Raw genomic sequence first — 122,441 nt, forward strand, 5'->3', positions numbered from 1 at the left:
GATTTAAGCCTAATTAATAAAGTCTGCAAAATATGCAAATGCTACAATCAAATCCCTGATTGAATGTTTGGAAAATAGAAATTATAAATGAAAGCAAGAACGCAATTGCAAAGTACGAAACAAAGTCAGAAAATGATGGAAATGCACATGAGCAGTGCCAGCATCGGGAAGAGAGGGATAGAGTCCCACCCAAAGTCATGACCTAACATTTCCCTACTTTGAACATCGTTGGTGTTTTAAGGTGTTGGCCATGGCTCAGTGGGTGGCACTCTCATCCTCCTGAGTCAGAAGGTTGTGGGTTCAAGTCCCACTCCAGAGACTTGAGCACAAAAATCTAGGTCGACAATCCCAATGCAGTACTGAGGGGAATGCCGCACTGTCAGAGGTGCCGTTGTTAATGGATGAGACGTTAAACCCGAGGCCCCGTCTGCTCTCTCAGGTGGATGTAAAAGATCCCAAGGCACTATTTCGAAGAGGAGCAGGGGCTTGTCTCCCCGGTGTCCTTCTCAATATTTATCCCTCAATCAACATCACTAAAACAGATTATCCAGTCATTATCACACTGCTGTTTGTGGGAGCGTGCTGTGCGCAAATGGCCTGCTGCGTTTCCTACATTACAACAGTGACTACACTTCTAAAGTCCTTCATTGGCTGTGAAGCGGTTTTGGACATCCGGAGGTCGTGAAAGGCGCTATATAAATGCAAGTTCGATCTTCAGAAATGTGACATTTTCTTTCAAGTGGCAACCCATGGCATTTTCCATTGCAGTCACTGAGAGTCAGTACCCTGGATTTTTATTCAGTTTCACAACTTGGTGCACAAGCTGGGGTTGTTCCCCTTAGAGTAGAGAAGGTTAAGGGGAGATTTGATTGAGGTGTACAAAATCATGAGCGGTTTTGATAAGAATAAATAAGGAGAAACTGTTTCCACTGACAGGTGGGTCGGTCGGTCGGTAACCAGGACACAGATTTAAAATAATTGGCAAAAGAGCCAGAGGCGAGATGAGAAGAAATGTAGTTTACGCAGCGAGTTATGATGATCTGGAATGCAGATTCAATAGTAACTTTCAAAAGCAAATTGGTTAAATGCTTGAAAAGGAAAAATTTGCAGGGCTGCAGGGAAAGAGCAGAGGAGTGGGACTCATTAGATAGCTCTTTCAAAGAGCTGGCATAGGCACGATGGGCCGAATGACCTCCTCCTGCGGTCTTTCATTGCACAATTACATTGCTGCCGTGAGATACAGAAAAAGCAACCCCTGGAGGCGTTAAACCAGCCAATCCCCATTGAGCATCATTTTTTGTTTACTTGACAACAAACCCCAGGTGAAAGGGTCAAAAGCCAAAGTTCAAAACACCACCAAAGGGCAGGAGAGAGGGTGATGTAACCCAGGAAGTGGCGGGAAGGCAACCCCAAGCTTGGGTTTCAAAAGCCTCTCGATCGCAGGAGGAAGCAGTGACTGAGGGAGGGGAGGACTTCCACTGTTCTGCAATCCTGGAAAAGAAGCAGAGTAGGAAGATGGTGCGACGGGTCTCGATTTCAACAGATGAGGAGGAAGAGCACGTCGGCCTGGAGTATTGGGAGCACGAGAGAGGGCGGCTCAGAGGAGTGATGGCCATATTCGGAATGATAAAACAGAAAAAGAGCGACAAGATCGCAAGAGAGGGGAGCGAGAACACATTTAAGATAGAGATGGAGGCCGAGATTGGTCGGGCAGGGCAGGGGGAAAGGGGATAAAGTAGTGCAAGTGTAAGAGTTAGAGATTATTAGTAATGGGGAGAGGTAGCCCCACTGTGGCTGGCGGGCACCAGCAGAGCAGATGCTTTTACGAGTGTGTGTGAGGAGCTTCAAATAGTCGAAGGGGGCAACATTTCCACAGAGGATCTTCCCGATCTCCCGCCATAACTTCAGATGGAAAAATCCAGGAAAATGGCCATTTATTCTCCAGGGCTTTTGCCGAGGTTGAGGGAGATTGGGAGAACCCCCCCACCAAAATTCTACCCCCTGCCCAAGAGCTCCAATGGGGGTGAATGGATCCAACAGGAAGGAAAATAAAATAAAGATCTGTAGCGCCTCTCACGAACTCAGGACGTCCCAAATCGCCTTACAGCCAATGAAGTACTTTTGAAGTGTCGCCACTGTTGTTATGTAGGAAACACAGCAGCCAATTTTAGCAGAGCAAGATCCCACAAACAGCAATGAGATAAATGACCTGATAATCAGTTTTAGGGGATGTTGGTTGAGGGATAAATAAAAGTAAATTGAACTAATTCCAGAATTACTTTTCTCCAATCTTAGCTCATTTTGGACTCTTGAATTGGGCCAACTACCAGAGCCAAAAATCCAAATGCTTGGACTGGACTGGACTGGACTGGCTCGGATGGACCTCATGATCCGTTCCGCTATGTAAAGATCCGTGTACTTTAGCACCGCTACAACAGAACTGGCACATTTGCAAAAAACAAACCCCCACTTACGTCAGTGCATCGGGTGTAAACCTCTCCTGGTCATTGTAACCGTATAAAGATTCAGTCACTTTTGCTCTCATGTCCAATCTGGGCTGGTTAAAAGATATTTCAGTCGAAGCTCATTGTACTCATCTTGGAACTGATTACCAACTCAGTTTTGTTACAAATCACCGCCACCCCCCGCCCTGTGTCCAGGCCTATTCTCCAATAGAGACAGATCCCCTCTCTCTTCGGAAACTGCTTGATATCCCAGCGTGTGTTTGTGACAAGGTGATGGTTCCATCGATACTGGGCATTCAGAAATCTCTTTTCCCTCATTCTAACAGGAAGCATGCATTCAAACAGAATTCAGTCTCGTCCAACTCCCCATTTTACAGTCTCCTCTCATCTTCAGTATTCTCTGGTTGGGTTAGCACCTGTACAGTCCTACAACCCTCAGAGATCTCTGGGCTCCTCCAATTCTGACCTATTGCGCATCCCTGATTCTCATCGCTGCACCATTGGCAGCCGTGCCTTCAGCTGCCTAGACCCGAAGCTCCGGAATTCACCCAGATACTCTCTACCTCTCAGTGTGAGCCACTAAGCTTTTCAGTGAACTTTCACCAGCTTTTATCAGCCATAATCACGTCCCCTGTCCCTGGCATCCTGGATTTGGCAAGTGGTGGTAACCACATCCCATCCACTGGCAATGTCTGAGAATTCAGTCAAATTGGACGGAAACTCTTCAGTCTGTGGTAACAAAGGGTTTCTTTTTGCCACATTCACTCCAGAGACTTGAGCACAAAAATCTAGGCGGACACTCCCAGTACAGTACTGAGGGAGTGCTGCACTGTCGGAGGTGCCGCCTTTTAGATGAGACGTTAAACCGAGGCCCCTTCTGCTCTCTCAGGTGGATGCAAAAGATCCCAAGGCACTATTTCGAAGAAGAGCAGGGGAGTTCTCCCCGGTGTCCTGGGCCAACATTTATCCCTCAACCAACATCACTTAAAAACAGATGATCTGGTCATTTATCACATTGCTGTTTGTGGGAGCTTGCTGTGTGCAAACTGGCTGCCGCATTTCCTACATTACAACAGTGACCACACTTCAAAAAGTACTTCATTGGCTGTAAAGCGCTTTGGGACGTCCTGAGGTCGTGAAAGGCGCTATAGAAATGCAAGTTCTTTCTCCCGAGATATCTAACTCATTGCTGGGCCCCACTTAATCCAAGACATTGTGACTGAAAGTAATCCTGTCCTCACACACTTTCCAGAAAGGGTCATCTGATAGTGACCAGGAGAGGGAACCCTGGCTGATTTTTTCCCCCCTCCCCTTCCCAGCCCAGAGATGCTGAGGCCAATTGATAGAATCATACAGCACAGGAGGAGGCCATTCACCCTTACCGTGCTTGCGCCGGGCTCTTTGAAAGAGCTCTCCAATTAGTCACACTCCCCCCTGCTCTTTCCCCATAGCCCTGCAACCCTCTACTGGTACCCCAATCCCCAACGGAGATCAGCCACCCCAGCACGGAACAGGGAATGGAGCCACAGGCATTCCTAGTTCAGCTACTCATTATCTTAACCAACTGTGCTATTTGGGGGAGGTTAGTTATGAAGGGGCTCGACGTCGCAAGGGCGGGCTACCCAGGCATTCAAACTTTAACCTCGGCTCCTGTTGGCAAATTGCAAGTATGCAAACCATTTAACTCTCCCTTTACAGCGCAAAGATGGTCAGAATGCTTTATAAGATTCTGAGGGGGATTGACAGGGTAGATGCCGAGAGGTTGTTTCCCCCTGGCTGGAGTGTCTAGAACTAGGGGGCATAGTCTCAGGATAAGGGGTCGCCCAATTAACACGGAGATGAGGAGGAATTTCTTCACTCAGAGGGTTGTGAATCTTAGAATTCTCTGCCCCAGAGGGCTGTGGATGTTGAATCATTCGTTATATTCAAGGCTGAGATAGATTGATTTTTGGATTCTAGAGGAACCAAGGGATATGGAGATCGGGTGGGAAAGTGGAGTTGAGGTGGAAGATCAGCCTTGATCTTATTGAATGGTGGAGCAGGCTCGAGGGGGCTGAATGGCCTACTCCTGCTCCTAATCCTTATGTTCTTATAACCCAGTGAGACAGCATCCATCATTTAGCTTCAACAAATACTGGGACTGCCAACCGCTAAATGGATGGAGGGGGTGGTTTCAACTCTTGCCTGTTTCTGCTTTAATCACCAATGCCATTCACACCAAGCGACAATCAGGGGAACTGGCCCCCGCAATCTCTTGCAGATATTCCAGCCGTAAATCTTGAAAAGCCACATTTTCTAATATCTAGAAAACGCGGCGCTTTCTCGTTCCTCCCCCCTGCGTGTTCTTGCCGCCAACAGCAAGTCTTGCCACAGGCCGAGAGCAACGCGGAATGGCGGGGGCAGCGCCTGCGATACTGCGTCCCACCAGTACCGGCCGCAAGATGGTGGAAAGGCGCTAGCAATCGCTGCGCGGCGAGCCCAGAGCAGCACGGACCAGGGCAATCGTCTCAGAGATTGCAGCTCTGAAAGGATCTATTTTTGTTTTGCTATATATATATATAAAAAAGGAAACGGAAATGGGCGCCTGGTTGGGGGAGTGGGGGGGGGGGAGGAGGATCCACAGAGGAACGCACATTACAGAGAGGTTTGACTCCACTTCAGAGGCCGACACCTGGCAGCAGAAGGAAAGGTCGCTCAAACACCGTGTGAGGATTACCAGTTTGGAAAAAAGAGAAATAAAGATCAACTTAGGAGTCTACGATCATCAGAAGATACAGATAAGCAGTTCTCCAATATGGAATGTGCAGGCCACAGATTCTGGTCATAATTTTAGCCACAGATTTAGATCAATGGAGAGCATTATCCAGACATACACACACACCCCAGCTATATACAGATAAAGATACACACACACACAGATATCAATATTCCTTCTAATTTTTTTTGGGTGCGGGGTCACTTTAACAGGCTGCGCGACCCATTCAAATTTCCGTCGTTTTTCCCCATTGTGAAGCCGGCAAGCGGACTGCACGGGACCTCCAGACTGCTGCGCAGTCACGCAGCTTAATGGGAACATTGGCACATGTATCATATATATATACACACACCCCATATATATATAGTAACAGAGTGAGAGGGGGTCGGTACATGAGCCATAGGCTTTTGGGAGCTCTGTACCCGCGATAGGGGTACCACTTCAAGAAGTTACATAAAATGTCAGAATGGCCAAGGCAAGGCGGTGTAGCTTTAAGAAATCTTCACTGCTCCTGAATCAGGAACGATTCCCAACCTATAAAGGATGAAAGGCAGGGAAATGGTTCGGTTGTGGGGAAGAGTTGGGAGAGGAAGGAACCGACAGGGAGAAGGTGGAGGCTGGGAAGTAACCCCCCGTTACTGTTTGGCTCATCGCTGCACTTAAAGACACAACTGCCGTGGGTGAATAAACCAGACTGGGTTTAACCAGTAAAGCTCTGGTCTGAGTGTGTAACGGACCAAGTGGTCCTGGGCCTGCTTCACCTATATACACACACGCACACATGGGCCTAGGAGGTGGGGATCACGGATGGACGACCCGATACACCTGGTCCCACGATGGCTGCAGCCCGAGATACAGCACCCAGCGAGGATCATGGCCCTGGTTGTCACGGATTCGTTTATCTAAGCTCCAACCCCAAATGTCTGGGGGGGGGGGGGGGTCGGACCGGGAGATCCGGCGGATGCCCAAGAGTTAGTGGCCAGAGTAGAGTGACAGGTAGGGGGGGCGGAGGAACTGGCTCGCGATCGAGGGGACGTCCCCTCCAGGACCCCAGGGTACTCTCCTTGCCCAAAGAACAGCGGAGATCCCGGTGAAACTGTACGGTGGGGGGGGGGGCGGGTGATGCTGAAGTGCAGCAAGAAGAGGTGGAGGGTCACAGTAACCTCTTGGATAACAATGTTAAAGTTAAATCTGATGAGCTGTTATTGTTGTGTTGGGTTCGGGCATATTGCAAGATGATGTCCTAACATTGGGGAACCTATGGACTGTAGTCAGAGAAACCAGTACCCAGTCCCTGGGGAGGATTATTTAATGGGCCGTGTGAAAGTCTTTCTCTAAATTAAGAGACTGAGCCTTACTATACAAATGAGACGGATTTGTTGTACACGGAAACCAGTGAGCACGGGGTGGGGGGGGCGGGGGTAGCAGTAGAACCACCATTGGTTCCAAAACCCTTTCAACGGCTAGTATTGGATCTGACCCATAAACACTTGTTGGGGGAACATCTCAGGGTACAAAAAACGAGAAAATCTTACAATGATTTTTTTGGCCAGGGATTTATAAAGAGACTTGCATTTCTATAGCGCCTTTCATGTCCCAAAGAACTTTACAGCCAATGAAGTACTTTGTAAAAGTGTAGTCACTGTTGGAAACACGGCAGCCAATTTGCACACAGCAAGCCCCCATGAACAGCAATGTGATAATGACCAGACCATCTGTTCCAGTGATGGTGATTGAGGGCTAAATATTGGCCCAGGACACCGGGGAGAACTCCCCCGCCCACCCCCCCCCCGCTCCTCTTCGAAATAGCGCCATGGGAACTTTTACGTCCACCTGAGAGAGCCGATGGGGTATCGCTTTAACATCTCATCCAAAAGGCGGCACCTCTGACAGTGCAGCACTCCCTCAGCACTGCACTGGAGTGTCAGCCTGGATTTTTGCGCTCAGGTCTCTGAAGTGGGGACTCAAACCCACAACCTTCTGACTCAAAGGCGAAAGCGCTACCCACTGAGCCACGGCTGACACATTGGCAGAGTGTCAATTTGCAGGACCTAAACCTCGCCTCCATGCTCGGTTAGTCCCCTCCACCCATAATCAATGTACCCTTCGAAAGAGCGGCCATGGACCTGGGAGGGCCTTTGGATACCAGTATATTCTAGTGAGAGTTGATTGCGTGACCAGGTTTTCAGAGGCTATTCCTTTGCAGAACACGGCATTAAAAAACACTGGCAATGAATTGATCAGGGTTTTTTCCAGGGATGGAATTCCAAGAGATTCTGACAGATCAGGGGGACTCCGTTTATATCCAAACTGCTGGGAGAGCTGCACGAATTGGTAAAGATTAAGGGCTAAAAATTCAGTTGGGCGCCATTTGGGGCGCCAAGCTCGCCTGGGTGCCGAAATTACCGCTGCGAGCGGAGCCACTTGCGCCATCCGGATATTCAGTTTCTGCGCCCCAAATGGAAGCGGGCCGCTAAACGAGGCTTCCCGCGCCCCGCTTGGGGCGCTGAAACTGAATTTCGGCGCGCTAAGGGCCGCAGCGCCACCCGCTGCGGCACGGCAGGCTGCGGTACTGCAGGCCTTCCTCCCACTGTTAAGGGGGAGGTGCCTGCAACAGCGCGATCCCCGCTCGCGAGTGCCGGCAAATGAGCCCGGCACCAAGGAGAAGTGCCGGGCTCTCGGGAAACAGCCGGCAATGCCACGGGGGGGGGGGGTGGTGGGTGTAGGAGGCCGGGGACGGAGGTGCAGGCAGGCGGACGCCAAAAAAGCAGCCGGCCGCACCTCCACCTTAACTAGCGCCACTACCGCCACAGGTAGGCCCCTGTGTACCGGTCGCTATTTGCGGCCGGCGCTGAAGAGGCGGGCGTGACCAAATATGGCCATCGGGGCGATAGCGGGGCGCTGCGCACACCGATGACGTCATCGGTGGCGGCGCAGCGCTACAGGCTAACGCCGCCATTAGCGCCCCGCTAAATATCGCGGTAGGTGTGGCCAGTGGCACAAAAGCCACCGAGTGCCCTCTTTGGGCGCAAACTGGTGGCGCAGGCCACTGAATTTCTAGGCCAAAGGCTCTGCGAAGCTAAGCATACCACCCGTAGACCCATGGGTTGGCAGAGCGTTTCAATAAAACTTTGAGGAAGTATGCCAAGGGAAGCTGTAGGCAGGGACGGCAAGAACTGGAATGCCTCGTTACCGGACGCAATGTTTGCAATTTGAGAAGATCCCCAGTTCTTCCGACAGGTCTTCACCTTTCGAGCTTCTAGATGGTGGACAACCCCGTGACCATCTAGATATTGACCCAAAAGTTTCCGCTTTGGGCGCAATCGGCAATCCGGGTGCAAATTGCGCTAGTTTTCCGAAGTGAAGTTATGGTTCAAGTTCCCACTGGAACTCATTTGCATAATCACAAACGTAAAATCCTCCAGGAACCAGCACAATCAGCCAGCGTTTTAGAAGACAATTGTATATACTATTTTCCCTTTCATTAAAAAAAAGACATTGATGTATTTAGGAGCGATTCCAGGGATGAGGGACTTTGGTGATGTGGATAGACTGGAGAAGCTAAGGTTGTTCTCCTTAGAGCAGAGAAGGTTTAGAGGAGATTTGATCGAGGTGTTCAAAATCATGAGGGGTCTAGACAGAGTAGATGGAGAGAAACTGTTCCCATTGGCGGGAGGGTCGAGAACCAGAGGACACAGATTTAAGGTGATTGGCAAAAGAACCAAAGGCGACATGAGGGAAAACTTTTTTATGCAGCGAGTGGTTAGGATCTGGAATGCGCTGCCTGAAAGGGTGGTGGAGGCAGACTCAATCGTGGCTTTCAAAAGGGAATTGGATAAGTACCTGAAGGAAAAGAATTTGCAGGGCTACGGGGAAAGGGCGGGGGTAGTGGGACTAGCTGAAGTGCTCTTGCAGAGAGCCGGCACTGGCTCGACGGGCCGAATGGCCTCCTTCTGTGCTGCACCATTCTACGACTCTATAAAAGCGTGGTAACCTGGTGCAGTTTGACTAATACAGCTGAAAATGGGTTTATTATCAACCCTGTCTGCTCTCAGGTGGATGTAAAAGATCCCATGGCGACTATTTTGAAGAGGAGTAGGGGGAGTTCTCCCCAGTGTCCTACCCAATATTTATCCCTCAACCAACATCACTAAAACAGATTATCAGGCCATTGTCACATTGCTGTTTGTGGGAGCTTGCTGTGCACAATTTGGCTGCTGCATTTCCTACAACAGTGACTACACTTCAAAAACAAGGTACTTCATTGGCTGTAAAACGCTTTGGGACGTCCTGAGGTCGTGAAAGGGGCTGGAGAAAGGCAAGTTCTTTCTTTCCTATCTGCAAAGATAAGCATTTTAATCAGAGTGTCTAGTCCTCCACCTGTGAGCAACCTCATTTTAAAATCACTGAAAATGACTTTAAAACTACACGGAACCAATTACTAGTTTCATCGGTGCGCGGCAATCTCCCCTGTAGGCCGCACAGCCTCCCGCTTCTCCCACTCCACAACCCATTTAAATGTCTGCGCCCGCGCGGTTTCTACAACGGTAAGCGGCCTGCGTGGGACCTTGCTGCTGACCGGGCAGCCACGCAGCTCGACGGGATCATTGGTGCACAGTAGTCAGTTTCTCAGTAAAGTAAATATTGTAAAGCTTTTTTTTTTTTTTAAAAAGGTGCCATTAGTGCGCCTAAAAAAAAAAGCTTAAGAGCCTCCTCGTAGGGCCACAATTAGCGGAAATTCGCCACGGCGATTAATTCGATCTGGGGGGCCTGGCCTGGTTTATGGCGAGGCCGGAACCTCACGCGATGTTCTACAAACCAGCGCAAAAGATCACAGGAGCAAGGATGTCTTGCTGCAGTTGTACAGGGCCTTGCTGAGACCACACCTGGAGTATTGTGGGCAGTTTTGGTCGCCTTATCTGAGGAACGATGTTCTTGCCATGGAGGGAGTGCAGCGAAGATTCACCAGGCTGATACCTGGGATGGCAGGAATGACGTATGAAGAGAGATTGGGACGATTGGGCTTGTATTCACTAGAGTTTAGAAGAATGAGAGGGGATCTCATTGAAACTTATAAAATTCTGACAGGACTAGACAGACGAGATGCAGGAAGGATGTTCCCAATGGTCGGGGAGTCCAGAACCAGGAGTCACAGTCTAAGGATAAGGGGTAAGCCATTTAGGACTGAGATGAGGAGGAATTTCTTCACCCAGAGAACGGTGAACCTGTGGAATTCTCTACCACAGAAGGCAGTTGAGGCCAATTCATTAAAAATATTCAAGAAGGAGTTAGATATATTTCTTAAGGCTAAAGGGATCAAGGGGTATGGGGAGAAGGCAGGGACAGGGTACTGAATTTGGATGATCAGCCATGATCTCATTGAATGGCGGAGCAGGCTCGAGGGGCCGAATGGCCCACTCCTGCTCCTATTGTCTATGTTTCTATGTTTCTACTGCAGAAACTCGATTTACAAAGGACGCAACGCTCGCTCAAAATTCCGCGATCTTTTGCGCCTGTCTGGCCCATTTCGGGCGAATTGCGCCAAGAGGAAAAAAAAAGTGGAAACTCTACCCCGTTATTAGGGAGAAACTGGGGAGGTCGTCCTTTGCAGAATGTAGTGGAACGTATCCCGAAAATAAGGGCGAGAGTGGAGACAGTCGCTCCCACCGTCAGGGAACACCTGGAAAAGGCCCAGCTCTACGAGAATAAAGCGGACGGGAGAGCGAGAGCGAGACTCAGTGGACAAGGCGACTGATGTGCACCTGCCCAAGCTCACAGCCGCCATCAGCAGAAATTGAAAAGCTACAGAAAGGAGAGTTGATGGAGGACGAAATGAGATTTCTTCAGGTTAGAAGTTGAAGGGGTTAAAATGAACCCTCTCAGAATTACAGATGCAGCAGCAGCAGAGATAACCACTTAACTAAGTGGGGCCGGCAGAATTAAAATCGGACAAAGGAGTGGGGGTCATGTGCAGGTGAGCCAGAGCTAAAAGAAACCAGGTGGCGATAAGAAGTTTCACAATAACAACTGACTTACGTAAAAAGGCAGAACTAAACCCGTACAGACTGGAAAAGTGCTACTTTCGCAAGCCCTGCACAAGGACAGTGTGCAGAGAAGTTCTGCAAAACACAGATAAGACACAGCTGCGGGACAAGACAGGATGTGTGTGTGTTTAATGTAAAAAGAACAGTCTAGAGGCTTTCTGAGTAAGCGATAAGAAATGTGCTGCGTTAGCTAAATTTATAGACACAGCAGAATATAGGGGTCATGGGAATTTGACCTGTGACCAAAGGCATAGTAAGATGTAACTAACCTTTAACCACACAAGCATGACTAATACTGAAAAGAATAAAGAAGCCATATGTGATCAGGTGATTATTGTAATACAATGTGATTGGATGAAAATGGAATAAAAAGCTGTACCAACCAAGAGAGAACGAGAAGTGTATCACTAGACCGCGGGGTCTATGGTCTTCTCCCAGAACGTTCTGTTAATAAACTGTGTACCTTTACTTTAAGACAGACTCGAGTGAATTTATTTTTCACCAACAGAAGTGGTGCTGGAAAGCTTAAGAAAGGCAGGTTCGAGGGCCAAACCACCAGAGAAATGCCACTTGGGTTGGTCGCAGGTGTATTACTTGAGGTACTTGGTCAGTGGTGGACTAGTTAAGCCCCAATTTGACAAAGTAGAGGCAATTAGGAAATGCCCCAGCCCCGTGACAACAAAAAAAACACAAGAACAAACTTTTCTGGGCCTGGTCGGATATTATCGCCGATTTATCCCAGATTTCGGCACCAGGGCAGACCCCCTCTGAAAACATCCAATCGAATCTCGGGAGGCGAATACGGTCCGATGGACCCTTGGAGGGGTGGGCCTCGGGATGCCTTCTGCTCAGACCCAGTACAGATGGTTGCGGATTTCTCCTCCAGACGGATGCGTGGGACCTTGGGCTAGCAGCCGTACTATCCCAGCTTACCGAAGGGGCCGAGCATCCCATAATATACCCGAGAACGGAACCATGCTACAGTCAAGAAGGCGTGTTTAGCGATCAAACGAGCGGTGGACACACTAAAACCTGTCGATTAGGGAGAACCTCCCGGCAAATGGGAACGCGAGCGCCCTCTCCCAAATATCGTGCCTTGTGACAGGAATCGCTCGAGCCCCTGGCTCTTTGCTGGTGGGGGGGGGGGGGGTCGGGATATGTAACAGAGAGAGAGGGGGGACGATACATGAGCTAAAGGTCTTTGGGAGCTCTGTACCCGTGATAGGGGCACCACTTCAAGAAATTATATAAAATGTCAGAATGGCCAAGGCAAGGCGGTGTAGCTTTCAGAAATCTTCACTGCTCCTGAATCAGGAACGATTCCCAACCTGTAAAGAATGAAAGGCAGGGAAATGGTTCGGTTGTGGTGAGGAGTTGGGAGAGGAAGGAACCGACAGGGAGCAGGTGGAGGCTGGGAAGTAACCCCCCGTTACCGTTTGGCTCATCGCTGCACTTAAAGACACAACTGCCGTGGGTGAATAAACCAGACTGGGTTGACCCAGTAAAGCTCTGGTCTGAGTGTGTAACGGACCAAGTGGTCCTGGGCCTGCTTCACCTCGCTACAATATATATGCACACACACACTCACGCACCCCCCCGAATTCACTGACTCCTTGCTGCAGGGCACTTCCACTGCAGCAGCCATACTCGGTGCCTGAGCCTAGACGGTGAGTGCAGGCTGTTCAAACTTGGACTGCATCACAGCCGAATCCAATCCCCTCTCCGCGCACGCACACGCAGTCTCCAGCAGAGGTGGAGGGGCGGGGGTGGAAAAGAGAGGAAGGTCACTGGATAGTGATCAGGAGCAGGATCCTATTCAATTCTCCCCCCCCCCCCCCCCCCCCATTGACACTGAGGCCAACTTTCATCATTCCAGCCAAGATCAGCGCGCTCAGCACAGGACCAGCGATTGAATGCTGGCCCTCTCTGGGTCTCTATTTGCACAAGTTACTAAACGGCTACACACAGGGTCGAGCAGCACAGGACGAGCTGCCATCCCAACGCCTACCTGGTTCGGCGGAAAGATGTCACCGCCACAAGTTAACGCGAGGGCGGTTCACCGGGAGATGCCAAAACCAAGCTTGGCGGAGATGACCAGCGAAGTAACTTAAATCGCCCTAACCTCGCAATTTTCAAAATATTTCCAAAACCCGTTCCCCTCCCCCCCCCCCCCCCCCCCCCCCTTTTTGGAAAACCCGCGGAATTTCAATACCATAAACAAACCCCGCCGCCACCCTCGGCCTTCCGACTGAAACCGCGGCCCGGCTTTCTCCTCCCCACCCCCGAGCCCTGCCACATTCCCAGCCTGCAGCGCGTCGAGACTTTCCCTGGCCTTTAAAGCGCCACAGCCTTCGCGCTCTCTCATCCGGCGTGAGGGTTCCGTCACTCGCCTTGGAGTGCTCGCCTGGCAAGCGGGGGTGGGGGAGGAGGGAAATTACATTTATATATAAAAAAAACATTCTGACGGAAGAACCTCCAACCTCTCAAGGAAATCAGGAAATTGAAAACCGTTATTGTTAAAGGTTGCATCTAAAACACGTCCAATCTTCTCAGACTTGATCTTCAATTTGCCCCGCGGCACACGGATGTGGTACCAGATTCGATTCGTACATATTAGTTACTCTGCTTTAAATAGCACTACTTAAGTGTTTTGGTCCTTTTAGAGGGCCAGAGGTGCGTTGGGACAGGACATATGATGCACTCCGTTCCCCCCCCTCCCATCCACGCTGTCGTCTCAGAAGAACTTGTCGTCTATTCTAAAGTGGGGCCTCGTGACATCGTCGGGGTTGATGAAGACGGAGATGGACTTCCCCGGATTCTCGGTCACCAGCTGCTGCAGTTTCTTGGCCAGCCGGTCGTCCTGCTGCCGGCTGTCCCCCGAGCCGCTGTCCGAGGACGGAGAAGGAGTGCCAGAGCTGCTGCCCCTCCGGTGGAGGTCGTGGGTCAGCCGGTTGGCGGCTTTGACGTGCTCGATGGCGGTCCGCAGGTGCTCGGCGGGGTCGGAGCGGACCGAGGACAGCTTGCGGGCGTGGAGCACGGCCGTCTCATCGGAGAGGTGCTCGAACATGTTGCACTGCGGGATGAAGTAGTTGGGGCAGGACCGGTTCACCAGGCAGTGCTGGAGGTCATCTATCAAACCGAGCAGGAAGTCGGCCGCGTATTCCTCCTGGGCCAAAAAAGTGGCCGGGAGTCGGTCACAAGCCCAGAGCATCATGCTTCGCAAGTGATAGGGACTGATGGCTTTGGGTCTGGACAAGAGTTTCATGATCACAGCCTTGCAAGCTTGGTAGGCATGCATGAGGCTGCCGGATATGCATTTCTTCAGCTGGACCTCACTCCGGGCAAAGGACAACCGCCACTCGTTTTCCCTCTTGCCTTGAAGAGAAGAGGCCGGGACCAGGTAGAAACCGCTGATGACTTCCTCCTCCGTGATCTTGCCATCCCAGAAGTGGTTCTCCATCAGCCAGCTCTGCGCGACGGCCGGCCAGCCTTTGAAGGAGACCACGGGGATGATGTCATAGAGCATGCGGCTGGAGCCCACGGCCAGGATGACGGAGATCACCGTGCCGTTCTTCTCCACCTTCTCGACTTTGGGCATCCCCCGCTGCGGCTTCTTCTGAATCTCCGAGAGCACCACCGTGATGGATTCGTAAAACCAGTCTGCCACCCGGGTCGGGGAGAAGAAGTAGTTGGTGCCTCCGTTGAGGTGGTCCACGATGGTGCAGCAGTCCTTCCACTTGTTGATGGTCCCTTCATCGAAGAGCCGGAGGCTCAGCCAAGAGTGGCAGAGGGCGGAGTGCCGCATGTCCAGGGTGACCGGCTGGTTGCGATCGTGGAGCTTGAGGGCCGGGACCAGAAGAGTGAAGTCCATGTCATAATCCGTTCCCCGCACATAGATGCTGAGCTCCTCGAGGTCCATGTCCACCACGCCTTCGCGAACACCACCGGACAGCAGGAGATACTCGTTGGCAACTGGGAGCTTTTGGTCCAACTTTTGCACCATGCCTGATCAAAACACAAACAAAAAAGACAAAATGAGCTCAGAAAGAGAAATAGTAAAATCCGAATAACTCGCTTCTTTTCAATCTGAGCTGCCTCCATCCTGCCGGACCGATAACATTTTAGCAGAGATGGGAGGCTAGGTGATGTTGATCTCCCAGCTCCCCATCGCTCCTTGGTGCTGTTCTCTGGCCCTACAGCCTTCCGCGACCTCTGCGCTCCTCTAATTCTGGCCTCTTGCGCATCCCCGATTTCCATCGCTCCACCATTGGCGGCCGTGCCTTCAGCTGCCTGGGCCCTAAGCTCTGGAATTCCCTCCCTAAGCCTCTCTGCATCTCTCCGTTAAGATGCTTTTTAAAACCTGCCTCTTTGACCAAGCTTTTGGTCACCTGTCCTTCTATTTCCTTATGTGAATCGGTGTCATATTTTTGTTTGATAACGCTCCTGTGAAGCACCTTGGTATGTTTCACTATGTTAAAGGCGCTATACAAATGCATGTTGCTATTGTTGGATTAACATCAGTAGAGATAGAGTCAGTGACACAGGGCGCTGGAGCGGTTATTGAGCGACAGTGTGAAAGAGCTGGATTATCAGTAGAGATACAGTCAGTAAGACACGGTGCTGGGGGGAGGAGTTACTGAGTGACAGGGTGAGGGAGCTGGATTAATGGCTATTTCACAGAATCGCAGAAACCCCACAATGCAGATAGAGGCCATTTCGGCCCATCGAGCCTGCACCGACACATATCCCACCCTATCCCCGTAACCCCACGTATTTAATCCCCCTAACACTAAGGGTCAATTTATCATAGCCAATCAACCTAACCCGCACATCTTTGGACTGTGGGAGGAAACCGGAGCACCCGGAGGAAACCCACGCAAACACGGGGAGAATGTGCAAACTCCACACAGGCAGTCACCCGAGGCCGGATTCGAATTTGGAGCTGAAGTATTCTTGTGTTAATCAGTCCTTGAAACAACTTCAATCTGTCGATACTATTTAATACCTTATACATCTTTATAAGGTTCCCTTATTCCATCCAAGTACCTCCAGTCTTCCCTCACGACTCAGTCCTCTGGTGCTCGTGATCAACCTTGTGACTCGTTCCTGCCCTCCCAATAACAGTTGCATAACCGTCCTGCACCAGGCTATTTTATAGGGCTGTATGATTAGTGCTTGGAGCCTCTGAGTCAGCAGGTCGTGGATTTGAGTCCCACTCCAGAGACTTGAGCACAAAATCCAGGATGACATTCCCAGTGCAGTACTGAGAGAGCGAGAGGGAGCGAGCGGGAGAGGGAGTGAGAAGGAGCACAGCCCATGGACAAGTATGATAGAGAGAGCATGAATAATGAACAAGCATATATGAGACCAAGAGATAGACAGTCAGACAGACTGACCGAGAGAGCCAGCCAGACAGGCAGAGACATAGCAAGAAATCCAGCCAGGCAGGCAGAGATATAGCAAGAGAGCCAGCCAGACAGGCAGAGACATAGCAAGAGAGCCACCCAGACAGGCAGAGCGAGAGCACAAGAATGTAACTGATATTGTGGGCTTGCTGCAGTGTTCGGACCAGATCCACCACCTCTTGGTCTATCTGGTAGGTTTAGCAAACATCTCAGCGAGCGCGAACAATGATGGGGATCACTACGGATTATATAGAGCAAGCTACGCTGCCTCTTGCCCCTGCAGACCGGCTCCGAGACTGAGTGGTTACAACTGTGGAAGTGACCCGTCCCTGCAACCCTCACATTTAGACTTTCTTCCCCCAGGGAGTGAAGTCTCTGCAGATGCCAGCGAGCTTGTGAGCTGCTACAAAGGGAGCTTTTTCCTGGGATAGAAAACAAATATTGTCCATCTGTCCCACCTATCCACAGGACTGCATTGGTAAAAGGACAAAACAAATTATTGACTTGCATGCAAAATAAATTCAGTGGCCTTCCATTAGTTTTTTTTTAATAGAATTGAGAAACCTCAGTCATAGAAACATACATAGAAACACAGAAGATAGGAGCAGGAGTAGGCCATTCGGCCCCTCGAGCCTGCGCTGCCATTCAATGCGAACATGGCTGATCATCCAAATTCAGTACCCAGTCCCTGCTTTCTCCCCATACCCCTTGATCCCTTTAGCCTTAAGAAATATATCCAACTCCTTCTTGAATATATTTAATGTATTGGCCTCTACTGCCTTCTGTAGTACAGAATTCCACAGGTTCACCACTCTCTGGGTGAAGAAATTCCTCCTCATTTCTGTCCTAAATGGCCTACCCCTTATCCTTAGACTGTGACCCCTGGTTCTGGACTCCCCGACCATCGGGAACATCCTTCCTGCATCTAGTCTGTCCAGTCCTGTCAGAATTTTATAAGTTTCAATGAGATCCCCTCTCATTCTTCTAAACTCCAGCGAGCACAAGCCCAATCGGCCCAATCTCTCCTCATACATCATTCCTGCCATCCCAGGTATCAGCCTGGTGAATCTTCACTGAACTCCTTCCATGGCAAGAACATCCTTCCTCAGATAAGGCAACCAAAACTGCACACAGTACTCAAGATGTGGTCTCACCAAGGCCCTGTATAACTGCAGCAAGACATCCTTGTTCCTGTACTCAAACCCTCTCTCTACGAAGGCCAACATGCCATTTGCCTTCTTAACCGCCTGCTGCACCTGCATGCTTACCTTCAGCGACTGGTGCACAAGGACACCCAGGTCTCGTTGCACTTCCCCTTCTCCCAATCTATTGCCATTCAGATAATAATCTGCCTTCCTGTTTTTGCCACCAAAGTGGATAACCTCACATTTATCCACGTTATATTGCATCTGCTATGCTTTTGCCCAATCACCCAACCTGTCCAAATTATACTGGAGTTTCTCGGCATCCTCCTCACAGCATACACACCCACCCAGCTTTGTGTCGTCTGCAAATTTGGAGATATTACATCTAGTTCCCTTGTCTAGATCATTAACATATATTGTGAATAGCTGGGGTCCAAGAACCGATCCCTGCGGTACCCCACTAGTCACTGCCTGCCACTCGGAAAAAGACCCGTTTATTCCACCTCTTTGCTTTCTGTCTGCCAACCAGTTCTCTATCCAAGTCAATACCTTGCCCCCAATCCCATGTGACTTAACTTTACACGCTAATCTCTTATGCAGGACCTTATCGAAAGCCTAGCTGCCAAGGTCCATGGGGCAGGACACACAGCAAGTGGGATAGAATACAAGGGAAGGCAAGAAGTGAGTTATGGTAGGGCACCACCAAGCTCAAGCTTCAGCAGCCTGCAGATGTTAGGACAAAGGGAAGATGGAGAGGGATAAGGAGCAATGCTTCCCTCTAATATTTTATTGGGTGCGTGGCCCCCGCATGAAATTTCACATCGGAAAAGCCGGTCCCGCGCACGGCCCCGCAACTTAGAGGGAACGTTGGTAAGAAGTTCCACAATCTTGAAAAAAGCTGGCCATTCTTGGCTTAAGAAAAAGAGAAAAGACCTGCATTTCTACAGCGCCTGTCACGACCGCAGAACATCCCAAAGCGCTTTACAGCCATTGAAGTACTTTTGAAGTGGAGTCACTGTTGTAATGTAAGAAACGCGGCAGCCAATTTGCGCACAGCAAGATCCCACAAACCGCAATGTGATGACGACCAGATAATCTGTTTTAGTGATGTTGGTTGAGAGATAAATATTGGCTCCAGGACCCACCCTGCCGCCCCCCCCCCCCCACTCTTCTTCAAAATAGTGGCCGTGGGGCCTTTTACATTAGCAAAATACTGCGGAGGCTGGAAATCCGAAATAACAACAGAAAACGCTGGAAAAACTCAGCAGGCCAGGCAACATCCGTGGAGAGAGAAACAGAGTCAATGTTTCAGGTCGAAACCCTTCGTCAGAACTGAGAAAAAAAGGCAGGAAATGAAACAGATTAAAAGGCAGTTTGGGGGCTGGGAAATGGGGGAGGGGATGAAAGAAGAGACATTAAGAGATATTCAAGGTGAGACGAGATGGTAATAGGACAGGTAAAGAAACAGACAATGGCTCGAGATGAAGTGTGAAATGCGCTGGCAGAGTGAGAGACAGCTGCCGTGTGGGAGAGAGAAAAAAAAGGGAAAAGGAACAAACCAAAGGTGTGGATAAAAAATATAAAAATATAACAGGGGCCGAGGTTATGATCTGAAATTGTTGAACTCGATATTGAGTCCGGAAGGCTGTAAAGTGCCTAACCGGAAGATGAGGTGCTGTTCCTCGAGCTCTTACCGGGTGGGATCTTTTACGTCCACCTGGGAGGACAGACGGTGCCTCGGTTTAACGTCTCATCTGAAAGACGGCACCTCCGCCAGTGCAGCGCTCCCTCAGTACTGCACTGGGAGCGCCAGCCTGGATTCTGTCTCTGGAGTGGGACTTGAACCCACGACTGTTAAATTTTACAACTGTGGTGCTTTTAAAAGGTATATACTCTTATTATAAAAGTCAAACTTTGCCACCACGTTACTCTGCTCAGCAGAAATTTCACCTTGGGACTTGCAGTACATCTATGGTGCGCGACTCTCTCTCTCTCGCTCTGTTCCACCCAACACATGAAAGATTATGTTAATGTTACTCTGCCCTTCGCCCTTCCAGGTGTTACAAGCAATTCCCTGAAGTCAGCATCACTTACATCACTGGAGGAGATAAATTATCCAATAGCCACCTAGGTCACTCTGTCCTACACAATAACATGTCACCGTGACGTCAGTGTATATTTCACCTTCCTCAGTTCTGATCGTATTATTCCGCACGTCACCAAAGAACAGCCTTGCAACTGCGGGTACACTGCCTCCGAGGGCCTGATGCAATCTTAAAAGAAAAATCATTCTACCTTAATTATCCAAGCTTTTTCTCTCCCTCGCTATTCACTGGCACGAAACAAAAGACGTTCGTTATCCATATTGCGCACTTTTGGATGAGAGACTAGAGAAGCTGGGATTGTTCTCCTTGGAGCAGAGAAGGTTAAGAGGAGATTTAATAGAGTCGTCCAAAATTGGGAGGGGTTTTGATGGAGTAAATCGGGAGAAACTGTTACTGCTGGCAGGAGGGTTGGCGACCAGAGGAGACAGATTTAAGGTCATTGGCAAAAGAACCAGAGGGGAGATCAGGAGAATTGTTTTCATGCAGCGAGTTGTGATCGGGAATGCACTGCCTGAAAGGGCGGTGGAAGCAGATTCAGTAGCAACTTTCAAAAAGGGAATTGGATAAATACAGTACTTGAAAGGGAGAAATTTGCAGGGCTGTGGGGAAAGAACGGGGGAGTGGGATTATTGGAGCGCTCTTTCAAAGAGCCGGCACAGGCTCGATGGTCTCCTGTGCTGTATCATTCTATGATTCTGTTTAAAGGTCACAACTATCTGACCAGATGTGGTGAAAACTGAGGTGTCAGTGGGTTAATGTACAGCGTGTTATTGAGTTAGGCAGCCTGGGGAGGTTCAATATTGTAGGGACACAGGAACAGGAGTAGGCTATTGAGCCCCTCGAGCCTGTTCCGCCATTCAATGAGATCATGGCTGATCTGCGACCTAACTCCTCATACCCGCCTTTGGCCCATATCCCTTAATCCCCCTGGTTAACAAAAAGCTATCAATCTCCGATTTAAAATTAACAATTGACCCAGCATCAATTGCCATTTGCGAAAGAGAGTTCCAAACTTCTACCACCCTTTGTGTGTAGAAGTGTTTCCTAATTTCACTCCTGAAAGGTCTGGTTCTAATTTTTAGACTATGCCCCCTAGACCTCGAATCCCCAGCTAGTGGAAATAGTTTCTCTCTCTCTACCCCATCTGTTCCCCTTAATATCCCTTCCCTGGTCTCAGTTGATTTAGCCAACTTCACCCAGGGTGTCGATGAAGTTGGTTACAATTAACATGGATGTCCTTGAATTGTCCTTGAGCTGGGCTGGGAAGAAAAGTAAAGCAGGGACGAAGACAAGGAGGGAGGAAGGAAATCTTTAAAAATGTTTGCACTTGTGCCTTCTGGATGTCCCAAAGCACTTCATAGCCAACCAGATGATCTGTGATTAGTGATGTTGGTTGAGGGATAAATATTGGCCCAGGACACCGGGGAGAACTCCCCTGCTCTTCTTCAAAATAATGGCAATGGGATCTTTTACGTCCATTGAGAGGGCAAACAGAATGTCGATTTAACGTCTCATCTGAAAGACGGCACCACCTCCGACGGTGCAGCACTCCCTCTGTACTGGCACTGGGAGTGTCAGCCTGGATTACATGCTCAAGGCTCGGGAGTGGGACTTGAACTCACGACCTTCGGACACGGAGGCGTGAGTGCTGCCCACTGAGCCATGGCCAACACAGTGATAGGCATGCACTCAAGGGGTCATTCGATTGCCATCAGGATTTTTCCTCCTCACTAGCCTGGGAGCACCAAGACCAATCGTAGTGTCCCAAACTCAACCTCTAACTCAACAGAGCCTTGCACTGGAGCTGAAGCATGAAGAACATCTCCTTCAATCGAGATACCAGAGGTCTGGTGGCAACTGTGGACAGATATTCCAGCAAGGGACTTGTATCCGGATTTTTGGATCTGCACATTTTAGTGTCAGCGACAAACTGTTTATTTTAATTTAAATGTTGTTTTCACTTGTTTTTGGGGGGGGGGGGGGGGGGGGGGGGGGGGGGGAGTCCAAAACCAGGGGCCATAAATATAAGATAGTCACTAATAAATCCAATAGGGAATTCAGGAGAAACTTCTTTACCCAGAGAGTGGTGAGAATGAGAATGTGGAACTCGCTACCACAGGGAGTGGTTGAGGCGAAGAGCACAGATACATTTAAGGGGAGGCTGGATAAAACACACGAGGGAGAAAGTAATAGAAGGTTATGCTGATGGGGGTGAGATGAGGAAGGGTGGGAGGAGGCTCGTGTGGAGCATAAACACCATCACGGTCCAGTTGGGCCGAATGGCCTGTTTCTGTGCTGTACATTCTATGTAATTCCCTATAAATGATTTACAGACAGCAGTAAAATGATAATAAACTGAAAATCCAGGCTAATACAAAAGCAAAATACTGTGGATGTTGGAAATCTGAAATAAAAAGAAAAATTGCTGGGAATACTCAGCGGGTCAGGCAGCCTCTGTGGAGAGAGAGAGAGAAACAGAGTTAACGGTTCAGGTCAATTGTAGGTATTCGTGTTGACCTCTCGGGACGAATGCCTACTAAATAATTTCGTTCGAGTTCAGATGAATAATCATTAAGTTGTTTATTAACTGGAACTGACGAAATACTACAGGTAAGCTGGCTTTATACAGGAGCAATGCGAGATAGGTCTTACCCCGACGGGGACTCCGCGAGGACTGAGTCCATAGTCCTCGGGAGAACGTGATGATGTCATCGCGCTTAGTCGTGTTTTCCTGCTCTTCGGATGTCATGTGACCGCGTCCTGACGCTAGCGCGTTGGCCCGCGCTTGGGGCGGTCACGTGACCCGCGCCGATATGTCGGCGCGTTCACCCGGTGCAGAGGCTGGCCGTTGAGGCCGAAGTCGCGACCGCGGTAGCAGGAGCTGGAGGCCGAGCTGAGCCGGCGCTTGCCGCGGGGGATCGCATCGCTCATGTCTGCCGGCCGATGCGGCCGAAGTCGCGGTAGGCCGGGCTGTGCCGGCGGCTGTCGAGCGTACGTCACGCAATGCGTGACGTCAGCGCGCAAGGGCGCGTCTTAAAGGGGCAACGGCCCCCACAGGTAAGTTAAAAGGGCAATGGCCCAAACAGGTAAGTAATACACGTACAGTTAGGTTAAAGTGAATTATATACATTATATGTGTAAGGGACACCCGGTGGAACCGCCACACGATGACCTTTCATCCTGTTTTTATTAATTATTGAAAATCCAGGCTTATGTCTTCAGAAGGAGAGAGGAAAGAATTGTGGCTAGAATGGAGACAAACATAGAATAGCAGTTCCAATTATTCATTTTGTACCCAATCTGGGCAAGGTATGGGCATCACTCCAGTTAGCAGAGACTTGGCAGCTACTGGTTGACGCAGGAAGCACAGAGAGAGAAAACAAACTGGGGTGAAGGCCAAGTGAGTTTGTTCTGAGAAACAGCTCCATCTGCCAGAGACATCGCCTAAAGATTTGGCCGACACATTTATCGAAGGTCCATGCAGAGAGATGTTTGTGCTGCGGAAGTGGCCAGGTTAATTCCCACCAACATTTGTATCATTGCCCATTGGCACTCAATCTGTAAACTCCTGTGTGTTTAGCCGACAGCTTTCAGTGTTTTGCAGCAAGGTACTTTGGATAAATGTTTCGCATCAGTCTGCTTCCTTTCCTAGTCTTCTGCCCTTCCGAATGCACCAGAGGGAGAGAGACAAGAAATTGTTCTCATTAGAGTAGAGAAGGTAAATAAGGAGAAACTGGCAGCACCTTTCACATCCCAAAACGCTTTACAGCCAGTTAAGTACTTTTGAATTGTAGTTAATGTTGTAATGTAGGAAACATGACAGCCATTATGTGCACAGCAAGCTCCCATAAGCAGCTATCAAATGATCACAACCAGAACATCTGGGTTTTTTTTTTTTTAAAGTGATGTTGGTTGGGGGATAAACCTTGGCCAGGGAAATAGTGGCTGTGGGATCTTTTACCTCCACCCAAGAGAGCAGACGGAGCCTCGGTTTGACGTCTTATCTGAAGGACGGGACCACCGACAGTGCAGCATTCCCTCAGCACTGCACTGGGATTGTCGGCCTGGATTAGGTGCTCAAGTCTCTGGAGTGGGACTCGGACGCACGACCTTCTGATCAGAGGGGAGAGAGAGGGAGAGAGAGACAACATGTCACAACCTGAGGACTGTTTAAAATTAATACTGAATGTACTCAATGATGTACAAAGACTGTTTAAATTAATATTGTTTAAAGTAATATTGTATGTACCCAACGAAGGTCAAAGTTGTTTGACACCTACAGAATGTTGGAAAACTGTACTTTTTGTTATGTAAGCTTTGGCAATATGGTTCCCTGTAAACTTTCATGCCAATAAAGCATTTGAATTGAATTGAATTGAATTGAATTGAATTGAGAGAGAGAGAGACACACAGAGAGAGAGAGAGAGAGAGAGAGAGAGACACAGACAGAGAGAGAGAGAGAGAGAGAGAGAGAGAGAGACACACAGACAGAGAGAGAGAGAGAGAGAGAGAGAGAGAGAGAGAGACACAGAGAGAGAGAGAGAGAGAGAGAGAGGAATAACCTGAGTACAACACAATTGCAAGCATTACCAATCCAAGATGGCGACATCTGGAGAACACATTTTGAAAACCTCTACAAAGACATCCCAATAAACGAAACAAACCCAAGTCAACATCAGGTCACAGAAAAACTCCACACATTAGAAGCAACAATCAAAGACAACCAAAACCCTCTAGACTCCCCAATCACATGGAAAGAAATGGCCACAAAAACAAAATCTCTCCACCTAAAGAAAGCCTGTGGCCCAGACAACATCAAAAATGAAATGCTCAAGTTCAGCAATATGGAGATGCAGGGTGCGGTACTCAAATTATTCAACATCATATTACGTTCAGGCTGTTTTCCCGATATCTGGTGCCAAGGACTAATCTCCCCCATATATAAAAGCGGAAACAAATCAGACCCAAATAACTACCGCGGCATCTGTGTCAACAGTTGTCTAGGGAAGTTATTCTGCAGTATTCTAAATAGTAGATTACTTGATTTTCTTAACAAACATAATATCCTCAGAAAAAACCAAATAGGCTTTCTTCCAAAACACCGCACCGCCGACCATATCTATACCCTTCACACCCTCATTGAAAAACATATACACCAAACAAAAAATGGGAAAATATTCGCCTGTTTCATCGACTTCAAGAAAGCCTTTGACTCTATATGGCACGAAGGGCTCTATTATAAACTTCTTCAATGTGGAATAGGGGGCAAAGTCTATGACCTTATTAAATCAATGTATCTGAAAAACAAATGCGGGGTCAAAATTGGAGACAAACGCACCGATTTCTTCACCCAGAGAAGAGGCGTCCGGCAGGGCTGCAATTTGAGCCCGACCCTGTTCAACATATACATAAATGAATTAGCAGACATGCTGGAGCAAAGCGAGTCACCAGGTCTCCGTCTCCTGGATGGAGAAGTGAAATCCCTGTTCTATGCGGACGACCTGGTTCTGCTGTCTCCCACAGAACAGGGATTACAGCAACAACTAGACCTACTCGACAAATACTGCCAAAATTGGGCTCTAACAGTAAATCTAAAGAAAACCAACATCATGATTTTTCAAAAAAGGCCCAGATGTCAGGAAAACAAATACCAGTTTACCCTCAGTGATATCACTATAGGACACACTATGAGCTACACCTACCTTGGTCTAACTATTACAGCATCAGGGAGCTTCAGCATAGCAGTGAATGCACTAAAAGAAAAAGCCCGAAGAGCCCTATATGCAATAAAAAGAAAATTCTACAACATCCAAATCCCAATCAAAATCTGGCTCAAAATATTTGACAGCATAATCCTGCCCATTGCACTGTACGGTAGTGAAGTATGGGGCCCGCTAAATCACCAAAGCTACACTAAATGGGAAAAACATACAATAGAAGCCCTACATGCAGAATTCTGCCGAAGCATCCTTCGCACCCAAAGAAAAACGCCAACAAATGCATGCAGAGCCGAACTAGGCAGATACCCACTGATAATAAACATCCAAAAACGAGCACTAAACTTCCTAAATCACCTCAAATCTAGCTCCCCAGACACCCTTCATTTCAAAGCCTTTCAGACCCAAGAGCTAAACCCAGAAAAGAGTCCCCTGAGTCAGCTGCTACGGAAACTAAGTACTCAGCCGGACCCTGACCAGCCCCAGACCAACACAGCCGTCCAAACACCAATCCGAGTGAACCAAATCATTAAAAAATGCAAAGAAACCTACCTGGAACATTGGAACAAAATAACCGAAAGCCAAAGCAGATTAGAATGTTACCGGGCCCTAAAAAGAGAATATAAACTGGCAGACTACCTCACGACCATCAGAGACACAAAACAGAGACAGACCCTCACCAGGTACAGACTAAGCGACCACCAACTGGAAATTGAAAAAGGCAGATACAAGAAATCCTGGCAGCCTAGAGAGAATAGAATATGCGATCAATGTCTGGCTGGCGAGGTTGAAACAGAAATGCATTTCCTCCTAAAATGCGAAAAATTCAACACATCAAGAAACATATTATTCAACAAGCTAAGCCAAACAACCCCAGATTTCAAGGAATTGGATGATCTGTCAAAATTGAGATTAGTCCTAGGAGAAGGAGACAGACCATACCTTGGGGCCAAATATGTAACAACATGTCACAACCTGAGGACTGTTTAAAATTAAGACTGTTTAAAATTAATATTGAACGTACCAAATGAAGTACAAAGACTGTTTAAAATTAATATTGTTTAAAAGTAATATTGTATGTACCCAACAAATGTCAAATCGATTGACACCTACAGAATGTTGGAAAACTGTACCTTTTTGCTATGTAAGCTTTGGCAATATGGTTCTCTGTAAACTTTCATGCCAATAAAGCATTTTAATTGAAATTGAATTGAAATTGAGAGAGAGAGACACAGAGAGAGAGAGAGAGAGACACAGGCAGAGAGAGAGAGAGAGAGAGAGAGACAGGAGAGACAGACAGGAGAGAGAGACAGAGAGAGACAGAGAGAGACAGAGAGCTACCCACTGAGCCACAGCGGATGCCTTGGGTGGAACAGCAGTTGGGAGTGCACTAGAGGGCAGCCTGGGAATGAGACCTTACACCACGAGTCAGCGCCTCCTGGGGAAAAAAACAACTGCGGATGAAAATTGAACCCACCAACTAGAAGATAAATAAAAAAGGTGAATAAAGCATTTTTATTGCAAGAATCAAATGGCTGCCTTGAAAGGGAATGTGCTTTTCATTAAAAAAAGGTTCGTGTCCACAGGAGTATCCGAGGGACCAATTACTTGCACGCAGAGAGGAATCCCGCAGTGGGCAGAGACTCTCTAGTTAATGGTGCGGACACGGTGAAGAAACATGAAGACATAGTCAGCCGCTGAACTGAGGACTCCCACCTGTCACCACACACCAAGGCCGCTCAAACAACAACTTGCATTTATATAGCGCCTTCAACGTAGTAGAACAGTAGGAGGTGTACGCCACAGGTGCTCAACTGTGTGAAACGCACATCTCCCGTTGGCCCTTTGCTGGTCAAAGGTGCATAACTAGAACTGCCCCGAAGGCCGAGATCCTCTGGTGAGCGCCACGAGCTACATGCGGGCCTGGAAGATCTCAGGTTTGGTCAGTTACACCAACAACAACTTGCATTGATATAGCGCCTTTAACACAGTAAAATGTCCCACGGCGCTGCACAGAAACATTAACAAACATAGACACCGAGCCACATAAGAGATATTAGGACGCGTGACCAAAACCTTGGTCAAAAAAGAAGTTTTTAAGAAGCAGAGAGGTAGAGACGTGTGGCGGTTTAGGGAGGGAATTCCAGAGCTTAGGGCCCAGGCAGCTGAAGGCACGGCCGCCAATGGTGGAGCGATGGAAATCGGGGGATGCGCAAGAGGCCAGAATTGGAGGAGCACAGAGATCTCGGAGGCTTGTAGGACTGGAGGAGGTTACAGAGAGAAGGAGGGGGGGGCGAGGCCACGGAGGGATTTGAAAATAAGGATGAGAATTTTAAAAACAAGTCGTTGCCGGACCGGGAGCCAGTGCAGGTCAGTGAGCACAGGGGGTGATGGGTGAACGGGACTGGGTGTGAGTTAGGACACGGGGCAGTGAGCACAGGGGGTGATGGGTGAACGGGACTGGGTGTGAGTTAGGACACGGGGCAGTGAGCACAGGGGGTGATGGGTGACCGGGACTGGGTGTGAGTTAGACACGGGGCAGTGAGCACAGGTGGTGATGGGTGAACGGGACTGGGTGCGAGTTAGGACACGGGGCAGTGAGCACAGGTGGTGATGGGTGAACGGGACTGGGTGTGAGTTAGGACACGGGGCAGTGAGCACAGGGGGTGATGGGTGACCGGGACTCGGTGTGAGTTTGGACACGGGGCAGTGGAGCTTTGGATGAGCTGAAAGGCTGGAAGGAGAGTGTTGGAATAGTTGAATCTAGAGATAACAAAGGCATGGATGAGGGTTTGAGCAGCAGATGAACTGAGGAAGGGGCTGAGACGGGCGATGTTACTGATGGGCTGAGACGGGCGATGTTACTGATGGGCTGAGACGGGCGATGTTACTGATGAGCTGAGACGGGCGGAGTTACTGATGGGCTGAGACGGGCGATGTTACTGATGGGCTGAGACGGGCGATGTTACTGATGAGCTGAGACGGGCGATGTTACTGATGGGCTGAGACGGGCGGAGTTACTGATGAGCTGAGACGGGCGGAGTTACTGATGGGCTGAGACGGGCGATGTTACTGATGGGCTGAGACGGGCGATGTTACTGAGGAGCTGAGACGGGCGGTGTTACTGATGGGCTGAGACGGGCGATGTTAGAGGTGGACGTCTCTCTCATCTCAAGAACAATTTTTTTTTATTTTTTTTTTAATAAAGTGTGCTATATAAATGCAAGCTCTTGATTTTGGATATAGCTGTAAGTTCAAGTGTGATAAGCCCCTGTCCCACTGCGCTTGCAGTGTAACTACATGTCATCGGTCTGTTTGAAGATGCATCCTTTAAGATGCTCCATAAAACCGAGCTCTTTGACCAGGCCTTAGCTCACCTGTCCGAATATCTCACGTGGCTCGGTGTCTGATGTTAGTTTTATAAATCGCTCCTGTGAAGCAGCTTGGGATGTTTTACTACATTCAAGGTGCTACATAAATGCAGGTTGTTGTTGCTGCATGAGTATTGTAACCACAGAGCCAAGTGTCTGTATAATGAAGAAACATATTCTACTCATCACCTACTCTGTGGAAAACATTCACAAAGGTGACTTTGGGCCTGTGGTTCCCAAAGCTCTCCACCACTGGGGGTTTTCCTCGCCTCCCATCTGGGTCTGTTGTAGACTAAGTGATGAGATTTTTTTGATAATTTTTTAAAAGGGAGTTGGATGGGTTCTTGAGGATGAGGAACTCACAGGGTTACGGACAAAAAGCGGGGGTGTGGGACTGAGCACAACTGCTCTTTCAAAGAGCCGGCACAGGCACGACGGGCCGAATGGCCCCCTTCTGATACCTGGGATGGCAGGAATGACGTATGAGGAGAGATTGGGTTGATTGGGCTTGTATTCGCTAGAGCTTAGAAGAATGAGAGGGGATCTCATTGTTGAAACTTATAAAATTCTAACAGGACTAGACAGACTAGATGCAGGAAGGATGTTCCCGATGGCCGGGGAGTCCAGAACCAGGGGTCACAGTCTAAGGATAAGGGGTAAGCCATTTAGGACTGAGATGAGGAGGAATTTCTTCACTCAGAGTGGTGAACCTGTGGAATTCTCTACCACAGAAGGCTGATGAGGCCAATACATTAAATATATTCAAGAAGGAGTTAGATATATTTCTTAAGGCTAAGGGGATCAAGGGATATGGGGAGAAAGCAGGGACAGGGTACTGAATTTGGATGATCAGCCATGATCTCATTGAATGGCGGAGCAGGCTCGAGGGGCCGAATGGCCTACTCCTGCTCCTATCTTCTATGTTTCTTCTGTGCTGTAAGTTTCTGTGATTCCATGATTGCTACAATTAGTCAACAACTCCATTATCATTGTATCATGCGACTATCAGAATGGTAGTAGGCGAACTCGATGGACCTCGGTCTTTCTACGTCTAGCTGTTCCTATGTTCCTCGACCCATGCTGCATCTCTTGAAGGGCACCTGACTCAATATAGTTTTATGGATCAATATTGCGGATGTAGAAGGGAATTCTATCCTCTCATTTTCGACTTGTGATATGGTTTACAGCATCAATGGGAATATCAGGAGGCACTCTACGAAGCTAGCACCTGGCCTGTGGGACCAGACATCATGACTCAACCTGCTGAAAGTGTCAGGTCACATTATACCAGCTACGAGGAGGTCAGCGCCTTCCTGAAGGTGAACGCAATTCCGGATTACAAACATGGGTGGGAGAATAAAAGGACAACCATGAATACTGAAGTCAAAGCTGCCAAGGCCCAACAACACAGCTATCAGCAGCCCAGAGAGAAGAAGCAGCCTTCCATTGGCAGCAGGACTCTGAGGAGGGGCAAAGGTTTCCAGAGAGCGAAGACCACTAACAGGCGGACCCATCTGATCAACTCAGAATTTACTGCAACACTTTATCAGAGGGCTTGCGTTTGTTTGGAATGAGGGAGAGGGAGGGGAGGGAGGATGAACACAATGGCGCGAGAGAGAGAGAGAGTGAGAGAGTGAGAGAGTGAGAGAGTGAGAGAGTGTGTGTGTGTGTGTGTGTGTGTGTGTGTGTGTGTGTGTGTGTGTGTGTGAGAGAGAGAGAGAGAGAGAACACGATGGCGCGAGAGAGAGAGACAGAGAGAGAGAGAGAGAGAGAGAGAATGAACACGGCGCGAGAGAGAGAGAGAGAGACAGAGAGAGAGAGAATGAACACGATGGCGCGAGAGAGGGAGAGAGGACACGATGGCGTGCGCGAGAGAGAGAGAGAGAGAGAGAGAGAGAGAGAGAGAGAGAGAGCTTTCGACTCCATCTGGCACGACGGTCTATTCTTGAAACTTATTGAAAGTGGTGTAGGGGGAAAAACATATGATGTAATTAAATCAATGTATACAAACAATAAATGTGCAGTTAAAATTGGAGACAAACAAACAAAATACTTCCCACAGGGGCGTGGTGTGACGCAGGGCTCACCCATCTCACCGACACTCTTCAATATTTACATAAATGAGTTGGCAAAACTACTTGAACAATCTACAGCACCCGGCCTCACCCTATATGAATCCAAGGTTAAATTCCTCCTCTATGCAGATGACCTGGTTCTACTGTCACCAACTAAGGAGGGTCTACAGCAGAACCTGGATCTGCTGGAGTCGTTCTGCCAGACCTGGGCCCTGACAATAAACCCCCAAAAAACCAAAGTCCTTGTGTTCCAGCAAAGATCCAGACATCAGGGACCCAGAATAAATTTCACACTAGGAACAACTAAAATCGAACAAACCACTAACTACACATACTTGGGCATAAAAATCAGCTCTACGGGAAATTTTCACCTGGCTGTGAATGAATTGAAAGAGAAAGCTAGAAGGGCTTTCTATGCCATAAAAAGATCAATCCAAATAGAAATCCCAATTAGCATTTGGCTCAAAATTTTTAAATCAGTAATTGAACCAATTGCACTCTATGGCAGTGAGGTGTGGGAACCGCTAACACAACAAGAATTTGCAAAATGGGACAAACACCCAATTGAGATCCTACATGCAGAATTCTGTAGAAATATCCTCCGGACTCAAAGGAAAACCGTAAACAATGCATGCAGGGCAGAACTAGGCCAATATCCACTAATAATCACTATCCAAAAAAGAGCCACCAAATTTTGGAAACACCTAAAATGAGCAACCCCCACTGCTATCATTATGAAGCCTTGAAATGCCAAGAGAGGACCATAAAGAAGAATACCCTCAGTCAACTAGTCCTGGGACTCAGTGAAGCAACCACTAACACTACTAACAATAACCAGCCCCAGGACAGTGACATCGTAGCACAGAGAATTCGACCCAACACAATTGTCACGAAACAAAAGGAAAAATACCTGTCATATTGGGCAGAAACAACAAAAACCCAAAACAAACTCAATTGCTACTTGGCCCTAAACAGACAATACAACATGGTTGAATACCTGACCATGGTAAAGGATAGCAAACTGAGAAAAACCTCGACAAGGTACAGACTTAGTGAACATAGCCTGGCCATCGAAAAAGGCAGACACAGACAGACCCGGCTGCCAAGAGAGGACAGGATATGCTCTCACTGCAGTCAGGGAGTGGTGGAGACAGAGATGCACTTTCACAGCTTGTGGAAAATATCAGGGCATCAGGGAGAATTTCTACCAAAAATTCTCACAAATATGCCCTGAATTCAGAAATTTGAATGACGACCAAAAACTCCCATACCTACTAGGGGAACAGAGAAACTGTGTAACCTTAGCGGCACACTATGTTACAGCTTGCCATAAACAGAGGGACAACCAGTAAACCTAAGAAAAGAGTATATACAAATTATACGAATGTATATTTATACACTCAGGGATATATCTGTTTATACACTGTATGAATAGATCTGCACTTATGTGTTCAACCATAAATGTTTTTCGATGCTTTGGCAACATAAGATGTACCTTATCATGCCAATAAAGCGATTTGAATTGAATTGAATTGAGAGAGAGGGAGAGAGAGAGAGGGGGGGGAGAGAGAGGGGGAGAGAGAGAGGGGGGAGAGAGAGAGAGGGAGAGAGAGAGAGGGGGAGAGAGAGAGAGAGGGAGAGAGAGAGAGGGAGAGAGAGAGAGAGAGAGGGGGAGGGGGAGAGAGAGAGGGGGAGAGAGAGAGAGAGAGAGAGAGCGCGAGAGAGAGAGAGAACACGATGGCGCGAGAGAGAGAGAGAGAGAGAGCGAGAACACAAGTAAGCAAACAAGAAAAACAGAGTAAGGCACAGAGTTCCAGATTCAGTTGCGCAGCCTGGCAGCAGGTCGGCAGATGGGGTTGGATATCAACCAGCAGGAGGTGTGGATTTAGAGGAAAGGTTTCTGGTACAGTTATAGCAGCAGATAAGGGCTGACTCACTCGTTCATCTTTGGACTCTGCTCCCAGTCAAATATTAAACCCTGACATACAAAATGCAGTGCATTCCATCAAAGGAAACTCCTCTCAGGACACTGGTGACATTGGACAGGCCAAGAGCTTTTGAAATAATAAACATAGAACCAGGTTGTCCCTCGAAAATGCTCAGTTCAAAAATCTTTCGTTCAGTGGGTTGCACTTTCACTCCTCGAGTCAGAGGGCTGTGGGTTCAGGCCCTGCTCTCGGACTCGAGTCGATCCTCCAGGGCAGTGCTGAAGGAGTGCTGCATTGTCGGAGGTGCTGTCCTTTAGGCAAGACCTTGCTCAGGGGTTTCTCTCCCCGTGCCCCTGTGAGGTGGGTGTTAAAGGTCCCGCAGCATTATTTAAAAAGAGCAGGGAATCAATAGCTGGGGAGACCAATAGTGAAATTAGGAGGTACTTTTATCACACAAAGGGTAGTGGAAATCTGGAACTCTCTGCCCCAAAAGGCTGTGGATGTTGGGGGGAGTCAATTGAAATTTTCAAGACCGAGATCGTTGGATTTTAGTTGGGCAACGGTATCCAGGGATATGAAGCAAAGACAGGTAAATGGATCTGAGGCACAGATCAGTCGTGATCTAATGGAATAGGTGGAGCAATAGTAGCCTTCAAAAAAGGGAATTGGATAAATACTTGGAGAAAAAATTGCAGGGATGTGGGGGAAAGAGTGGGGGAGTGGGACTAACTGGATTGCTCTTCCAAAGAGCCGGCACAGACTCGATGGGCCAAATGGCCTCCTTCTGTGCGGTACTATTCCATATCAACATCCTGGGGGTTACCATTGATCAGAAACTGAACTGGACCAGCCGTATAAATACTGTAGCTGCAAGAGCAGGCCAGAGGCTGGGAATTCTGCGGCGCGTGTCTCACCTCCTGACTCCCCAAAGCCTTTCCACCATCTACAAGGCACAAGTCAGGAGTGTGATGGAATACTCTCCACTTGCCTGGATGAGTGCAGCTCCAACAACACAAGAAGCTCGACACCATTCAGGATAAAGCAGCCTGCTTGATTGGCACCCCATCCACCACCTTCAACATCCACTCCCTCCACCACCGGCGCACTGTGGCTGCAGTGTGTACCATCTACAAGATGCACTGCAGCAACTCACCAAAGCTCCTTCAACAGCACCTTCCAAACCCGCGACCTCTACCACTTAGAAGGACAAGGGCAGCAGACGCATGGGAACATCACCACCTACAAGTTCTCCTCCAAGCCACACACCATCCTGACTTGGACCTGTATCGCCGTTCCTAAATCCTGGAACTCCCTTCCTAACAGCATTGTGAGTGTACCTACACCATATGGACTGCAGCGGTTCAAGGCGGCGGCTCACCACCATCTTCTCAAGGGCAATTAGGGATGGGCATTAAATGCAGGCCTAGCCAGCGACGCCCACATCCCATCAATGAATTTAAAAAAAATAATGTTTTTAATTCTACAATGCTATGAACCGGCTCCAGGGGCTGAAAGGCCTGCTTCTGTTCCTATGGTCATCCCTGCTAAACTCTCTTTCAGTACCCAGTGTTGTGACTCTGTGAAGCACCTTGCAACATTAATTTCATCGCCATCATCCCTCCCTTAACCAACACCATCAACAACAAAAAAAAGGACATTAACTGATCATTCATTCCTTTGCCCTGCGCGAGACTTCGCCGAGCGGCAACTGGCTGCTGCATTTACCGGCAAAACATCAGTGGACTTCATCTCAAAAGTGAAAGTCTTTGTCACGAAGAGGATACGGGGTCTGAGGCTTAGCTCAGGGACCAATCAGGAGCCAAGCTTTCAAAGTTACGTTCAGCCTCAACCCGTAGCTGGGTGGGCAGGGGTTGGGGGGAAAACAGAGCTGGTGGCGGGGGCTGATGGCTTGGGTCTTCCTAACCTTTAGCTGGAGTGTACAGGGGCAGTAAATTGGGAAGAGTGGTGCTGAGTGGGCGTGGGCCTCCCCTCGTGTCTGTCGTCTCTCTCTCTCTCTCTCTCTCTCTCTCTCTCCCCATCTCCGAGCTTCATGCCATTACATTACAGACCTGTCTCTTACAGCTGGGCTGGAATAGAAAAGAGCTTCAAATTTCAACACCAATCGTTAATGGCTTGAGTGAAGTTCAGTCAGAGGGAAGCTCCTTCTCATTCGATATCCCCTATCCTCAAGCGGGCAGCAGGCGATCAATACATGCCTGACACTTGCAATAAAACACCATCCGCCCCTCCAAACACCACAGAGCCCGTCCCGTCTCTATCAGACTCACCTCACACTCGAGATTTATTGGAAGTTCCTATTCACTTCCGAATGCAACAGATGTCTCCTCAGACTCAGAGTCCGGGTCCGGGTGAGCCGCACACCTACTCAAAAAAGGTCTTGGGAATGCTTTCAACTTCCCTCGACACTGCAGTGTGGTTGCCAATTCTGGCCGTACGTTTCCTGGACTTTTCATCACATGACAACAACCCGCCTCAGAACACCCCGCCCCCACTCTCCTGCCATTGGTCACCTGACATGGCCAATTTAGCAGCACCCGCCTTCCCACACCAGTTGGAGACTCTTGTATGTGAGCTGAGGCTCAGTGGGTAGCACTCTGTCGCCCGAGTCAGAACGTCGTGGGTTCCAGTCCCACTCCAGGGTCTCGAGCACATAATCTAGGCCGACACTCCCAGTGCAGTACTGAGGGAGCGCCGCACTGACAGAGGGGCGGTGCTGAGGGAGCGCCGCACTGACAGAGGGGCGGTGCTGAGGGAGCGCCGCACTGTCGGAGGGGCGGTGCTGAGGGAGCGCCGCACTGTCGGAGGGACAGTGCTGAGGGAGCGCCACACTGTCGGAGGGACAGTGCTGAGGGAGCGCCACACTGTCGGAGGGACAGTGCTGAGGGAGCGCCACACTGTCGGAGGGACAGTGCTGAGGGAGCGCCACACTGTCGGAGGGACAGTGCTGAGGGAGCGCCACACTGTCGGAGGGACAGTGCTGAGGGAGCGCCACACTGTCGGAGGGACAGTGCTGAGGGAGCGCCACACTGTCGGAGGGACAGTGCTGAGGGAGCGCCACACTGTCGGAGGGACAGTGCTGAGGGAGCGCCACACTGTCGGAGGGACAGTGCTGAGGGAGCGCCACACTGTCGGAGGGACAGTGCTGAGGGAGCGCCACACTGTCGGAGGGACAGTGCTGAGGGAGCGCCACACTGTCGGAGGGACAGTGCTGAGGGAGCGCCACACTGTCGGAGGGACAGTGCTGAGGGAGCGCCACACTGTCGGAGGGACAGTGCTGAGGGAGCGCCACACTGTCGGAGGGACAGTGCTGAGGGAGCGCCACACTGTCAGAAGTTTTTCGGATGAGACGTTAAACCGAGGCCACGTGGCACTATTTTGAAGAACAGGGAGGTTATCCCCGGTGTCCTGGGGCCAATATTTATCCCTCAATCATATCCCTCAAGATGGGCAGACGTCAAAGTCCAACACCGCCTCCAGTGTGCCAGTGTGGCCTTCGGTCGCCTGAGGAAGAGAGTGTTTGAAGACCAGGACCTCAAACCCGGCACTAAGCTCATGGTCTACAGAGCAGCAGTGATACCCGCCCTGCTGTATGCCTCAGAGACATGGACCGTGTACAGCAGGCACCTCAAAGCACTGGAGTGGTACCATCAACGCCGCCTCCGCAAGATCTTGCAAATCCATTGGCAGGATAGGCACACTAACGTCCGTGATCTTGCGCAGGCCAACATCCCCAGCATCGAAGCTTTGACCACGCTCGATCAGCTCTGATGAGCGGGTCACATTGTCTGCATGCCCGATACGAGACTCCCAAAACAAGCGCTCTACTCGGAGCTCCAGCACGGCAAGAGAGCCCCAGGTGGGCAGAGGAAACGCTTCAAGGACATCCTCAAAGCCTCCTTGGAAAAAGTGCAACATCCCCACCGACACCTGGTAATCCCTGGCCCAAGACCGCACAAAGTGGAGAAGAAGCATCCGGGAAGGCGCCGAACACCTCGAGTCTCTTCGCCGGGAGCAAGCGGAAGCCAAGCACAGGCAGCGCAAGGAGCGCACGTCAACCCAAGCACCCCACCCACCCGCCCCTTCAACCACCGTCTGCCCCACCTGTGACAGAGACTGTAGGTCCCGCATTGGACTCATCAGTCACCTGAGAACTCATTTTTAATGTGAAAGCAAGTCCTCCTCGGCTCCGGACTGCCTAAGAGAGAGAGAAAAGAGAAATCCCTCAATCAACATCACTGAAACAGATGATGTGCTCATTGTCACATTGCTATTTGTGGGAGCTTGCTGTGCGCAAATTGGTTGTTGCATTTCCATCATTACAACAGGGACTTCACTTCAAAAAGTGTTTCATTTGCTGTAATCATCCTGAGGTGATGAAACGGACTGTAGAAATGCAAGCTCTTTCTTTCCCTCTTTGGCCAGTTTGAAGGGCCGTCCCCTCCGCCGTGATGTCCTAATTGGAGGCGGGACCTGCGTCCAGCAAGTGACTAATGTTAGGCGCACCTGCATCAAGCAGGCGTACCTGGTGTGCAACAGCTGTAGGTGGGGGTCCACAACCCATCGCAACTAGATCTTTGCCAGACTATCGCTAGGTTTTTACATTACTAACAAAAGACAAAACAGTAACTGTAATGAAATCTGTTTGTCTTGATCCTGTATTCGTTTTGCACTCATGTATATTACCCTCCCCCACTGTGTATAGTTTCACTTCCTCTTTCCTGACTAACCTGGGAGGTTCCAGGTCTTGGCTCTTGGCTCCGCCCCTGACTTCTCTTACATAAAGATCCCGATCAATGATCCGGAACAGCAGACAGAGGGATCCGCAGTGCAGCAACCGAAGAAGAAAGAGTCAAATTGGACCCCTCCGGAGGGTCGCTGCCCTAAGCTCGACATGTATGCTCAAGCTGTCAGGAGATGCATCAACGCCAGATTCATCAGCCGCACTCACAAGACAGTCCAGAATATCACCCGAGCACAACGCAACGCCATCCACGCTCTCAAGACCAACCGCAACATCGTCATCAAACCAGCAGACAAAGGAGGTGCCATCGTCATACAGAACAGAACAGACTATTGCAAAGAAGTATACCGACAACTGGACAACCAGGAACACTACAGACAGTTACCCGCAGATCCGACCAAAGAACACACCCGCCAACTCAACAGACTGATCAAAACCTTCGATCCAGACCTTCAAAGCATCCTACATGCTCTCATCCCACGTACTCCCCGCGTGGGAGGCTTCTACTGCCTCCCAAAGATACACAAAGCCAACACACCTGGACGTCCTATCGCATCAGGCAACGGAACCCTGTGTGAGAACCTCTCTGGATATGTCGAGGGCATCCTGAAACCCATCGTACAGGGAACCCCCAGCTTCTGTCGCGACACTACAGACTTCTTACAGAAACTCAGCACCCACGGACCAGTTGAACCAGGAACACTCCTCGCCACGATGGACGTCTCGGCACTCTACACCAGTATCCCCCACGATGACGGCATCGCTGCGACAGCCTCAGTACTCAACACCAACAACAGCCAATCTCCAGACGCCATCCTACAACTCATCTGCTTCATCCTTGACCACAATGTCTTCACCTTCGACAACCAGTTCTTTACCCAAACACACGGAACAGCCATGGGGACCAAATTCGCACCCCAATACGCAAACATCTTCATGCACAAGTTCGAGCAAGACTTCTTCGCTGCACAGGATCTCCAACCAACGCTATACACCAGATACATCGACGACATTTTCTTCCTATGGACCCACGGCGAAGAATCACTGAAAAGACTACACGATAACATCAACAAGTTCCATCCCACCATCAAACTCACCATGGACTACTCCTCAGAATCGGTCTCATTCCTGGACACACGAATCTCCATCAAAGACGGACACCTCAGCACTTCACTCTACCGCAAGCCCACGGACAACCTCATGATGCTTCACTTCTCCAGCTTCCACCCTAACCACGTTAAAGAAGCCATCCCCTATGGACAAGCCCTGCGAATACACAGGATCTGCTCAGATGAGGAGGAACGCGATGGACACCTACAGACACTGAAAGACGCCCTTGTAAGAATGGGATATGATGCTCGACTCGTCGATCGACAGTTCCGACGGGCCACAGCGAAAAATCGCATAGACCTCCTCAGAAGACAAACACGGGACACAACCAACAGAGTACCCTTCGTCGTCCAGTACTTCCCCGGAGCGGAGAAACTACGCCATGTTCTTCGCAGCCTTCAACATGTCATCGATGACGACGAACACCTCGCTAAGGCCATCCCCACGCCTCCACTACTCGCTTTCAAACAGCCGCCTAACCTCAAACAGACCATCGTTCGCAGCAAATTACCCAGCCTTCAGGAGAACAGCGACCACGACACCACACAACCCTGCCACAGCAACCTCTGCAAGACATGCCAGATCATCAACACAGATACCATCATCACACGTGAGGACACCACCCACCAGGTACATGGTACATACTGATGTGACTCGGCCAACGTTGTCTACCTCATACGTTGCAGGAAAGAATGCCCTGGAGCATGGTACATCGGCGAGACCATGCAGACACTGCGACAACGGATGAACGGACACCACGCAACAATCACCAGGCAGGAGTGTTCCCTCCCAGTCGGGGAACACTTCAGCAGTCAAGGACATTCAGCCTCCGATCTTTGGGTAAGCATTCTCCAAGGCGGCCTTCGAGACACACGACAACGCAAAATCGTCGAGCAGAAACTGATAGCCAAGTTCCGCACCCATGAGGACGGCCTCAACCGAGATCTTGGGTTCATGTCACGCTACATGTAACCCCACCTGACGCAGGGTCATCCAGACCCGAGTTGACATTGGCTTGTTCTCTCTACACAGGTGCGGCCGGACCTGCTGTGATTTCCAGCCAAAAAAAAAAAAAAAAAAAAAAAATGTTTTTTGTCTGTTTTTTTGTTTTTCATACAGACCCCAGCATCTACAATATTTGACCCCTTGTGACCCCACCTCATTGTTCTTTGATGTAATGTTTCCCTGACTGACCTGTTTGGACACCATTCACACCTTTGACTGCTGTGATTATCTCTCTGCCGAGGTGTGATAAATGGCAGTTGGAAAGGTTACCTGTAAACATCTGACATGATTCTCTGACTATATAAGCTGTGTCTTTATGCATTTCTCCACTTCACCTGAAGAAGGAGCAGCGCTCCGAAAGCTTGTGATTTCAAATAAAGCTGTTGGACTATAACCTGGTGTTGTGTGACTTCTTACATTTGTCCACCCCAGTCCAACTCCGGCATCTCCACACCATAAAGATCCCAGGATCTGTATGACTCATTCCTGTGAACCAGTCGGCATGTTGAGATGTTAGCTCTGATCTTAGTGATTAAAAGCCAACTTGTTTAAGTCTAGAACTTCTAGTTTTGTGGTTATTGAAGGCCCATCAGTAACGTAGACAGAATTGGTTTAAATCGTGTTCTTGCAAAGTCTGTCTTTTCCCCTCAATGATCCTGATAACATTAGGGAAGGACGAGTTTCACAACCAGAAACATTGTATTGTAAAGATAGGCACGTATAAATAAGTTAGACGGAGAAATATCGCGCTTAAGGAATGAGAGATCAAAACACACAGACTTCTCATCGCAGCCGGGGGCCAGTGAGAGCCGGAGATTGCTGCAATATATTTCGCTATGGGTTGCGCATCAAAGGTTGGCTTTGACTCGGGGAAATGCTAGGAAGTAACAGTGTGGTGTGAAAAGACACGGGGCCTCTCATCTCTGGCAATCGGTTCGAACATTCGGGTGGTCATAAAACATCAGAGAGTGCTGCATCCAGCAGGAAGAGGCGCAAAAAGAAAATGGTATAAAAAAAAGAGATTCCATGTTTTTACTTAGTTAAAAAGAAAGGGACCTCTTGATGTTATGTATTGTGTGTTCTATTGTGTGTTCTCCTCCCACCTGTGGTGGTGCTGTCACAGGAGATAAATGGCTGGGTGTTCTCTTAAGTTTAGCTCTCTTTGTTCGGAACTTTCCAGAACTTCCTTTCCTTCCAATAAAGCACTTCATGTTTGAATCTCTGAGTTCTGAGTCCTAAATTGTGTCTAGGTAGAAAGGTACCGACACAACACTTGGTGCCTTCAAGACCCGGTGGAGTGTACAGGCTTGGAGAAGAAGACATTTTATGAAGCCTCATGAAAATCCACCCGCTCAAGGGTCAGACGCGAGGCTAATGTGTATGGGTGCTTAAGAATAATTGTTTGTCAATAATTAAAGCAAAGTATTAGGCATATTACTGTGTCGAGCATGATGAACCTGTTTGAAGGGTGAAGGACTCACCCCAACAGATGAGAGAGAGATCGATGGCCATCGGGGCAAAAAGGTCACAGTCACGAGGGAGCAGCTAGCAGGGACTCTTGACCCAGACTGGCTACTGACAGACCGCATTGCGGTGCTGGAGCTGTGAATGGATACATACTGGAGCATTCGCGATGCTGAGGACGTCGTGGAAAGCACGTTTAGGGAGTTGGTCACACCACAGGTAAAGGCTGCACAGGCAGGAAGGGAATGGGTGACCACCAGGTAGAGTAGTAGGCGCAGGCAAGTAGTGCAGGGGTCCCCTGTGGACATCCCCCTCTCAAACAGATATACCGCTTTCAATATTGTTGGGGAGGATGGCTTATCAGGGGAAGGCAGCAGCAGCCAACTTCCTGGCACCAGGGGTGGTCCTGCTGCACAGGACGGGAGGAAAAAAAGTGGGAGAGCTATAGTGATAGGGGATTCTATTGTAAGGGGAATAGATGGGCGTTTCTGTGGTCGCAAATGAGACTCCAGGATGATATGTTGCCTCCCTGGTGCAAGGGTCAAGGATGTCTCAGAGCAGCTACAGGGCATTCTGGAGGGGGAGGGTGAACAGCCAGTTGTCATGGTGCATATAGGTACCAACGATATAGGTAAAAAAATGGGATGAGGTCCTAAAAGCTGAATATAGGGAGTTAGGAGGTAAATTAAAAATAAGACCTCAAAAAGGTAATAATCTCAGGATTGCTACCAGTGCCATGTGCTAGTCAGAGTAGAAATAGAAGGATATTTCAGCTAAATACGTGGCTAGAGGAATGGTGCAAGGGGGAGGTATTCAAATTCCTGGGACATTGGAACCGGTTCTGGGGGAGGTGGGACCAATACAAACTGGACGGTTTGCACTTGGGCGGGACTGGAACTGATGTCCTAGTGGGAGCGATTACTAGTGCTGTTGGGGAGGGTTTAAACTAAAATGGCAGGGGGTTGGGAACCTGTGCAGGGAGACAGAGGAAAGGGAAGCAAGGATAGAAACAAAAGACAGGAAGGAGAAAAGCAAAAGTGGAAGGTAGAGAAATCAAGGGTGTAAATCAAACAGGGCCACAGTAAATAATAATTCTAAAAGGACTAAGTGTTAAAAAATCAAGCCTGAAGGCTTTGTGTCTTAATGCGAGGAGCATTCGTAATAAGGTGGATGAATTCGCTGTGCAAATAGATATGATATAATTGGGATTATGGAGACATGGCTCCAGGATGACCAAGTCTGGGAATTCAACATCCAGGGGTATTCAATAGTCAGGAAGGACAGGAAAAAAGGAAATGGAGGTGGGGGAGCATTGCTGGTTAAAGAGGCGATTAACAAAATAGTAAGGAAGGATATTAGCTCTGATGATGTGGAATCTGTATGGGCAGAGCTGAGAAATACCAAGGGGCAGAAAACGTTAGTGGGAGTTGTATACAGACCCCCAAACAGTAATGCCGAGGTTGGGGATGGCATTAAATGGGAAATTAGAGATGCGTGCAATAAGGGTACAGCAGTTATCATAGGTGGCTTTAATCTACATATAGATTGGGCTAACCAAATCAGTAACAATACTGTGGAGGAGGAATTCCTGGAGTGTATACGGGATGGTTTCCTGGACCAATATGTTGAGGAACCAACTAGAGATCAGGCCATCTTAGACTGGGTATTATATAATGAGAAAGGATTAATTAGCAATCTTGTACGAGGCCCCTTCGGGTGGAGCGATCATAATATGATCGAATTCTGCATTAAGATGGAGAGTGAAGTAGTTGACTCAGAGACTAGGGTCCTGAATTTAAATAAAGGAAACTACGATGGTATGAGGCATGAGTTGGGTAGGATGGTTTGGGGAACGTTACTGTGGTAAACCACTGTTTGTATTCCACTGTGTACATGCCTGGACATGCCTCGGCTGACTCCTCCCACAAGTCCTAGTATAACGGTGACTGCTCCCCAGCCCTTTGTATTTCTGGACCGGTCGACCACTCGAGGCAGACCTTCATTCTTTTGTTAATAAAAGCCTTTAGTTACTCTCTTAACTCTCAGTCTTTTATGAGTAATTGATAGCGCATCAATTACTTAAAGGGTTGACGATGGATAGGCAATGGCAAACATTTAAAGATCGCATGGATGAACTAAAGAATTTGTTCATCCCAGTTTGGCATAAAAATAAAACAAAAAAGGTGACTCAACTGTGGTTAACAAGGGAAATTAGGGATAGCATAAGATCCAAGGAGAGGACATATAATTTGGCCAGAAAAAGCAGCAAACGTGAGGATTGGAAGCAGTTTAGGATTCAGCAGAGGACGACAAAGGGATTAATTAAGAGGGAGAAAATAGATTATGAGAGTAAGCTTTCAGGGAACATAAAAACTGACTGTAAAAGATTTTATAGATATGTGAAGAGAAAAAGATTGGTGAAGTCAAGCGTAGGTCCCTTGCAGTCAGAATCAGGGGAATTTATAATGGGGAACAAAGAAATGGCAGACCAATTAAATACATGCTTTGATTCAGTCTTCACAAAGGAGGACACAAATAACCTCCCAGAGATGTTGGGGAACATAGGGTCTAATGAGAGGGAGGAAGTGAATTAAATCAGTATTTGTAGGGAAATGGTGTTTGGGAAATTGATGGTATTGAAGGCCGATAAATCCCCAGGGCCTGATAATCTACATCCTAGGGTACTTAAGAAAGTGGCCCTAGAATTAATAGATGCATTACTGGTCATCCTCCAAAATTCTATAGACTCTGGAACAGTACCCATGGATTGGAGGATAGCTAATGTAACCCCACTATTTAAAAAAGGTGGTAGAGAGAAAACAGGGAATTATAGACCGGTAAGTCTGACATCGGTAGTGGGGAAAATGCTAGAGTCCATTATAAAAGATGTAATAGCAGAGCACTTGGAAACAGTGACAGGATCAGACAAAGTCAACATGGATTTAAAAAAGGTAAATCGTGCTTGACTAATCTACTGGAATTTTTTGAGGATGTAACTGGTAGAACAGATAAGGGAGAACCAGTGAATGTGGCATATTTGGACTTTCAGAAGGCTTTCGATAAGGTCCCGCATAAGAGGTTAGCGTGTAAAGTTAAAGCACATGGGATTGGGGGTAAGGTACTGTCTTGGATAGAGAACTGGTTGGCAGACAGGAAGCAAAGAGTTGGAATAAACGGCTCTTTTTCCGAGTGGAAGGCAGTGACTAGTGGGGTACCACAGGGATCAGTGCTAGGACCCCAGCTATTTATATATAATATAAAATCTAGATAGATGTAATATCTCCAAGTTTGCAGACACAAAGCTGGGTGGGCGTGTGTGCTGGGAGGAGGATGCAGAGAAACTCCAGTATGATTTGGACAGGTTGGGTGATTATACTGCATTTGCCATACATCTGCCCAATGTGGATAAATGCGAGTTTATGTAAATCAGCCTGTCCCCGGGATTGAAGACAGGGTCAGGGCTGAGGGTATACAAGTAGGTGGATGTCTCCCAAAGGAATATCTAGGATTCCTCAGAATTTCTGGGCTAGGACCTCCATGTCGCTGAGATTTCAGTAATGGGTCTGCGTTCACTTGAAATGTGAAAGACACCCAACGGTACAATAAGGGTTGCCAACAGCAACACCTCCCAAACCCGCGACCTCTACCACCGAGAAGGACAAGGGCAGCAGGCGTGTGGGAACACCACCACCAACAAGTTCCCCTCCAAGTCACACACCATCCTGACTTGAAGTATATTGGCCGATCCTTCCTCGTCGCTGGATGAAAATCCTGGAACTCCCTCCCTAACAGCACTGTGGGAGCACCCTCACCACATGGACTGCAGCGGTTCAAGGCAGCAGCTCACCACCACCTTCTCAAGGGCAACTAGGGATGGGCAATAAATGCCGGCATTGCCAGCGATCCCAGGAACAAATTTTTTTTTTTTTTTTTTTTTTTTTAAAAAACCCTCTAGGATTGCCCTGGAGTCTCCAGGAAATAAAGACTAATCTCCAGGAAACTGCGGCCAGCAACACCCGGGAGGAAAAAAAAATCACAAGAGGCATTAAAAAAGTGTTAATAAAAAAAAATTATTTGAACGCTTTTATTATTTCTAAAAATTATTGGACATGGATGGGCGGGGGGGGGGGGGGGGAGGTAAAAGTCTGTCTGATTGGCTAGTTCTTCACAATCAATCGGGTAACGAAGAGTCTGTTCGCTTTCCATTTGGCCGTGTGATGGACGCGTTGGGTGACCAATGGCGGGAGTGTGGGGGGGGGGCGGGGGGTCATGTGATGAGACCTCAAGGAATACGTCCAATCAGAGTTGGCAACACTCGGCGCAATTGTGGAGTGCTGTTGGCCGTCTGTGCGAGGAGTGAGCTGAATAACGGGAGGGTGAAGTATTGCAGGCGGGAGCAGGATAGTGAAACAGTTTGGGTGGAGGTAAGGAATAATAAGGGGAAAAAAACACTAGTGGGTGTAGTCTATAGGCCTCCGAACAGTTGCAACTCTGTTGGACGGAGTATTAATCAGGAAATAGTTCAGGCTTGTAATAAGGGAACAGCTATAATTATGGGGGATTTTAATTATCATATTAACTGGACAAATCAAATTGGGCAGAGCAGCCTTGAGGAAGAGTTCATTGAGTGTATTAGGGATGGGTTTCTTGAGCAGTATGTAACTGAACCGACCAGGGGGCAAGCAACCTTAGATCTGGTCCTGTGTAATGAGACGGGATTAATTAAAAATGTCCTAGTAAAGGATCCCCTTGGAATGAGTGACCATAACATGGTTGAATTCCATATTCAATTAGAGGGTGAGAAGGTTGGATCTCAAACAAGCGTGCTGAGCTTGAATAAAGGAGACTATGAAGGTATGAGGGCGGAATTAATTAGAGTGGACTGGGAAAATAGATTAAAGGGTAAGACGGTACATGACCAGTGGTGTACATTTAAGGAGTTATTTTACAACTTCCAAAAAAAATATATTCCACTGAGGAAAAAAGGGTGTAAAAGAAAAGATAGCCATCCGTGGCTAAGTAAAGTAATTAAGGATAGTATCCGACTAAAAACAAGGGCATATAAGGTAGCCAAATCTAGTGGGAGGATGGAAGATTGGGAAGTCTTTAAAAGACAGCAAAAAATAACAAAAAGATTGATTAAGAAAGGGAAGATAGATTATGAAAGTAAATTAGCAAAAAATATAAAAACAGACAGTAAAAGTTTCTATAGTTATATAAAAAGAAAAAGGGTGGCTAAAGTAAATGTTGGTCCCTTAGAGGATGAGACCGGGAAATTAATGGTGGGAAACATGGAGATGGCAAAAACACTGAACAATTATTTTGTATCAGTCTTTACAGTAGAGGACACTAAGAATATCCCAACACTGGACAAACAGGGGGCTCTAGGGGGGGAGGAACTAAATACAATTAAAATCACTAAGGAAGTGGTACTTGGTAAAATAATGGGACTCAAGGCGGATAAATCCCCTGGACCTGATGGCTTGCATCCTAGGGTCTTGAGGGAAGTAGCGGTAGGGATTGTGGATGCATTGGTAATAATTTTCCAAAACTCACTGGACTCAGCAAAGGTCCCGGCAGATTGGAAAACTGCTAATGTAACACCCTTATTTAAAAAGGGTAGTAGGCAGAAGGCTGGAAACTATAGACCTGTTAGCCTAACATCTGTGGTTGCTAAAATGTTAGAGTCCATTATTAAGGAGACAGTAACGGGACATTTGGATAAACATAATTTAATAGGGCAAACTCAGCATGGTTTCATGAAGGGGAAGTCATGTTTAACAAATTTGCTTGAGTTCTTTGAGGAAGTAACATACAGGGTGGAGAAAGGGGAACCAGTGGACGTAGTGTATTTAGACTTCCAAAAGGCATTTGACAAGGTGCCACACAAAAGATTATTGCTCAAGATAAAAAATCACGGGATTGGGGGTAATATTCTGGCGTGGGTGGAGGATTGGCTCTCTAACAGAAAGCAGAGAGTTGGGATAAATGGTTCGTTCTCAGATTGGCAACCAGTAACTAGTGGTGTTCCGCAGGGGTCAGTGCTGGGTCCCCAACTCTTTACAATCTATATTAATGATTTGGAGGAGGGGACCGAGTGTAACATATCAAAGTTTGCAGATGGGACGGAAAGTAGTGAGTGAGGAGGACATAAAAAACCTGCAAAGGGACATAGACAGGCTAAGTAAGTGGGCAGAGATTTGGCAGATGGAATACAATACTGGAAAGTGTGAGGTTATGCACTTTGGCAGGAAAAATCATAGAGCAAGTTATTATCTTAATGGCAAGAAACTGGAAAGTACTGTAGTACAAAGGGATCTGGGGGTCCTGGTGCACGAAACTCAAAAAGTTAGTATGCAGGTGCAGCAAGTGATTAAGAAGGCCAATGGAATGTTGGCTTTTATTGCTAGGGGGTTGGAATATAAAAACAGGGAGGTATTGCTGCAGTTGTACAAGGTATTGGTGAGGCCGCACCTGGAATACTGCATACAGTTTTGGTGTCCATACTTAAGAAAAGACATACTTGCTCTCGAGTCAGTACAAAGAAGGTTCACTCGGTTAATCCCGGGGATGAGGGGGTGGTCATATGAGGAGAGGTTGAGTAGATTGGGACTCTACTCATTGGAGTTCAGAAGAATGAGAGGCGATCTTATTGAAACATATAAGATTGTGAAGGGGCTTGATCGGGTGGATGCGGTGAGGATGTTCCCAATGATGGGTGAAACTAGAACTAGGGGGCATAATCTTAAAATAAGGGGCTGCTCATTCAAAACTGAGATGAGGAGAAACTTCTTCACTCAGAGGGTGGTAGGTTTGTGGAATTTGCTGCCCCAGAAAGCTGTGGAAGCTACATCATTAAATAAATTTAAAACAGAAATAGATAGTTTCCTAGAAGTAAAGGGAATTAAGGGTTACGGGGAGCGGGCAGGAAATTGGACATGAGTCTAGGTTCGGAATGGTCATGGCCCTGTGGGTAGTGGAGTGGGCCCAGGGGCTGTGTAGCCTTGTTCTGCTCCTACTGTGTTCTAATTCTGTGTTAGATTTCAGGAGATGGTTTTATTCCTGTTCCTGGCTGGGGTGGAGATCGCCTTTACAGAAGGTAAGTACTGTAGAAAATATAGGGACAGAGTGATCTCCTGGAAGAATTTCGATCGCCTAGATGGGTCGGAGAGGAATTTCCCAGATTTTTTTCTCCCAAATTGGCCATTGGGTCTTTATCTGGTTTTTCGCCTCTCCCGGGAGATCACATGGGTTCGGGTGGATGCAGAGTGATAGAAGATTTGAGGTTAGGATCAGATCAGCCATGATCTTATTGAATGGTGGAGCAGGCTCGAGGGGCCGATTGGCCTACTCCTGCTCCTATTTCTTATGTTCTTATGTTCTTATGTTGCAGAGGAGATTTACTGGAATGGTTACCGGGGATGAGGGACTTCAGTGATGTGGAGAAGCTGGGGCTGTTCTCCTCGGAGCAGAGAAGGTTAAGAGGAGATTTGATAGAGGCGGTCAAAATCAAGAACGGGTTTGATTAAGCAAATAAGGAGAAATTGTTTCCAGAGGTAGAAGGGTCGGTAACCAGAGGACACAGATTTAAGGCGATTGGCAAAAGAACCAGAGGTGACACGAGGAAACATTTTTTTACGCAGCGAGTTGTTGTGATCTGGAACGCGCTGCCTGAATGGGCGGTGGAAGCAGATTCAGTCATTTTCAAAAGGGTATTGGATAAATACTTGAAGGGGAAAAATCTGCAGGGCTACGGGGAAAGAGCAGGGGGCGGGGAGTGGGACTAATTGGAGAGCTCTTTCAAAGAGCCGGCACAGGCACAATGGGCCGAATGGCCTCCTTCTGTGCTGTATCATTCTATGATTCCGAGAAGCGTATTGTACAATTCAGGAGTCCAGTGCAACTTTCCTGGAACATCGAATTCTACCCCTCTGTTGCTGCACTCTCTGACTGCTGGTCCACCATCAGGCCCCTGGATGAGTCATAGCTTCCGGCAGCTCAATGTCAGTGACACAGAGGCCATCCTGTTGGCCTCCTGCCAGAAACAGTGTCTCTCTCAACTCTCCAATTTCAATAGGTAATGTTTAAATAGCTACCATACTCCCGAACGGAAACACAATGCGTGGTAGAGAAAAGGCGGGGAATTATAGACCGGTAAGCTTGACATCGGTAGTGGGGAAAATGCTAGAGTCCATTATAAAAGATGTAATAGCAGAGCACTTGGAAAGCAGTGACTGGATCGGACAAAGTCAACACGGATTTACAAAAGGTAAATCGTGCTTGACTAATCTACTGGAATTTTTTGAGGATGCAACTGGTAAAATAGATAAGGGAGAACCAGTGGATGTGGTGTATTTGGACTTTCAGAAGGCTTTCGATAAGGTCCCGCATAAGAGATTAGCGTGCAAAATTAAGGCACATGGGATTGGGGGCAAGGTATTGACTTGGATAGAGAACTGGTTGGCGGACAGAAAGCAAAGAGTTGGAATAAACGAGTCATTTTCCGAGTGGCAGGCAGTGACTAGTGGGGTACCGCAAGGATCGGTCCTAGGACCCTAGCTGTTCACAATATATATTAATGATCTGGACGAGGGAATTGGATGTAATATCTCCAAATTTGCAGACGACACAAAGCTGGGTGGGAGGGTACGCTGTGAGGAGGAGGTCATGAAACTCCAGCATGATTTGGACAGGTTGGGTGATTGGGCAGAAACATGGCAAATGCACTATAATGTGGATAAATGTGAGGTTATCCACTTTGGTGGCAAAAACAGGAAGGCAGATTATTATTTGAATGGCAATAGATTGGGAGAAGGGGAAGTGCAAAGAGACCTGGGTGTTCATGTACACCAGTCGCTGAAGGTAAGCATGCAGGTGCAGCAGGCGGTTAAGAAGGCAAATGGTATGTTGGCCTTCGTAGCAAGAGGGTTCAAGTACAAGAACAAGGATGTCTTGCTGCAGTTGTACAGGGCCTTGGTGAGACCGCACCTTGAGTATTGTGTGCAGTTTTGGTCGCCTTACCTGAGGAAGGACGTTCTTGCCATGGAAGGAGTGCAGCGAAGATTCACCAGGCTGATACCTGGGATGGCAGGAATGACGTATGAGGAGAGATTGTGTCAATTGGGCTTATACTCACTGGAGTTTAGAAGATTGAGAGGGGATCTCATCGAAACCTATAAAATTCTGTCAGGCCTGGACAGACTAGATGCAGGAAGGATGTTTCTTATGGCCGGGGAGTCCAGAACCAGGGGTCATAGTCTAAGGATAAGGGGTAAGCAATTTAGGACTGAAATGAGGAGGAATTTCTTCACCCAGAGGGTGGTGAACCTGTGGAATTCTCTGCCACAGAGGGCGGTGGAGGCCAGTTCATTAAGTATATTCAAGAAAGAGTTGGATATATTTCTTAAGGCTAAAGGGATCAAGGGATATGGGGAGAAGGCAGGGACCGGGTACTGAAATTGGATGATCAGCCATGATCTCATTGAATGGCGGAGCAGGCTCGAAGGGCCAAATGGCCTACTCCTGCTCCTATCTTCTATGTTTCTATGTACAGTCAAAGTATTCATTGAAGAACTGCAACTGACAGTCAAATGATAAGCAGATACTCAAGAGTTTGGCTTGATTACCTTTTGGGGGAGGGGGGGTAAGAAACGAGTGGGAAAGGGGAAAGGAACGGGGGGGGCGGTGGTGAGGGAGAAGGAGTGGGGGGGGGGAATAGAAGGAGGGAAACGAGGGAGGGAGGGAGGGAGGGAGGGAAGGGAAGGATTCCCGATCAAGTCTCTCTCAAAGCTGTTCACAGACAATTCATTACTTTGAAGTCCGATAGCTGTTGTTTTGTAAGCAAAAGTGGCTGCCATTTTGCTCACAGCAAGATCCCACAAAACAGCAATGAGATGAATGATTGGTTGATCTGTGGTAGTGGCCGAGACAGAGGATTGTGGGCCAGCAGATCTCCCTGCTCTTCTCCAAACTGTGCCTTGGGATCTTGGCGATCCACCCGAGCCCCTGGAACAGAAAGACAGGTGGGAGCTCGGATTTTTCCCCTCTCATCCAAAGAACAGAAACTCTGACAGTGTGGTCCTCCCTCCCTCAGGACTGTACTGCAGTACTAACCTACTGGAATAAATGAGGGGGAATCCATGATGCAGAAAATTGCATGTAATCTGTGGAAGGAACGGATTTAGCAGGTTGAGTAAGTCTTTATTGTTTCATATTTTAAGCTCTTTTGAGATTCGCTTTAACCGTTTTTTTGTAAATGCTAAAACAGTCTATATTAGATTTCATGAGGGCGAACGAAGTTCAAATCTGTGCAAACAAATGCTTCCCTGGGCAGGAACCTCCTTTGAAATATCAGCCACCCATTTCCAACTGGCTGCAGCTTATCTCGGCCACAATATAATTCCACAATCGCTTTGTCCATTGGACCTTTTCAATCCACCGAGTAAATAAACATTCTTAAATCCAGCCAAAGTCCTCGGCATAACTTTGTTGATTGAGGGAGAAATGTTGGTCCCAGGACACCAGGGATAACTCCCCTGCTCTTGTTCGAAATAGTGCCATGGAATCTTTTACATCCACCCGAGAGAGCAGACGGGGCCTCGGTTTAACGTCTCATCCGAAAGATGGCACCTCCGACAGTGCGGCACTCCCTCAGCACTGCACTGGAGTGTCAGCCTAGATTTTTGTGCTCAAGTCTCTGGAGTGGGACTTGAACCCACGATCTTCTGAGTGCTACCCACTGAGCTGCAGCTGAATAGTAACTTTCAAAAGGGAATTGGATAAACAATTGAAGAGGAAATATTTACAGGGCTACAGGGATAGAGCAGGGGGGAGGTGAGACTAATGGGAGAGCGCTTTCAAAGAGCCGGCACAGGCACGATGGGCCAAATGGCCTCCTTCTGTAGTGTATGATTCAATGACCAACACTGCCAAGTCTCCAATCTCTGCTAAAATGTTGTCAGCCTGGCTCCCAATGCCCAAACTCCCGCTGTGGATAAATCCAGCTCGAAAAAAGAGTGGGAAAGGACTTGCGTCTCTCTACATCGCTTTATCACGTCTCAGAACCGTCCCAAAGTGCGTCACGTACTTTAAATTACTTTCACGCCCAGTCGCTGTTGTTATGCGGGCTTGTACAGCAGCCACCTTGCATCAACACAAAGTCCCACCCACACCGGGCACAGTGGTGTAATGGTTACTGGACTAATAATCCAGAGAGCGCAAGTTCAAATCCCCCCCCACGGCTGTTTCAGAATTTGAATTCAGTTTTTTTTTTTTTAACCTGGAATTAAAAGGCGGAATCCATAAAAGTGATCATGAGGCTGTCGTTTTGTCATAAAAACCCAACTGGTTCACTAATGTCCCTTTAGGGACGGAAACCTGCCGTCTTTACCCGGTCTGGGCCTATATGTGACTCCAGACCCACACACCAACGTGGCTAACTCTCAACTCTGAAGTGGCCTTGCAAGACACTCAGGTCAGGCCAACTAGGGATGGGCAATAAATGCCGGTCCTGCCAGCAACGCCCACATCCCGAGGATGAATACCAAGAGTGAGATGAATGACCAGATGATCTGGTTTTGGGAGTGCTGGCTGAGGGAGGAGTGTTGGCCAGGACACAGGGAGAATAATAATAATGGGATGTCCACCACTGGAACAAGTGGGGCCTTGGTTTGCCGCCTCATCTACAGTGCAGACCCGACCCATACTGACCAAATGGGATCTGGTTCGGTCCACCAGTCCGTGCTCAATTAGCTGATCTCGGCCTCGGCAGAATTTCACTGAGCACAGTTAAACATATAAGAACATAAGAATTAGGAGCAGGAGTCAGCCATACGGCCCCTCGAGCCTGCTCTGCCAGTCAATAAGATCATGGCTGATCTTCAACCTCAACTTCACTTTCCCACCCGATCCCATATCCCTTGATTTCCCTAGAGTCCAAAAATCTATCGATCTCAGCCTTGAATATACTCAAAGACTCAGCATCCACAGACCTTTGGGGAGCAGAATAGAAATGTGGTAGTGATAGGGGACTTTATAATGAGGGGGATAGATAGCACCCTCTGCATCCAAGGACGAGAATCCCGAAGGATGTGTTGCCTACCCGGTGCCAGAGTAAGGGATATCTCATGGTGGCTGGAGAAGAACTTGGAAAGGGAGGGGGTAAATCCAGTTGTCGTGGTCCATGTTGGAACAAACGACATAGGTAGCAACAGGGAGGAAGGAGGTCCTGCTGAAAGAGTAACAGGAGTTAGGATCTAAATTAAAAAGCAGGACTTAGAGTGTAGTAACCTGGGAGGTTATGAGTAACCTGATCCACCAGGTGGTGCTGTGGCAATTGCTCTCCTGAGTTAAGTCTGATCTGTACTGTTGTACTCTTTGTTTTTGCTGCCTCATGGCAGAAGCTTTTATGTGCAAGGGTTGATTAAACCATGTTACGGAGTTAACCTGTGTCTGTCTCCATCTATGGCCAGCTCAAGATACCACATATGGCGACGAGAATAAAGGACGGAAGAGTTTTGGAGTATTCGGAAGAGGTGCTCGGGTTGGTTAGCAAACTAGTCGGAAAAGCACGAGGCTAGGCCGCGGGAGTCGAAACAGAGTTTGATTTTTTGGCTGAAGTGACCGGACTCCAAGGATGGCAGGAACGGTAGGCTCCGTGGCACCTTTTGACAGCAAGTCGCAGTCTTGGGAGGAGTATATTGAAATACTGAGCCATTTCTTTATGGCAAACGAGGTGGACAGTGCTGAAAAGAAAAGGGCCATTTTACTGAGTTGTGTGGGAGTGCAAACCTATACACGGATGAGGAATCTGCTGAGCCCGGAGCGGCCGGGAGAAAAATCTTTTGACGAGTTGGTGAGTCTACTAAAGAATCATTTCAATCCGAAACCTAGTGAAGTAGTACAGAGATGGAAATTCAATTCGAGGATTAGGAGGCCGGAAGGAAGCGTTACCAAGTATGTGGAGGAGCTTCGGAAGCTCGCACAGGACTAATTTTGGAAATGCACTCACAGTCATGTTAAGGGACAGACTAGTATGCGGAGTTAACAACGACAGTATACAGCAAAGGTTGCTGTCAGAAGAAGGATTAACGTTTGTGACGGCACTTAAAAAAGCACAAGCCATGGAGACGGCTAACAAGGACATTAAGGACTTAAACAGTATGAGCAAGGAGAAATGGAGTAAACCAGGGGGAGGAGCTGTTTTCAAGATGGAAGCTGGTGCGAAAAGTCCACCAGTCGGGGTTGGGGATTGCTACCAATGTGGCGGGACGAGCCATTATGCAAAGGACTGCAGGTTTGCAAAGGCAAAGTGCCACAATTGTGGAAAAATAGGGCACTTAAAGAAAGTCTGTAAAAGGGCAGTGAGTGAGAAGCAGTGCTAAAGGGGCAAAGCATGCAAAAGGGGGGAGGAAGAAGTACACAAAGCGGGCAAATTACATACAAGAGGAGGAAGAGTCTAGTGAGTCGGTTTTCACTGTATACAGTATAGACACTTCAAGGCCCAACGTACCCCCTCTCACTCAGTATTTGATAGTGAACGGAGGTCAAGTAAAGTTTGAGATTGACACCGGATGTAGTGTAACCATAATGTCGCAGACTGAGTACACCAAGCTATGGGGGGAAGCAAAAGTACCAGAGCTAGGTACATGCCCCATTAGTCTCAAAACCTACACAGGACAGAAGGTGGACATTTTGGGGGCGGCCGAAGTACAAGTGGAACACAAAGGAGTGACCAAAGAGCTTATGGTGGTAGTGGTAGCAGGGTCAGGGCCAAACCCGTTAGGGCGAGGGTGGACCAGTGAGCTGAGTGTGTACTGGCAGGCAATGAATAAAATGGAGGACAGTACAGAGGCACTGCAAGAAGTGCTGATGAAGCATGAGTTAGTGTTCAAGGACGAACTGGGCACCTTAAGGGGAGCCACAGCCAAGATTCATGTAGCCAGTGATGCCACGCCTCGTTTCTTTAAACCAAGGTCGGTACCTTTTGCAATGAAAACCAAGGTTGAGGCGGAACTAGATCGCCTGCTAAGGGACAAAGTAATAGAACCAGTGAAATTTTCAGACTGGGCGGCACCAATAGTCCCGGTATTGAAGCCCGACGGTAACGTAAGGGTGTGTGGTGACTATAAGTTAACAGTGAACAGAGTATCATCACTGGAACAGTACCCCATTCCGAGAATGGAGGACATGTTAACATCGCTCGCTGGGGGAGAAAGATTCAGCAAACTGGACATGAGTCATGCGTATCAGCAGATATTGCTAGATGAAGAATCAAAAAAGTTTGTCACAGTGAACACGCACAAGGGGCTGTTCACGTATGCCAGGTTACCATTTGGTGTCAGTTCTAGCCCAGCAATATTCCAACGGACTATGGAGGGCATTCTGCAGGGCATTCCAAAGGTGGCCGTGTACTTAGATGATATTCTGCTAACAGGAAGTGACGATCAGGATCACTTAAAAACACTGGACAAAGTGCTCCAGCGGCTGGAAGAGGCGGGGCTACGCCTGAAACGGAGTAAGTGTAGTTTCATGGAGAAGGAAGTTACATTCCTGGGACATCGGGTGGATGCCACAGGCCTCCATCCATTACTAGGGAAAGTGCGGGCAGTGCAGGATGCACCTGCACCCACCTCAGTGACTGAACTGAAAGCCTATCTAGGGCTCCTGAATTATTATAACCGGTTTCTTCCAAACTTATCGATGCTGCTGGCACCCCTGCACAAACTGCTGAGAAAGGAGGAGCCATGGCGTTGGGGGCCAGAGCAAGCGAAAGCGTTTCAGCAGTCAAAGGAGCTACTTCAGTCTAGCAGGGTGTTGGTGCATTACGACGAGAAGAAGGAGCTGATAATGTCCTGCGACGCATCACCCTATGGAGTGGGGGCAGTGTTGGCCCACCGCATGCCAGATGGAGCGGAAAGGCCCATCGGGTTTGTTTCACGCACGCTCACAGCTGCGGAAAAGAACTATTCACAGCTTGATAAAGAGGGGTTGGCCATTATATTTGGAGTAAAGAAATTCCATAAGTACATATATGGGAGGAAGTTTGTAATCAGTACGGACCACAAGCCTCTTACTAGCTTACTGAATGAGATGAAAGCGGTGCCTCAAATGGCATCACAGAGAATAATGAGATGGGCAGTAATACTAAGAGCCTATGAATATGTGATCACGTACAGAGCCAGCAAAGAAAACGGGAACGTGGATGCTCTCAGCCGCCTGCCCCTCTCAAAATCTCCTCGCAGTACTTCCCGAGGAACATGTCCTGATGCTGGATCAGGAGATCAGTCCCCTGATGACTTCAGCGCAAATCCAGGGCTGGACAGCCAAGGACCCCGTTCTGTCAAGGGTCCGTGAGTATGTGTTGAAAGGCTGGCCAGATCACCGTGAGGGACCGGAGTTCGCGCCGTACAGACAGAGACAGCATGAGCTCAGTGTCCAAGATGGATGTGTGCTATGGAGAGCACGCATCATAGTCCCAGAGCGGGGACGCTCTACTTTGATGGAACAGTTGCATCAATCGCACCCAGGAATGACTAGAATGAAAGGACTGGCTAGGAGCTACCTGTGGTGGCCTAACTTGGATGCTGAAATTGAGTCAAAGGTAAAGTCATGCACTATATGTCAGGAACAGAGGAAAGCACCTGCCAGGGGCACCACTCCATCCCTGGGAGTGGCCCAGCAAACCCTGGAGGAGAATTCACATAGACTATGCGGGACCTTTTATGGGTAAAATGTTTTTGGTGCTGGTTGACGCTCACTCAAAGTGGATCGACATTTATCCAGTGAGCTCTGCAACGACTGATGCCACACTGAATTGTCTCAGGAACAGCTTCAGCACGCATGGTATTCCAGAAATGATTGTATCCGACAATGCACAGTGTTTTGTTAGTGAAGGGAGCAAAGAATTCATGGTAAGGAATGGAATCACACGTCACCTCGGCTCCATATCACCCAGCCTCAAATGGGTTAGCCGAGCGAGCCGTGCAGACTTTTAAGGAGCTCATGAGGAAGAGCTCAGGTGACACCCTGGAGACCAAGGTCAATAGAGCCTTGTTTAGTTATCGTATAACATCCCAAGCTACCACGGGGCTTTCTCCGGCTGAGTTGATGATAGGGAGAAAGTTGCGGTGCACGTTAGACCGGATACACCCAGATCTCAAAAGCAAGGTTGAGCCAAAACAAACAAACCAAAAAGCGTACCATGACAAACATACTAGAGCTCGCTATTTCGCCATAGGGGACTTTGTGTACACCCGGAACTTCGGTTATGGACCTAAATGGATACCAGGACTAATCCAGGATATTACAGGACCTGTGTCGTACTCCGTGTTACTAGGGGATGGTCGAGGGGTTTGTCGGCATGTGGATCAGCTTTTCAGTCGGCAGCAGGGGGAACTGCCTCAGATGGAACAAAGGGCAGTAGAGGCGGCTGTTCCAGGACCCAGCACAGCTTATAAGGTGCCAGTGGACACTGGTACTGCCAGGCCACAGCGGGACAGAGTAAAACCAACATCAGAGACTACTCCAATCTCAAGTGCGAATGAATCTGAGAATCCACCACAAGTGGAATTAAGACGTTCACAAAGGATTCACAAGCAACCAGAAAGACTTATACAAACCTGTTAAATTAGTCAGGGGTTAACCATGGTTAGAGCATACTAGTTAATTAAAACGTAGTACCTAGTAAGGGTTATTGTTTAAGAATTGCATATGGCAATCTTAAGGGGGGAGGAGTGTAGTAACCTGGGAGGTTATGAGTAACCTGATCCACCAGGTGGTGCTGTGGCAATTGCTCTCCTGAGTTAAGTCTGATCTGTACTGTTGTACTCTTTGTTTTTGCTGCCTCATGGCAGAAGCTTTTATGTGCAAGGGTTGATTAAACCATGTTACGGAGTTAACCTGTGTCTGTCTCCATCTATGGCCAGCTCAAGATACCACATAGAGGGTAATATTCTCTGGATTATTGCCCAAGCCACATGCAAATTGACATAGAACCAGACAGATCAGGAGAATTAACACGTGGCTAAAGGGCTGGTGTGGGAAAGAGGGGTTCCTTTTCATGGGACACTGGCACCAGTTCTGGGACAGGAAGGAGCTGTGCCTTATTATCCTATGTAATCCCATGTAATCCCATTTAACAGTGTTGCATGGACATCTGGTCAGGACAAGATCCAGTTTCTCTGCAACTCCTCCAAATCCCACGGTGGAATATCTGACCACCATTCACTGCTGAGGTGTCCACGTGAAGAATGGCCACTTGGACTTTGTACCGTCAGTTTGGCTCAGTGATAGCACTTGCCTCGGCGAGGGAAGGTCATGCATTTCATGCCCCAGTGCAAAAACCTGAGTGCCTAATCCAGGGCGATACTGCAGTGCAGTGCCGAGAGAGTGCTGCATTGTCGGAGGTGCATTTTGTTTCCCCCCCCCCCCCCAAGAGGAGACGGTAAAAGATCCCATGGCATTATTCGCAGGATAGTTCTCAGCATGTCCTGGGCCCACATTCCTCCCTTGACCAACACCACATAAACATGTCAAATGGTCATTCATCTCATGGCTGTTTGTGGGATCTTGCTGTGCGTGCCGTGACAAAAGGGAGCGCGTTTCATCGGCGGCGAAGCATTGTGCGATGTACTGAGGACGTGAAAGGCACTATATAAATGCGACTGCTTTTATTACTGGAGGATGTCCAGTGCCAATGGAACGTGACACTGGCTTGAGTCAACACCTTTAGATGACGTGGGGGGGGTGGGTGGGGAACGAGGTTGATCACCAAGCAGAGTGCAGCGAGACTGCCTCTGGTCTCCGTGCAGGGGGAGGTGCGGCTCCAGGCTCGTCACCTCACACCAATGGGTTTTCTGTAAATTCATCAGCAGCGCAAGTGCGTGCAGCCGAGCTCCGGCTTAACCTGGATCAGGGGAAATTGGTCAGCAAGTCACATGGCCCACGTCCAGCAACTGGCCTCATGAAGGCCAAAATTCAATACCTCGACAAACAGTTTGAACCATCATCGTCCTGTCCCTTTTCACAGAAATATTTCCTGTGTTACCCCATCGCGGTGCCCGTCAGAGATCAGCCTGCAAAGCGGATTATCGGAAGGACAGGGTTACACAGGCAGTCTGCTACATTCACAGGGGTTTGGGCTGCATTCCTCCAGATCGTGAATGGGCCGTCGCAAGTTTCTAAGCCTAGACACCAAAAAACACTTTTCTTTTAAAGAAATCCGTGCATTGATATAACTCTCAAAAAATAACCTGCATTTCTCCAGCGCCTTTCGCAACTTCAGGATGTCCCAAAGCACTTTACAGCCAATGAAGGACTTTTTGAAGTGTAGTCACAAAGGTAGGCGGCATTGTAGGCAGTGTAGGCGGCAGCATTAAATTACAAAGAGATATCAACAGATTAAGCGAAAGGGCAAAACTGTGGCAAATGGATTTCAATGTAAGCAAATGCGAGGTTTGGACCTAAAAAAAAAGGATGGAACAGGGTACTTCCTAAATGGTGAAAGGCTAAAAACAGTGGAGGTCCAAAGAGACTTGGGGGTCCAGGTACACGTCATGAACAGGTATGGAAAATAATCAAAAAGGGCTAATGGAATGCTGGCCTTTATATCTAGAGGACTAGAATACAAGGGGGTAGAAGTTATGCTGCAGCTGTACAAAGCCCTGGTTAGACCACACCTGGAGCACTGGGAGCAGTTCTGGGCACCACACCTTAGGAAGAATATATTGGCCTTGGAGGGAGTGCAGCGTAGGTTTACCAGAATGATACCCGGACTTCAAGGGTTAAGTTACGAGGAGAGATTACACAAATTAGGGTTGTATTTCCCTGGAATTTAGATGGTTAAGAGGTGATCTGATCAAAGCTTTCAGGATATTAAGGGGAACAGATAGGGTAGAGAGAGAGAGAAACTATTTCTGCTGGTTGGGGAGTCTAGGACTAGGGGGCAGAGTCTAAAAGTTAGAGCCAGACCTTTCAGGAGTGAAATTAGGAAACACTTCTACACACAAAGGGTGGTAGAAGTTTGGAATTCTCTTCTGCAAATGGCAATTGATGCTAGATCAGTTGTTAATTTTAAATCCAAGATTGATAGCTTTCTGTTAACCAAAGGTATGAAGGGATATGGGACACAGGCAGGTATATGGAGTTAGGTCGCAGATCACCCATGATCACATTGAATGGCAGAGCAGGCTCGAGGAGCTGAATGGCCTCCTCCTGTTCCTATGTTACTGTTGTAATGTAGGAAATGCGGCAGCCAATTTGCGCACAGCAAGGTCCCACAATCAACAATGTGATAATGATCAGATAATCTATTTTTTTTTTTTTATAAAGTGATGTTGGTTGAGGGATAAATATTGGCCCAGGTCACCAGGGAAAACTCCTCTGCTCATCTCTGAAGTAGTGCCATGGAATCTTTTCCCATCCGCCTGAGAGGGCGGACGGAGTCTCGGTTTAACATCTCATCCGAAAGACAGCTCCTCCGACAGTGCACCACTTTTAGCTACTGCACTGGGAGTGTCAGCCTAGATGATGTACTCAAGTCTCTGGAGTGGTGACACATCAGTGCTGCATTGCTGGAGATGTCTTCATACGAGATGTTAAATTAAGGTCCTGCCTGACAGCTCAAGTTGGATGTTTAAGATGCCATGGAATTACTTGAGGAAGAGCAAAGGGATCGAGGGATATGGAACAAAGGCGGGTAAATGTAGTTGAGCTAAAGATCAGTCGTGATCTCATTCAATGGCAAAATAGGCTCAAGTAGCTGAATATCCTCCTCTCGCTCCTGTGTGTCCTGTCCAACACTCTTCCTTCTGCTAACACCGGCTAAATACAGATTTAACCACTCGTTGAGTATCAGGGACACTCAAGTTCACTCCAACGGAGCGGCTCCCGGTGCTGTCCCACATTGCCTCGCCTGCCATTCGCTGCGACACCACCGTGCTCAGTGAGACGGAAACAATCATGAGCAACACCGACCTTCCCAATCACTTAAAAAATCCATCACGAAAGTGCTTAAAATGGCGCCGGCCATTCTGGGAAACAGCAGCCAATATTCATGCAGTCGGTATCGACCCACTCTCCAGATGGATGGAATCATGGGACGCACACAACATAAAGAATCAACACCTCATCACTGACCCAACAGCAGAGGTCCCTGGCTTCAACCTCCCTCGGAGACAGTGGACGGCGCTCAACCCAATCCGCTCAGGGCTCGGACGATGCAGCCACCGGCTCCACCAGTGGAAGATGAGGGGATGACCCGAAGTGTGACTGTGGCCGTGAGTCCCAGACCATGGAACACATCCCGTCAACCTGCCCACTGAGATCTGTTGTGGGAGGCACCTCCTTCCTCCACTTGGCAACTCAGGAGGCCATCGAAAGGAAAGCCAAACTAGACATCCCATCATAAGCTTTTCCCGTCATACAAAACAACCGCTCGTTCATCTCATTGCTGTTTGTGGGATCTTGATGTGTGCAAAATGGCCGCTGCCCAACAGTCGAGAGCATGGCCAACACGCCAGCAATTTAAGAGAGGCTGTACTGAGCCAATAGCCCCCATCCCAGAGGGAGGGATATTGCTACTGGAGATGAAATACTGGAGCTGTTGTCTCTGAAATTTGTGTGACAGTTTTACAATGAGGGGCTCTGCGTATTCACAGGCTGAATTCGGAGGGAAATCTCCCCAGAGGACTGAATGGTGTAGCCCTGTGTGACAATGAGGCTCACTGCAGGGTGTCATGAATGGTTCCCTCCTCCCATTGTCCCAATGGAGTTGCACAAGGGAATTGGCCCCCAATCCAATCTGATCGAAATGGTGCTAGCTTCTGAAAGTGGAAACAGCTGAGCAGCATAACTGGTGACGAAGCAAGGCCACAGCTCTTGCCAAAACCTCTGCCTCAGCCGGCGGTCTCATGCCGCTACGTGGATGCCCCACTCAGACCCGGTCCAGGGGGTGCAAAGCCCTGCTGCACATCCAAACCAGCATCAGGAGCCTCAGAGTCGGAAGGTCATGGATTCAGGTCCCACTCCAGGGACTTGAGCCCCATATACCAGGCGGACACTCCCAGTGCAGTACTGAGGGAGGGATCCACTGACTGAGGTGCCGTCTTCCGGATGAGACGTTAAACCAAGTCCCTGATTGCTCTCTCAGGTGGGCGTTAGTGTTCCCATGGCACCATTCTGAAAAGTAGGGGAGTTCTCCCCCGGTGTCCTGCCCAATATTTACCCCTCAGCAACATCACTAAAACAGGCTATCTGGTCATTATCACATTGCATATATAAATAAATGACCTGGATATTGGAAGAGAGAGTCGAATTTCTAAATTTGCCGATGACACCAAACTTAGGGGTGGTGGGAGTTAGCGGTAGCCGGAACAGCACAGAACCAATACAAAAGCAGCTTGTTTCTTGTCCCGATCAGAGCCCCTGCAGAATTGAATCATAGAAATTTACAGCACAGAAGGAGGCCATTCGGCCTATCTTGTCTGTGCCAGCTGACAAAGAGCCATCCAGCCTAATCCCACTTTCTTGCCATGGAGGGAGTTCAGCGAAGATTCACCAGACTGATACCTGGGATGGCAGGAATGACGTATGAGGAGAGATTGGGTCGATTGGGCTTATACTCGCTGGAGTTTAGAAGAATGAGAGGGGATCTCATCGAAACTTATAAAATTCTAACAGGACTAGACAGACTAGATGCAGGAAGGATGTTCCCGATGGTCGGGGAGTCCAGAACCAGGGGTCACAGTCTAAGGATAAGGGGTAAGCCATTTAGGACTGAGATGAGGAGGAATTTCTTCACCCAGAGAGTGGTGAACCTGTGGAATTCTCTACCACAGAAGGCAGTGGAGGCCAATTCATTAAATATATTCAAGAAGGAGTTGGATATATTTCTTAAGGCTAAAGGGATCAAGGGATGTGGGGAGAAAGCAGGGACAGGGTACTGAATTTGGATGATCAGCCATGATCTCATTGAATGGCGGAACAGGCTCGAGGGGCCGAATGGCCTACTCCTGCTCCTATCTTCTATGTTTCTATGTTTCCAGCACTTGGTCCGTAGCCTTGTAGGTTACGGCACTTCAAGTGCGTATCCAAGGCCTCAGGACCAACGTTCCCTCCAAGCTGTACAGCCGCGCAGCGCTCCGGGGGTCCCGCACAACCGGCTATTCCAGTGTCAAATTTTGCGCATGCCAAAATAAATGAAAGGGAACATTGCTTAGGATCCGTTCAAATCGAGGCATGCAGTCTCAGCAAATCTCTCACTGCTCAAGTGAAAATTTACATCAGTAAATAATTCTTCCAGCCTCACAAAATTAATTCTTTTGATCTCAGATAACCACATTATGCACTCGGTCGTAATAAAGCCTTCCTAAAGCCACCCTATTGACATGCAAAAGGAATTAATCTCCTTTTATCCCCTAGGTTACAGATCTCAGCAAAGTCCATAGACTAAGCAGAACAGCACAGCCATCACTAATGCCCCCCACCACCCATCCCCTCCCTGTCGCCCGAGGTCAGATTCCTGAAATGCCAATACCTCACATAACCAAACATCCACCCTGTCGCGGAGAAACAACCTGCAAATGAAACCTTTGTACAGGTCTTCGACCAGCTGACATGGCTCGCTGACCTTCCCTGAGGAACGCTGCATCGGCGTCACAATATTAACAAGCTCTGTGTTTGTGTTCCCGACACCAGAGTCTGTCATTGCCTCCCTGTAGCAGTTTCTACCCTGCACAGAGCTGTCGGGTGTCCCTCATTGAGTCGGTTTGGAGACACAACTGAAGACGCCTGTCACTTTTCAAAACAAACACAGCGCCGCATGTTTAACCGAGTTTACAGACGATCTCACTCTTTGCAAACATCAATCTCACTCCTAACAGCTCTGCAAATGTGACAGCTGTGTGTGCTAAATGAGAGCTCTTTGCCAGTGTATTCATTGACAGGCACAATGTGTGGTATATATAAATATCTGTGTACACCAGCTGTTAATCTGCATGCCTGTGAATACGAGTGTGTGCCTGCGAATACATCTGTGTGTGCGCGCGTGCAAGTTAAATCGGTGTTAGTTAAACCGGTTTGGAGGGTGTGCGCGCTTTAGTGTGTTACACCGAGGTCTGCAGGGCATGTTTGTGTGCGAGTGTGGAATGGGCTTCGGGTGCCTGTAGAAGGGACACATTAAGTGGGCAGGGAGGGTGTGTATAAGAACACTGTGCAATCTCCACAGTTTCCTTTCCATTTGTCATGCCATCGCGTGGCTTTTATTGAAATATACAAACTAAAACACCAGCTTCTTCATCAGGACGATTGTGCCCTTTCACAATAACAACTGGGACGGCAGTCAGTCTGTTCCTCTCTCTAAGAACAACTACAGCTGCCACCAGTGGGCAGCAAGATGGATTACCACAGATGGAAGGCGTGATCTATCTGGGATTAGACCGGATTTAGGAGCCTGTTCCGCCATTCAATGAGATCATGGCTGATCTGTGTCCCAACTCCATCCACCTGCTTTGGCTTCAACGTTCCCGTTAAGCTGCGTGGCCGCACAGCGTTCTGGAGCTCCCGCGCAGGTGGCGCACCGGCTTTTACACGCGAGAAACTGCGCATGCGCGAACATTTGAATCGGCCGCGCAGCCCGTTAAAGGGCCCGCGCACCAAAAGGAAAAAAAAAAAGAGGGAACATCGTTTGGCTCCATATCCTTTTATACCTTTGCTTAGCAAAAAGAAATCGATCGTTCTCAAACTTAAAATGATTAATTGAGTGAGCGTTGAGTTGCTTTTTGTGGGAGTGTTCCACTTTTCCATCACCCTTTGTGTGAAGAAGTGTTTCCTAACTTCTCTCCTGAATGGCCTGGCTCTGATTTTAAGGTAATGTCTCCTTGTTCTAGACACCCCACCAGCGGAAAAAGTTTATTTCTATCTACCCTATTAATTTCTCTCAAAATCCTAAAAACCTCAATCAAATCACCCCTTAACCTTCTACCGCCTATCCAATCTCCTAACCAGCTCAATAATGTGCCTTAAATTCCGTGGACTTTAACTTTTGCTAACAGTCTCTTATGTGGAACGTTATCAAATGCCCTCGAAGTCCATATAAGCTACATCCATCGACATTCCCCTGTCTACTACTTTTTGTTGAGGAAGTAACTATTTAGTTAGCTTCGTTAGACATAACCTACCCTTTACAAATCCATGTTGGCTCTCTCTTTAATCAGCTCAAATGCCTCCAAGTGCTCAGTCACTCTGTCCTCAATTTTAGATTTCAATAACTTCCCCACAACCTCTCAGAGGGTTGTGAATCTTTGGAATTCTCTACCCCAGGCAGTCAGTGAATATATTCAAGGAGGAGATAGACAGATATTTGAGCTACAGGGGAGTCAAGGGTTATTCCTGGGATGAGAGGGCTGTCCTATGAGGAGAGATTGTGTAGAATGGGCATACTGGAGCGTTCGCAATGCTCGGGACGTCATGAATAGCACATTTACGGAGTTGGACACACCGCAGGTAGAGGTTGGACAGGCAGAAAGGGAAGGGGTGACCAACAGGCAGAGTACTAGGCACAGGCAGGTAGTGCAGGGGTCCCCTGTGGACATCCCCCTCTCAAACAGATACACCACTTTGATAAGCCATCTCCCCCCAACAGTACTCAGAGGAAAGCAGCAGCAGCCAACTTCCTGGCACCAGGGGTGGCTCTGCTGCACAGGACGGGAGGAAAAAGAGAGGTAGAGCTATAGTAATAGGGGATTCTATTGTAAGGGGAATAGATAGGCGTTTCTGCGGCCGCAAACGAGACTCCAGGATGGTGTGTTGCCTCCCTGGTGCAAGGGTCAAGGATGTCTCAGAGCGGCTGCAGAACATCTTGGAAGGGGAGGGTGAACAGCCAGTTGTCGTGGTGCATATAGGCACCAACGATATAGGTAAAAACTGGGATGAGGTCCTAAAAGCTGAATATAGACAGTTAGGAAGTAAATTCAAAAATAGGACCTCAAAGGTAGTAATCTCAGGATTGCTACCAGTGCCACATGCTAGTCAGAGTAGAAATAGAAGGATATTTCAGATGAATACATGGCTAGAGGAATGGTGCAACGGGGAGGGATTCAAGTTCCTGGGACATTGGAACCAGTTCTGCGGGAGGTGGGACCAGTTCAAACCGGACGGTTTGCACCTGGGCAGGGCCGGGACTGATGTCCTAGGGGGAGTGTTTGCTAGTGCTCTGGGGGAGGGTTTAAACGAAAATGGCAGGGGGTTGGGAACCTGAGCAGGGAGACAGGGGAAAGGGAAACAAGGATAAAAGCAAAAGATAGGAAGGAGAAAAACAAAAGTGGCAGTCAGAGAAATCAACGGTTCAAATCAAACGTGGCCACAGTAAATAATACTGAAGGCTTTGTGTCTTAATGCGAGGAGCATTTGTAATAAGGTGGATGAATTGGCTGCGCAAATAGAGGTAAACAAATATGATTTGGTTGGGATTACGGAAACGTGGCTCAAGGATGGCCAAGGCTGGGAACTCAACATCCAGGGGTATTCGATATTCAGAAAAGATAGGCAAAAAGGAAAGGGAGGTGGGGTAGCATTACTGGTTAAAGAAGGGATTAACAATTGTAATGAAGGATATTAGCTCTGATGATGTGGACTCTCTATGGGTAGAATTGAGAAATACCAAGGGGCAGAAAATGTTAGTGGGAGTGGTATATAGACCTCCAAACAGTAAAGCGGAGGTTGGGGATGGCATTCAAAGGGAAATTAAAGAAGCGTGCAATAAGGGCACAGCAGTCATCATGGGTGACTTTAATCTACATATAGATTGGGCTAACCAAATTAGTAACAATACTGTGGAGGAGGAATTCCTGGAGTGTTTACAGGATGGTTTCCTGGACCAATATGTCGAGGAACCAACCAGAGATCAGGCCATCTTAGACTGGATATTATGTAATGAGAAAGGATTAATTAGCAATCTTGTTGTACGAGGCCCCTTGGGTCGGAGCGATCATAATATGATCGAATTCTTCATTAAGATGGAGAATGAAGTAGTGGACTCAGAGACTAGGGTCCTAAACTTAAATAAAGGAAACTACGATGGTCTGAGGCGCGAGTTGTGTATGATTGATTGGGGAATGGCACTCAAAGGGTTGATGGTGGATAGGCAATGGCAAACATTCAAAGACCGCATGGATGAACTACAGAATTTGTTCATCCCAGTTTGGCATAAAAATAAAACAAAAAAGGTGACTCAACCGTGGCTAACAAGAGAAATTAGGGATAGCATAAGATCCAAGGAGAGGACATATAAATTGGCCAGAAAAAGCAATAATCCTGAGGATTGGGAGCAGTTTAGGATTCAACAAAGGAGGACAAAAGGATTAATTAAGAAGGAGAAAATAGAATGAGTGTAAGCTTGCAGGGAACATAAAAACTGACTGTAAAAACTTTTATAGATATGTGAAGAGAAAAAGATTGGTGAAGTCAAGCGTAGGTCCCTTGCAGTCAGAATCAGGGGAATTTATAATGGAGAACAAAGAAATGGCAGACCAACTAAATACATATTTTGGTTCTGTCTTCACAAAGGAGGACACAAATAACCTCCCAGAGATGCCAGGGAACATAGGGTCTGATGAAAGAGTGGAACTGAAAGAAATCAGTATTTGTAGGGAAATGGTGTTAGGGAAATTGATGGGACTGAAGGCCGATAAATCCCCAAGGCCTGATAATCTACATCCTAGGGTACTTAAGAAAGTGGCCCTAGAAATAGTAGATGCATTGCTGATCATCTTCCAACATTCGATGGAATCTGGAACAGTACCCATGGATTGGAGGGTAGCTAATGTTACCCCACTATTCAAAAAAGGTGGTAGAGAGAAAACGGGGAATTACAGACTGGTAAGCCTGACATCGGTAGTGGGGAAAATGCTAGAGTCCATTATAAAAGATGTAATAGCAGAGCACTTGGAAAACAGCGACAGGATCGGACAAAGTCAACATGGATTCACAAAAGGTAAATCGTGCTTGACTAATCTACTGGCATTTTTTGAGGATGTAACTGGTATAGATAAGGGAGAACCAGTGGATGTGGTGTATCTGGACTTTCAGAAGGCCTTCGATAACGTCCCGCATAAGAGATTAGCGTGTAAAGTTAAGGCACATGGGATTGGGGGCAAGGTATTGACTTGGATACAGAACCGGTTGGCAGATAGAAAGCAAAGAGTTGGAATAAACGGGTTGGTTTCCGAGTGGCAGGCAGTGACGAGTGGGGTACTGCAAGGATCGGTGCTAGGACCCCAGCTATTCACAATATATATAAATGATCTGGACAAGGGAACTAGATGTAATATCTCCAAATTTGCAGATGACACAAAGCTGGGTGGGCGTGTGTGCTGCGAGGAGGATGTCGAGAAACGCCAGGATGATTTGAACATGTTGGGTGATTGGGCAGAAACATGGCAAATGCAATATAACGTGGATAAATGTGAGGTTATCCACTTTGGTGGCAAAGACAGGAAGGCAGATTATTATCTAAATGGCAATAGATTGGGAGAAGGGGAAGTGCAACAAGACCTGGGCGTCCTTGTGCACCAGTCGCTGAAGGTAAACATGCAGGTGCAGCAGGCGGTTAAGGCGGCAAATGGTATGTTGGCCTTCGTAGCGAGAGGGTTTGAGTACAGGAACAAGGATGTCTTGCTGCAATTGTACAGGGCCTTGGTGAGACCACACCTTGAGTATTGTGTGCAGTTTTGGTCGCCTTATCTGAGGAAGGATGTTCTTGCCATGGAAGGAGTTCAGCGAAGATTCACCAGGCAGGCAGGAATGACGTATGAGGAGAGATTGGGTCGATTGGACTTGTGCTCGCTGGAGTTTAGAAGAATGAGGTGTGATCTCATTGAAACTTATAAAATTCTGACAGGACTGGACAGACAAGATGCAGGAAGGATGTTCCCGATGGTCGGAGTGTCCAGAGCCAGGGGACACAGTCTAAGGATAAAGGGTAGGCCATTTAGGACAGAAATTAGGAGGAATTTCTTCACCCAGAGTGTGGTGAACCTGTGGAATTCTCTACCACAGAAGGCGGTGGAGGCAAGTTCATTAAATATATTCAAGAAGGAGTTGGATATATTTCTTAAGGCTAAAGGGATCAAGGGATATGGGGAGAAGGCAGGGACCAGGTACTGAGTTTGGATGATCAGCCATGATCGCATTGAATGGCGGAGCAGGCTCGAGGGGCCGAATGGCCTACTCCTGCTCCTATCTTCTATGTTTCTAAGGGCCGATACTCTCTGGAGTTTAGAAGAATGAGAGGTGATCTCATTGAAACATGAAAGATTCTGAAGGGGATTGACAGGGTAGATGCCGAGAGGTTGTTTCCCCTGTCGGGAGAGTCTAGAACTAGGGGGCAGAGTCTCAGGATAAGGAGTCGGCCATTTAAGACTGAGATGAGGAGGAATTTCTTCACTCAGAGAGTTGTGAATCTTTGGAATTCTCTGCCCCAGAGGGCTGTGGATGCTCAGTCTTTGAGTATCTTCAAGGCTGAGATCGATAGATTTTTGGACTCGAGGGGAATCAAGGGATATGGAGATTGGGCGGGAAAGTGGAGTTGAGGTCGATGATCGGCCATGATTGCATTGAATGGCAGAGCAGGCTCAAGTGGCCAAATGGCCGACTCCTACTCCTATTTCTTATGTTCTTATGAACAGTCCAGAAATCGTTATATCATGAATCACACACCAGAAGTCCAACTTTAAAACTACAATTATTTTAGCCATTTAGGTTTTGAATGAAGAAAAAACACGCACAACTCAAGGCTTCCAAACTACACCGACTGGGCTCCCGACACCGAATTAGACCACAACCACCGCTCCCCATTTCTCAGACGGCAGGTGCTGGTAATGGTTCTGCTACACCTCCTCTGCAATCATCTTTTGATTCTTTATTTGTCCCATTAGCACCTCCTCGTGTCATTCAATCACTCTTGCCCTCCCCCCGATCGCACACATTCCCCATTGTTTCTTCGCCCAACCCTCCCCCCACTGCAACCACAAATTCCAACGCCCACCTTTCCCCTGGCTCTGCCCTTGCTTAAAAGCACACTCCGGTGAAGAACTACAGGACGTTTTACTACGTTAAAAGGTGCTATCTAAATGCAGGTTGAAGTTGAAAGTTCGTCGACCTGAAACATAACTCAGTTTCTCTCTCCACAGATGCAGCCTGACCTGCTGACTGTTTCCAGCATTTTTTTGTTCTTATTCCACTCCAGATAGGGCTTAGAAACTAGCAGCAACCGACACAGTGTTACCACTCCGGAGACTGCAATGGTGGGCTTGTGACGTTTCAGACGGTGTCCTACTGAACTGTGAGAAACACCAAGCAACACAGCTATAGAGTCTATTCTTCTGAACTGGAGTTGTGTTTGGAGAGAGCATTTTGAGCAGTATAACACTGGGGTACAGTACTGGTGGGTACAGGTCTGTCAGTGTAGAACACTGGGGTACAGTACTGGTGGGTACAGATCTGTCACTGTATAACACTGGGGTACAGGTCTGTCACAGTATAACACTGGGGTACAGTACTGGTGGGCACAGATCTGTCAGTGTAGAACACTGGGGTACAGTACTGGTGGGTACAGATCTGTCACTGTATAACACTGGGGTACAGGTCTGTCACAGTATAACACTGGGGTACAGTACTGGTGGGTACAGGTCTGTCAGTGTAGAACACTGGGGTACAGTACTGGTGGGTACAGATCTGTCACTAACACTGGAGTACAGTACTGGTGGGTACAGGTCTGTCAGTGTAGAACACTGGGGTACAGTACTGGTGGGTACAGATCTGTCACTGTATAACACTGGGGTACAGGTCTGTCACAGTATAACACTGGGGTACAGTACTGGTGGGCACAGATCTGTCACTAACACTGAAGTACAGTATTGGTGGGTACAGGTCTGTCAGTGTATAACACTGGAGTATAGTACTGGTGGGAACAAGTCTGTCAGGGTATAACACTGGGGTACAGTACTGGTGGGTACAGGTCTGTCACAGTAGAACACTGGGGTACAGTACTGGTGGGTACAGGTCTGTCACTGTATAACACTGGGGGACAGTACTGTGGGTAAGATCTGTCACTGTATAACACTGGGGTACAGTACTGGTGGGTACAGGTCTGTCACTGTATAACACTGGGGTACAGTACTGGTGGGTACAGGTCTGTCGCTGTATAACACTGGGGTACAGTACTGATGGGTACAGGTCTGTCGCTGTATAACACTGGGGTACAGTACTGATGGGTACAGGTCTGTCACTTTATAACTCTGGTACACTACACTTCTCTTCTTAGGCAGTCCCTCGGAACCGAGGATGATTTGCTTCCACATTAAAAATGAGTTCTCAGGTGACTGATGAGTCCAATGCGGGACCTACAGTCTCTGTCACAGGTGGGGCAGACGGTGGTTGAAGGGGCGGGTGGGTGTGGTGCTTGGGTCGACGTGAGCTCCTTCCGCTGCTTGCTCCCGGCGAAGAGATTCGAGGGGTTTGGCGCCTTCCCAGATGCTTCTCATCCACTTTGTGCGGTCTTGGGCCAGGGATTCCCAGGTGTCGGTGGGGATGTTGCACTTTTTCAAGGAGGCTTTGAGGGTGTCCTTGAAGCGTTTCCTCTGCCCACCTGGGGCTCTCTTTGCCGCGTCGGAGCTCCGAGTAGAGCGCTTGTTTTGGGAGTCTCGTATCGGGCATGTGGACAATGTGACTCGTCCATTGGAGCTGATCGAGCGTGGTTAAAGCTTCGATGCTGGGGCTGTTGGCCTGAGCAAGAACACTACTGGTGGGTACAGGTCTGTCACTGTCTAACACTGGGGTACAGTTCTGGTGGGTACAGGTCTGTCAGTGATGATGGGGTAATTTGAGGTGCAGAAGGAGCTCATCACACAACGTCACGACAGCGACTACACTTGAAAAAGTACTTCATTGCCTGTGAAGCGCTTCGCGATGTCCTGAAAGTCGCTGTGTAAAGGCAGCTCGTTCTTTCTTAAATTTTGCGCCAAGTGAATTGCTGAGCCTGGGAACCACCTGTGGATCAGTACCCAGCAAGGAATAAATCCACCAGGAAGGAGAGGGGTGCGGGGGATAGCAAATTTTAGCAGGAGAGCTCGTGGAGTCAGCCCACCCCCTCCCACATTCCCAATACACAACCCGCTACAATAGCTCAGTGGCTGTTTTCATTCCGCTATCGTGAGCTCAAGCAATGTGTGCTCGATCCGGTCTAATCCCCTTTCACATCACCAGCCTGGACATTCTTGCCTCAATGAGCAGAACAATCAGCATGTTATACCAGAAGTTATGAACAAGGAAGAACGTGTGTTTATCGCGCTCCCTATCCACATCTCTCAGGACATCCCAAAGATGCTTCGCATACAATGAATTACTTTTTGAAGTCATTGTTGCTCTGCTTTCGAACATTAAATAGGGGTACGGTACTGCAGTTTTATTACTGGACTAGTACTCCAGAGAAAGAGAGTTTGAATTCAGCTTAAAAAATGAGCTTGCCTTTCTATAGCGTCTATCATGACCTCAGGACGTCTCAATTTTACAGCCAATGAAGAACTTTTTGAAGTGTCGTCACTGTTGTAATATAGGAAACGCAGCAGCCATTTCACACACAGCAAGCTCCCACAAACAGCAATGTGATAATGACCAGATAATCTGTTTTTAAATGATGTTGGTTAAGGGATAAATGTTGGCCCCAGGACACCGAGGAGAACTCCCCCGGCTCTTCTTCGGAATAGTGGCCGTGGGATCTTTTATGTCCACCTGAGAGAGGGCAGACGGGGCCTCGGTTTAACATCTTATCTGAAAGACAGCATCTCCGACGGTGCAGCACTCCCTCAGCACTGCACTGAGAGTGTCAGCCTGGATTATAGGCTCAAATCCCTGGAGTGGGACTTGAACCCACGACCTTCTGACTCAGAGGCGAGAGAGCTAGCCACGGGTGATACCTAGAAAAAAAACCAGGAAATAACAATCTGGAATAACAACAGAAGACGCTGGAAAAACTCAGCAGGCCAGGCAACATCCGTGGAGAGAGAAACAGAGTCAATGTTTCAGGTCGAAACCCTTCGTCAGAACTGAGAAAAAAAGGCAGGAAATGAAAGAGATTAAAAGGCAGTTTGGGGGCTGGGAAATGGGGGAGGGGATGAAAGAAGAGACATTAAGAGATATTCAAGGTGGGACGAGATGGTAATAGGACAGGTAAAGAAACAAAGGATGGCTCTAGATGAACTGTGAAATGCGCTGGCAGAGTGAGAGACAGCTGCCATGTGGGAGAGAGAGGAAAAGGAAAAGGCACTGTAGTGTATGTACCTTTAAGGGGAGAACTCCTTTTTACAGCTCCTGTATACTGTAGTACCGGCAGTGACCACACCTGTATATAACCCTGAGTAGGGATCTGTATTGTTAGTTTTAGAGCAACCCTCATCCAGTAAACACCTGTTGATTGTTCCTCTGCAGTCTCTGGCTATTTGTTGAAGGACACCATACATCAAGATTCACGGATTTAACAGGCACAAACCTTTTAAAAACCAATAAAAATCTGGTCTCAGTAAAAGTGACCATGAAGCTGTCGGCACGGTGGCATAGTGGTTAGCACTGTTGCCTCACAGCGCCAGGGACCCGGGTTCGAGTCCGGCCTCGGGCGACTGTCTGTGTGGAGTTTGCACATTCTCCCCGTGTTTGCGTGGGTTTCCTCCGGGTGCTCCGGTTTCCTCCCACAGTCCAAAGATGTGCGGGTTAGGTTGATTGGCTATGATAAATTGACCCTTAGTGTTAGGGGGATTAAATACGTGGGGTTACGGGGATAGGGTGGGATATGTGTTGGTGTAGGGGTTACGGGGATCGGGTGGGATATGTGTCGGTGCAGGCTCGATGGGCCGAAATGGCCTCTATCTGCACTGTGGGGTTTCTGTGATTCTGGTAAAAACCCAACTGGTTCACTGATGTCCTTTAGGGAAGGGAACCTGCCGTCCTTACCCACATACTCGCACATCTGCACACAATCGCACCCCCTCCCAACTGAAGGGCTTTCCGATGCAAGAGGCATGATGACTCTCTAATGAGCAGTAGCACAGACTTCCTACAAAGAAAGGCTTTTGTACATCTCAGCGAGGGCACGGAATGAACGCCATCAGATCACAAGAAAGGATAAAACCGGGCTCCGAAACACTCGAGAAGAAACAGATGTTGAAAGGTGCTATATAAATGCAAGCTGTTAAAAATGCTGAAGGTGACTGGATATCCCCTAGTAGGGAGTTACATTTCCCTGCAGCGGAGCAGCAGATGGGGAAAAAAGAATTTAGCAGATGAATTTGGAGCAAAGGGGAATTAAAATAAAATCGTTCAGCTGCACCAATATCCAAGTAGCTGCGTCAGCTTGGCAAGTCATTAAGAACCCGTGATAAATATAGAGGGTGCTGGCACGGCACCCAAGACAGAGAAAGGCAGATTGTTTTCTGATGGTAGCCTTCACTGGGACTATTCCAAAAGGAGGAGGTCACGCGTGACTTAGCCTGTCAAATCCTGATCAACGCAAGGAACATTTGCGCAATTTTTACGTCTTTATTTATCGGATTTAAAATATATGTGTGGCCTGCCCATTTCCGTTCATTATTAGGATTCAATGAAGCATCCATGTTGCACTTAACATCTGTCAGAGGTATGGTCCTTCCTCCCCACCTCCAACATCTGGCAGAATTATGATCTCGCCTCCCACCGGAATGAGTTACACACTGAGTGCACTGGGGGCCACGCTTTATGAATTTGTACACTGAAGCTCTGTGCCCGCATTCCCCCGACATGCTCACCTGGCGCGGGGCATTCCACATCAAGAGCGCAAATTTGTAAAATATGTCCCATAGCCTCGGACCCCACCTCTCCTGAAGGTGCAGCCTCAAGCCTCCGGTCCCTCACTTCAGCGGCCAAACTAATGTTCAAATTTACAAGCAAATGCCAACTGACCACTTGATCGTGGGCAGTGGGCATCATAGCCGTACCCACCAGTACTGTACCCCAATGTTAGTGACAGACCTGTACCTGCCAGTACTGTACCCCAGTGTTAGTGACAGACCTGTACCCCCACCAGTACTGTACCCCAATGTTAGTGACAGACCTGTACCCACCAGTACTGTACCCCAATGTTAGTGACAGACCTGTACCCGCCAGTACTGTACCCCAGTGTTATTGACATATCTGTACCCCACCAGTACTGTACCCCAGTGTTAGTGACAGACCTGTACCCACCAGTACTGTACCCGTGTTATACAGTGACAGGTGTGTACCCATCAGTACTGTACACCAGTGTTAGTGACAGACCTGTACCCACCTGTACTGTACCCCAGTGTTATACAGTGACAGACCTGTACCCACCAGCACTGTGCCCCAGTGTTATACAGTGACAGACCTGTACCCACCAGCACTGTGCCCCAGTGTTATACAGTGACAGACCTGTACCCACCAGTACTGTACCCCAGTCAGAGACAGAGACACAGACAGAGAGGTATTTATATAGTGCCTTTCATGAACTCAGGATGAGAGAAGGAGACTGGCGAAGCAGAGATCCGTACAATATTTATAACAAGAAGCCGCTGGGATGTGGATTTGGCCTTTAATATCTCGCATAGCAAGTTTCTGAGAGACCCCGGGCCGAGAGAGAGGAGGCAGAGAGAGAAATCCAGGAACCTTCCCAGACAAAACATCCACCCCAAGGTATTTTCACCTGCCCCTTCAGGCTGGTCACAGAGAGTGACAGATATTGCAGGTCTGTGAGACACTCAGTGCAGAGACTGTGTGATCAGCGGAATCCCAAAGACATCAAAGAGAGAAAAAAAGAATTAAAAGGGTAAAGTGCTGCCTTATGGAGAATCGACAACAATTCAGTGAATTATAAGTGAATTATTTTTGATTCAATTGCAACGAAACAGCCATCAGGCCCTGGACTACATAGTAATATCCATGAATAATCCGTTAGATGCAGACAGTATTATTGCTTCCAAGGTTCATTTAGAATATCAACACAGGATCGGATTTGTGAAACTAGTGACAATACACGACCAGTCACTGGGTTTTTAGTGCCCTGGTATCAATACATTAGAGGGAAAATTGGAATTCGGCTGATAAACCTCAATGTATCTCAGGGTTATACAGTGACAGACCTGTACCCACCAGTACTGTACCCGTGTTATACAGTGACAGACCTGTACCCACCAGTACTGTACCCGTGTTATACAGTGACAGACCTGTACCCACCAGTACTGTACCCCAGTGTTATACAGTGACAGACCTGTACCCACCTGTACTGTACCCCAGTGTTACAATGCAAGGTCATCCACTTTGGAACTAAAAAGGATAGAACGGGATACTTTCTAAATGGTGAAAAGCTAACAACAGTGGAGGCCCAAAGAGACTTGGGGGTCCAGGTACATATAATGGTTATAGCACGGAAGGCAGCCATTCGGCCCATGCCGGCTCTCTGCAAGAACATTTCAGCTAGTCCCACTCCCCCGCCCTTTCCCCGTAGCCCTGCAAATTTCTTTCCTTCAGATATTATCCAACTCCCTTTTGAAAGCTGTGATTGAATCTGCCTCCACCACCCTTTCAGGCAGTGCATTCCAGATCACAACCACTCACTGCGTAAAAAGTTTTTTTCGTACGTCGCGTTTGGTTCTTTTGCCAATCACCTTAAATCTGTGTCCTCTGGTTCTTGAACCTTCTGCCAATGGGAACAGTTTCTCTCTCTCTACTCTGTCCAGACCCCTCATGATATTGAACACCTCTATCAAATCTCCTCTCAACCTTCTCTGCTCCAAGGAGAACAACCCCAGCTTCTCCAGTCTATCCACGTAACTGAAGTCCCTCATCCCTGGAATTATTCTCGTAAATCTTTTCTGCACCCTCTCTAAGGCCTTCACATCCTTCCTAAAGTGCGGTGCCCAGAATTGGACACAGTACTCCAGTTGGGGCCGAACCAGTGTTTTATACTGGTGATGTGTCTTCAATAACCACAAAACTAGAAGTTATAGACTTTAACAAGTTGGTTTTTAATCACTAAGATCAGAGCTAACATCTCAACACACCGACTGGCTCACAGGAATGAGTCATACAGATCCTGAGATCTTTAAGAGAAGTCAGGGGCAGAGCCAAGAGCCAAGACCTGGAACCTTCCAGGTTAGTCAGGAAAGAGGAAGTGAAACTATACACCGTGTGGGGGAGGGTAATATACACGAGTGCAAAACGGATACAGGCAAGATAAACAGATTTCATTACAACAGGTTCATCATAATTTCCACACTTTTGTACTCTATTTATGAAGCCCAGGATCCCGTAAGCCTTTTTAACCGCTTTCTCAACATGCCCTGCCACCTTCAACGATTTATGCACACATACCCCCAGGTCTCTCTGTTCGTGCACCGCCTTCAGGATTGTACCATTTAGTTTATATTCCTCTCCTCATTCTACCAAAATGTATCACTTCACACTTTTCAGCGTTAAATTTCACCTGCCACGTGTCCGCCCATTCCACCAGCCTGTCTATGTCTTCCTGAAGTCTCTCACTCTCCTCCTCACTGTTCACTATACTTCCAAGTTTTGTGTCATCTGCAAATTTTGAAATTGTGCCCTGTACACCCAAGTCCAAGTCATTAATATATATCAAGGAAAGCAGTGGTCCTAGTACCGACCCCTGGGGAACACCACTGTATACTTCCTCCAGTCCGAAAAACAACCGTTCACCACTACTCTCTGTTTCCAATCACTTAGCCAATTCCATATCCATGCTGCCACTGTCCCTTTTATTCCACGGGCTTTAACTTGCTGGCAAGCCTATTATCACAGAATCACAGAAACCTCACAGTACAGATAGAGGCCATTTCGGCCCATCGAGCCTGCACCGACACATATCCCACCCGATCCCCGTAACCCCTGCACCAACACATATCCCACCCTATCCCCATAACCCCACGTATTTAATCCCCCTAACACCAAGGGTCAATTTTTTTATCATAGCCAATCAACCTAACCCACACATCTTTGGACTGTGACAAAGACTTGGACAAAGAAACATTTTCTTTGATCATGTTTCATCAATTGATCCAGTGCAATATTACCAAAGTATGGTGGGGAGAATCAAGAACAAGGAGACATCATCTTAAAATTAGCATGTTTCTCTCCCCTGTTCAAAATGAATATGGCAGAAGCAGAGCATCCTAGCGAGCAGTCATAAAGTAGCACTGGAAGAGGGTTAGCACAGGTGTGGGTACCTGCCCAATCTCAACCAGGAGCTAATATACAGCCTGAATAGTGAGATCCTGCAGAGAATAAATAAACAGGACGACAGTAAGATAATTCACAGTTGAGGTTGGGATTCATACATTCCACCCTCACTCGTAAAGAAAAACCTCAACAGCAAGGTGTATGTGGCACTTTGTCAAACACCTTTTGGAAATCTACTGCATTACCCTCATCAACCCTCTCTGTTACCTCATCAAAGAACTCAATCAAGTTAGTTAAACACAATTTGCCTTTAACAAACCCATGCTGGCTTTCCTTAACGAATCCACACTTGTCCAAGTGACTGTTAATTTTGTCCCTGATTACTGTTTCTAAAGCTTCCCCACTACTGAGGTCAAACTGACTGGCCTGTAGTTGCTGGGTTTATCTTTACAACCTTTTTTGAACAATGGTGCAACATTTGCAATTCTCCAGTCCTCTGGCACCACCCCCGTATCCAAGGAGGATTGGAAGATTATGGCCAGTACCTCCACGATTTCCTCCCTCAATATCCTAGGATGCATCCCATCCACTCCTGGTGACTTATCTACTTTAAGTACAGTCAGCCTTTCTAATACCTCCTCTTTATCAATTTTTATCCTATCAAGTATCTCCACTACCTCCTCCTTTACTATGTCTATGGCAGCATCCTCTTCCTTGGTGAAGACAGATACAAAGTTCTCGTTTAGTCCCTCAGCCATACCCTCTGTCTCCATGCATAGGTCTCCTTTTTGGTCCCTAAATCAGCCCCACCCCTCCTCTTACTATTTAGATGTCTATAGAAGACTTTTGGATTACCTTTTATGTTGGCTGCCATTCTATTCTCATACCCTCTTATTCTCTTTTTCACTTCTCCTCTGACTTTACTATATATAGCCCGATTCTCAGATGTATTTGCAACCTGACATCTGTCATACACACTCTTTTTCTGCTTCATCATATTCTCTCTCTTTCGTTATCCAGGGAGCCTGGACACTAGTTGTCCTGCCTTTCCCCCCTAGTGGGAATGTACCTCGACTGTACCTGAACTATCTCCTCTTTAAAGGCAGCCCATTGTTCCATTACAGTTTTGCCTGCAATCTTTGATTCCAGTTTACCCGGGCCAGATCCATTTCATCCCACTGAAATTGGCCTTCCCCCAGTTAAACATTTTTACTTTAGATTGCTCCCTGTCCTTTTCCATAGCTAATCTAAAACTTATGATGCTATGATCACTCTTCCCTAAATGTTCCCCTACTAACACTTGCTCCACTTAACCTACCTCAGTCCCCAGAACCAGATCCAGCAATGCCTCCTCCCTCGTCGGGCCAGAAACATACTGATCAAGAAAGTTCTCCTGAACACACTTCAGAAATTCTTTCCTCTCCCTGTCCTTAACACTATTACGATCCCAGTCTATTAGGATAGTTGAAGGTCCCCATTATTACTACTCTATAGTTTTTGCACCTCTCTGTAATTTCGCTGCAGATTTACTCCTCCATATCTTTCCCACTAGTTGGTGGTCTATAGAATACACCAAGTAGTGTAATGGCACCTCTATTATTTCTTAACTCTAGCCATATGGATTATGTTCTTGACCCCTCCAGGACATCCTCCCTCTCCAGCACTGTAACATTCTCCTTAACCAATACTGCCACACCACCTCCTATCTTTCCTTCCCCATCTTTCCTGAACACTTTATAACCAGGAATATTTAATACCCAATCCTGCCCTTTTTTGAGCCAGGTCTCAGTTATTGCCACAACATCATATTCCCATGTGGCTATTTGTGCCTGCAGCTCACTTACCTTGTTTTCTACGCTTCGTGCGTTCACACACATACACTGTAAACCCATCTTACACTGTAAACCCATCTTACACTGTAAACCCATCTTAGACCATCCTGTGTTCTCTCTTAGTTTGACCCCACCTAAAACCTTACTATTCCTTACTTTAGTGCTCTCTGCCTCTCCCAATCCTTTGAGCACTTTATTTCCCCTTTCTAATGTAACATCCTGGTGCCCATCCCCATCAAATTAGTTTAAACCCTCCCCAACAGCACTAGCTAACCTCCCTGCGAGGATATTGGTTCCGGCCCTGTTGAAGTGCAACCCGTCCGGCCTGTACAGGACCCACCTCCCCCAGAACCGGTCCCAATGTCCCAGGAATCTAAAACCCTCCCTCCTGCACCATCTCTCCAGCAACGCATTCATCTGCTCTATCCTCCTGTTTCTATACTCAGTAGCGCGTGGTGCCAGGAGTAATATGGAGATTACTACCTTTGAGGTCCTGCTTTTTAATCTCTTTCCTAGCTCCCTGAAATCTGCCTGCAGGACCTCATCCCTCTTTCTACCTCGGTCATTGGTACCGATATGGACCACGACCTCTGGCTGTTCGTCCTGCTGCCTCAGAATGTTCTGCAGCAGCTCAGTGACATCCTTGACCCTGGCACCAGGGAGGCAACATATCATCCTAGAGTCACATCTGCAGCCTTAGAAACGCCTGTCTGCTCCCCTAACTATTGAATCCCCTACCCCTATTGCTTTCAGTAAAGTGCCATGAACAGGTACAGAAAATAATCAAAAAGGGCTAATGGAATGCTGGCCTTTATATCTGGAGGACTAGAATACAAGGGGGTAGAAGTTATGCTGCAGCTGTACAAAACCCTGGTTAGACCACACCTGGAGTACTGGGAGCAGTTCTGGGCACCACACCTTAGGAAGGATATATTGGCCTTGGAGGGAGTGCAGCGTAGGTTTACCAGAATCGTACCCGGACTCCAAGGGTTAAGTTACGAGGAGAGATTACACAAACTAGGGTTGTATTCCCTAGAATTTAGAAGATTAAGGGGTGATCTGAACAAAGTTTTCAAGATATTAAAAGGAACAGATAGGGTAGAGAGAGAGAGAGAGAGAGAGAGAGAGAGAGAGAGAGAAACTATTTCCGCTGGTTGGGGAATCTAGGACTAGGGGGCACAGTCTAAAAATTAGAGCCAGACCTTTCAGGAGTGAAATTAGGAAACACTTCTACACACAAAGGGTGGTAGAAGTTTGGAACTCTCTTCCGCAAACAGCAATTGATGCTAGATTAATTGTTAATTTGAAAATTGAAGATTGATAGCTTTTTGTTAACTAAAGGTATTAAGGGACATGGGCCAACGGCGTTAAGTCACAGATCAACCATGATCTCATTGAATGGTGGAACAGGCTCGAGAGACACCTGTACACACCAGTACTGTACCCCAGTGTTATACAGTGACAGACCTGTCCCCACCAGTACTGTACCCCAGTGTTATACAGCGACAGACCTGTCCCCACCAGTACTGTACCCCAGTGTTATACAGTGACAGACCTGTACCCACCAGTACTGTACCCCAGTGTTATACAGTGACAGACCTGTCCCCACCAGTACTGTACCCCAGTGTTATACAGCGACAGACCTGTACCCACCAGTACTGTACCCCAGTGTTATGCAGTGACAGACCTGTACCCACCAGTACTGTACCCGTGTTACAGTGACAGACCTGTACCCACCAGTACTGTACCCGTGTTACACAGTGACAGACCTGTACCCACCAGTACTGTACCCGTGTTACAATGACAGACCTGTACCCACCAGTACTGTACCCGTGTTACAGTGACAGACCTGTACCCACCAGTACTGTACCCGTGTTAGTGACAGACCTGTACCCACCAGTACTGTACCCCAAAGATAGTGAGAGCTGTACCCACCAGTGCTGTACCAGTGTTAGTGACAGACCTGTACCCACCAGTACTGTACCCATGTTACACAGTGACAGACCTGTACCCACCAGTACTGTACCCCAGTGTTATACAGCGACAGACCTGTACACACCAGTACTGTACCCCAGTGTTATACAGTGACAGACCTGTACCCACCAGTACTGTACCCCAGTGTTATACAGCGACAGACCTGTACCCACCAGTACTGTACCCCAGTGTTATACAGTGACAGACCTGCACCCACCAGTACTGTACCCCAGTTTTATACAGCGACAGACCTGTACCCACCAGTACTGTACCCCAGTGTTACAGTGACAGACCTGTACCCACCAGTACTGTACCCGTGTTACACAGTGACAGACCTGTACCCACCAGTACTGTACCCCAAAGTTAGTGAGAGCTGTACCCACCAGTGCTGTACCAGTGTTAGTGACAGACCTGTACCCACCAGTACTGTACCCATGTTACACAGTGACAGACCTGTACCCACCAGCACTGTACCCCAGTGTTATACAGTGACAGACCTGTACCCACCAGCACTGTACCCCAGTGTTATACAGTGACAGACCTGTACTCACCAATATTCTAGCCCAGCGTTATACAGCGAGAGGCGGTAAGCCCAGAACATTACTTTAAAGCAGGACCAGAGGACAAAATAGTGAACGAAAAACAAAAGACTTGTATTTATAGCACCTTTCAGTACATCAGGACATCCCAAAGCACTTTAAAGCCAATGAAATACTTTTGAAGTGTAGTCACTGTTGTAATGTAGGAAATGCAGCAGCCAATTTGCGCACAGCAAGCTCCCACAAACAGCAATGTGATAATGACCAGATCATCTGTTTTAGTGATGTTGATTGAGGGATAAATATTGGCCCCAGGACACCGGGGAGAACTCCCCTGCTCTTCTTCAAAATAGTACCTTGAGATCTTTTATGTCCACCTGAGAGCGCAGACGGGGCCTCGGTTTAACGTCTCCTCCAAAAGACGGCACCTCCCTCAGCACTGCACTGGGAGTGTCGGCCTAGGTTTTTGTGCTCCAGTCTCTGGAGTGGGACTCGAACCCACGACCAGCTGACTCAGAGGCGAGGGTGCTGCCCACTGAGCCACAGCTGACACTTAAAAGTAAACTTAAACAAATATCAGGAAGAACCTCTTCACTAAAAGAGCAAGACATGTTTGGAATAATTTGCTAGGCATAGCAGCAGTCAAAACACAGGAATAGGGAGAAGCGCTCGCACGTAACTGACGTATTTCCATGACTATCTCAGTGCTGCTGCATTGTGAGGAGGATGGCCCTCACTTAAGCAGAGTCAGAAGCCCATAAGCCTGACACCCGACTCAGACCAGAGCTGAGCTATTGGTGTCAGCAGTGGCTCAGTGGGCAGCACCCTCGCCTACTGAGTCAGAAGGTTGTGGGTTCAAATCCCACTCCAGAGACTAGAGCTCGAAATCTAGGCTGACACTCCAGTGCAATACTGAGGGAGTGCTGCACTGTCTGAGGTGCCGTCTTTTGGATGAGCTGTTAAACAGAGACCCAGTCTGCTCTCTCAGGCGAACGTAAAAGATCCCACGGCCACTGTTCGAAGAAGAGCAGAGGAGTTCTCCCCGCTGTTCTGGGGCCAATATTTATCCCTCAATCTCCATCACTAAAACAGATGATCTGGTCATTATCTCATTGCTGTTTGTGGGAGCTTGCTGTCGCATTTCCCACATTACAACAGTGACTACACTTCAAAAAGTACTTCATTGGCTGTGAAGCACTTTGGAGATGTCCTGAAAGGTGCTGTATCAGTGCTGGGAAAAGTACAGCCCGCGGGCGGTATCTGGCCCGTCAGTTCATTCTATGCAGCTCGCTGGACGGAACAGAAATAGACCGCGAGCCGGAGCGCGAGCTGCACATTAACCGGAGTCGAGTCATGGCTGCTCATCTCGATGACTCTTTTACCGAAAAAAAGAGTGCGGCGCTGTGTCCTTCCTCTCCCGGTACTCAGAGTACGATGGCAGGGGGGTTCTCATCGCCGTCTTAGACACGGGAGTGGATCCCGGAGCACAAGGACTCCAGGCAATGGCCCGCGATTGTAGTTCAGGCCTTGCGAGGCCTCAGGCTCCCGTGCTCAGTGCACTGAAAAGAGAATACCTCTCGCGTGGGAGGCCCCGCTGACTCGAGCCGCTCGGCCAAACAGCCACGTAGACGCTCGGTACAACATACGATTGATCGATTCATTCATTTAGTAACGGCAGATTTTACACTACATTTTGTGTATTTAAGATACTATCTGACTGCTATCTGAATTTATCTTCATAAATTATTGGGAGGGTAGAAGTGGGAGTGCTAATCAACACTATGAGTTGGCCCGTTTCACATTTACCAATTTAAAACTCCGCTCTCACCAACTTGCGCGGTCCCTTCAAATCTGCTGCGTAGGTTCTCTTCCAGCGGCAGGAGCTGGTGAGCGGCCTGCGCGGGACCTTGCCATTGGCGCACTACCGCGCGGCTGCACACCTTCGGGGGAATATTGGCGTGCGGCCCTCAACAGCTCACCAAAGCTTGTTAAGTGGCTCTCCAGCCCAAATAATTACCCACCCTCTATATAAATGCAAGTCTTCCTTTCTTTAAGGTTAAATCACCTCCCTCGTGTTGCTGGCCTCAGGAGCATCTCCCAGTCACTGCCCCACTGCTTCAGTCTAAAGTACTCGCCCCCTCCACCATCCAAAAATACAGCAATGATCACTCACGCGTGATAAATTTATATTTGTTTCCATTCCAGTGTCTCTCCCTCTCCCAAAGGGGCTGCGTGATGCCGGGGATCAGTTTCACAGGCACTGACCGCAATCCAGTAATCGGCATAGGTGGTCGGTCTGTGTTAGAAGAGGTATACCAGGTGGCAAAGCTGGAGAGGGAATTTCTGGGTATTCGGAGCAGGATTTGAGCGAGACATTCCAGGAAGAATGTGTGCATTGGGGAGGGTGGGGAAAAGAGAGCTGGGTTGGAGCACATACACCCTTCTTGATGCTTGCGATTAGCAACAGGCTATTCAACTGTGGTAGCATCGCAGTGAAGCCTAGGCATGTCTTTAACTGAATATGGTATTGAGACAGAGGATCAGCCGTGATCATATTGAATGGCCCACTCCTGCTCCTTTTTTCTATGTTTCTATATTACCACAAATACAGTTTCCAGCAGGGGTCACTCGATAATGGTTAGGGGCCATAACAATCCTGGCTAATTTGCTCCCCTCCATCTGCCTTTGGTAGGAAGGTGCAGAAACCCTTTGTAGCAACCCTAGCACTGCACTGCGAGCGGAGATTCAGATGAGATGTTAAACCGAGGCCCCGTCTGCCCTCTTAGGTGGATGTATAAGATCCCACGGCTCTATTTCGAAGAAGAGCAGGGGAGTTCTCCCCAGTGTCCTGGGCCAATATTTATCCCTCAATCAACATCACTAAAACAGATGATCTGGTCATTATCGCATTGCTGTTTGTGGGAGCTTGCAGTGCGCAAATTGGCTGCCGCATTTCCTACATTACAACAGTGACTACACTCCAAAAAAAGTACTTAAAATCGGCTGTAAAGCGCTGTGGGAGGTCCTGAGATCATGAAAAGCGTTACATAAATGTAAGTCAGGAAACACTAAAAAGGCCGGGGCTCTTTTCTCTAGGTAAGAGAAGGCCAAGGGTTGACCTGATAGAGGTCTTTAAAACTATGAAGGGATTTAATAGCGTAGACGTAGAGAAGAGTTTCCACAAATCTAGGGGCCATAAATATAAGATAGCCACTAATAAATCCAATCGGGAATTCGGAAGAAACTTCTTTACCCAGAGAGTGGTGAGAATGTGGAACTCGCTACCACAGGGAGTGGGTGAGGCGAATAGTATCGATGCATTTAAGGGGAGGCTGGATAAACATGAGGGAGAAGGAATAGGATATGACGATAGGGTGAGATGGAGGAGGGTGGGAGGAGGCTCGTGTGGAGCATGAACACCAGCACGGAGCAGATGGGCCGAATGGCCCATTTCCGTGCTGTGAATAACATGTAAATGTCTTTCTTTAAGCGCCTTGGGATGGTTCCCTACATTAAAAAAGGTGCTATATAAATGCAAGTTGTCGTTGGGATCAGTTAACTCATAGAAACATAGAAGATAGGAGCAGGAGTAGGCCATTCGGCCCCTCGAGCCTGTTCCACTATTCAATGAGATCATGGCTGATCATCCAAATTCAGTGCCCTGTCCCTGCCTTCTCCCCATACCCCTTGAGCCCTTCAGCCTTAAGAAATATATCCAACTCCTTCTTGAATATATTTAATGAATTGGCCTCAACTGCCTTCTGTGGTAGAGAATTCCACAGGTTCACCACTCTCTGGGTGAAGAAATTCCTCCTCATCTCTGTCCTAAATGGCTTACCCCTTATCCTTAGACTGTGACCCCTGGTTCTGGACTCCCCAGCCATCGGGAACTTCCTTCCTGCATCTAGTCTGTCCAGTCCTGGTAGAATTTTAATAGAATTGCAGACTGGGGATGGAAGTCAGGAGCTCCTGCCTTGCATGGCTCAGTGCCTCGCCGCCGGATGTTGTGCTCACCCACTGTGTTAATACTCATGCAATGTTGTCGCCAGGGATCCCAAAATTCCAATAACCGATAGTGAAGGAAAAACAATAACAGCTCCCATTGATATTGTGCTTTCAAGGCAGAAAAATATCCCGGAGGCACTTCAGAGGCACGAATAAAATGGACACCTGGCTGAAGGTGAGAAGCACGTCGGTTTTACATGGTTGAAAACAGATTTACAAACTCCCAGCAGTCAGACTGACTGGCCGGTCTCCCGAACAGGTTTGCCCAATTGCAACGCTGATACAGCAGTGACTGGTGTTAAGGGAATGTCTCTTAAATTCTTACACGCAAATCGAGGTAGATCACGACAGGCACCGGCCTGCTTCCCTGCGACAAGACCCTGCCAAAAAAATAAAGCAGAGGAGATAGTGGTTCTCAGCAACAGCTGGTATTTAGAGAATGCACTGTGTGTCGAAAAACATCCCCAAGGCACGCCACAGAGGCTGAATGAGGAATTCGTGATTAATTGATAGAAAAAGTTAGGGTTTTTAAAAATCCTGGAGATGGCAGGTGGAAGGGAAGACAGGGAATTAAGGGGTTCCACAGATGAGGTGTCCTGGGAAAGAGTGTGTTAAGAGCAGGGATGGAGCGGCGAGTCTCAACAGCATGCCGGTGTAACTGGATCTTGGGAGGGGCGAGGGCCAGTTGCCCACCAGGACAATGTAACACAATTTTCCTTCAAGCGTGAATTTCTGAGCGGCCACATCAGTGGGGCTCACTGGTGACCCGTGTTCCTGTTAAGCTGCGCGGCAGACTGGAGGTCCCGCGCAGGTCGCTTGCCGGCTTTATAATGGAAAAACCGCGGGTGTGCGGAAATTTGAATGGGCCGCATGGCCCATTAAAGGGGCCGTGCACCCCCCCCCCCCAAAAAAAGAGGGAACATTGCTGGTGACTTGTAAAACATTTTTATTCATTCATGGGATGTGGGGGGGGGGGGGGTCGCTGGCAAGGCGATTGTACCCCTCCGATCAGTTTGGCACCAGTGTGAACCGGTTTTAAAGATAATCCCAAACTCAAGAAGGACCACTTGCAGCATCAGGTCACTGCCCCTAGGACCAATTTAAAGTTTAGAAACAATTTTTTCACAGCATAACTAAGGCCGCCTATTTCCACCTCTGTAACATCGCCCGTCTCCGCCCTTTGCCTCAGTTCATCCGCTGCTGAACACCTCATCCATGCCTTTGTTACCTCTAGACCCGACTATTCCAACGCACTCCTGGCTAACCTCCCACATTCTACCCTACGTAAACTGGAGGTCATCCAAAACTCGACTGCCCGTGCCCTAACTCGCACCAAGTCCCGTTCGCCCATCACCCGTGCTCGCTGGCCTACATTGGCTCCCGGTTAAGCAGCGCCTCGATTTCAAAATTCACATCCTTGTTTTCAAATCCCTCCATTGCCTCGCCCTTCCCTATCTCTGTAACCTCCTCCACCACCCACCCCCCCGCGATATCTGTGATCCTCTAATTCTGCCCTCGAGGATCCCTGATTATAATCGCTCCAACATTGACGGCCGTGCCTTCAGCTGCCTGGGCCCTAAGCTCTGGAATTCCCTCCCTAAATCTCTTCACTTCTCTCTCCTCCTTTAAGACGCTCCTTAAAACCTACCTCTTTGACCAAGCTTTTTGGTCATCTCTCCTAATGTCTCCTTATGTGGCTCGGAGTCAAAATTTGTGTCTTCTAATACTCCTGTGAAGCACCTTGGGACGTTTTACTACTTTAAAGGTGCTATATAAATACAAGTTATTGTTGAGGAAAGAAAAAGCGCTTTTTAAAAAAAAACCTCAACAATAAATTGAAAATTATTTTCCAACTTCACAGCTGTACAAATTGAGGGAGTAAATATATAAATAAGTATATAAATATAAATAAGCTCGCAAACTCTGCATTGCCCTTTTAAGTAAAACCACTTCAGTTTTCAATCTCAAATGAGATGGGTTTTTGAAGCTCCCGGAGGAAAATGAATATCCTGGAAAAGAATTATTCACACACACACACACAAATCGCAATTTGGAAAAAGAAAAAGTGACCTTTAAATATTAAACCCAGCACTCCCTGGCTCTGATCAGTATCAGTCGGTGCTGAACTCCGTGTAAAAGCTCTGATAATAAAATATGCCTACTTACCCAGCATGGAGAAAATAAAATCCTTGGCTGTGTGGATTTCCAGGGCCCTGTGATCATCGTATTCCCGCTGATCCTGCTTGCTGAATTCCTGGATCAGCTTGTTCAAGTCCTCGATCCTGGCCCCAGACCTAAAATCCAGCTCTACCAGTGTTTTAGCCACACTGGTACAAGGCTTGATGCCTGTTCCGTTCGTAGCCGCCATCTTCCTGCAAATTTTATGGAAAGGGGAGGGAGAAAAAGAGAGAGAGAATTTTCTTTTTTTTTTAAAAGAGAGCCTGGGGAGATTTCACAAGTCTGTCCTCCTCGCCCTCTGTTGTTGGGCTGTTTTCAGGTAACACTTAACAAATCCCAGAGTGTGAAGAGGAACCAGTCAGGTTCCTGCAGGTCCCATCCTAAACATGGTTTCTCTGATGAATGAAATCGACATGGGAATTGACAATTGAAACTGACCACGAATCAACAAGCGTGTTACAATGTTACACTCGCAGATCGCTACTCTTAAAGCGACCACTACCCTCCGCCCCATCGTGTCCATTTAATCTCACACCCTGCTATTTCATTTCCTTTCCCCACAACAACAAAAATTTGCTTGGTTGTGCAAACGGTGTATCATTATATATATATTTTTTCTCTTATAATGTCTGGCGGGCGATATTGCAACAAGTGGTTCTCAAGTTGCAAACCCACCAGGGAGTTAATTGCCTGATTCGCAATGTTGCAGTTTCTTCTCGAGGGGAATAAAGATTTGGAACAAGGAGAGATTCAGGACCAAGTGCGAAGTGGGGGTACTCTTTTTGTTTGGACCCAAAAAAACCCAATTGGACTGTAAATAAACAAAAGTTCAACTAAAACTTAACAAATCAAATTAAAATTTGGTTTTCCGGGTTGATAATGCACTCCAGTCCCCGTGGCGCCCACCGGTCGCAGAAATACTCAAGCGCGCCGGCGGACACCGCGTGCTCCATCTCCAGGGTCACCCGGGCGCGAACATGGCCGCGGAAGAGAGGCAGGCAATCCGGCTGGACGACCCCCTCGACTGCCCGCTGCCTGGACCAATTGATGGATCTTTTAGTGAAGTGGGGGTAGAGTGTGAAAGGTAATTGGACCAGCGGCGCCAGATATAATTCAGAAAGAAAGACAGGATGACTTAATAAAAAAAAAGACTTGCATTTCTATAGCGCCTTTCACGACCACCAGACGTCCCAAAGTGCTTTACAGCCAATGAAGTACTTTTGAAGTGTAGTCACGGTTTGTAATGTAGGAAACACGGCAGCCAATTTGCGCACAGCAAGATCCCACAAACAGCAACGTGATAAATGACCAATACAAAAAGAAAATACTGCAGACGCTGGAAATCTGAAATAAAAACAGAAAATGCTGGAAATACTCAGCAGGTCAGGCAGCATCTGTGGAGAGGGAAACAGAGTTAACGTTTCAGGTCGATGACCCTTCGTCAGAACTGGAAAAAAGCTGGAAACATTTCCAGTTTTTTCCAGCTCTGACGAAAGGTCATCGACCTGAAACGTTAACTCTGTTTCCCTCTCCACAGATGCTGCCTGACCTGCTGAGTATTTCCAGCATTTTCTGTGATAAATGACCAGATCATCTATTTATTTTTTAAACGATGTTGGTTGAGGGATAAATATTGGCCCCAGGACACCGGGGAGAACTCCCCTGCTCTTCTTCGAAATAGTGGCCATGGGATCTTTTACGTCCACCCGAGAGGGCAGACGGGGCCTCGGTTTAACGTCTCATCTGAAAGACGGAGAAACTTGTCCCGCTGTAATTCCTCCCTCCTACTAGTGGTGGCGCTGTTAAATCCTGAATAATGTTGCATTTAAGACACGATACTGGTCTTAAGCAATGTGCAAAATCAGCGCTAGCCGATTGAAGGAATAAATATTGGCCAGGACACCAGGGATAACTCCCCTGCTCTTTTTCGAAACAGTGGCATGGAATCTTTAACATCCAACCTGAGAGGGCAGACAGGGCCATAGTTTAATGATTTATCTGAAAGACAGCACCTCCAACAGTGCAGCACTCCCTCAGTACTGGCACAGGGAGTGTCAGCCAGGATTATGTGTTCAGGTCTCTGGAGTGGGACCGCGACCTTCCTACCTCAGAGGTGAGAGTGTTGCCCACTGCGCCAATGCAGGTGCAGCAGGTGGTTAAGAAGGCAAATGGTATGTTGGCCTTTGTAGCGAGAGGGTTCGAGTACAGGAACAAGGATGTCTTGCTGCAGTTGTACAGGGCCTTGGTGAGACCGCACCTTGAGTATTGTGTGCAGTTTTGGTCGCCTTATCTGAGGAAGGATGTTCTTGCCATGGAGGGAGTGCAGCAAAGATTCACCAGGCTGATACCTGGGATGGCAGGAATGATGTATGAGGAGAGATTGGGTCGATTGGGCTTGTACTCGCTGGAGCTTAGAAGAATGAGAGGGGATCTCATTGAAACTTATAAAATTCTAACAGGACTAGACAGACTAGATGCAGGAAGGATGTTCCCGATGGTCAGGGAGTCCAGAACCAGGGGTCACAGCCTAAGGATAAGGGGTAAGCCATTTAGGACAGAGATGAGGAGGAATTTCTTCACCCAGAGAGTGGTGAACCTGTGGAATTCTCTACCACAGAAGGCAGTGGAGGCCAATTCATTAAATATATTCAAGAAGGAGTTGGATATATTTCTTAAAGCTAAAGGGATCAAGGGATATGGGGAGAAGGCAGGGACAGGGTACTGAATTTGGATGATCAGCCATGATCTCATTGATTGGCGGAGCAGGCTCGAGGGGACGAATGGCCTACTCCTGCTCCTATCTTCTATGTTTCTATGTTTCTATGCCATGGCTGACATCGGGTTTGAAACTCCAAAGTGACTGAATGTTGCAAACTTTCCTTAAGTTGCAAATATTCTCATTTGACACAGTTCCTGTTGTAAATGTATTGTTTTTATTTCAGGCAAGTAGGGATACACGAATAGAAACGTTGGCCTCGACTTTAACTCGGGGTGGGATTGGTGCATGAAGGCCGGGCCAGAGACCCAGAAAGATTTTAACTCCCGGGGCTTATTTCCGTATTGCGGATCGCGCTCCCGCCTGAACCCCGGCAGGAATCATTGCCTGGCCAGCGGGCAGGAGCAGGAATTTGAGGTCGCAGCCGGGACCCGCGGGAACAGTGCCCGGTACACGGTAAGTCTCGGGGAGGGGAATCCCGATTGGGGGGGTGGGGGGGGGAGGGGAGACAGGGGCGACGGAGGCCCAAGATTTCCTTCTGGGGTTCAGAGGACTACTCCCTGCTCCCAAAGATTATAAAAACTTCCCTCTCTGGGCCTCTTCTGCCCTGCCTCCTGTTCCTGGTACGTTTGGTCTGGCGGGGAATCTACTGCTGCTCCCACCTACACAGGCCTCAGATTAAAATCGCAGATCAGGCCCCAATGAGGTCATCAGAGCCCAATTTGCATATTTAAAGGGGACCTCGCTGGCTTGGGGTGGCTGTCCTTGTCCCCTGGATTTTAATATTGCAGTCAGCCAGATCAGGGCAAGATAGGAGTGCGTAAGTCCCTTTGCTCTATTCTAACTATTTTAACAGGGTACAGTAGCCCAGTGGTTATGTCACTGGGCTAGTAATCCAGAGGCCTGGACTAATGATCCAGAAACATGAGTTCAAATCCTGCCACGACAGCTGGGGAATTTAAATTCAGTTAGTTAAATAAATCTGGAATAAAAAGCTAGTCTCAGTAATGGTGACCATTGGATTGTCGTAAAAACCCATCTGGTTCACTAATGTCTTTTAGGGAAGGAAATCTGCCGTCCTTACCCGGTCTGGCCTATATGTGACTCCAGACCCACAGCAATGTGGTTGACTCTTAAACTGCCCTCTGAAATGGCCCAGCAGTTGTACCAAACCACACGGACTGCAGTGGTTCGAGAAGGCGGCTCACCACCACCTTCTCAAGGGCGATTAGGGACGCCCACACCCCATGAACGAATAAAAAAAACACAGAAGGAGGCCATTCGGCCCATCATGCCTGTGCTGGCTCTTTGGTAGAGCTAGCCAATTAATCCCAGTCCCTCTGTACTTTTCCCATAGCCCTGTAAATGTTTTCTCTCCCTGGTCTGCCTGGAGTCAGCTGATCGCAGCGGAAGTTTTCTATAATTGGGCTTGGTCCTCCTCTGCAAGAGAGGGGTGAAAGGAAAGCCAGGATTTTTATCCCTGATTACTACAACCCTCTGAGAACTCGACGTTCCTCTGCCTCTGGCCTCTTGTGCACCTTCACTCTCTTCGCCAGCGACACCCACATCCCCAGGATGAATAAATAAATGTTTTTTTTTAAAGACGTTGGTTAAAACTCACCCACCTCTTTAATCAAGCTTTTAAGAACATAAGAATATAAGAAATAGGAGCAGGAGTCGGCTGCTCCGCCATTCAATAAGATCATGGCTGATCTTCTGCCTCAATTCCATTCACCGACCCTATCGCCATTAGTTACCTGTCCTCATATCTCCTTATTTGGTTTGGTGTCACTTTTTATCTGATTACCCTGTAGTGAAACCCCTTGGGGCGTTTTATTACAACAACAACTTGTATTTATATAGCGCCTTTAACGTAGTAAAACGTCCCAAGGTGATTCACAGGAGCATTAATCAGACAACATTTGACACCGAGTCACATAAGGAGATATTAGGACAGGTGACCAAAAGCTTGGTCAAAGAGGTAGGGTTTAAGGAGCGTCTTAAAGGAGGAGAGAGAGGCGGAGAGGTTTAGGGAGGGAATTCCAGAGTTTAGGGCCCAGGCAGCTGAAGGCACGGCCGCCAATGGTGGAGTGATTAAAATCAGGGATGCTCAAGGGGCTAGAATTAGTGGAGCGCAGATATCTATGGGGGGTTGTGGGGCTGGAGGAGATTGCAGAGATAGGGAACGGGGTGAGGCCATGGAGGGATTTGAAAACAAGGATGAGAATTTTAAAATTGAGGCGCCACTTAACCAGGAGCCAATGTAGGTCAGCGAGCACAGGGGGGTGATGGGTGAACGGGACTTGGTGCGAGTTAGGACACGGGCAGCTGAATGTTGGATGACCTCAAGTTTACTTAGGGTGGAATGTGGGCGGCCAGCCAGGAGTGTGTTGGAATAGTCAAGTCTAGAGGTAACAAAGGCGCGGATGAGGGTTTCAGCAGCGGATGAGCTGAGGCAAGAGCGGAGACGGGCGATGTTACGGTGGTGGAAGTAGGCGGTCTTAGTTATGCTGTGGATATGTGGTCGAAAACTCATTTCAGTGTCAAATATGACACTCAGGTTGCAAACAGTGTGGTTCAGCCTCAGACAGATGTTAGGGAGAGGGATGGAGTCGACGGCTAGGGAACGGAGTTTGTGGCGGGGACTGAAAACAATGGCTTCGGTCTTCCCGATGTTTAATTGAAGGAAATTTCTGCTCCTCCAGAACTGGATGTCGGACAAGCAGTCTGACAATTTAGAGACCGTGGAGGGTCGAGCGAGGTGGCGGTGAGGTAGAGCCGGGTGTCGTCAGTGTACATGTGGAAACTGACGCTGTGTTTTCGGATGATGTCGCCAAGGGGCAGCATGTAGATGAGAAATAGGAGGGGGCCGAGGATAGATCCTTGGGGGACACCAGAGGTAACGATGTGGGAGCAGGAAGAGAAGCTGTTGCAGGTGATTCTCTGGCTGCAATTGGACAGATATGAATGGAGCCAGAATCAATATTACGCTAAAGGCACTGTATAGTCGCAAGCTTTTGTTGTTACTATCCAACGACTCCTGCTGGAAGATGCACAGGTGTCAGGCTCAGCATCACCCGGGGCTCAGTGGGCAGCACGCTCGCCTCCGAGTCAGAAGGTCGTGGGTTCAAGTTCCACTCCAGAGACTGGAGCACAAAAACCCAGGCTGACACTCCCAGTGCTGTACTGAGGGAGTGCTGCACTGTCGGAGGTGCCGCCTTTCGGATGAGATGTTAAACCGAGGCACCGTCTACCCTCTCAGGTGGACGTGAAAGATCCCATGGCCACTATTGGAAGAAGAGCAGGGGGAGTTCTCCCCGGCGTCCTGGGTCAATATTTACCCCTCAGCCGACATCAATAAAAAGATTATCTGATCATTATCGCTGTTTGTGGGAGCTTGCTGTGCGCAAATTGGCGGCCGCGTTTCCCGACATTACAGAAGTGACTAAAGTTCAAAAGTATTTCATTGACTGTAAAGCGCTTTGGGACGTCCTGAGGTTGTGAAAGGCATTGCAGAAAGACTTCATCTCTCAGCTGAGGGTATCAGTGAGAAACCAGTCAACGGTTTGATTGAGGGGCACGAGATAACGTTAATGAGATTTGTATCATTGCGTCGCGGCCTTTACCTGTAACAACTAACAGAAGGCAATTCCGTAGCTGTGTGGTTTCCAAGGTAACCGGCAATTTTATAGCATTTATTAATGAAAAGATGTGTCTGAGCGAACACTTTGGAGTTCTTTCGTATTAAACTGGTGGGTAGAACCAGAGCATCTGCCCTTTAAAATATTAATGATTAACTTATTTTTCATGAACAAGTTAGTGCCAAGGCAGATCTTGCAAATATAATTCAAAAACAGAAATTGCTTTGTAAATGGTCCCTGAACACGTACGCTGAACAAGCCAATTCCATTGCTGCCACCATGACACAGAGATTCTGCGGTATTTTGAGGATAGGATTCGATGATCACCATCCTGACTTGGAATTATATCGTCCGATCCTTCATTGTCGCTGGGTCAAAACCCTGGGACTCCCTCCCTAACAGCACTGTGGGAGCACCTTCACCACACGGACTGCAGCGGTTCAAGAAGGCGGCTCACCACCACCTTCTCAAGGGCAATTAGGGATGGGCAATAAATGCTGGCCTTGCCAGCGACGCCCACATCCCGTGAACGAATAAAAAAAATATGATCCTGTCCATTTTTTCCACATTGGCCACAAACCAGTAGTGCCCTTTTATCTGGGGAATGGCATCAATCAATGATCCTTCTGTTCGAGTCTCTCTATATGTCGGTTCCTACCTGTCTCCTCTCTAGTTTGTTTTGGTAGGAAAAATAAGGCGGCCACCTATTCTTTGGAAAATAAAAGTCTAAATGGGGTAGAGGAGCAAAGGGATCTGGGGGTACAGATACACAAATCACTAAAAGTAGCGACGCAGGTTAATAAGGCCATAAAAAGGCAAACCATTTCTAGAGAGATAGAATTGAAAAGCAGAGAAGTTGTGTTAAATTTGTATAGAACCTTGGCTAGACCACACCTGGAGCACTGTGCATACCTCTGGTCTCCATATTACAAAAAGGGTATAGAGGCACTGGAGAAGGTGCAAAACAGATTTACAAGAATTATACCAGAACTGAGAGGTTGGAACTATCAGGAAAGACTGAACAGGCTGGGGCGTCTTTTCTTTAGAAAAGAGAAGGCTGAAGGGTGACCCAATAAAGGTCTTAAATTATGAAGGGATTTGATAGGGTAGACGTAGAGAAGATGTTTCACTCGTGGGAAAGTCGCAAAGTTGGGGTCATAACAAATCCAATAAGGAATTCAGCAGAAACCTCTTTACCCAGAGAGACTAGTAAGAATGTGATACTCGCTACCACAGGGAGTGGTTGAGGTGAATAGCATGGACGCATTGAAGGGGAAGCTGGATAATTACAGAAGGGAGAAAGGAGTGGAAGGGTCGGTTGGTAGGGTGAGACGAAGAGGGTTGTTGTGATGTTTAACTCCCAGCCTGGCCTGTTTCTCTAAGGTGCCTGCCCCAAATACAGGAAACTCTTTCGTATCCGACACCGACGGGACCGGGATGGCGCCGGTTGATTAAAAAATTCCGGATAACGGAGAGGTATATCTACCGAGGCTATTTTTAACAAACAAATATTAAAAAATCAAGAAATGTGCAGTATAATTGGGTACTCACAGAATGTTGTGTTAAATGGATGGCGGAAGATGCTTGAGTAAGTACAGTACTGCCAGTTGAGGGTAATCCATAACTCAAATCGGAAGAGACCACCAGCAGCACGGGAGAGTCAGACCCCTGTTACTGAGGTGTTCAGATCGAAAGAGACTTCCGACAGCGCCAAGAAGCCGAGTAGTGGCAGTTCGGAGAACTACCCCCCACTGACTAACTCGGCCACCGCGGGAGACTCGGACCTGGACTCGGCAACATCTCCGGTTATTGAGGTGTTCTTTTCGGAGTGAGAAGTTTGTCGGTTATTAGAGAATTCTGGATATTTAGGTGCCGTTTAAACGAGAGTTTCCTGTAGACAAATGCAGGGAGTTGTGCCTGACTGATCTACTGATGTCACTCCGAGGGCAGTTGTGGGGATTTGTAAATTTCAGGCTTCAGGTCAATAACTGGCTTTCTGTTTTCCTTTTCGAATTGTTTCTTATCTGAACATAGGAATAGCTAGACGAAGAAAGACGAAGGAAGTTTGCCTTCTACCATCCTGGTGCGTAGGATTCCATGGGATATATGGCACAGAAACAGGTCATTCGGCCCAACCAGTTTATGCTCCACTCGAGCCTCCTCCCGTCTTTTCTCATCTAAATCTATCAGCGTAACCCTCCATTCCCTTCTCATGATACAACGATAATGGAGTTGTTGACTAATCACAGTGATCAATCTCTATCAATGAGTCTACAACAGACCCAGACATGAGGCGAGGAAAACCCCCAGTGGGGGAGAGCTTGGGGAACCAGAGGTCCAAAGTCACCTGTTCCTCCCGAGCTCGCTACACTCACCACACCTCATGGCTCAAATTACTCAGATACTGGATCCCAAAATCTTATTTTCTTGAAGAAATTTTCACTCGAATGAATCAATAGTAACTGTGGTGTATGTAACCTGTTCCACCTTAAGAGAACTACCTTAAGAGATGTACTACTTTCTCTTGGCTGCTGTATACGGTAATACCGGTGGTGACCACACCGGTATATAAGTGTTGTGTAGGGATTTGCTGGGCAGTTCAGCCCTGACCTCCGAATAGTAAAGACCTGTTAAAAGTTATTCTTGTTGTCTGTGTCCAGTGATTGATCATAAGCATAACTGGGACACACAGACTCAACAGTGGCGACGAGTCCGATCTTACCCTGCGGCAGTTTTACATCCAAGGCAGCTTCGTCCTCAGAACGGGCGTCGAGAAGAGGCATCCGCCCTCATCATCCTGCTGAGCACCATCGCACGGGAGGCATCGAGAACCCAGGTTAAAAAGAAAAATTCTGACCACGAAGCCCTCCATCAGCGACAGGCAGTGATCATCCCTTCTACCATGGTGGTGGGTAAGCCGATCAGCGACACGAACAGAAAGTCGGCCGCGTTGGCTGTGGAGTAGGGGAGGGAAAACGGAGGAATAAGGGCGGAGAACTCGACCACGGCCGGTAAAAAGGGCCGGGCTGCAATCGAGGCCCAGAGGCGCAGCGACTGGGGCAGCTTAAGGCAGGAGAGCCGCGGAGAACTCAAACGCAGCCGGTGTAAAGGACCGGGCTGCAAGCGGGGCTGCGAGGCAAAGCAGCGTCGGAGAATTGAGAACCGCTGGGGAGGCGAGAACGGCAGCTGCACGGCAATCGCCATTGCAGCCAGCGGGGGAAGAAGGCAAACGCGGGAATCCGCCATTGTAGTCGGCGGGGGAAGAAGACGAGCGCGGGAAAGACCGCCAAGCGCGGGAAGCCGCCATTTTAGTAGGCGGGGGAAGAAGACAAGCGCGGGAAGCCGCCATTTTGAGAAAAAGAAAAATTTAAAAACTTGCAAGGATGCCTAAACATGGGAACATTAATACCTTTGATAGCGATATCGAAGATTGGACCACGTATGTAGAACGCATGGAAGTTTATTGTAAAGCAAATAAGGTACCAGATGATGAGAAAGCACTAACCTTATTAAGCTCAATGGGTGCGAAGACATACGGGCTATTGAAGCACCTTCTATCACCAAATAAACTGGCGGATCAGACTTTCGCGAATATTGTTACTGTCCTGAAAAATCATTTAAACCCCACGCCGCTGATGATAGCGGAACGATTTAAATTTTACAGAAGAACGCAGCTGAAAGACGAAAGCAACGCGGAATTTTTAATTGAACTGCGTAAGCTATCAAAGTACTGTCAGTTTGGAACAGGACTAGCAGATGCGCTGAGAGATAAATTTGTGTGTGGATTGTTAAAAGAAGGAACACAAAAGCGACTGCTTGAGGAGAATGATCTTACGCTTGATAAAGCTGTCACTATTGCAGCATCGCACGAAGCCGCAGCGAGAGGCACGGCGGAAATGCAGCTACAGTCACTGGAACTCAGCACAAATCAAATGGTCTTGGGTACAGTAAAATGTTATCGTTGTGGAAAGACAACGCACGATCAGAACCAGTGCTGGTTCAAAAATCAGGAATGCAGAAAATGTGGCAGGCTTGGTCACATAGCTAAAGTATGCCGGTCAGGAAAGAAGACCAGCAACAAAAAGTCACCGCAGGAAAAGTACAGAAAGGTACACAAGGTGACAGAGAACAGTTCGAACGAACAGAAGTCAGATTCAGACTCCAGCAGTAATGAACTGGGTAGTCTAAGAGTACACAATGTTGGTAAGGGAGCAGACCTCCAAACAATTTGGGTCACACTTCAGATAGCAGGAGTCCAAGTGAAGATGGAATTGGGCACTGGATCGGCATTGGCGGTCATGAATAAGCAAGATTACAAAAGGTTATTCCCACATATTCCCCTACGGGATACGGAGATTGTATTGAAAACATACACGGGGCAAAGAGTATACCCCATCGGGAAGATAGAGGTAAAGGTGGTCCACAAGGGCAAAGAAAGCCGAGGAGTGGATTTATATGTGCTACCTGAGGGAGGTCCACCACTACTGGGACGGGAGTGGATTAGGAAAATAAATATGGACTGGCATTCCTTAAAAGCACTAACGGTAGATTCCGGTAAAAAAGATGTCAAACCTAAACGATTGTCCAGAATATTGGACGATGCTAAAGAGGTGTTCCAACAGGGACTGGGAACACTGAGAGGAATTACGGCAAACATCAAGGTTGAAGAACATGCAAACCTGAAATTTTTCAAAGCCAGACCGGTACCTTATGCGATACGACCTGCTGTGGAAGCTGAGCTGGAAGGGCTAAAACGTTCAGGAGTACTGTCTAAGGTAGACTGGAGTGAGTGGGCTATGCCCATTGTTCCCGTCATGAAGCGTTCATCGAGCAACAAGCCGGGGGAACCGGGGAAGGTTCGCATCTGTGGAGATTTCAAGATCACTGTTAATCCGGTGCTTCACACGGTGCAGTATCCGCTTCCGCGGATTGAGGATATCTTCGCTTCATTGTCTGGCGGGAAACACTTCACCAAGATAGACCTGGCACAGGCGTACTTACAGATGGAAGTTGAGGAAGAGTCACGCCAGTATCTCACGATCAACACGCATAGAGGCTTGTACCGGTATAATAGACTGGTTTTTGGAGTGGCATTGGCTCCAGCAATTTGGCAGAGGGCCATGGAGCAGGTATTATAGGGAATTCCAGGCACACAATGTTACCTGGACGATATTCTGATTACAGGAGATGATGACGAGGAACACCTTGCAAATTTGGAACTGGTGCTCACCAGATTGAAAGAATATGGACTTCGAGTTAATCGCCAGAAATGTGAGTTCTTTCAGAAGCGGATCTCGTACTGTGGTCATGTCATTGACCAGGAGGGGCTTCATAAGTCTCCTGACAAGATCGAAGCTGTTGTGAAGGCTCCCGCTCCGGATAATGTATCCCAGTTGAGGTCGTTCCTAGGGTTGATTAACTATTACCATAAGTTTCTGCCAAATTTATCCACGGTGCTGCACCCGCTGAACGCTCTTTTGCAGAAGGGAGTACCATGGAAGTGGAGCGAGGACTGTAAGAGGGCCTTTCGCAAAAGCAAGGCATTGATCACCTCAGAGGAAGTGTTGGCTCACTTCAACCCAACGCTGCCTATTCGTTTGGGTTGTGATGCTTCTCCATATGGTATTGGGGCAGTACTCTCACACAAGTTGCCAAATGGCCTGGAGAGGCCAGTCGCGTTCGCATCCAGATCATTGACCTCCGCGGAGCGCAAATATGCTCAGATAGATAGGGAGGCTCTCAGCCTTGTGTGGGGAGTAAAGAAGTTTAATTATTACCTGCAGGGCCAAAAGTTTACGCTTCTCACAGACCACCAGCCGTTGGTATCCATTTTTAACCCTAAGAAGGGTGTTTCGGTGATGACAGCACAGAGACTCCAGAGATGGTCCCTTTTCCTAGGGGCACATCAATATCAGATTGAATTCAAAGGTACAAAGCAGCATGGTAATGCTGATGGGCTGTCGTGCTTGCCACTACCTACAGAGGAGGAGGCACCGACGGTTGACCCTGTTGAGTTATTTCACTCGACCATCATCGAATGTTTACCAGTCACCAATGCAAGTATTGAAAGAGAAACCAGGAACGACCCGACACTGTCCCGGGTCTACGAAGTGACAGTGAAGGGATGGCCAGCACACGGTGATCCACTGTTACCGGCATTCTCAGCAAGACGAGAACAGCTGTCCGTCTGTCAAGGAACATTGATGTATGGAACAAGGGTGATTATTCCTCCTAAGTTAAGAGAGAGAGTTCTAAAGGAACTGCATGAAGGTCATCTGGGGGGAGTCAAGATGAAAAGCCTTGCTAGGGCTTATGTGTGGTGGCCGGGTATCGACCAACAGATAGAGGATCTGACGAAAAGCTGCTCAGGGTGCCAAAAAGTGCAAAATGCACCTCCGATTGCACCGCTGCATCCATGGGAATGGCCTTCAACCCCATGGCAACGTGTACATATTGACTTTGCTGGTCTATTCATGGACTCCATGTTTTTAATTGCGGTGGACGCACATTCTAAATGGCCAGAAGTGATTAAGATGACTACCACTACCTCGGAAAAGACGATCGCGGTGCTAAGAACGATATTTGCAAGAAATGGATTGCCAGAACAAATATGTTCAGACAACGGACCGCAGTTCGTGTCAGAAGAATTCCAGAAATTCATGAAGAAGAATGGGGTGAAACATTATACCTCTGCCCCATATCATCCGGCTACAAACGGGTTGGCCGAGAGATTTGTACAAACGTTCAAAAAAGCAATAAAGGCCATGAGCGAAGATCAGATTCCACTACAACACAAGGTGGACAAATTCCTACTGGCATATCGAAACGCCACTCATGCAGTGACAAACCAAAGTTGTAAGATTCGCAATTTTCAGCAAAAATCACGCAAGAAAACTGGATAAAATAAGACTGTTTATTGACCAAAGTAAGCTTGCACAGAAAAACCTTTGATAAAAGGGCATACAAAATGGCCGCCAGGCCCCGTGATCAGTTTCTGAACCATTTTATTTCTGTTACTGCAAGCCAGACAGGCTTGTGGATTGAAGACAGTGAGCCCGCGAAAGCCAGTATCTGGGAACCGAAACTCAGAGGAACAGCATACATATTCAATGGATTACAAGTACAGGATGGGGCCCATCAAGATATGGGCGGACAATGCAAAATCACTCATACCCATTTATTGTACAAAGGAAAAACCGTTTAGCAGCCATCAAGGAAAATCTCCGGACCGATCAATATGCGAACCGAGCCGCGGTGACAATGCAAAAGACATTAAAAGACATTATCGGCCAGGAAGGCCAGTTTAAGTTATCACCGGCTCCGTTACAAGACAAAGCGCCCCTGCAGAGATTTCTGCCCGCCAAAATTAATACAAAGACAGGACTATGATTTGGCGGGAGATAAGACTGTCCCAAAAGAGTATAACTATGGATTGAAAGTCCATCTAAGGGGCTTCGGACTTCGGGTTACTTGAGCAACTTCGCTTGACTGAACGACGGCTACTTCTTCAACTTCTTCGGACGGGGCCAGGATCGGCGCCTCTTCCACTTCGGCAGATGCAGAATCGATGAAAACGTTTTCGTCTTTTTAAAGACGGACGGTTTCGGTAAAAGGACAACGTGGTCGGTGTTCAGCCAAACAAGGCTCGGCCACGACGAGAAGACGACGAGGGTGGCCCGGGTACTGAGGTCGGGAGATCATCGACGACCCAGGCCGACGGAGAAGAAACCCTCTGGAAAACCGGCGATCCAGGCCGGCAAGATTCTTCCATGTGCATGCACTTAGTGGATCTCAACCTTGACGAGCACTCATCGAGGCTGTGTCTACCCCACCACCTCGAGGGAAAGAAAACATCGACTGCGCCAGAAGTTTCCAAATCCACGTGACGACGGAAAGCGGTGCCAAAAGGCTGCGAACCCCCCCCCCTTTCTCATGATTTCGAGAGTGGTGAGCATGATCCCAGGTTCCCCAGGTCAAAACTTAGTTTAGGTATAGGGGAGGGAGTTAAGGGAAATCGTAATGTGTTTCCCCTTTTACGATGTGCCGTGTGTTCCCCATTTCCATAGAGTCAAGTTCATAAATTTGTGCATGATTGTAGTTACTTTAATCTGTGCCTATGACATGTATTTTGTAATGCTTCAGACTGTTTAAAAATAAAAGCATCCATTTCGTGCTATTCAGCCTGGTCTATTGAGTCCTTTTCTCTGCACTACTGTTCTCTGCATCTAAGTCCAAGGTCTAGAACCGTAGGGGGAGTGGGTCGAACCACTCAAGGGTAATTCTTGCACGAAGCCTGGCAGGAGGCCAGAACGGGCAAGAGAGCAGGAAAAAAACCCCTACAGAAATGGCGACCGCAGCAGGACCTTGGCAGCAGGAAAGTAGTGTGTTAGATCGAGATCGGAATAAACGAAATGTGATGGATGAAAGAATAGCAGATTATGTTTTCGGAAAAGTCAACCTCACAAAACAATGGATATCTGATCTATTAAGGGATAGGCGCCCGCTAGACGCAGCCATCAGGTGGACAGCGGGTAGAGAGCATAAGAAATCTGTAGAAAAGGCGGTCTGGCTGATGTGCTACAAGAAGCAAGTCCAGCTTTTGGACCAGGTAGTTGCAGCACAGACAGTCCAGATCAACGGCTTGCTTAAAGACGTAGAGGAAAAGGTTGCGGGAGGTCAAAAACTGATTGAATCGCTTGACGCGCTGAATCAGGAACGCCGCTCCGTAATTCGCTGCCACGAAACCCGGGTAGAATATTTAAAATGTCAGGTCGTTGAGGCCAAGGCCAGTGAAGGTAGAATGAGAGAGAGGTGTTTCCATCCAGCCAAACAAGTAGATGCCCAAGAGGAAAAGCTCCTGGGAGCCAGGGCAGCATATAAGATGGCCATGGAGGATAGATCTGAGAACACCGACCACAGCGCTTGCCGCCGGGAGCTAGAGGACCTGAGAAAGGCCCTAGCGAAGGCAAACGGGTTGGTGTGTCTCATAAATCCACCAGCGAGTCAGCTGTTGCTAGCCAAGGAATCCAAAAGACCGATTCCACAAGAGGCAGTTGGGGTACCAACCCCCGAACCCTCTGCGCCTCCTGCCTATGAGGAGTCTTGGACTCCGGGACAGGAGACGGAGGCGGTAGAGAAAGAGAGCCCTGAGGTAGAGCAACCCCAGACAGTAGAGTCGGGGCCAGCGCCGTTGTGTCCAACGAGGCACCGGAAGCTCGGTCCAAATGAAGAAAATGGCGATGACGGACCCCTTGAGAGTCAGATCATAATGCCTCATAGCGCACGACAGCTAAGAGAGATGATAAGTCACATCCCAAAACTCTCCGAGTCAGGAGATCCCTCCGTGCATTTCAGGGACGTGGAGCAGACCGCAGCAGTCAATGACTGCGACGGGGCTGAACAGTCTAAAATGCTGCTGTTCTCCCTGGACAGTTCGCTCCTCCAGTGTCTCCCTGACGAGAGCAAGAGAGGGCACAGGGACTATGAGTTGCTACGGGATGAGATTCTGGAGATCATGGGAGAGGGGGATGGAACTCCGTTCCTCCGTTTAGAAAAGACAGTGCAGCTAGAGGGAGAACCCCCACGGGTTTTCGCCGACAGGTTGTGGCCAGTGTATCGGCGCAGCTGCCCGGGCGGGCCGGCCCGGGCCGGGCTGGATGGCGAACAAAGGGCTCACTGGCTTCGGTGCCTGGTAGCAGGTTGCCTGCCAGTAGTGAAGGAACAGGCCAAAGCATGGTTTGACCCCACCAACGCCCGCTCCACGGAGGATCTAGTGCTAGATCAGCTCACGATCAGTCATAGGAATAACAAGGGCAAGAAAACGCCTGTTGTAAAAGGAAAGGTGCATGAGGTGAGGCCCGCAGCCTCTGCTAAAAGGGAATGGCGTCAGGAGGGAAATCGCCCTCCTCAAGCCAATAGCAGTTGTTACGGGTGTGGGAAGGAGGGTCATTGGCGCAAGGACTGTAGGAATCCTTGGAAGGATAAGAGGGAGAGAGCGTTCGCCGCAGCCCAAGATCAAGCCCAAGCCCGAGTCGCCAACGGCCCGAGAGTTCACCCAACACCAGCACAACCACAAGTGCAGGCCGCTGCCCCAACACCAGTCCAGAACCCAACCGTAGCCTCTGCCCCGACTAAAGGAGGTGGTGCGGTTGTGGACCCCGCTGCGATCGAGTCAGTCTTGGAGACTATGCGGTCTCTGATGACCTGGCAGGGGAGGGTAGCGGTTGCTAACAGCCCTATCGCCCCCGAGACCCCAGCCGAAACACCTAAATGACTGACGCCCGCGCAGCCCGTCTACTTGTGTCCGCTCCGCTATGACGCTTGGAGAAGACCTGTGGTGGAGATGGAGGTGGAGAAACAAAGGGGTAGTTACCTGTTGGATACGGGGGCTTCATGTACCGTGATCCACACGGACAAACCTTTTGCCTCACCTCTGTCCGCCCAGGCTCCATATTTAGTAGCGGGTTTCACAGGTAAAGAACAGGCTGGCGCGTACTCCCTCCCGCTCTCCATTCAGTTGGGAGCACTCCACACCACATGGACGTGCATCCTATTGAAGTGGAATGAGGGGGGGGGGAAAGGCATCCTCGGGGCTGATTTCTTGGTGGAACACGGGATCCTCGTGGACCTGAGAAATCACTGTCTCTGGGGAGCCGAGGGCGGTTTAGGTAAGGTAGTCGTAATCCCGGGGAAGGAAGAAAAGGGGACCCTGTGCACTATGAAGCCGTCAGGAGGTTACGATCTCGAGCTCATGATAACAAACGTCCCAACGGACTTGCAGGCGTGTGTGTCAGAAAATCTGACCGCGTTCGCCACCCACAAGCACGACTGCGGGAGAGTCACTGGGTTCGAGGTCAGCGTAGACGGGGACCCCATGATCCGACCCCAAAAGCAGTATAATTTCCCCAAGGAGGCAGAACCCGACATGGAGACAGCAATATCTTCATTGGTACAGCAGGGCGTGTTGAGGACGATAGCCACCCACGTAAACTCCCCATTATGGCCGGTAAAGAAACCGGACAATTCGTGGAGAGCCACGGTGGACTACAGAGTCCTCAATAGTAATATCCCGGCCTGCGCGCCCACGGTAGCAGCAGTTGCAGACTTAATAGGGAGTATTCCAGCATCGGCGACCACATTCACCGTGCTGGACATCTCGAACGGTTTTTGGTCCATTCCGCTGCGGCAGGAGGACCAGTACAAGTTTGCCTTTACATTCAAAGGGCAACAGTACACTTGGAACTGCTTACCACAGGGTTTTCACAACAGCCCCAGCATTTTCCATCAGTGCATGGCGGGGAGTTTGAAAGAGTTCAGCCAGCCCAACCAGATAGTGCAGTATGTGGACGACTTACTCCTGTTCACAGATACAAGGGAGCAGCACGGCCCACTGTTAGCCGAATTGTTGGAACTGTTAGAAAGGAAGGGTTTCAAAGTAAACCCAAAGAAAGCCCAGATCGGCCAGCAGGAAGTCAAATTCCTGGGTCTGGCCATCCGCGAGGGAGAAAGAGCCATAGATAAGGCCAGGCGGGAATCTATACAAGATCTGCCGATTCCCAACACAGTAACGGGTGTAAGGTCCTTTTTGGGATTGACCGGGTACTGCAGAGATTTCATCGAGGACTATGCTGCCACAGCGGCCCCGCTACTTCGACTCTTACACAAGGGAGTCGAGTGGTCTTGGGACAAGGGGTGCCAGGCAGCGTTCGAGAAGTTGAAAAGAGATCTGCAGACCGCGCCAGCCCTAGGGGCCATAGATGGGGGAGAGGAGTTCTTTCTGGAGGTAGCCGCTAGTGGGGACAGCCTGAGCGCAGTGCTGCTCCAAGAGCGGCACGGCAAGCTAAGACCAGTAGTTTATTCCTCCAGGGTGCTCACGGATGTGGAGAGGAGTTTCTCCAATTGCGAACGGCATCTCCTGGCCACGCATTGGGCTGTGAACAGATCAGTGATCTTCACAGGGACCTCTCCCATTACGCTCCTCACCCATCACACCCCCACGAAGATGCTTCTGGATGGGAGGATTAAGGATGGGACCGTAAGCAGCGCTCGGATTGCGCGCTGGACCCTCCTCCTTTCCCAGATGGATCTAAAAGTTAAAGGCCTCTGCGCGCCAAGGCTCGCAGCCAATATGGCATATCCCGGGACAGCCCATCAATGTTCCGTAGAAGGGGTATGGGAAGTTAACATAGGTTTACGGGCCAGGATACACCCCACAGGCCGCGAGATCTACGTAGACGGTTCTAGCACTGTAGCTGACGGCAAGCGACTCACAGGGTGTGGAGTTTATGACCCTGCGGCAAACATTGCCCTGGCAATTAAGCTCCCCAGCACTATGAGCGCGCAGCAGGCTGAACTGTCCGCGGTGGCGTACGTGGTTACCCACCCCGAGATTTTCCCAACCCCATACACGATTTGCTCAGACAGCATGTTCACGTGCAATTCGTGTACAGAGTACCTCGCCATCTGGTCCCGACGCGGGTACACCTCCACGGACGGGCGGCCTTTAACAGTTAAGCCCTTGCTGGAGAAGATCCTAGCAGCTGTGGGGGAGAAAGGAGAGGTGTTCATCCATAAGGTGAAGGCTCACTCCACCACAGAACCCCGCAGTCAGGGCAACCAGCAGGCGGATGCGCTAGCCAGGGAGGGTGCCCGCAACGGCATTCTCTGGGACCCATACGAACCCGGACCCGTGGCGGCGATCCAAGGCAGGGAGGGAATTCCCGGGAACACAGGGGTGACACCGCCCCCAGACCTAAAGACCGTCCAAACCCTGGATCCTGCCCTAAAAGCAGTCCTAAAAGCCATCACAGAGGGCAAACAGGTAGAAGGTCCGTACAGTACGGCAGCCCTCACAGTCAAAGAAGGTATGCTGTTCCGAGAGGAGCAGTGGGTTGTGCCGCAGCAGCACCGGAGGGAATTCCTGCAATTGGCCCACGAGGGTCCAGGAGCGGGACACCCCGGACCTGAGGTCACCTGGCAACGGGTGGAGCAGGCGGGATGGTGGCCGGGACTTCGGGACGATGTCCGCGAGTTCTGCGCAAGCTGTCTTGTGTGTGCTGCTAACAACCCAGACCCCCACAAAAGGAAGGTGCCCATGGGGCACATCAGGAGGGTAGAGGGACCATGGCAGTCGATTCAGGTCGACTACATAGGGCCCCTGCCCGCCGCCCAGGGAGGCTATAAGTACTGCCTTGTCCTGGGAGATGTGTTCACCAAATGGGTAGAAGCCTTCCCGTGCAGAACAGCTACGGCACTGGGTACTGCTAAGATCTTGATTCGGGAAGTGTTCTCACGGTGGGGACTCCCCCGTTTTGTAGAGTCCGACCAGGGGAGTCAGTTCACCGGTCAAGTAATGCAGAACGCCCTCATGCTCTTGGGCATTGAGGGAAAGTGGCACGTAGCATACAATCCCCAGTCATCCGGGATTGTTGAGCGTATGAATCGGACCCTCAAGGAAAAGCTGAGGAAAGAGACAATGGGCTCGCCCCAGAAATGGGCGGAGGTCCAGCCCTTAGTCCTCATGGGGATCCGAGCCAGCCAGTCCAAAAGCACGGGGTATTCCTGATATACCTATCAATTCGTCCAATAAAAGGCGACGAGTTAGGAACGTAACTAAAGGTTTTTATTGACTAAATAACAGAGCCCACCCTCGTGGGTGATCGGGTCCAACAAGGAGGAATACCAGCCAGTCGACTACCTTTATACCTGGGCAGGTAGGTGGAGCCATGGGCGGAGTCGGAGGTGGTCAGCCCAGGTATAACAGCGCGACAAGAGGCGACCTCGTATCGTGATACAACAGTGATAATGGTGATAACAATACAACAGTGATAACTATAGTGTAACGATAAAAGTGGTTTACCACATTCACCCCTTGTTTAGATTTGAGTCCGGCGGGGTGAAGTGTACTACCAGTTCTGGTATGTCAGTCTGTCCGGAGGCCTCGTAAGCCTCTCCGATCGTCGCAGCGGCGGTGCTGCATTATCCGGTGTTAGTGCTGGTGTCTGCGTGGTCGGCGAAGGCTCGTGGGGTTCCGGCATGCCGTCTACCTGGGCTGGAATTGGGGGGGTGGTGGGGGGGGGTAAAGGTGGTGTCTCCGGAGTGCCCGAGGGTGCGAGGTCTCGTAAGGAGACAGTGTCCTCCCGCCCGTCTGGGTAAGCCACGTAGGCGTACTGGGGGTTGGCGTGCAGGAGGTTCACCCTCTCGACCAGGGGGTCTGTTTTATGGGCCCTCACGTGCTTTCGCAGCAAGACGGGCCCCGGAGAGGTCAGCCAGGTTGGTAGAGTGGTTCCCGTAGTCGACTTCCTGGGGAAAACAAACATTCGTTCATGGGGGGTGGCGTTAACGGCAGTGCAAAGTAGTGACCGGATGGAGTGCAGCGCTGTCGGGAGGACTTCCTGCCAGCGGGAGGTTGGGAGGCCCTTAGACTTTAAGGCTAAGAGGACGGCCTTCCATACCGTCGCGTTCTCTCTTTCCACCTGGCCGTTCCCTCGGGGGTTGTAGCTGGTGGTCCTACTTGCTGCAATACCTCTCGCTAGTAGGAACTGAAAGAGGAGCCCCGGTCACTATGTATATAGTTTGGGAACCCGAACAAGGCGAAGAGGTCGTTCAGGCATTTAATGACCGTGGTACTGGTCATGTCTGGGCAGGGGAAGGCAAAGGGGAAACGGGAGTACTCATCAACAATGTTGAGGAAGTACACATTACGGTCAGAGGACGGGAGGGGCCCCTTAAAGTCGATGCTCAGGCGCTCGAAGGGGCGGGTGGCCTTGATCAGGCTTGCTCTGTCCGGCCTAAAGAAGTGCGGTTTGCACTCGGCACAGGTCTGGCAGTTCCTGGTTATGGTCCTGACCTCCTCGATGGAGTAGGGCAGGTTGCGGGCCTTAATGAAGTGGTAAAGTCTGGTGACCCCGGGGTGGCAGAGGTCGTTGTGGAGGGTCTGAAGTCTATCACTTTGCGCGCTGGCGCATGTAATTCGTGACAGAGCATCAGGGGGTTCGTTCAGCTTACCTGGCCGGTACAAGATATCATAATCGTAGGTGGAGAGCTCGATTCTCCACCTCAAGATCTTGTCATTCTTGATTTTGCCCCTCAGCTTGTTATTAAACATAAAAGCGACCGAACGTTGGTTGGTAAGGAGGGTAAATCGTTTGCCTGCCAGGTAGTGCCTCCAGCGTCGTACCGCCTCCACAATCGCCTGGGCCTCCTTCTCGACCGACGAGTGTCGGATCTCAGGGCCCTGTAGGGTCCTTGAGAAGAAGGCCACCGGTCTCCCCTCCTGGTTAAGGGTGGCGGCTAGGGCGAAGTCGGATGCATCGCTCTCGACTTGGAAGGGGATGGACTCATCCACTGCGTGCATAGTGGCCTTGGCAATGTCTCCCTTAATGAGGGAGAAGGCTGCGCACGCTTCCTCCGTAAGGGGGAAGGATGTGGACTTCATGAGGGGTCTGGCTTTGTCCGCATAATTGGGCACCCATTGGGCATAGTAGGCGAAGAGCCCCAGGGTTCTCTTAAGTGCCTTAGGGCAGTGGGGGAGGGGTAGCTCCATGAGGGGGCGCATTCTTTCGGGGTCGGGGCCGATGAGTCCGTTCTCTACTACACAGCCAAGGATGGCAAGGCGCGAGGTGTTAAACACACATTTCTCCTTATTGTAGGTGAGGTTCAGCCGTTGGGCTGTACGGAGGAATTTCTCCAGATTCACGTCGTGGTCCTGCCGGTCGCGGCCGCAGATGGTGACGTTATCTAGGTAGGGGAATGTGGCCTGTAGTCCGTTCTGGTCAACCATCCGGTCCATCTCCCTTTGGAAGACCGAGACCCCGTTGGTGACACCGAAGGGGACCCTAAGGAAGTGGTATAGGCGCCCATTCGCCTCGAAGGCGGTGTACTGGCGGTCCTCGGGGTGGATAGGGAGTTGGTGGTAGGCCGACTTAAGATCGATGGTCGAGAATACGCGGTATTGTGCAATCTGATTGACCATGTCAGATATGCGGGGAAGGGGGTATGCGTCCAGCTGGGTGTATCTGTTTATGGTCTGGCTGTAGTCGATGACCAGGCGATTTTTATCGCCGGTCTTAACGACCACGACCTGGGCACGCCAGGGGCTGTTGCTCCCCTCGATGATGCCCTCCTTCAGGAGACGCTGCACCTCAGAGCTAATGAAAGCTCTGTCCCCAGCGCTGTACCGCCTGCTCTTGGTAGCGACGGGTTTGCAGTCGGGGGTGAGGTTAGCGAACAGGGAAGGTGGCGGCACCTTGAGGGTGGATAGGCTGCAGGTGTTACGCGGTGGGCGGTTTAACCTTCGCTGGTTGTCGACTGTGAGTGGGGGGAGGAGTCCACCGTATGCTAGGGTTACACTTTGGAGGTGGGATTGGAAGTCCAGCCCTAGTAGGACGGCAGCGCAGAGCTGGGGGAGGACGAGGAGTTTAAAATTTTTATACTCTGTACCCTTAACCGACAAGGTCACAGCACAGTAGCCGCTAATGTCCGTGGCGTGGGACCTTGATGCCATCGAGATTCGGTTGCGCGTTGGCAGGACAGGGAGGGAGTAGTGGCTCACCGTGTCTGGGTGGATGAAGCTCTCCGTGCTTCCGCTGTCGAACAGGCAGGTCGTGGCGTGGCTGTTTACTTTGATGTCCATCATCGACTTGGACAGGTGGTGTGGGCGGGCTTGATCCAGAGTGACGGAGGCTAGTGTGTAGGTAAGCGAGTCGTTGTCGTCTGCGGGCGAGGCAGTCGTCGGGTCCGGGGGCCCGGTGGCAGTCGGGCGTGGTGGGTAAAATGGCGTCTCCCACGAGGTAGGACAAAATGGCGGAGAAGATGGCTGCCCCCATAACTCACATGAGGCACTATTGGGGTCGGTTGCCTTGATCAAAGATGGCCGCCCCCATGACTCGCGTGTGGGGATACTGGCCTCAGTTGCCGTGAAAGAAGATGGCCGCCCCCACAGTTCGCATGAGGCACTGCTGGCCTCTGAAGATCCGCTCCTGCAGGCCTTAGAGAAGTGGCCTTTCTTCCTGCAGGTTGCGCAGGTAGAGTTCCTGGCTGGGCAGCGCGACCTCGGGTGCTTCTCCTGGCCGCAAAAGAAGCAGCCGGCGGCCCGATCGCGGGTGCCCGATGTCGGAGCCGGTACCGGGGGTGGCGGGCCCGGTCGGGTCCGGGACGCCGACGCTGAGGTAGGTCCCGGGGGCGGCGCTGCGAAGGGTATTGCGGTAGGGGTCGGGCCCGAGTCCCAGGGTCGCGAGCAGTACCTGGAAAACGCCTCCTGGTCCTGATGGGCCACCTCCAGGGAGAGAGCGAGGGCTTCAGCTTTGTCCAGGTCGAGGTCTTTAGCTTCAAGCAGTCTTTGCCGTGAGTAGTCGGACCGTAGGCCTTTCACAAAGGCATCGCGGATATTATCTTCCGTATTTTCAACAGCCGTCACCGCTTTAAAGTCACAGTTCCTGCCGAGTGCTCTTAGCGCCCGTAAAAATTCAGCTACAGACTCTCCTGGCTGTTGCGGGCGGGATCTTAGGAGGTGCCTGGTGTACATGTAATTTACCGGGCTGCGGTACTGCTGTTTCAGTAGGTTGATAGCGGCCTCGTATGTAGTCGTGTCCTGGATGAGTGCGTATACTCTCGGGCTCGCTTGGGCGTTCAGAAGTCTTAGTTTGGATCTCTGCGGGACGCCGGATTCTTCCAGGCAGGATTCGAAGCAGTCCAGCCAGTGTTTGAAGTTGAGGGCTGAGTTTGCTGCCTGTGGGTTTAGGTCCAGGTACGGTGGTTTGAGGGCTTGCAGCCAAGCCGGCTGGCGTGGCTGGTGTAGCCCGGTGTCTGAAGGCTGCTGTGGCTGTGCTTCTGGGCGGGCTTCTGGCTGGTCAGTAGCAAACATCTTTAAAATTTAGTCAATAAAATTGATATACCTATCAATTCGTCCAATAAAAGGCGACGAGTTAGGAACGTAACTGAAGGTTTTTATTGACTAAATAACAGAGCCCACCCTCGTGGGTGATCGGGTCCAACAAGGAGGAATACCAGCCAGTCGACTACCTTTATACCTGGGCAGGTAGGTGGAGCCATGGGCGGAGTCGGAGGTGGTCAGCCCAGGTATAACAGCGCGACAAGAGGCGACCTCGTATCGTGATACAACAGTGATAACGGTGATAACAATACAACAGTGATAACTATAGTGTAACGATAAAAGTGGTTTACCACAATTCCCCGCACGAGTTAATGACTGGAAGGATCATGCGAACACCCACCCATGTGCTAGCCCCGGTGCTCACTGAGGGCCAGCTCCGAGAGGTGAAACGGGACAAATTCGCCCAAACCCTCTTGGAGCGCCTGAGACAGATTTATGGGCAGGCGGCTGGGAACATGGGAAGACAGCACCAGGGAAATAAACTGTTGTTGGAACCTCGGAAACAACAAGAGTGGGTAGTCGGAGACCAGGTCATGGTCCGAAACTACGCCAGGGTAGGGAGTTTTGAACCACTGTACATGGGGCCCTACAGCATTGTGGACAAGGCCAGCCCCATGGTTTATGCAGTGAAAACGCCCCGACGTACCAAATGGTTTCACATCAACCAGTGTAAACTATTTAAATCGGGTGCACAAGGGCCATCAAAGGGGATCAGGTCGGAGAACAAAGATCCTCAGCCTGTAACAGAGTCACAGACCACACAGGCTGGTACCGTAGCCTGCGTAAAGGGAGAGGCCATCCCATTGGAGTGGGAGGTCTCATCTTTTGAATGGGATTTAGGCAGGAGAGAGCACGAACAGCTCGACCCCGCCTTAGACCCAGTCATGGAGGAGGAAGAGTCAGAGGGCGACGATCCCGCCCTCGACTCAAGCTTGGGGGAGGTAGGGAATGGGGGCGGAGACCCACTACCTGTAGGGACAGGTGAGGTGGAGTCAGAAGCCACAGATCCCGACCCCGGGGGGGTGGAGCCTGAGGAAGGGGAGCTGGAGCCGGCAGCTGTGGAGGAACCACAGGCTGTGACGGTAACAGTCCCAACCCCCGGTCCATCGGCCCCGGGAGCCCGACCCAAAGCAGCCCCTCGTAGGTCAGCTCGAGCGCCACAGCCCAGAAAATTTTGGCCAGATTCTCCCCACCCCTCCCAACCACGGTTTAGAGCAGCCCCAGGAAGGCATGATCCCCGTTCAGCAGCGACAGGCTGCGGGGGATCAAAGCCAAAGATCAATGCAGCCCCACCGCAGGGTGTGGCACACGACAGGCCTCACAGGGATTCGGAAAGCCGCCCCACGGAGGGCGGCGCTGTACATAAGTTAAGTTAGGTAATTATGGTCATAGTTTTAAGGAATGTAAAGTATATGGCGTTAAGAGTACAATTTTGAGGTCTGCCCGGTATGTGTGTTTGTTAAGGAGCGGGGTCCAGGAACCCGCGCGTCCAATTAATTTAGGCCAGCACCTATCGGGAGCCCGGCTACATCATTTTGTTGGTTACAGAAACCTGGGATATGATGGAAAGGATTTTCATCGCGTTCATGGCGATCGGGTGCGGGTGGGCCTACCGAGGCCGCACCAAGGACGCCATCATTTTCGGATGCTCCGGGGACACGGCCCCCATCGCAACGGATGGGACGGGGAAGCGAGAGGTTGAGGAAACCGCCACCTACTTCCACCAAGGGAGATGGCCAGGTTGGTTGGGAACAAATTCCACGGAATATTCCAGCAACTTCGGTTTTGCCTACCAAGAGACTTCGTTAACGTGCCCTCGAGTGAGGATCCTTGCGCCCAGAGTCAGCGTCACCGTGGGAAAGAGGATTTGTCTGGTGTGCAATGGGAACGTACCACTAAGGCGATGGTGGTGGCTACGAAAGCTGGGAAAGGACATGAAAAACTCGACGGTCGAGTGGGAGCGACTGGGTAATAATACCCATCGGACTATTACGGGAACTCACGGACAGTTACGTGTGTGTTGGGACAAATGGTGGGAACCAGATGAGGGAATATATGTCTGTATGTGGGGTTCGAGACACGTCTGCCCCAAGGGCGTATCCATCTTCTTCCAGAGGCAGTGGCAGGATGAAGGGAAGGGGATGAGATGGGATGTCAGCACTCGAGCGTGCGGAGCCCCATACTCCCCTATTCCGGTAAACGCCACTGAACTCATCACCCGCCCACGCAAGCCCCTGCCCACGCTTCCGGTAGCACTAGCCCAGAAAGGAGGGTGCCCAACCACCACCAAGGGACCCGGGAACGGTTTAGGTGCTGTACCAAGGGGTACACTACACGGTGGCCTCAGTGATTTTAAATCTCACTGAGGTAAGATTGCCGGAGTGGTGTCCCAAAGAAACGGAACAATTATACCAGGTCCTGTTAACCCGTATGTTTAGACAATTTTACGAATTTGACTTTGCCGACATCGACAGAGACAAATTATACACCACACCGCCAGAAGTTTTGGATCGAGTCGGGAGGCAAAGAAGGGGTACTGTAAATGACATATTCACTGCTTTTAATACCGGGACATCTGTTGTCAACGCTCTAGATAACGTGGAGCTGCAGACACAGATCAACGGTTTAAAAGCCCAGTTAAGGAACATATTGACAGACGAAAATAAGGTAGTGGGTTCTGAGCTACATGAGGACCAGGCCATGACACTACACTTTAAGGACATAATTGCTGAGCTGGAGAAACACGCGAGAACGGTAAATGCACTCATTAAGGAGGATCGGAATGCGTCCGATCAAGCTGCGCAAAACGAGGCCTGTGTGCTGTATGGGGCGTGGTTACTGGGCGAGGGCCGCAGTAATCTTGAGGATTTAAAACAGGGTTTGGTCCCGTCCTGGATCAGCAACAAGCACTTGCAAGCGCTCCACCCTTTTGAGAATGCATTAAGCCCATGCCAGCTCAGACTAGCCGCAGAAGCATACCCAGTCCCAGTGGACTGCGGACATTCAAATCACACTATTATGGGAATAGTAGTAAGAATGCCGGTGTTGGGTCCCGCAGCAAAGCCTGCCCCGGTGTACAGAGTAGAGAACATTGGAGTCATTCGGGGGGGCGCACACATTCGTTATGCAGCGGTCCCGCCTTACGTCATCAGATGGGAGCGTACGATGACAGGCACCGACCTCTCGGGATGTCGGAGCCGGGGAGCACACATCATCCTGTGTCCCCAGCACTTGAACGCCTTTCTGAAACCGCAGTGCGGGTTCGGGACTGCTAGCGCAAAGCCGGTGAATTGCACCATGGAGGCAATGGCAGAGGACCATGTGCCCCCACAGGTAGCATATATCAGGGGTGGGACATACTGCGTCACCACTGCAGCGCCTCAGTACCGATATGGACAACACGAGTGGTGTTCGGTCGGTGATAGCAGTTTCTGTTTCAAACCCAGGGCCGAGGTTCAAGTGGCACAACAACGAATTGTCCCCATTCCTGCGCCCTCCACCGTTCACATCACTATCAAAGAGAATTTCACAGACTTACAACGATTTGTCGCGCATTTTGGTTATGTCATTCCCCCTCTTCCTGAACACCTCACCAAGATTTTAAAAGCTGTTATAATTTCACAGAAACATTTCTACACACTGGAGCAGAATACTTTAGAGATAGGAAAAGACATATTGGACATAACCATCCCACCATGGTGGGACTTGTTCACCAACATAGAGGTCCCCGCCTGGATTAGAATAGCATCCCATATCCTAGTAGTATGTCAGGTTTTGATTGTGATATTTTTGCTCTTCGTGCATTGCAAAAGAGGCAAACGCCTCCAGAGGCACGAGAACACAGGAGAATGGAGAGAACGCTATGTGCGAATGGGGGAAGCAGATACCCCACTCTAAGCTGCTAGTATAAGATTAAGCGTCCCTCCATTTTAAATTTTTTTGTGATTGTTTTGGGTTATAAGGAAATAAGTATTGTTATGTTATTAGTCGTTCTTAAGTTTTTTTGGATTAATAAAAGATGCATGCAGATGATGCCAGGGGGTATCAACCCCCGCACATCTGACAAGTGAATGTGTTATAGTTTAAAATACGCTGTCTATGATTGTCCAAATGTACAAAAGGTAATTTTCGTTTTCTGTGGAAATGGGAACTGCATGTGTCGTGAGGGTCATAGATAGCTAAGTGCCAGGAATGTTTGGATGTGGGGAATCAGGGAAAATTTGCTCATCAAGGATTATTGATACTTTAAGCAAGCTATCAGTATCACAGGGGGGCCTGTAAGATTCGCAATTTTCAGCAAAAATCACGCAAGAAAACTGGATAAAATAAGACTGTTTATTGACCAAAGTAAGCTTGCACAGAAAAACCTTTGATAAAAGGGCATACAAAATGGCCGCCAGGCCCCGTGATCAGTTTCTGAACCATTTTATTTCTGTTACTGCAAGCCAGACAGGCTTGTGGATTGAAGACAGTGAGCCCGCGAAAGCCAGTATCTGGGAACCGAAACTCAGAGGAACAGCATACATATTCAATGGATTACAAGTACAGGATGGGGCCCATCAAGATATGGGCGGACAATGCAAAATCACTTATACCCATTTATTGTACAAAGGAAAAACCGTTTAGCAGCCATCAAGGAAAATCTCCGGACCGATCAATATGCGAACCGAGCCGCGGTGACAATGCAAAAGACATTAAAAGACATTATCGGCCAGGAAGGCCAGTTTAAGTTATCACCGGCTCCGTTACAAGACAAAGCGCCCCTGCAGAGATTTCTGCCCGCCAAAATTAATACAAAGACAGGACTATGATTTGGCGGGAGATAAGACTGTCCCAAAAGAGTATAACTATGGATTGAAAGTCCATCTAAGGGGCTTCGGACTTCGGGTTACTTGAGCAACTTCGCTTGACTGAACGACGGCTACTTCTTCAACTTCTTCGGACGGGGCCAGGATCGGCGCCTCTTCCACTTCGGCAGATGCAGAATCGATGAAAACGTTTTCGTCTTTTTAAAGACGGATGGTTTCGGTAAAAGGACAACGTGGTCGGTGTTCAGCCAAACAAGGCTCGGCCACGACGAGAAGACGACGAGGGTGGCCCGGGTACTGAGGTCGGGAGATCATCGACGACCCAGGCCGACGGAGAAGGAACCCTCTGGAAAACCGGCGATCCAGGCCGGCAAGATTCTTCCATGTGCATGCACTTAGTGGATCTCAACCTTGACGAGCGCTCATCGAGGCTGTGTCTACCCCACCACCTCGAGGGAAAGAAAACATCGACTGCGCCAGAAGTTTCCAAATCCACGTGACGACGGAAAGCGGTGCCAAAAGGCTGCGAACCCCCCCCCCCTTTCTCATGATTTCGAGAGTGGTGAGCATGATCCCAGGTTCCCCAGGTCAAAACTTAGTTTAGGTATAGGGGAGGGAGTTAAGGGAAATCGTAATGTGTTTCACCTTTTACGATGTGCCGTGTGTTCCCCATTTCCATAGAGTCAAGTTCATAAATTTGTGCATGATTGTAGTTACTTTAATCTGTGCCTATGACATGTATTTTGTAATGCTTCAGACTGTTTAAAAATAAAAGCATCCATTTCGTGCTATTCAGCCTGGTCTATTGAGTCCTTTTCTCTGCACTACTGTTCTCTGCATCTAAGTCCAAGGTCTAGAACCGTAGGGGGAGTGGGTCGAACCACTCAAGGGTAATTCTTGCACGAAGCCTGGCAGGAGGCCAGAACGGGCAAGAGAGCAGGAAAAAAAACCCTACAAAGTCCTGCCATGATGTTCTATAACAGGAGGTTGCGGTCCAGGTTGGACTTGTTAAAACCAAATGTGCGGAGGGAAGTTGAAAACAAACAGTTCCAGCATATAAATAACAAGACCACTCGGAGTTTCGAAATAGGAGAACCAGTGTTAGCCCGGGACTATAAAAACGAGAAATGGCAATCTGGAACAATTCGGGCCAGACAAGGACCCCTGATGTACACGGTAGATATTGGTGAAAATGTAATACGGCGTCATGCTGACCAACTGGTAGAATCGAGAACAAGGGTCGAACCCATGGTTACGGCAGAGACAACCGTGGAAGAAGTTAGTGAACCTGAAGCATCTACCTCAGAAGTGAATGTACCTGATGATGATGTCCAATCCATAAGAGACCAACTAGATGAGTCACCCCAGCAACGAGAATCAGAGACCCCTGAAAGGCGTTATCCAACTCGAATCAGGAGGCCTCCTCAGAGACTGAATCTTTGAACTGTTTTGCATGAAGTTGTATATATATATATATGTTATTATGTTATGTTAAATGGGGATATAACTGTTAAGCTAAAAAGGGAGGATTGTGGTGTATGTAACCTGTTCCACCTTAAGAGAACTACCTTAAGAGATGTACTACTTTCTCTTGGCTGCTGTATACTGTAATACCGGTGGTGACCACACCGGTATATAAGTGTTGTGTAGGGATTTGCTGGGCAGTTCAGCCCTGACCTCCGAATAGTAAAGACCTGTTAAAAGTTATTCTTGTTGTCTGTGTCCAGTGATTGATCATAAGCATAACTGGGACACACAGACTCAACAGTAACAAAGTGTGATGTCTGGTGTGTGGCAACCATCATGTGACAGGTGTGTGTTAGATTCAAGGTCGATTTTCAGTGTGCCGTGAGGCGGGCTTTTATGCATGCAGGGGGCTAAATTCCTGAATTCGGGGGTCCCGACACCATCCCGCCCAAAACCCGCCTCCACGTAAGTTTCAGGGGAGGCAGATACCCGCCCCGCACTGGGACCCGCCGACCTGAGGCGGGAAGGGATTAGTGCCAATTAACTGCCTGTTAACAGGTAGTTAACAGGCAGTTTTTAGCCTAATCCCTATTTTGAGGGGTGTCGTGTAGGATTCCCGACGGCTCCAAACCACGCCAGGTTAGAGCAGGCGGGCTGTCGGGTTGAAGGACTTGGAGGGGTCAAGATGTCAGTGTTCAGGTGAGTGATGGGTGCATGAGTGCAAAGGTAAGTGTGTTTGGTGTGTCTAAAGTGTGCAAAGAAGTTTAAATTACCTGTACTTACCTTTACAGCCTTCCTTCCTCTAGGCTTCGGGAGTCCATCATTCAGCCGGCACAGAAAGCTGAATGGCTGCGATCTGTCAAAAGTGACAGCCTGCAGCTTTCAGTGCCGGCGAGATTTCTAACTGAGTCTGCGTAGAAGGACTCAGGTTAGAAGTAAGACTGTCAGTGTTTGACAGCTTCAAACAGCTGTGAAACGCTGATATTTCATCTGTCAACACGTCTTGACAGATGAAATTTCAGTCTGTGACGTCACCTGTTGCCGGGTGGCCCTTAATTGGCCTGCTGAGCCCGCCCAGCGGGCTCAACATGGTCAATCACGGGAAAATCGCAGGGATTGGCCGCATCTCGATGGAGGCGGGACTAAAACCCAAAAGTTGTAGTCCCGCCTCCTTCCCGACTGCTGAATGAAAATCAACCCCAAGAGCTTTATTCATCGAATACACCACCTGCTCATAAATTGTCACCTGTGGCCCAGTCGGCACTCTCACACCTCCGAGCCAGAAGGTCGTGAGTTCAAGGCCCACCCATGGCTTGACGCTCCCAGTGCAGTGCTGAGGGAGTGCTGCACTGTCGGAGGTGCCGACTTTCAGGTGAGACATGAAACCAAGGGCCTGTCTGTCCTCTCAGGTGGACGTAAATGATCCCACGGCACCAATGTTCCCTTCAAGCTGCGCAATGCCACAGCTCTCTGCTGGTCCCGCGCAGCCCAGGACCGACTTTTTCAACGTGAAATTTCTATGTTAAAACAGTGAATGGGCTGCACGGCCCTTTAAAGGGGCCACGCACCCAAAAATAAATTAGGAGGAACATTACACGGCACTATTTGAAGAAGAGCACGGCAGTTCTCCCCGGTGTCATGGCCAATATTTATCCCTCAACCAACATCACTAAAAGAGGTTATCTGTTGACCTTTATTGCAAAGGGAATGGAGTATAAAAGTAGGGAAGTCCTGTTACAACTGTACAGGGCGTTGGTGAGACCACACCTGGAGTACTGCGTACAGTTTTGGTCTCCTTATTTAAGGAAGGATATACTTGCATTGGAGGCAGTTCAGAGAAGGTTCACGAGGTTGATTCCTGAGATGAAGGGGTTGTCTTATGAAGAAAGGTTGAGCAGGTTGGGCCTATACTCATTGGAGTTTAGAAGAATGAGAGGGGATCTTATTGAAACATGTAAGATTCTGAAGGGGCTCGACAGGGTAGATGCAGAGAGGATGTTTCCCCTCGTGGGGGAATCTCGAACTAGGGGGCATAGTTTCAGAATAAGGGGGCACCCATTTAAATCGGAAATGAGGAGGAATTTCTTCTCTCAGAGGATCGTGAATCTTTGGAATTCTCTTCCCCAGAGAACTGTGGAGGCTGGGTCATTGAATATATTTAAGGTGGAGATAGATAGATTTTTGAACGATAAGGGAGTCGAGGGTTATGGGGAGCGGGCAGGGAAGTGGAGTTGAGGCCAAGATCCGATCAGCCATGATCTTATTGAATGGCGGAGCAGGCTCGAGGGGCCAAACGACCGACTCCTGCTCCTACGTCTTATGTTCTTATGTTCATTATCACAGTGCTGTTTCTGGGAGCTTGCTGTGCGCAAATTGGATGAAAGACTGGCTCCAGCCAGGAGTGTTTCACAGAAGCAATTTCTTTTCTTGAATCGTATCAGCACCATCCGTCCTCACATTAACTTGTTCATGAAACGAAATTAATCATTTGCATTTAAAGGACAGATGCTCTGATTCTATCCACCAGTTTAATTCAATAGATGTTCGGCAGCGTTTGAACATATCGTTTCATCAAGAGATGGCCGTAAAAATTGCTGGGTTAATGCAATTATTCCCAGACAACCTCTTCTTGTGATTTCTGTGCTTGTCAGATGTGAGATGTCAGTGTTGTAGCAATCAAATCTTTCCCCATTTAAAGGGCTACATTGCCCGGCCACTGTGTGGGTACCAACATCAGAAACGGGTTGATGGAGATTGGCCCTGGGTATTTTTATAGTGAGATTTGTAAATGTGTCCTTTTCGGA

General features: G+C 48.8%; 1 protein-coding gene across 1 annotated transcript; it reads right to left on the reverse strand.

Annotated features, from left to right (window-relative positions):
* Positions 1–13,466: 13,466 nt before the first annotated feature.
* Positions 13,467–89,544, reverse strand: LOC147115441 (nucleotidyltransferase MB21D2). Its single transcript, XM_085989421.1, has 2 exons — positions 89,101–89,544; positions 13,467–15,269 (listed from the first exon to the last, which is right to left on the reverse strand). Exons 1-2 carry the CDS (start codon positions 89,300–89,302, stop codon positions 13,999–14,001), a joined length of 1,473 nt encoding a protein of 490 aa, XP_085845547.1. The 5' UTR covers positions 89,303–89,544; the 3' UTR covers positions 13,467–13,998.
* Positions 89,545–122,441: the final 32,897 nt, after the last annotated feature.

Source organism: Somniosus microcephalus, chromosome 6, assembly GCF_052327205.1.
Source record: "Somniosus microcephalus isolate GS21.2 chromosome 6, FLI_Smic_1.0, whole genome shotgun sequence".
Lineage (NCBI taxonomy): Eukaryota > Metazoa > Chordata > Chondrichthyes > Squaliformes > Somniosidae > Somniosus > Somniosus microcephalus.

Coding starts and splice junctions, on each gene's coding strand:
- LOC147115441 (XM_085989421.1), bottom strand. CDS start 89,302: ATGGCGGCTACGAACGGAACAGGCATCAAGCCTTGTACCAGTGTGGCT. Junction 15,270..89,100: donor TTTTATTTTCTCCATGCTGG/GTAAGTAGGCAT, acceptor TGTTTTGATCAG/GCATGGTGCAAAAGTTGGAC.